General features: G+C 44.4%; 1 protein-coding gene across 1 annotated transcript; it reads left to right on the plus strand.

Moving 5' to 3' along the window:
• The first annotated feature begins 7,920 nt into the window (after positions 1 to 7,920).
• On the plus strand, positions 7,921 to 110,280 carry LOC142200943 (macrophage mannose receptor 1-like). The gene is given in 31 exon segments (XM_075271689.1): positions 7,921 to 7,978; positions 15,128 to 15,520; positions 16,352 to 16,525; positions 17,537 to 17,698; positions 21,667 to 21,780; positions 24,536 to 24,679; positions 29,509 to 29,691; positions 29,924 to 30,081; positions 48,272 to 48,385; positions 51,162 to 51,277; positions 51,484 to 51,636; positions 52,376 to 52,565; positions 52,863 to 52,990; positions 57,117 to 57,204; positions 58,334 to 58,475; positions 60,971 to 61,003; positions 62,562 to 62,728; positions 63,100 to 63,167; positions 64,534 to 64,634; positions 68,396 to 68,538; positions 70,225 to 70,339; positions 72,869 to 73,023; positions 74,777 to 74,876; positions 75,699 to 75,928; positions 81,968 to 82,133; positions 83,891 to 84,040; positions 84,356 to 84,472; positions 108,126 to 108,267; positions 108,269 to 108,303; positions 109,047 to 109,082; positions 109,959 to 110,280. Coding segments are annotated over 31 exon segments (4,305 nt in total). The 3' UTR covers positions 110,189 to 110,280.
• The last annotated feature ends 6,932 nt before the right edge of the window (positions 110,281 to 117,212 follow it).

A 117,212-nucleotide genomic window follows, 5' to 3' on the forward strand; every position in this document is an offset into this window, starting at 1 on the left:
GCCGCACCTCTAATGAGACGAGGTGAGGCGCTAGCCTTGAGTGGTGGACTGGAGGGGGGGCGGCAGCCCGGGCGATTTTTTTTTTTTTTTCTTTTTTTTCTCTGAACCAGCGCAGGAGAGCTGCCACTCTCCTTGCGCTGGTTCAGATGTCTACGTATCAGCATAGGCGGCGTCATCACGCCTCCTATGCTGAGACACAGTGTGCTGCTGGGAGTAGAGGATACGGCGGCAATATTATACTCACACCCCCGGAGCTCCAGGGGAGGTGAGGGAACATAATAAATAATGTTACTTACCTCTGCGGGATCCGATGTTACTCCTAGTAGGCTTCGGGCCTATATGGTAATGTCCCAGACGTCACGTGGTCTGGGATATTACCATATAGGCCCGAAGCCTGCGCTAGTAGTAATAGCCTGTTACTGCTAGCACAGGCTTTGGGCCTGTATGGCAACAGGCTGCTACTGCTAGCAAAGGCTTTGGGCCTATATGGTAATATCCTATACCACTTGACATCTGGGCATTACCATATAGGCCTGAAGCCTGCTAGGATTAACATCGGATCCCGGAGAGGTGAGTAACATTGTTTATTACGTTCCCTCATCTCCTCTGGGGCTCCGATTATTATACTCAAGGGTCTGAAGTCCCCCCTTCCCCTCCCCCTTTCTAAGTCAGACGATCAAAAGATAAACACCCCCCCCCCCGGGGGGGGGGGGCGTCTTTTGATCGTCCGCCTCAGGCAGCAGAGAGGCTAGGTTCACCACTGTATGGCCTTCCATACCAGATGTCTCGTGTTGGTTAGGAGTCATCCAGAACACTCCACAAATCGTCACTGGGGCCAGGGGGAGAGCCCCAGGGAGTTCTGGTCTCAAAAATAAGCTAGTATGCCGGTAAGAAAAGTGTAAAGTTATGCAAGTGATGCAGGATCTCTTCAACTCCACATCAGTTCCACTTGCAGCTAGTCATGTTCCTTCTTATTTTTGCATTTTCTTCTTTTTTTTTTTTATATACATCTGATTTTAAAATTAAAATAGGAGGAAAACATGTTTTTCAAAATCTTCTACTTCATGTGAAACCCTTATCAGACAGAGACATTTTTCATTTTTGTTTTTTACTCCCTGCATTCCAAAAGCCATAACTTTCTAATTTTTACCTAGTCATGTGAGGGCTTGATTTTTTACAGCTTCCACTTTGCAGTGAAAATGCTGAATTAGCTTTATTCTCTGGATCGGTATCATTACGGAAATTCCAGAGTTACATATTTAGTAACTACAAAAATGCAACATTTGGAAGAAATTTTTTTTTTTTTTTTTTTTTAATCACCATATTGTGACGCTTATAACTTTTTTTTAGATTTCAGTGAATGGATATCCGTACGATGTCTTTTTTTGTAGGACAATATGTATTTTTTTTATTAATACCATAAATATATGATGTTTTGATCAGTTTTTGTTCCATTTTTTTTTGGGGGGAGGCAAAATAGAGAAAAAAACCCAAACAATTCAGCTATTTAAATTTTTTCGTTTGCTACGGCGTTTACTGTATGGGACAAATGTTTCTATATTTTAATAATTTGGGAATTTTCAGACTAAGGGTTTCCTTACATGTTTATTTTACTTTTATCTATGATTTTATATGATCTGAGTTAAGGGGGGTGATTTAAGCTTTTTTTATTTTATTTTTTATTTTCTGCCTATGGGGTTTGAGCATGTGATCTTCAGATGGTTTGTGCCATAGACTGCAATACTACAGATAATACTCTATACAGTGTATTATCCTAGAGTGGCCCCTCTACACAGTATAATGTCCCAAAGTGGTCTCCATACAGTATAATGCCCCTTAATGGCTCCTACAGTGTTCTTTGCAACTATTGTACCTGAAATTTTTGTAATATTGGCTCCTATGCCATGTCACTGATGCACAGGGCCACCTATTAGCAGGAAAAGGGATCAGTAACTAAATAGGGCCCGTTAACTGCTCGGTTTACTTAAGCAGACAACAGCCTAATGAAAAAAAACCCCCCCAAAAAACCAAAGGGGCTCAGTGGTTAGCACTGCACCCTTGCAGCGCTGGAGTCCTGGGTTTGTATCCCACCAGGAACAACATCTGCACGGAGTTTGTATGTTCTCCCAGTTTTTGTGTGGATTTCCTCCTATTCTATAAAGACATACTGATAGGAAAAAAAAAAGTACATTGTGATCCCTAAATGGGGCTCACAATCTACATTTAAAATGTATATAGGGCTACAGATACTCGCTGTGCTGTTTGGTGGCCTGTATATAGGGTACAGATATATAGGGTACAGATACTCACCGTGCTGTTTGGTGACCTGTATATAGGGCTACATATATTCACTGTGCTGTTTGGTGACATGGTGTGGACCATACTTAACATGGACCAGAGGAAGTGAAGGAAAGAGTTGTCTCAGGAACTTAGAAAGAAAATAGTAGACAAGAATGTTAAAGGTAAAGGTTATAAGACCATCTCCAAACAGCTGTGACTACAGTTGCACATATTATTCAGAAATTTAAGATCCATAGAACTGTAACCAACCTCTCTGGACGTGGCCGTAGGAGGAAAATTGATGACAAATCAAAGAGACGGGTAATACGAATGGTAACAAAAGAGCCCAGAAAAACTTCTAAAGAGATTGAAGGTGAACTTCAAGCTCAAGGAGTATCATTGTCAGATCGCACCATCCATCGTTGTTTGAGCCAAAGTGGACTTCACGGGAGGCGACCAAGGAGGACACTATTGTTGAAAACAAATCATAAAAAGTACAGACTGGAATATGCCAAACTACATGTTGACAAGCCACAAAGCTTCTGGGAGAATGTCCTATGGACAGATGAAACAAAAATCGAACTTTTTGGCAAGGCACAGATGGAAAAATGAAGCTTAGCTTGAAAAGAACACTGTCCCTACTGTGACACATGGAGGAGGCTTTGTTATGTTCTGGGGCTGCTTTGCTGCATCTGGCACATGGTGTCTTGAATCTGTGCAGGGTACAATGAAATCTCAAGTCTATCAAGGGATTCTAGAGAGAAATGTGCTGCCCAGTGTCAGAAAGCTTGGTCTCAGTCACAGGTCATGGGTCTTGCAACAGGATAATGTAAAAGATGCTGCGGCACACACTGAATTTGCTAAGGGTGTGATAAGTTTATTTACATATATTAAATAATCGTTGTGCTATGGACATGTAGCAATAAGCAAAAAAGAAACAATAGATCAAATTAACGTTTCGGTTGTTGGACCTTCATCAGATATGATCTGAAATGAAAAATACAACACATTGTATCATAGTGACAACAACTGCCAATGGGACATGACAAAAGTTATGCGTTTTACCTTTTAAATTTTTCACCATGCAGTGTACAGTATAAGTAACATGTGACCTTAATTCTGCGGGTCGGTACGGTTACGGCGATACCTCATTTATATTATTTTTTTTATGCGATATTAATTCTACAGAGGAAAAACACATTTGGGGGCATAAATCAATGTTTTTTGCATCGCCATCTTCTGAGAGGCGTAAAAATTTTATTTTTCGGTTGACAGTGTTGGTTGGGGGCTTATATTTTGCGGGACAACTTGTGCTTTTTATTGGTACTGTTGTGGGGTGTATATGACGTTTTGATCACTTTTTATAGCATATTTTGTAAGGTGAGATGGCGAAAAATCACTACTTCTGCCGGTTTTTTAGTTTTTTTTTTCCGTCATTCACTGTGTACATTAAATATTATTTCAGTTTTATTGTACAGATTGTTATGGACTCGACAATACCAAAAATGCATTGTTTTTATTAATTTTTAGTTTTTTTTTTAATATAATTCGTTTTCTATAGAAAGAAGGGAATTTGTGGGGCTTTTTAAATTTATTAATTGTTTTAAAACACTTTATTTTTTTGTTCCACTTATTTTTTTTTACTTTTTCACATGTCCCTATGGGACACTTGGATCAGTGATGATTTTATCACTAATCCTGTATTATGCTCTGTGACACAAAGCATGCACGTGTCTCCCAGTGCATAACAGGAAGTCAGGCTGTGCAGACGGCACAGATTCACTTCCAGAAGACCAGGATCAACCAGGTAATGGGGACTCAGGGCAGCCTGAGGTCACTGGCCAGACCCCAGGCTGCATAACAGAGATACCGGCACCCCCCGATCTTGCCACAGGGGGTGCCAGGGGGGGGGGGAGAAAATAATGCGAAACCCTTTGTTTGCAGTAGTCATGTTTGACCATTGCAAGCAAAGGGTTAAAACCTCCGATCGGTAAAAGCACCGACCGGAGTTTATGGAAAAGAGTAATAGCTGTCGGTAACAGCTATCACCCGCTTCCGATTCCGCCTTCAGCTAGTGAGCGGGCGGAATAGCTATGACATAATATTACCTCATGGTGCGCTAAGCACCTAGCACCCATGAGGTAACAGTATGTCAAAGGTCATTAAGGGGTTAAATAGTGGTTTGTTTCAGCTTTGGGCATTGAGCTTTTGCCACTTGACACTCTGTCTGTTACGGGAGCGGATTTTGCCCCATTGGCCAGGGGTAAGGTCCAACACAAGACCCCCTTAATCACCTTGCAAGTGGGTTCGACACATTCGGAGGTCATAAGCCTTTTTGTTATGAAGCATCTGTCTTCTGATGTTATTTTGGGCTCCCCTGGTTGAACCTCTATAACCTTATTTTTGATTGGGGTAAAAAGGAGTTGGTAAAGAGGGGAGATCAGTGCTCATCCCATGGTATTGCTTTGCACTCCTTAGATTGTGTCAGTGAGGAGAAAGTCTCAGCTACTAAAAGTTGGGAATGCCCCTCCAGTCTTAAAACCCGGCGTTTTCAGAAACGCCAGGTGAATAAACAATATTTGCCCGGCCCTCAAGCGTCTGTGGTTCAGGCAGATCTAAAATACAAGGCAGGGGAAATTGAGAATTCCTCTAGAACTGGTTTATCTGGTGAGGGGCTGGTGGCCTCATAAAAGGGGGATACTTTAACGTCTCTGCCTGTTCGGGTCACTGCGCCACCCTCTGCTTGCATGCTGCGGTGCAGGAGCCGTGTGCAGTTTCATTCCTTGCTTAGAGTTTTTGGTTGCACTGTGTGAACATGGCTCTATTTCTGTAATTGATTTTCCACCATACCCATCTGCCTTCACCTTCATTTCTCTGTTCCTCTATAGTTACAGTCCTATGAAAAAGTTTGGGCACCCCTATTAATCTTAATCATTTTTAGTTCTAAATATTTTGGTGTTTGCAGCAGCCATTTCAGTTTGATATATCTAATAACTGATGGACACAGTAATATTTCAGGATTGAAATGAGGTTTATTGTACTAACAGAAAATGCGCAATATGCATTAAACCAAAATTTGACCGGTGCAAAAATATGGGCACCTCAACAGAAAAGTGACATTAATATTTAGTACATCCTCCTTTTGCAAAGATAACAGCCTCTAGTTGCTTCCTGTAGCTTTTAATCAGTTCCTGGATCCTGGATGAAGGTATTTTGCACCATTTCTTTCTACAAAACAATTCAAGTTCAGTTAAGTTTGATGGTCGCCGAACATGGACAGCCCGCTCTCAAATGATCTGAAAACAAAGATTGTTCAACATAGTTGTTCAGGGGAAGGATACAAAACGTTGTCTCAGAGATTTAACCTGTCAGTTTCCACTGTGAGGAACATAGTAAGGAAATGGAAGACCACAGGGACAGTTCTTGTTAAGCCCAAAAGTGGCAGGCCAAGAAAGATCAGAAAGGCAGAGAAGAAGAATGGAGAGAACAGTCAAGGACAATCCACAGACCACCTCCAAAGAGCTGCAGCATCATCTTGCTGCAGATGGTGTCACTGTGCATCAGTCAGCAATACAGCGCACTTTGCACAAATAGAAGCTGTATGGGAGAGTGATGAGAAAGAAGCCGTTTCTGTACGTACGCCACAAATAGAGTTGCCTGAGGTATGAAAAAGCACATTTGGAGAAGCCAACTTCATTTTGGAAACAAAGATTGAGTTGTTTGGTTATAAAAAAAGGCGTTATGCATGGCGTCCAAAAAGAAACAGCATTCCAAGAAAAACACTTGCTACCCACTGTAAAATTTGGTGGAAGTTCCATCATGCTTTGGGGCTGTGTGGCCAATGCCGGCACCGGGAATCTTGTTAAAGTTGAGAGTCGCATGGATTCCACTCAGTATCAGCAGATTCTTGAGAATAATGTTCAAGAATCAGTGACGAAGTTGAAGTTACGCCGGGGATGGATATTTCAGCAAGACAATGATCCAAAACACTGCTCCAAATCAACTCAGGCATTCATGCAGAGGAACAATTACAATGTTCTGGAATGGCCATCCCAGTCCCCAGACCTGAATATCATTGAACATCTGTGGGATGATTTGAAGCGGGCTGTCCATGCTCGGCGACCATCTAACTTAACTGAACTTGAATTGTTTGTCCAAAATACCTTTATCCAGGATCCAGGAACTGATTAAAAGCTACAGGAAGCGACTAGAGGCTGTTATCTTTGCAAAAGGAGGATCTACTAAATATTAATGTCACTTTTCTGTTGAGGTGCCCATACTTTTGCACCGGTCAAATTTTGGTTTAATGCATATTGCACATTTTCTGTTAGTACAATAAACCTCATTTCAATCCTGAAATATTACTGTGTCCATCAGTTATTAGATATATCAAACTGAAATGGCTGCTGCAAACACCAAAATATTTAGAACTAAAAATGATTAAGATTAATAGGGGTGCCCAAACTTTTTCATAGGACTGTAAGTTTAGCCTTGCCTTGTGATTGACAGCCTGTCCACCTATCAACTCCAGGGCAGGTTCTTCCTCCCTATTTATTCTTGACTCACATTCACACTGGTGCTTGCTATTGCCTTGTGCGTGCTGGCTTTTCTCTTATTGTTTATTCTTGTATTCTGACTCTTGACCTCTGGCTTTCCCTATTGACTATTTTTTTGGATATCGATTTTGACACTGCATCGCTCGACTGTTACTGACCCCTGGCTAGCTGACCTCCCTTGTTGTTGTTTGTCTTGTCCGTGTTTTGTGTGTCACGTATTTAGGAAGGGTTTTGTCGTCCAGTTGTCGCCTATTACCTATAATAGGATCGGCAAGCAGGAGGGGACAGTGGGGGGGTTTCAGACCAGGGCTCGCTGTCTCTTGTGTCTCTTTCCCAGGGTTTCCAGGAGCTACTGGGAAAGTCTGACTTTCATTCGTTGAATTTCATAGACTTTTTAATTATTATTACTTTTGTCAGATTCAAGTTATTTCTGTGACCATTGTGGGGTTTCTCTTTCATTAAATGAGGGGGACCAACAATTTTTTCCATGTGTGTATAGTTTTCTTTGCTGACAGCCGGCTCCCCGCTCCTGCAGCTGCTAAGTCTGCAAGAAGATACTATTACATCCTTACAAAGATATATCCTGAGCGCCCAGACATTAATAGTTAATGGGTGGGTGTAAAAGGGACTAAATATCCTAAACATCTGATCAGTGGAGACCACCTCATGTAGGCCCATATGAAATGTCTAGATTGATTTGAAGTCAGGGATATCTGCAGCCCTTTGATTCTGCTGATCGTAGCTTCATAAATAACACTGTAGGTACAAATATGTAAAGTCAGAGAATTGTGACGATTTTGTTGCCATGAATTTAGTTTTAAAATTGACCCCATCATCAAATTATGAAATAATTCCTAAAAAATCAAGTGGTGAGTAATAGGTGTATCCTATACTGGCAGGATTGTGGCTTTCTCATGATATCATGCAATAATAGTGAAGGGAAGTTACTGTAGATTATCTGTGCTCATGTGACCATATAGTCCTTTATTATATACAGATCACATTTCTGGATGTCACAATCTTCCTACTGGGAACTGTAACAGGACTTGCTTGGGGACTTGGACAGAACAATGCGATATATACAATGACTGCCTCCATATTACTCACACTTCTATACCTTATGTGGCCGCCTGGTCTGCTGGGTAAGTTACACTGTACTTACATGTCCTAGGGTGCGGGTTATAGCTATGTCTGGACATATAGGCAGCCTATATATATGATGCATATGATCATTATGGGGTTGATTGGGGGTGTAGGTCACTAGCGTTTCCCACCACCTGATAGGTAGGTGACCGACTGCTGTTTGGTGGATTCCCCCCCCACCCCCTTGCAGAGCTACTTCGCTCTAGTATTCGGAGTAGTTCACAGCAGTAAGACCCCATTATTGGGACATTGGTGACATACAGTATCTCTAGGAAATGTCCAATGTCTATCCTGAGACAATCTAATGAAGTAAACAGGTTTTTATCAAACACTACACATTACCTTTCCCACCTGGTGCAGGACACAACTAGAGGAAGAGACTTTCATACCTAATATTACCCAATAGACCTGACACAATGCAGTGTTAAGGTCGGGCACATAGGAAGTGGTGACCACTATGTAATAGGTTTTTCTGCGTTTTTTAATAGGATGTTTTTAGAAGCCATAAAAAAAAGTAACTTCTTCAAGGCATTAACTGACCAGTTTAGACACTTCCTTAAAGGGATATTTTCGTTTTAGCAAATAAAAGTTACTCTTTGCATAAAGATAGTCCCCCACATAGCTAACCCGAAGGGGTAGTGGAGTAAGGGCTCATGACTTAAAATGGAGAAGGAGCAGTTAGGTCATAGAAAGTGCAGAGGGGGTTCAACTAGGGGCCAGTGGGTGGGGACACACAGCATATTTGGTAAACATCTGGCTAGTGAGTCTAGACATTAGGCTACAGGAGATTGAAGAGTAAAGTTGTGCTCTCACCATGTCAGCTGAAATTGAGGCCTTTCTGGACCATATTCGCCAGGCCGCTCTGCAGGAGTGGCTGCAGGAGTGCCTGGGGTCCCTTTCTCAAGATGTGGCTCCTGTGTTCGAAAGGGTGTCCGGTTGCGCAGGAGACAAGCGCAGCCACCTGAGAGGCTCAGCCCGGAGCTCTCCCCGCCGTCCAGGCACTGCAGACAGAGCCCCACAATCGACCCTCTTGAGGTGGTCCCTGGTCGGCACGCCTCGTCGGCTAGGGGTGCCTCTGGGAGGAATCCAGTCCCGCATCCTGGACGGGCAGTTCCGGGGGTATCCCGTCACGTGTCCCCCTCCCACCGGCATCGGCCTGCTGGTTCCTGTGCTGTGGCCACTTCCCCCGCTGATGCTCCAAGTGGGGGGTGGGCCAGTCGAGAGCGGTGGTCCGGCAGTCGGCTGGAGCCGCTTTTGTCTTGTCCCCTGGTGTCTGCCGCTGGGCACCGGGCCAGGCGTGAGCACTGCAGCGCTGGAGTTCTGGTGTTCAAATCCCGCCAATGGCAAAAAAACATCTGCAAGGAGTTTGTATGTTCTCCCCATGGATTGCCATCCCATATTCCAAAAAAAGACATACTGATAGGGAAAAATGTACATTGTGAGCTCTATGTGGGGCTCACAATCTACATTAAAAAAATTAAAAAAAAGAGGTGGGACTGGGTCACATGGCGGGGCCTTTTGCTCGCCCCCTGCCCCCCCCCCCTTGGAAGGTCTGCGGGTATCTCCTTTGGGGGTTGTGCCCAAGCGAGGGGCCTAACAAGTTCCGCCTCATTCACCACCTGTCGCATCCGCATGGGGATTAGGTCAATGACGGTATTGATCCAGCTTTGTGTGCGGTTTCTTATGCTTCGTTCAATGCGGCGTTGGGTTGGGTGTGGAGATATGGTTCTGGGGCGTTGCTGGCTAAGACGACATAGAGGCAGCCTTCCGGCTTCTACTGGTGCATCCAGAGAACTTTCACTTACTGGGGTGCAAATGGCAGGAAAATTATTATGTGGACTTGTGTCTTCCAATGGGGTGCTCGATCTCCTGTGCCTATTTTGAGGAGTTCAGCACCTTTTTGGAGAGGGTAGTGCGGCAGCACGCGCAGGTGGACTCTGTTCTGCACTACCTGGATGACTTCCTGTTGATTGGCCCCCCAGGCACGTGGGTGTGCTCCTTGTTGCTGCGGAGCATGAAACGGATGTGCCATTGGCTTGGCATCCCCTTGGCTCTGGAGAAGACGGAGGGCTCTGCTACTGAGGTCAAATTCTTGGGCATAGTTATTGATACTGTCAGGATGGAGTGCCGTCTACCGGAGGATAAGTTGGAGGAGCTGCGGGTTATGGAGGACACGGCGTCGCGCCAGCGGAAGTTGCGCTTGCGTGAATTGCAATCCTTGCTGGGGCGTCTTAACTTTGCTTGTAGAATGCCCATGGGGTGTGTTTTTTTCCAGCACCTGGCTGCGGCCACGGCGGGTGTGCAGCAGCCTTTTCATTTTGTGCGTTTGCGGGCTGAGGATTTGGTTGTTTGGGGGGAGTTTTTGGCTCGTTACAATTGGCGTTCTGTGTTGTTGGTGGCGCCGGTGTCTAATGCTGATTTGGAGTTATTTAAGGATGCAGCGGGCGCATTTGGTTTTGGGGCGTTTTTTTCAGGGTCAGTGGTGTTTTGGGGAGTGGCCAGATGCCTGGTGCCGGGAAGGTCTTGTGAGGAATCTGGCACTCCTGGAGCTGTTCCCTATCGTAGTGGCCGCGGTGGTCTGGGGGGATCGGCTTCGGGACCGCCGAGTTCATTTTCAATGTGATAACTTGGGGGTAGTACAGGCCATTAACTCACAGTCTGCTAACTCTCTGCCGGTAGTGCGGTCGTTGCGTGAGCTGGTGTTGCGGGGTTTGGAGCTTAATGCTCATTTTGTGGGGTTCGGGTGCCCGGGACTCTCGTAGGCCATTGTTTTTTACTATTCTGGTGGATCTTCTGGGGGTTCTGGGTGGTGTGTGTTCTTCTACATATGAGGTGGGGTTGTTTAGTTTGGCTTTTTCTTTAGCATTTTTTTGGGCTTTTAGGGTGTATGAGCTCGTGTCCCCTAGCAGGGTCTGCCTGGGCAGTTTGTTGCTCTGTGATTGTGGTGTATCTGAGGGGGAGTTGGTGTGTCAGGTGCGCCAGTCGAAAACTGATCAGGAGGGCAGGGGTGTGGTGGTGCGGTTGTGCCCCTTCCCGGGGTCCTCCACGTGTCTGGTGGCTTGTTTTGAATTTTTTTTGGAGCGGCGTCCGCAGATAGGCGCTGTGTTGTTGGTGCACGAGGATTCTTCGTGCCTGTCGTGTTTCCAATTCATTCAGGTGCTGCGCCACGGCTTGCAGGGGTTGGGCCTCTTTCCTGGTAAATACAGCTCACATTCTTTCCGCATTGGCGCTGCTACAGAGGCGGATAGGTGGGGCATGCCGCCCGAGGTCATTAAACAGATTGGCAGGTGGGAGTCCGACCGTTTTCGATTGTATGTGAGGCCCACTTGGTATGATGGGTTGTGAACAGGGTGGGGCGGGGGCCTGTGTTTTGTCTTTTCAGAGCTTGATTTCTGGTGTTATGGTGTGTTTTTTCTTGTTTGTCTCTTTTTGCAGTTGCGGCTCCGTGTTTGGTGTGGGTCGTCGGCCACTCTTATGTCCACTGGGGTGGTGTTCGTGCGCATGTCCGACCATCTGGATGCCAGTTGGGGTACGACCATTCCTTGGTGCAGGTTAAGTGGTTGGGAGTGAGAGGCATGCTGTGGTCCAGGTTATTGTCCGAGGTGCAATATTACGTGGATATGGATAGGCCCCCTGACGTTTTGGTGATCCATGCGGGGGAAATGATTTGGGTTTGCGGGTGTCCAGGGAAGTGTTGCGGGATTTTAATTTGGACTTGCTGTGACTATGGTCATCCTTCCCTGGGCTGCTCATAGTGTGGTCGGACATTGTGGCCCGTATGTGTTGGAGACATGCTCGTTCAGTGTCTGGCATCGACCAGGCGAGGATTAAGATTAACAGGGTGGTCAGCCGTTTTGTGGCGTGGCATGGTGGCTTGGTTGTGTGGCATAGCAAACTGCAGAAAGTGTTGGCTGACTTGTTCCGGCGTAATGGTGTTCACCTCAATGCCATCGGGATGGATATCTGGTTGCTGGGGATTTGAGAGGGCATCAACTGTGCGGGTTTGGGGAGATGAGCGCAAGTAAGGTGGTCACTCGCGCTCACCGTGGTGGGCACAGGAGGGGTCTTTGGAGGCACAACGGGGGTGGAGGACTAAGGGGTCATCTCCACCCTCTTGGTAGTATGCATGATGGTGGAAAACCATGAAGGATAACAATTCCTGTGGTCAGGGGGATCCAGGACGCAATTTCCTCCGATGTTGGTACACCTGGGCTAGGTGAATCACGGCTGGGGGTAAGATTCGGAGGTGGTGGTGGTGTCTTGGGGGTTGGTGCCTTCAGAGGCCCCTCCTTCTTGGAGGGGATACAATTCCTGGATTTATATTGCTGGGATTGGATGGTTAGGTAAATGGGGAGTTATAATTGATATGTAAATTTATGCATTTGATGGTAAGTGGGTTTAATGTCATTTATGCTATGTTTATGAATATGGTAATTTAAAGGTTCATTTATGGTGTTATGTTAATAAAATGCCACTGTGGCCTATTCTTCCAACCTCTGGTGTCAGTGTCCTTATTTGGGATCTATGGGAAGGTAGGTTGGGGTATGGGTACACGGCTCAACTAGGCCATTTTTATAGCCATGTGATATTACACATTTTTCTATCATCCTTTCTGTATAAGTTCTTTTGTATAAGTTCCTCAGGGTTTAGAAATCTCTGCTTGCTTCCATTTAGTAGGGACCTTAATAGTTTACTGGTCATGTGATGGACATACAGGTGCAGGACTCGTCACAGGAAAGAGCTCTAATAAGTGTAACAAGCCGAGCGCCTGTGTGTCCATCACATAATAGGATTGATTTGTATCCACTAGAAGGAAACAGTGAATAATAAAACATCATAGGTACTAGTGATGGGTACAGTTGTGAGGTATGGATACACGTGCTAGACATGAGTGACAAAAACAGCAATAGTATATTATGTATCTATTTTTATGGCTTAAACAATGCCAGAGTATGACTGTAATATCCTCTTATTTATAGGACTACAGAATGTAAGTAGAGATATCATCACTTCATATGTTCTTGACCTCCCATATCTTACAGACTGGTGGTGATATAATAGGTTATGGAGTTTATGTAACAGTAAATAATAATCTATCACTCCTTACAGTAATGCCGGACACCTACATACACCTATAGATATGTCCAGTGCACATACCTCCCAACTTTTGAAAGTGCGCCGTGGCAAATTTGGCCCCTCCCACTTTTATGTTGACTCCGCCCATTCTCATTAATTTTTCACGTGCTCCCACACAGTATAATCATCCTACAGTCACCAAGTAAATTATATGCCCCCCTCTATCTCTCCCCCAGTTTCTTATACACCCTTCATCTGCCCCCAGTTTCATGTCCCCCCTCCATCTCTGCCCCCAGTTTCATGTCCCTCCATCTCTGTCCCCAGATTCATGTCCCCCCATCTCTGCCCCCAGATTCATGTCCCCCCATCTCTGCCCCCAGAATCATGTCCCCCCCATCTTTGCCCCCAGAATCATGCCCCCATCTCTGCCCCCAGATTCATGTCCCCACATCTCTGCCCCAGTTTCATGTCCCCTCATCTCTGCCCCCAGATTCATGTCCCCCATCTCTGCCCCCAGATTCATGTCCCCCCATTTCTGCCCCCAGAATAATGTCCCCCCATCTCTGCCCCCAGAATCATGCCCCCCCATCTCTGCCCCAGATTCATGTCCCCACATCTCTGCCCCAGTTTCATGTCCCCTCATCTCTGCCCCCAGATTCATGTCCCCTCATCTCTGCTCCCAGATTCATGTCCCCTCATATCTGCCCCCAGAATCATGTCCCCTCCATCTCTTCCCTCAGATTCATGTCCCTCCATCTCTGCCCCCAGATTCATGTCCCCATCTCTGCCCCAGAATCATGTCCCCTCCATCTCTGCCCCAGATTCATGTCCCCCATCTCTTCCCCCAGATTCATGTCCTCCGCCTCTGCCCCCAGATTCATGTCCTCCATCTCTGCCCCCAGATTCATGTCCCCTCCATGTCTGCCCCCAGATTCATGTCCTCTCCATCTCTGCCCCCAGATTCATGTCACTCCATCTCTTCCCCCAGAATCATGTCCCCTCCATCTCTGCCCCAGATTCATGTTCCCCATCTCTGCCCCCAGATTCATGTCCCCCATCTCTGCCCCCAGATTCATGTCCCCCATCTCTGCCCCAGATTCATGTCCCCTCATCTCTGCCCCCAGATTCATGTCCCCTCATCTCTGCCCCCAGATTCATGTCCCCTCCAACTCTGCCCCAGAATCATGTCCCCTCCATCTCTGCCCCCAAATTCATGTCCCTCCATCTCTGCCCCCAGATTCATGTCCCCTCATCTCTGCCCCCAGATTCATGTCTCCCATCTCTGCCCCCAGAATCATGTCCCCTCCATCTCTGCCACAGATTCATGTCCCCCATCTCTGCCCCAAATTCATGTCCCCCATCTCTGCCCCCAGATTGATGTCCTCCATCTCTGCCCCCAGATTCATGTCCCCTCCATCTCTGCCCAGATTCATGTCCCCCATCTCTTCCCCAGATTCATGTCCTCTCCATCTCTGCCCCCAGATTCATGTCCCTCCATCTCTGCCCCCAGTGTCATGCCGTCCCCTCCTTCATCTGCCCCCTTTCATGTTCCAGCTCAGTGTACACACATTACACTTACCTCCTCCTCGCTCCCCCGACGCTCTCTCTGTGCCTCTCTCTCTTTCCGTAGTCTCGCACACAGTTGTAGACGCGATGTGACGTCATCACATTGCGTCTATACTGTCTCTAGCTGGAGTGCAGCGGCCAAGCAAGGAGCCGAGCTGTGACAGCTCCTTGCTTTAGCCGCGTCTGTATACAACTCAGATCGGCGTCTGGAGGACGCCGATCTGAGTTGAAATCGGGACATACCTCCTCCAACCGGAACCGCAGGACACATCACCGAAATCATGAGTGTCCCACGGAAATCGGGATTGGTTGGGAGGTATGAGTGCACTGAGAGCAGTAGGAGATGTAATAGTCACTGGAACTTCTGGAGGGTGTTACAATACTTTATACTGGTTTATATGGATTACAGACATGTAATAACTAACACCACCTGCAATGTACCTCCTGTTGTGCCTACAGCTGTCAGATGTGCAAAAAAAATAAAATAAATTCATCTCTCTTTTCAGGCACCAAAACATTATTAATCTACAATGACCCTGACAAGCGATGTCTACAAGCAGAGGATTCTTCCCTCGTCATGGCTGAATGTAATGAGAATTCTATTATGCAGAAATTTCAATGGATTTCTGAGGAGCAGCTTATAAATGTAGGGACATCACACTGCCTGTCTGTAGCGTCTATAACAGAAGGGTCAGCAGTGGGGCTGCATACATGTGACGCCAACAGTGACATCCAGAAATGGCAATGTAAAAATGAGACTTTGTTTGGAGTCACCAATGGTGATCTATACATGACCCGCAGAGATAGAAAGAAAATCATCATCTCCAATAGCACAGGAGACGGGAGCCAATGGAGAATCTATTCTACAAAGGAGGATTTATGTAGTAATTCTTATGAAGGTAAGAAGAAGATGGACAAAGACCATGTGACCAATCTAGTCTGTCCTTGTATTAGTTCCCTTATATTGTATAACTCTATATATACAAAGCTCAGCTCCTCTGCCTTAATAATACTGTATAAACCCTATATATCGCAGAGCTCAGCTTCTCTCCTCTATCATATAACCCTATATATCACAGAGCTCAGCTTCTCTCCTCCATCATATCACCCTATATATCACAGAGCTCGGCTTCTCTCCTCCATCATATCACCCTATATATCACAGAGCTCAGCTTCTCTCCTCTATCATATAACCTATATATCGCAGAGCTCAGCTTCTCTCCTCTATCATATAACCCTATATATCACAGAGCTCAGCTTCTCTCCTCTATCATATAACCCTATATATCACACAGCTCAGCTTCTCTCCCTCTATCATATAACCCTATATATATCACAGAGCTCAGCTTCTCTCCTCTATCATATAACCCTATATATCAAAGAGCTCAGCTTCTCTCCCTCTATCATATAACCCTATATATCACAGAGCTCAGCTTCTCTCCTCTATCATATAACCCTATATATCACAGAGCTCAGCTTCTCTCCTCTATCATATAACCCTATATATCACAGAGCTCAGCTTCTCTCCCTTATTTTAACCCCACATACTGCAGCCAAATTTAAACCTTTTCATTTTAGTTTTTCACCCTTTTTTTTTTACTAGTAGCTCCATCTCCATCAAATATCTAGCTGAGATAAATCTGTAATACCTTCTATATATCACAATTAATGATAATTCATTACTTGTTAATTCTACCATGAGGACAATGATGTAATTTGTTTTTCCACAGAAATATACACTCTGAGGGGGAATAGTAATGGTCGGCCCTGCAAGTTCCCTTTCAAGTACAACAACAAGGTTTATGTAGACTGTACAAGTTATGCACGATCTGATGGATTCCTCTGGTGCTCTACAACCTCAGATCATGACACCGACGAGCTGTTTGGATTTTGTCCATGTACATGTAAGTGTAATAGTCATTTACATTGACACCGTTGTCTATTACAGATGTCTCCTTCCTTACCTTTCCTCTAGGCTGGATGTGTTCAAATATTTTTTCACAAGATGATAAACTTTTCAGCCTGATTTTCTGATACTCTGTCACAACAAGATGTCTATGCGATAAGTGGCTATTTACGGCCTCCCAGTGGTTGTAAAGTGAGTTGAAGTAAATCTAGGACAAAAGTGAATATTATGAGGAATTGACCAGATGCCACCCATTAAACTAGTGCTGGGACCAGTCTGTGAGAGGTCTCACCTGTCCATTATGGTTCCTCAGATCTGCTAGTACACAGCACTGTTCACACATTGTAACCACTCACATTAGTTCCTGACATAGATGGACTGACAATATAATGTACACATTTTAGACATAAGGGACAGAAACTCATATGGAGTAGAAAACATTACTTGTCTCATGCTACATTTACTAATAATAACCAGCAATATAAGGGTAAGTTCACACAGATGAATTAGAGGAAGTCTTCTGCCACAAATTCCAAATACCAGCAATATGGATGCCACAGCAAAGCAGAGCTCACAGGTTATACTCAGACACAATGGGACTAATCCATGTTCCTCTGCTGTAGTCCGATGGTTTGATAGAAATCTATTGTTAATAAAGTACAGAACCCTGCCCCACAGAAAAAGGAGTGGTATGGACGGCACAGAAGACACTTATCTGTGTATAGTTTAGCTATCCTATGTTATCTAAGTCTCAAGCTGTTCAATAGCACTGTCATTAAATCTCCCGCCCTTGCTCATTCTGTCCTAGTCTGCACAGTAAAGCAAACAGGTGAGCTGCAGATCTCAGGAAGTGTCAACCTATGGTGAATCCTCTAACAGGCATTGTGGAAACTGAAATATTACTGGAAGATTGTAATTGTATGATCACCAATAGTAAAGAAATAACCTGATTTATATAATTCACCATTTTCGGTTTATCATCTCTTATATAAGACATTTTTCTTCTCAGCTACATCTAAGGACTTGTGGACAGCAGATCCTGTTACTGGCGACAACTATCAGATTAACTCTGATTCAGCCCTCACTTGGTACCAAGCCAGAAGAAGCTGCCAGCAACAAGACGCAGAACTGCTGAGTATAACCGAACTACACGAACAATCATTCATTGCAGGTAAGAACCGAGGTAGAGAAGAATCAGAAGGGACACGTCAGATCTACAGGAATTAGGACAATAGTATGATATGTATGATGAATGTGGAGTCACAGATTATCTAAACCTATTCTTTACACGAGATCAGATTATCTTCATACACTGAAGCCCCCATTTCTCTGCTATTATCTCAAAAATTATTCAATTCTCCATTGATTAAAGTGTCCCATGGTCTTACTACAGTCTGTATGATCACAAACATGGACTCCTTCCTTGTTGACCAAAATGTGAATACAGTAACAAGGCCCCAATCCACAATGTGCCATGTATAATCCTGCTGAATTTTGGTGTAACATAAATTGCACAGTAGTCTGACTTTTTGGGATTATTTGCGAAAAATAACTGCTGCTTCCATATGTGGCAGACTGCCCTTAGGCCCATTCACTATTACTCACTTGTGGCTAATGTTGCACCCCTATAGTTATACCCATAGACTGAACCAACATTATCATGTCCAGCATATCCAGATATGGTAACGGTATAGCTAGAAATAAATGGTTTTATCATAGGTAACACCGAGGGTTGTAATGTAAGATACACATTTTGGCTAAAGAGTTTCCCAAACTTTGTTATGACATCTGGTGGAATTGTGAATTTTTTGGTGATTTAAGATATAATTCTCTGATTAAATTTTTTTTTTACTGGGATCAGAAAAATCTAACAGAAGATGGAAGACTTATTCATTTAAAGGCCAGTTCCACGAACAATATGACAAGGTCCTTGCACTTTGTTTACGTGAGCCATGAGGTATCAGCGCTTCTGATCTGTGCAACTCGGCCAATAGATTACTGGTGTTCACCTGCCGTTGTCTTAATATGCCCTCTCCTCTGATTGGTCTCTAAATTTTTAGTGGGAGGAGTTTGGGTGTGTTAAATAGGTGCCTGACCTCATTACACTCACGGCCATAGATCAGTGCTGCGGGTGGTAGTGGGAGATACTATACATCAGTGCTGCGGGTGGAAGTGGGAGATACTATACATCAGTGCTGCGGGTGGGAGCTGGAGATACTATACATCAGTGCTGCGGGTGTGAGCGGGAGATACTATACATCAGTGCTGCGGGTGGGAGCTGGAGATACTATACATCAGTGCTGCGGGTGGGAGCGGGAGATACTATACATCACTGCTGCGGTTGGGAGCGGGGGATACCAGCGCCGCGCCTTCCATGTGGCGACGTGAAGTGACCGCTTCAGGCGGCGCTATGCCAGGGCCTCGGGAGGGCGGCATTTTTGCTGACCTAAGCCAGTCCAGGACAAGTTGTCCTGGACTGGCTTAGCGTCACCGTGTCTGCAGCCCAACACGGGAAGCGAGCGGTGTATTGGGGCGGCCCTGCTGGACGCAGTGCTGCTCCAGCGGCCGCCCCTCACACTCAGGCAGAGAGCAGGTTCTCTCCCTGCCTGCTCTCTGCCTGCGAACACCGTTCGCTCCGCCCCGCCCCCTTTCTGATCGACCCAGCCCCCTTCCGCTCGGCCCCGCCCCTTTCTTGCGAATATCACCCCCCCCCCCCAGCTCCGCCCCTCCTCCGGGGGGGGGGGGGCGGCTTTCTGACGCCGCTTCAGGCGGCAGAAAGCCCAGGTTCACCCCTGGGGGATACTATACATCAGTGCTGCGGGTGGGAGCAGGGGATACTATACATCAGTGCTGTGGGTGGGAGCAGGGGATACTATACATCAGTGCTGCGGGTGGGAGCAGGGGATACTATACATCAGTGCTGCGGGTGGGAGCGGGGGATACTATACATCAGTGCTGCGGTTGGGAGCCGGGGATACTATGCATCAGTGCTGCGGGTGGAAGCGGGGGATACTATACATCAGTGCTGCGGGTGGGAGCGGGGGATACTATACATCAGTGCTGCGAGTGGGAGCGGGGGATACTATACATCAGTGCTGCGGGTGGGAGTGGGGAATACTATACATCAGTGCTGCGGGTGGGAGCAGGGGATACTATACATCAGTGCTGTGGGTGGGAGCGGGGGATACTATACATCAGTGCTGCAGATTGGAGTGGGGGATACTATACATCAGTGCTGCGGGTGGGAGCAGGGGATACTATACATCAGTGCTGCGGGTGGGAGCGGGGGATACTATACATCAGTGCCACGAGTGGGAGCGGGGGATACTATACATCAGTGCTGCAGATTGGAGCGGGGGATACTATACATCAGTGCTGCGGGTGGGAGTGGGGAATACTATACATCAGTGCTGCGGGTGGGAGCGGGGGGATACTATACATCAGTGCCATGGGTGGGAGCGGGGGGATACTATACATCAGTGCTGCAGATTGGAGCGGGGGATACTATACATCAGTGCTGCGGGTGGGAGCGGGGGGATACTATACATCAGTGCTGCGGGTGGGAGTGGGGAATACTATACATCAGTGCCACGGGTGGGAGCGGGGGGATACTATACATCAGTGCTGCAGATTGGAGCGGGGGATACTATACATCAGTACTGCGGGTGGGAGCGGGGGATACTATACATCAGTGCTGCGGGTGGGAGCGGGGGATACTATACATCAGTGCCACGGGTGGGAGTGGAGGATACTATACATCAGTGCTGCGGGTGGGAGCGGGGGATACTATACATCAGTGCCACGGGTGGGAGCAGGGGATACTATGCATCAGTGCCACGGGTGGAAGTGGGGGATACTATACATCAGTGCTGCAGATTGGAGTGGGAGATACTATGCTGCTCTAGTAAAAACTCTTTTCCTGTACTTAGAGATTCACCTCTGATAATTTAGTCAGACCTATTATGGTTCTGACTTTTGATACACGTTAGTTGGTTAGGTTGAGAGTTTGTTCATTTTTTCAGTGCTTTTATTGGCACATTAGTTAAGGAGAAGTATTTTTACAGATTAGGCTCCTGCATCACAATTGAGCTACGTAGGAGCATTGAGCTTTTTTGTATATCTCAGCTCCTGTTCCTTCAACTTTGGTGCCATGTTTTGCACATCAGTCTATGGGAGTTCAGACTATGGAGTAGTTTATTTATCTTTCTAAACTACAGAAGAGCATTGAGCCTTCCAAATTCAGCTCATGTCCTTTCTCCCGAGTGTTTGAACACTACAATTGGTGCAAACAGCTATACTCTATAATAGGGCTATTCAGCTACAGATATTGTTATCCCTATTAGAGGCCAAGTTTGAGTTTAGGATTATCAGTGTAGTATTTTAATGGTTCCACTAAAATCTAGTTGTAGATATCCTCATTAGTGAGTGACAGTTTCACTACATTTTTTTTATTACTCTTAGGGAGCCTTCACACGGCGTAAGCGTGCCGCTCATTCTGAGCCGTACACGTGAACGCTGCGGAACACTTCCCATTCACTTCAATGGGAGCACTCGTAAAGCTGGTGTTACGTGCACTCCCATTGAAGTGAATGGGAAGTGTTCCGCAGCGCTCGCGTGTACGGCTCAGAATGAGCGGCACGCTTACGCCGCGTGAAGGCTCCCTTATAATTGGGTATTTGGCATAAATTACGCCAATGCAAAAGCCAGCAAACCTGAATATAAATATTCCTCTTATGATAAATTACACTGCAATCTGTATAAATGAATACATTAAACCTTTGTTATGCTATGCCATGCATGTAGAGCATGGTGATTGTGAGGACAACTCCATGTATCGTGTATCCTCAGTGCCCCATAAATTATACTGTTATCCATGCAACTTGGCACATCACTTTGCACCCCTGCCAAATAAGCAGTCAGCTTCCTCCTCTCTACCCCCTACTCTGGTGTATAGTCAGTGGTTTACAGCATATGTTCAGATGATCCTGCCGCATATATTAGCTAGAAAGGCGCGTTCAGCTTCACTTACTTTGTATTCACCAAATCACATATAATAGATTAAGATTTGTGTCTGACAGTTGATCTTTTCTATGGCTGGACTGTATGTAATCCATCATGTTATTTGTTTATATGTCATAGGGTTAACAAACACCCTCACCACACCCTTATGGATCGGGCTGAATAGTCTGGACTTCAATGGTGGCTGGAGATGGGACGGTGGAGACCCTTATAGATATCTCCACTGGCTTCCAGGTAAGAACTGAGGTGGATCTTGGGATGCCACTTCACTGAACTGCTCAAAAAAATAAAGAGAACACTCAAATAACAAATTCTAGATTTGAATGAATGAAATTTTACTCATTGAATACTTTGTTCTGTACAAAGTTGAATGTGATGACAACAAAAATCATCAATGAAAATCAAATTTATTAACCAATGGAGGCCTGGATTTGAAGTCATCCCCAAAATTAAAGTGGAAAAGCACACTACAGACTGATCCAACTTTAATGCAATGTCCTTAAAACATGTCAAAATGAGGCTCAGTAGTGTGTGTGGCCTCCACGTGCCTGTATGACCTCCCTACAACTCCTGGGCATGCTCCTAATGAGGTTGCGGATGGTCTCCTGAGGGATCTCCTCCCAGACCTGGATTAAAGTCTGTGGTGCAACGTGACGTTGGTGGATGGAGTGAGACATGATGTCCCAGATGTGCTCATTCGGATTCAGGTCTGGGGAACATGCGGGCCAGTCCATAGCTTCAATACCTTCATCTTGCAGGAACTTCTGACACACTCCAGCCACATGAGGTCTGGTATTGTCCTGCATTAGGAGGAAGCCAGGGCTAACTGCACCCGCATATGGTCTCAATAGGGGTCTAAGGGTCTCATCTCGGTACCTAATGGCAGTCAGGCTACCTCTGGCGAGCACATGGAGGGCTGTGCATCCCTCCAAAGAAATGCCACCCCACACCATAACTGACCACTGCCAAACCGGTCATGCTGTAGGATGTTGCAGGCAGCAGATCACTCTCCGCAGTGTCTCCAGACTCTGTCATGTCTGTCACATGTGCTCAATGTGAAACTGCTTTCATCTGTGAAGAGCACAGGGCACCAGTGGCGAAGTTGCCAATCCTGATGTTTGGCAAATGCCAAGTGTCCTGCACAGTGTTGGGCTGTGAGCACAACCACCATCTGTGGACATCGGGGCCTCATACCATCCTCATGGAGTCGGTGTCTAACCGTTCGTACAGACACAAGCACATTTGTGGCCTGCTGTCGGTCATTTTGCAGGGCTCTGGCAGTGCTCCTCCTGTGCCTCCTTGCACCACCAGCCTCTGGACACTATGCTGACAGACACAGCAAACCTTCTTGCCACAGCTGGCACTGATGTGCCATCCTGGATGAGCTGCACTACCTGAGCCACTTGTGTAGGTTGTACAGTCTATCACATGCTACCACAAGTGTGAAAACACAACCAACATTCAAAAGTGACCAAACTTCAGCCAGAAAGCACTGGTACTGAGATGTGGTCTGTGGTCCTCACCTGCAGACCCCTCCTCTATTAAGTGTGTCTCCATAATTTCCATCGGTTGTCTATTCCATTTGCACAACAGCAGGTGAAATTGATTGTCAATCAGTGTTGCTTGGAGTTACATTGTGTTGCTTAAGGGTAAGGTCACATGTAGTTTTTTGGATCGGAACCTGAGGTGGCCACCGCCTCAGGTTCCGATCCAAAAGCCGGATCGCCGTGACTGAAAGCTGGTGCACTGCACCAGCATCCAGCCGCGCGCTCCAATCCAGATTAGGCCCAATGAATGGGCCTAGTCCGGAGGAGGGAGTTTCTTCATGCCGAATTGCGAGGCGACTCGGCCCGAAGAATGAACATCTTGCTTGTTTTTTCTGGGAGCCGAAAGAAATGGCTCCCGAAAAAAGCTCCTGAGCGGCTCCCATAGAATTCAATGGGAGTTGTCTTTTTGGTCAGGGTTTTGAGGCAATTACGGCCTCAAAACCCTGACCAAAAAAGCTACGTGTGAACTTACCCACAGTGTTCCCTTTATTTTTTTGAGCAGTGTGTGTGTTTGATATATATATATATATATATATATATATATATTTATTTATTTTTATTATTGTTATTATTATTATTATTATTATTATTATTATTTTTGGTCTGCTCTTAAAAGGACTATCTGGGTTAAAAATATTGATAACCTACACATTTTTACCTAACCTTGTAAAATTGGGGAGGGGGGGGGAATCCTTCACAAGCCTCTGGCGTAAGCTGTATTACAGTAAATCCTGGGAAGACAAAAGTCATTAATACCAGATCAGTGAGGTCTGACACCCGGGACCCCCATTGATCGGCTGTTCTCAGCAGCTGACACAAAGAAAACAGAGCAGGAAACTGCCCAAACTTCTCTCTGTTCAGTGGCCAGACCAGGTACTGCAGATCAGCTTCCATTCACTAAGCTGCAGTGACACAGTTCAGCCACTGCACAGAGAACAGCGCTCTCTGCTTCCTGCTCTATTCTCTGTGTATCAGCAGCTGAGAACAGCTGATCAGTGGGGTGCTGGGTTTCGGATTTCTACTCATTTTGATAATGATGACCTTTCCTTAGGATATTTTGTCATTATCTTTAGCTGAGAGACCCAATTAATAAATAGGGAAAATCTATTGAGTCTGTAGTTACAGTACAATTTTAAAAATTATATAAAAATTATAAATTTATACAAATTAAAAAAAATTAAGTAAAGCTAAAAATATGTGATATAAAAACAGAGATTACCAGGTACATGGACATGTCAATGAGGTGTGGCCATTCTTGAACACTGGAGTAGTCACCTGACTGTATAATAAAACAAAAAAATCACATACACAATATATAATGTATCTTAAAAGTGCTGGACTGGTCCTCTCCTCTTATAACATGGTGGGTATGAGGAAAATAACCACAATAACTGCACAATGACAGCTTAGATATTTTTACCTAACTTTGTCGCTTTCTTTAGGAAATCCATCAGATGCCCCCGGTGTAAACTGTGTAGCGGTAAATCCTGGAAGAAACACAAAGTGGGAAAGCAAAGAGTGCGAGCAAAAACTGGGCTATATCTGTGAGAAAGGCGACAAGAAGTCCCGAGATGTCCCCTCTCCAGGTAGGAAACAGAGATATGTGTGATAAAGAAGCAAATAATGGACGTCATGGGGGAGATAGAAAGTGGTGATAAAGGGACAGAAGATCTCGGGGATTTCTGGCAGTGGAACCACCGAGAACCAGTGAACTCTTTACAGTCTCAAATGACAATTTACAGACAACAGCAGACAGGTTTTGGAAGAACTCGGCAGGGAGGTTGTTCCCGCCGCCATCTTGGAGAACTAAGCCCAGATCTTCTATAGATGTAGGCTTGCTCCAATCCGTCTCTCTCTTCATGTCATCCCAGACCAGTTTTATGAAGGTGCTGGAATCAGTGGAGCGGAGAATATTATATGTACTCAAAGGTTGTGCCAGATCTGATGAAGGGGTGAAGCCACATGAGTTACTTCAATACCCCGAAACTCGTAATCTTATTGCAAATAAAGTACATATTGTTATTCAATTCATCCTACCAGTTTGTCCTGAGTGAGCGCGGAACCTACCATTTGTTTGGATACAATCCACAACCTACCTGTGAAATAGTTAGCTGACCCTGTGTTGCATATTGGTTTACGCTGCCATCCATACTCGGTGGTCCAGAGGTACAATTGTGCGTATGTGTCGATCACCCGTTGTTTACCCATAATCATATCCAAGTCCTGAAGAAGCGCGGTGACCCTTGAACTAGTTCTATTTATTCATGTCATCCCAGACAGACTGGATGATGATGAGATCAGGGCTATATCTGTGGGGGTCATACCATCACTTCCAGGACTCCTCCTCCAAAGGGCAAAGGTCATGCCAAATATTGATGGGATTTCCATTTGTCTTTTCTTCATTCACTTCATTTTGATAATTGACAAAAAAAAATTATTAACCCTTCTATTTCTGAAAATTCTTATATTGCAGCATTTTTCACATATGCTTAAAGGGGTATTCCCATCTACATAATTATTTTTTAATTTGTAGATGATGAAAAGTTAAACATTTTTGCAAATATAAGTAATTAAAAATTCTGCAGAGTTTTAAAGATTTTCTCTAACTTTCTTAGTGGTGACAGTCTGTTGTCTTAATCGGTTGCCATGGATACGACCACCAATGCAGAAATTTTCTAAGGTCATAAAATCAGCCATGATGTCTTTATTGCTGCCGGGATACCTTCTGATACATGCATACCTCCCAACTTTTGAAGAACTGAAAGAGGGACAAAATGTTAGCCCCGCCCACTTGTTAATTTTTCATGTGCCCGTAGACAACAGTATAATCCTCCTACAGTCACCCGTAAATTATTATATGTCCCCCCTCTATCTCTCCCCCAGTTTCATATACACCCTTCATCTGCCACCAGTTTCATGTCCCCCCATCTCTGCCCTCAGATTCATGTCCCCTCCATCTCTGCCCCCAGATTCATGTCCCCTCCATCTCTGCCCTCAGATTCATGTCCCTCCATCTCTGCCCCCAGATTCATGTCCCCTCCATCTCTGCCCTCAGATTCATGTCCCCTCCATCTCTGCCCCCAGATTCGTGTCCTCCCATCTCTGCCCTCAGATTCATGTCCCCTCCATCTCTGCCCCCAGATTCATGTCCCCCCATCTCTGCCCTCAGATTCATGTCCCCTCCATCTCTGCCCCCAGATTCATGTCCCCATCTCTGCCCTCAGATTCATGTCCCCCCATCTCTGCCCCCAGATTCATGTCCCCTCCATCTCTGCCCTCAGATTCATGTCCCCTCCATCTCTTCCCCCAGATTCATGTCCCCCCATCTCTGCCCCCAGATTCGTGTCCCCCCATCTCTGCCCTCAGATTCATGTCCCCTCCATCTCTGCCCCCAGATTCATGTCCCCCCATCTCTGCCCTCAGATTCATGTCCCCCCATCTCTGCCCCCAGATTCATGTCCCCCCATCTCTGCCCTCAGATTCATGTCCCCTCCATCTCTGCCCCCAGATTCATGTCCCCCCATCTCTGCCCTCAGATTCATGTCCCCCCATCTCTGCCCCCAGATTCATGTCCCCACATCTCTGCCCCCAGTGTCATGCCGTCCTCTCCATCTCTGCCCCCAGTGTCATGCCATCCTCTCCCCCAGATTCACGTTCCACCTCCACATTAAACTTACCTTCTCCTCCGCTCCCTCGCCGCTCTCTGCGCGCCTCTCTCGCTGACACATATGCGGCTGAAGCAAGGAGCTGACACAGGTCAGCTCCTCGCTTCGCCGCTGCGCGCCTCTCTCGCTGACACATATGCGGCTGAAGCGAAGAGCTGACCTGTGTCAGCACCTCGCTTCACTGCTGCCGCCGGCTCCTGGCTTGTAGACGCGATGTGGCTGCCCGCCTCTCTCGCTGACACATATGCGGCTGAAGCGAGGAGCTGACCTGTGTCAGCACCTCGCTTCACTGCTGCCGCCGGCTCCTGGCTTGTAGACGCGATGTATCACATGACACATCACATGTGTCACATTGCGTCTACAAGCCAGGAGCCGGCGGCAGCGGTGAAACGAGGAGCTGACACAGGTCAGCTCCTCGCTTCAGCCGCATATATGTCAGCGAGAGAGGCGGGCAGCCACATCGCGTCTACAAGCCAGGAGCCGGCAGCAGCGGCGAAGTGAGGTGCTGACACAGGTCAGCTCCTCGCTTCAGCTGCATATGTGTCAGCGAGAGAGGCGCGCAGCGGCGAAGCGAGGAGCTGACCTGTGTCAGCTCCTTGCTTCAGCCGCATATGTGTTCAACTCAGATCTGCGTCCTCACAGATGTGAGTTGAAATCGGGACATACCTCCCTCCAACCGGGACCGCGGGACATGTCACCCAAATCGTGCGGTTGGGAGGTATGTAGAGATGAGCGAACAGTGTTCTATCGAACACATGTTCGATTGGATATCAGGGTGTTCGCCATGTTCGAATCGAATCGAACACCGCGTGGTAAAGTGCGCCAAAATTCGATTCCCCTCCCACCTTCCCTGGCGCCTTTTTTGCACCAATAACAGCGCAGGGGAGGTGGGACAGGAACTACGACACCGGGGGCATTGAAAAAAATTGGAAAAAGTCATTGGCTGCCGAAATCAGGTGACCTCCAATTTAGACGAATCGTGGATTTCAAATCCGGGTCATATGAGAATGTGAACTTTGTGACTATGAGACAGGGATAGCTGTACAGGCAGGGATAGCTAGGGATAACCTTTATTTAGGGGGGAATGTTATTAAAAATAACTTTTTGGGGCTCTATCGGGTGTGTAATTGTGATTTTTGTGAGATAAACTTTTTCCCATAGGGATGCATTGGCCAGCGCTGATTGGCCGAATTCCGTACTCTGGCCAATCAGTGCTGGCCAATGCATTCTATTAGCTTGATGAAGCAGAGTGTGCACAAGGGTTCAAGCGCACCCTCGGCTCTGATGTAGCAGAGCCGAGGCTGCACAAGGGTTCAAGCGCACCCTCGGCTCTGATGTAGGAGAGCCGAGGGTGCACTTGAACCCTTGTGCACCCTCGGCTCTGCTACATCAGAGCCGAGGGTGCGCTTGAACCCTTGTGCACACTCTGCTTCATCAAGCTAATAGAATGCATTGGCAGCGCTGATTGGCCAGAGTACGGAATTCGGCCAATCAGCGCTGGCTCTGCTGGAGGAGGCGGAGTCTAAGGTCGGACCTGAATGGAGACTGGTGTGGAGCGATCTTAGACTCCGCCTCCTCCAGCAGAGCCAGCGCTGATTGGTCGAGTTCCGTACTCTGGCCAATCAGCACTGGCCAATGCATTTCTATGGGGAAAAGTTAGCTAGCGAAAATCGCAAACTGACAGGGATTTCCATGAAATAAAGTGACTTTTATGCCCCCAGACATGCTTCCCCTGCTGTCCCAGTGTCATTCCAGGGTGTTGGTATCATTTCCTGGGGTGTCATAGTGGACTTGGTGACCCTCCAGACACGAATTTGGGTTTCCCCCTTAACGAGTTTATGTTCCCCATAGACTATAATGGGGTTCGAAACCCATTCGAACACTCGAACAGTGAGCGGCTGTTCGAATCGAATTTCGAACCTCGAACATTTTAGTGTTCGCTCATCTCTAGAGGTATGTACATGTAGTGTCCCTGCCTGATATCCCAGCTACAATAAGAAAATCCTGGCTGGGTTCCTCACAAGTCCCAGACCATAGAAAGTTCCTGCATTAGTGGTCGTATCCATTTTCAACCGATCAAGCTAACAGACTGTCACCACGAAGATAGTTAGAGAAAATCTTTAAAACTCTCCAGAATTTTTAATTACTTTTCATTTTTATTTTTAATTATTTTTAAATGTTTAACTTTTAATTATCTACAAATATAGATATGATTATGTACATGGGAATATCCCTTTAAACCTTTGCACCTTACCGTACAATACAGTTATAGTCAGGATTTGTCTCTTAGTCTTATTTAATGGGGTAAATCTTGGATAAATATAAAGGTCTTGTTTACATCTGTAGGTCAGCTCAGATTTTCCTCTATGAGCTAGAAAGGGAAATCACTGTAAGATCTTCTGTCCTGGTGGACTCGACCAATTGGTGGGTGTTTGACGCCCCAACCTATCATGAGAATGAGGATCCCGTGTAGCTGGTAACAATGGGGCCCATACACACTGCTGCTTCACTTATCTCTATGGGACTGCTGAAGAGAAGCCAAGTGTTATCTTCAGGAATCCTATAGAATTAAATGGAACCTCAACCGCCATGTACAACCTGCTGCTTTATTTATATGGGGGCACCAGGGAAGGACAATCCCACGATCGGTGCAGGTAGGTGATTAATTGTAATGGTCAGAATAACCCTAGAAATCCAATAAACATGTCACTTATATATGATGGTCAGGAAGTTCTTCTGTCCTGTTACAGGCACCAGTGACCCCATCTTTTGTCCTTCATCATGGATTCCTTATAATGGACACTGCTATTACTTGGATAGGGACGCTAGGACTTGGGAGGAGGCCATGTTATCTTGTAGAAGTGAGGAGGGAGATCTTGCAAGTTTGCATAATATTGAAGAAGCGAGTGCTGTTACCTCACAGCTTACATTTGGTGAGTATCTAAAGGTGGCAATGTTTGGCCGACAGCTATTCCTCCTGACCCTCCATACATATACAACATGGCTGAGTGTGCATGTGTTCTCTAAAGGGAGGGGGGAATAAGCTGTTTTCTAATCCCAGACAACTTTTTTCAGTACGGCCGGCCCCACAGTACTAGTCCAGCCATCTGGTGGAGGTCACATGACCACATGTAAATATTACACATACATGATATTTTCTTCTAGGAGATGCAGAGTATGTTTGGCTTGGGTTGAATGACTTGAAGACACAGCTATATTTTGAGTGGAGTGATGGATCCCCGGTGACATATACAACATGGCAGAGAGGAGAACCATCTCACCTCAATAATAGACAAGAGGATTGTGTGGCCTTATCCACTAAGGTAGGACATTGTGCACCTGGAAGTAATACTAGGAAACAGAAAACAACACAACATCACATAGCGTAATATTACACCAACAAATGGTGCTCTGGAAATGCTGGTAAGAAAGGAGAGTACGCATCTATAGCGACATATAGAAAAACTGGACTCTCGCCTTCTTAAGTTCTCTGTACTCACAATAATATTCTGGTTTTAAAAGCATCAAAACTGAAATATTACAGTATAGAAATGACTATGATAGTCTCACAATAATGTTTTAATATAATATCGAATAAAACCTAAGATTACTAATAGAATATTACAGTGAATAGAATAAGATCAGAGTTAATTGGTATAAATTACTATGAATGTATAATGTATGGGTGGGATCGGTTTTTATGGCATCTGCAATATTTTCCAATGCCTCATTGAATCCTCCAGATGGAGTGTACTGAGTTTATAGATCCAGTATCTCACGCCTGCAGAGTGCCTCCAATCTATGTGATATCTTGTCAGAGATCTGGTCAGTAAATGGCAACTTAAAACCATCAAAACTCAGCATATGTCTCTCATGAGTGCCGGACGATACTGTGTTTAATGTATCCGTTCTGTACATGAGACTGTCGTATATTGACATGGTCTCTAAAGTCTTGTGTTGACCTACCTGCATACTGGAGACCGCCTATAACACGGCTCACTATAACTTTAGTTCCTTGTAAAATGGAGAAACAACATTTCCATTTTTTTGTGCTTACAATGAAACGTTCCTACTAGAGATGAGCGAACAGTGTTCTATCGAACTCATGTTCGATCGGATATTAGGCTGTTCGGCATGTTCGAATCGAATCGAACACCGCGTGGTAAAGTGCGCCATTACTCGATTCCCCTCCCACCTTCCCTGGCGCCTTTTTTGCTCCAATAACAGCGCAGGGTAGGTGGGACAGGAACTACGACACCGGTGACGTTGAGAAAAGTAGGCAAAACCCATTGGCTGCCGAAAACATGTGACCTCTAATTTAAAAGAACAGCGCCGCCCAGCTTCGCGTCATTCTGAGCTTGCAATTCACCGGGGACGGAGGTTTCCGTCCAGCTAGCTAGGGCTTAGATTCTGGGTAGGCAGGGACAGGCTAGGATAGGAAGGAGAAGACAACCACAACAGCTCTTGTAAGAGCTAAATTCCAGGGAGAAGCTTGTCAGTGTAACGTGGCACTGACGGGCTCAATCGCCGCAACCCAGCTTTCCCAGGATCCTGAATGGACTACACTGTCAGTGTATTCCCGTATACCCGATATATACCCCCGATACCCATTCCAACGGTGTGCCCCCCCACCTTCACCCCAGAAATACCCTGCAAGTCCCCTAGCAATAGAATTGGGGCTATATACACCCACTATTTTTGCTACTGGTATATAGTGCCATTGTCTGACTGGGAATTCAAAGAATATATTGGGGTTACGTGCACCCACAATTTTTGCTACTGGTATACAGTGCCATTGTCTCACTGGGAAATCAAAGAATATATTGGGGTTACGTGCACCCACAATTTTTGCAACTGCTATATAGTGCCATTGTCTCACTGGGAATTCAAAGAATATATGGGGGTTACGTGCACCCACAATTTTTGCTACTGGCATATAGTGCCATTGTCTCACTGGGAATTCAAAGAATATATGGGGGTTACGTGCACCCACAATTTTTGCTACTGGTATACAGTGCCATTGTCTCACTGGGAATTCAAAGAATATATTGGGGTTACGTGCACCCACAATTTTTGCTACTGGTATATAGTGCCATTGTCTCACTGGGAATTCAAAGAATATATGGGGGTTACGTGCACCCACAATTTTTGCTACTGCTATATAGTGCCATTGTCTCACTGGGAATTCAAAGAATATATGGGGGTTACGTGCACCCACAATTTTTACTACTGGTAGAAAGTGCCATTGTCTCACTGGGAATTCAAAGAATATATTGGGCTTACATATAACTTCAATTCCAGGGAGAAGCTTGTCAGTGTAACGTGGCACTGACGGGCTCAATCGCCGCAACCCAGCTTTCCCAGGATCCTGAATGGAACACACTGACAGTGTATTCCCGTATACCCCATATATACACCCCAAATCCCCGTTCCAACGGTGTGCCCCCCCACCTTCACCTCAGAAATACCCTGCAAGTCCCCTAGCAATAGAATTGGGGCTATATACACCCACTATTTTTGCTACTGGTATATAGCGCCATTGTCTGACTGGGAATTCAAAGAATATATTGGGGTTACGTGCACCCACAATTTTTGCTACTGGTACAGTCCTATGAAAAAGTTTGGGCACCCCTATTAATCTTAATCATTTTTAGTTCTAAATATTTTGGTGTTTGCAGCAGCCATTTCAGTTTGATATATCTAATAACTGATGGACACAGTAATATTTCAGGATTGAAATGAGGTTTATTGTACTAACAGAAAATGCGCAATATGCATTAAACCAAAATTTGACCGGTGCAAAAATATGGGCACCTCAACAGAAAAGTGACATTAATATTTAGTACATCCTCCTTTTGCAAAGATAACAGCCTCTAGTCGCTTCCTGTAGCTTTTAATCAGTTCCTGGATCCTGGATGAAGGTATTTTGGACCATTTCTTTCTACAAAACAATTCAAGTTCAGTTAAGTTTGATGGTCGCCGAACATGGACAGCCCGCTCTCAAATGATCTGAAAACAAAGATTGTTCAACATAGTTGTTCAGGGGAAGGATACAAAACGTTGTCTCAGAGATTTAACCTGTCAGTTTCCACTGTGAGGAACATAGTAAGGAAATGGAAGACCACAGGGACAGTTCTTGTTAAGCCCAGAAGTGGCAGGCCAAGAAAAATATCAGAAAGGCAGAGAAGAAGAATGGTGAGAACAGTCAAGGACAATCCACAGACCACCTCCAAAGAGCTGCAGCATCATCTTGCTGCAGATGGTGTCACTGTGCATCGGTCAACTATACAGCGCACTTTGCACAAATAGAAGCTGTATGGGAGAGTGATGAGAAAGAAGCCGTTTCTGCACGTACGCCACAAATAGAGTTGCCTGAGGTATGAAAAAGCACATTTGGACAAGGCAGCTTCATTTTGGAAACAAAAATTGAGCTGTTTGGTTATAAGAAAAGGCGTTATGCATGGCGTCCAAAAAGAAACAGCATTCCAAGAAAAACACATGCTACCCACTGTAAAATTTGGTGGAGGTTCCATCATGCTTTGGGGCTGTGTGGCCAATGCCGGCATCGGGAATCTTGTTAAAGTTGAGAGTCGCATGGATTCCACTCAGTATCAGCAGATTCTTGAGAATAATGTTCAAGAATCAGTGACGAAGTTGAAGTTACGCCGGGGATGGATATTTCAGCAAGACAATGATCCAAAACACCGCTCCAAATCCTCAGGCATTCATGCAGGGGAACAATTACAATGTTCTGGAATGGCCATCCCAGTCCCCAGACCTGAATATCATTGAACATCTGTGGGATGATTTGAAGCGGGCTGTCCATGCTCGGCGACCATCTAACTTAACTGAACTTGAATTGTTTGTCCAAAATACCTTTATCCAGGATCCAGGAACTGATTAAAAGCTACAGGAAGCGACTAGAGGCTGTTATCTTTGCAAAAGGAGGATGTACTAATTATTAATGTCACTTTTCTGTTGAGGTGCCCATACTTTTGCACCGGTCAAATTTTGGTTTAATGCATATTGTGCATTTTCTGTTAGTACAATAAACCTAATTTCAATCCTGAAATATTACTGTGTCCATCAGTTATTAGATATATCAAACTGAAATGGCTGTTGCAAACACCAAAATATTTAGAACTAAAAATGATTAAGATTAATAGGGGTGCCCAAACTTTTTCATAGGACTGTATATAGTGCCATTGTCTCACTGGGAATTCAAAGAATATATTGGGGTTACGTGCACCCACAATTTTTGCTACTTGTATATAGTGCCATTGTCTCACTGGGAATTCAAAGAATATATTGGGCTTACATATAACTTCAATTCCAGGGAGAAGCTTGTCAGTGTAACATGGCACTGACGGGCTCAATCGCCGCAACCCAGCTTTCCCAGGATCCTGAATGGAACACACTGACAGTGTATTCCCGTATACCCCATATATACACCCCAAATCCCCGTTCCAACGGTGTGCCCCCCCACCTTCACCCCAGAAATACCCTGCAAGTCCCCTAGCAATAGAATAGGGGCTATATACACCCACTATTTTTGCTACTGGTATATAGTGCCATTGTCTGACTGGGAATTCAAAGAATATATTGGGGTTATGTGCACCCACAATTTTTGCTACTGGTATATAGTGCCATTGTCTGACTGGGAATTCAAAGAATATATGGGGGTTACGTGCACCCACAATTTTTGCTACTGCTATACAGTGTCATTGTCTCACTGGGAATTCAAAGAATATATTGGGGTTATGTGCACCCACAATTTTTGCTACTGGTATGTAGTGCCATTGTCTGACTGGGAATTCAAAGAATATATTGGGGTTACAAATACCCTCATTTCTTGCTACTGCCATATAGTGCCAGTTTCTGACTGGTAATTCAAAGAATATATTGGGGTTACGTGCACCCACAATTTTTGCTACTGGTATATAGTGCCATTGTCTCACTGGGAATTCAAAGAATATATTGGGGTTATGTGCACCCACAATTTTTGTTACTGCTATATAGTGCCAGTTTCTGACTGGTAATTCAAAGAATATATTGGGGTTACGTGCACCCACAATTTTTGCTACTGGTATATAGTGCCATTGTCTGACTGGGAATTCAAAGAATATATGGGGGTTACGTGCACCCACAATTTTTGCTACTGCTATACAGTGCCATTGTCTCACTGGGAATTCAAAAAATATATTGGGGTTACGTGCACCCACAATTTTTGCTACTGGTATATAGTGCCATTGTCTGACTGGGAATTCAAAGAATATATGGGGGTTACGTGCACCCACAATTTTTGCTACTGCTATACAGTGCCATTGTCTCACTGGGAATTCAAAGAATATATTGGGGTTACGTGCACCCACAATTTTTGCTACTGCTATACAGTGCCATTGTCTCACTGGGAATTCAAAGAATATATTGGGGTTACGTGCACCCACAATTTTTGCTACTGGTATATAGTGCCATTGTCTCACTGGGAATTCAAAGAATATATTGGGGTTACGTGCACCCACAATTTTTGCTACTGGTATATAGTGCCATTGTCTCACTGGGAATTCAAAGAATATATTGGGGTTACGTGCACCCACAATTTTTGCTACTGGTATATAGTGCCATTGTCTCACTGGGAATTCAAAGAATATATTGGGGTTACGTGCACCCACAATTTTTGCTACTGGTATATAGTGCCATTGTCTCACTGGGAATTTAAAGAATATATTGGGGTTATGTGCACCCATAATTTGTGCTACTGCTATATAGTGCCAGTTTCTGACTGGTAATTCAAAGAATATATTGGGGTTACGTGCACCCACAATTTTTGCTACTGGTATATAGTGCCATTGTCTGTCTGGGAAATCAAAGAATATATGGGGGTTATGTGCACCCACAATTTTTGCTACTGCTATACAGTGCCATTGTCTCACTGGGAATTCAAAGAATATATTGGGGTTACGTGCACCCACAATTTTTGCTACTGGTATATAGTGCCATTGTCTGACTGGGAATTCAAAGAATATATGGGGGTTACGTGCACCCACAATTTTTGCTACTGCTATACAGTGCCATTGTCTCACTGGGAATTCAAAGAATATATTGGGGTTACGTGCACCCACAATTTTTGCTACTGGTATATAGTGCCATTGTCTGACTGGGAATTCAAAGAATATATGGGGGTTACGTGCACCCACAATTTTTGCTACTGCTATACAGTGTCATTGTCTCACTGGGAATTCAAAGAATATATTGGGGTTATGTGCACCCACAATTTTTGCTACTGGTATGTAGTGCCATTGTCTGACTGGGAATTCAAAGAATATATTGGGGTTACGTGCACCCACAATTTTTGCTACTGGTATATAGTGCCATTGTCTGACTGGGAATTCAAAGAATATATTGGGGTTACGTGCACCCACAATTTTTGCTACTGGTATATAGTGCCATTGTCTCAATGGGAATTCAAAGAATATATGGGGGTTACGTGCACCCACAATTTTTGCTACTGCTATACAGTGCCATTGTCTCACTGGGAAATCAAAGAATATATTGGGGTTACGTGCACCCACAATTTTTGCTACTGGTATATAGTGCCAGTTTCTGACTGGGAATTCAAAGAATATATGGGGGTTACGTGCACCCACAATTTTTGCTACTGCTATATAGTGCCATTGTCTGACTGGGAATTCAAAGAATATATTGGGGTTATGTGCACCCACAATTTTTGCTACTGGTATATAGTGCCATTGTCTCACTGGGAATTCAAAGAATATATTGGGCTTACATATAACTTCAATTCCAGGGAGAAGCTTGTCAGTGTAACGTGGCACTGACGGGCTCAATCGCCGCAACCCAGCTTTCCCAGGATCCTGAATGGAACACACTGACAGTGTATTCCCGTATACCCCATATATACACCCCAAATCCCCGTTCCAACGGTGTGCCCCCCCACCTTCACCCCAGAAATACCCTGCAAGTCCCCTAGCAATAGAATAGGGGCTATATACACCCACTATTTTTGCTACTGGTATATAGTGCCATTGTCTGACTGGGAATTCAAAGAATATATTGGGGTTATGTGCACCCACAATTTTTGCTACTGGTATATAGTGCCATTGTCTGACTGGGAATTCAAAGAATATATGGGGGTTACGTGCACCCACAATTTTTGCTACTGCTATACAGTGTCATTGTCTCACTGGGAATTCAAAGAATATATTGGGGTTATGTGCACCCACAATTTTTGCTACTGGTATGTAGTGCCATTGTCTGACTGGGAATTCAAAGAATATATTGGGGTTATAAATACCCTCATTTCTTGCTACTGGTATATAGTGCCATTGTCTGACTGGGAATTCAAAGAATATATTGGGGTTACATGCACCCACAATTTTTACTACTGGTATACAGTGCCATTGTCTGACTGGGAATTCAAAGAATATATTGGGGTTATAAATACCCTCATTTCTTGCTACTGGTATATAGTGCCATTGTCTGACTGGGAATTCAAAGAATATATTGGGGTTACATGCACCCACAATTTTTACTACTGGTATACAGTGCCAGTTTCTGACTGGGAATTCAAAGAATATATTGGGGTTACAAATACCCTCATTTCTTGCTACTGCCATATAGTGCCAGTTTCTGACTGGTAATTCAAAGAATATATTGGGGTTACATGCACCCACAATTTTTGCTACTGGTATATAGTGCCATTGTCTCACTGGGAATTCAAAGAATATATTGGGGTTATGTGCACCCACAATTTTTGTTACTGCTATATAGTGCCAGTTTCTGACTGGTAATTCAAAGAATATATTGGGGTTACGTGCACCCACAATTTTTGCTACTGGTATATAGTGCCATTGTCTGACTGGGAATTCAAAGAATATATGGGGGTTACGTGCACCCACAATTTTTGCTACTGCTATACAGTGCCATTGTCTCACTGGGAATTCAAAAAATATATTGGGGTTACGTGCACCCACAATTTTTGCTACTGGTATATAGTGCCATTGTCTGACTGGGAATTCAAAGAATATATGGGGGATACGTGCACCCACAATTTTTGCTACTGCTATACAGTGCCATTGTCTCACTGGGAATTCAAAGAATATATTGGGGTTACGTGCACCCACAATTTTTGCTACTGCTATACAGTGCCATTGTCTCACTGGGAATTCAAAGAATATATTGGGGTTACGTGCACCCACAATTTTTGCTACTGGTATATAGTGCCATTGTCTCACTGGGAATTCAAAGAATATATTGGGGTTACGTGCACCCACAATTTTTGCTACTGGTATATAGTGCCATTGTCTCACTGGGAATTCAAAGAATATATTGGGGTTACGTGCACCCACAATTTTTGCTACTGGTATATAGTGCCATTGTCTCACTGGGAATTCAAAGAATATATTGGGGTTACGTGCACCCACAATTTTTGCTACTGGTATATAGTGCCATTGTCTCACTGGGAATTTAAAGAATATATTGGGGTTATGTGCACCCATAATTTTTGCTACTGCTATATAGTGCCAGTTTCTGACTGGTAATTCAAAGAATATATTGGGGTTACGTGCACCCACAATTTTTGCTACTGGTATATAGTGCCATTGTCTGTCTGGGAAATCAAAGAATATATGGGGGTTATGTGCACCCACAATTTTTGCTACTGCTATACAGTGCCATTGTCTCACTGGGAATTCAAAGAATATATTGGGGTTACGTGCACCCACAATTTTTGCTACTGGTATATAGTGCCATTGTCTGACTGGGAATTCAAAGAATATATGGGGGTTACGTGCACCCACAATTTTTGCTACTGCTATACAGTGCCATTGTCTCACTGGGAATTCAAAGAATATATTGGGGTTACGTGCACCCACAATTTTTGCTACTGGTATATAGTGCCATTGTCTGACTGGGAATTCAAAGAATATATGGGGGTTACGTGCACCCACAATTTTTGCTACTGCTATACAGTGTCATTGTCTCACTGGGAATTCAAAGAATATATTGGGGTTATGTGCACCCACAATTTTTGCTACTGGTATGTAGTGCCATTGTCTGACTGGGAATTCAAAGAATATATTGGGGTTACAAATACCCTCATTTCTTGCTACTGCCATATAGTGCCAGTTTCTGACTGGTAATTCAAAGAATATATTGGGGTTACGTGCACCCACAATTTTTGCTACTGGTATATAGTGCCATTGTCTGACTGGGAATTCAAAGAATATATTGGGGTTACAAATACCCTCATTTCTTGCTACTGGTATATAGTGCCATTGTCTGACTGGGAATTCAAAGAATATATTGGGGTTATGTGCACCCACAATTTTTGCTACTGCTATATAGTGCCAGTTTCTGACTCTTAATTCAAAGAATATATTGGGGTTACGTGCACCCACAATTTTTGCTACTGGTATATAGTGCCATTGTCTGACTGGGAATTCAAAGAATATATGGGGGTTACGTGCACCCACAATTTTTGCTACTGCTATACAGTGCCATTGTCTCACTGGGAATTCAAAAAATATATTGGGGTTACGTGCACCCACAATTTTTGCTACTGGTATATAGTGCCATTGTCTGACTTGGAATTCAAAGAATATATGGGGGTTACGTGCACCCACAATTTTTGCTACTGCTATACAGTGCCATTGTCTCACTGGGAATTCAAAGAATATATTGGGGTTACGTGCACCCACAATTTTTGCTACTGCTATACAGTGCCATTGTCTCACTGGGAATTCAAAGAATATATTGGGGTTACGTGCACCCACAATTTTTGCTACTGGTATATAGTGCCATTGTCTCACTGGGAATTCAAAGAATATATTGGGGTTACGTGCACCCACAATTTTTGCTACTGGTAGATAGTGCCATTGTCTCACTGGGAATTCCACAAATAATTTGGGGATTCATTCACCCTACATCTCAGGCTCTTGCCATATTCACCCAGGTTGTCAGTGCTGCACCAGCTCGTTCCCAGACAGCTCGGCCCGAAAAACACGTTACCTATATAGAGGATTTGGACAATGAAGACAACATGTTCTAAATCTAATGTCTGCACCTTCTCCAGAATTAAAATAAAGGCAGCGTTTAACTTTCAAATAGCACTGCACAAAGGAAGAGCTTATCAGCTTGTCTCATGACATGCTACTGAAAAGTGTCATTTGTGTATCTTAATGTAAATATAGTTGTATAAGCTTTTTGGGTTTTAGGCACTGCCAAGTTATTTATTACCACCCGCTCCCTTATAATGATGATGACGCCAAAGTCACTGTGGGTGTTCAGAGCTCACAGCTTTGGTTGACATTTGTCTTGCTCTCTGTCGGTACCAGCTGTCTTTTTGGATACCGTAAAGTTATGTTGACTTTATTAACAGCTATAGAAGCTTTAGCCAGGTTGTGACGGTGTGTAACCCTAACAACACTAAGTGGGATGCACATTAATAGTCAGTCTATGTACGCTAAACGTATCACTGAAGTAATTTTTTTTCCCTCTCCCCTAATATAAGAAAGGAACAGACATTAGACCTAGACCGGGGTTCGAGGCTTGTAAAAATCCAGTATTATTTGTTCTTCATGATGTGAAATATGTGTTGAAAAGCAACCCAAGATTAAGTCAGCCATGTGTGCCAGTGTGTTACTTGGCATGCCTTTGCTGGCCCCAACTGTAAGGGTCACTCTCCATTTCCTCCATTTTCCACTCCCCTTCACACCATTTGTGGTGAAGCAATGGGATGCACTGAAGTGCACCCTCTAGCCTCGTGTGGGACAGGGACATCAGATGCCACTCCAACCCCCTCGTCTTCCTCCGTCAGCCAACGGTGCGAAGATGAGAGGAGTGTGCTCTGAATGTTTTCTGCCTAGCAGAGGCTAGTTCTCACGAAAATGGCCCCACTTTGACCTGTATATCAGGCACAATGGTGTAGGTTTCAAAGAAACATGGCACCAACAAGTTGAAAAACGTGGGCCATGCGTGGACCGTGTTTGAGTCTGGCAAGCTCCAGATCTGCTACCAGGTTCCAGCCATTATCACAGGCGCAAAAATGCCAGGCCCCAGGTGTAGCAGGGAAAAAAAAATGCCATCTCAGCCAGGATGGCATCCCTGACCTCGGAGGCACTGTGCTGTCTGTCCCCCAAGCTCATCAGTTTCAGCACGGCCTGCTGACATCTCCCCATGCCAGTGTTACAGTGTTTTCCGCTAGTAGCTGGGGTGGAGGTTGCAGCATCGTAGGGTTTCAGTCTACTCCTGCCATGAATTTTGGCCTGGGAGAGGAGATAGGCCACCCCAGTTTGCACCCGGGGAACAGACTCCACCACATTCACCCTGCCTGTCATTAAAGATAAGCACTGCAGCATCCCTGACCACAGGCGCTTGTCCATGTGTCGGTGGTCAAGTGGACCTTGCAGCAAAGCGCAGAGCTCTGGGCCCGACTGATGTTATGGGACACATGCAGGCGCAAGGCAGGGACAGCACACCAAGAGAAGTAGTAACGGCTAGGCCCAGCATAGGGAGGTGCCCCAGCTGCCATCTGCTGACGGAAGGCCTGGGTCTCCAGAAGCATAAACAAACACCAACATCTCCAGGGCCAGCAGTTTATCGATGAGGCTGTTAAAGGCTTGGGCATGGGGGTGGTTTGTGTTGTACTTCTGCCTGCAATGAAAAGCTTGGGAAATGTGGAGTGGCTGGGAAGAGGCGCATGATGGTGCAGGCCAAAAGGGCGCATGAGGGTGAACTCCCCAATGTGTCAGAGATAGGTGTGTAGGTGTCCTTGCATCATATACTTGCACCATATTTGGCTTTGGAAGTTAATTTTGTGCCAAAAAGTGGTTAAGACAGCGATCCCTCAGCTACTCCCGTTACACTGTCTAGTGAAATTACCATCTTTGGAAGTGGACCACCACTTGTAAGATCCCAAAGGAAGCAGGCAAGAGATGTGCAGTGCAGAAAAAAAGATGAGAAAATAAGTGTAGGCTGTAGAGCACAGAGGGATCGGAGAGGACAGAGCTGGTGTCGGCCAGGTATTCCCACAACATGCGCCTATACTTGTCCCTCCTGGTGACACTAGGCCCCTGAGTGGCAGTAATTTGTCCAGGGGGACCATTAACGTGTTCCAGACCTAGGAATAAGTCTTCCAACAGGGTAGAGTTTTGCATGCCTTTGCTTCTACCCACTGTTTTTGCTGCTTAGCTTCCCTCCACATCTACACTGCTTTCACCCCTAAACATCACCCCAGTTTATGCCTTTGTTTCTACCCTGTTTTTTTTGTTGAATTAGCTTCCCTCCACATCTACACTGCTTTAGCCCCTAAACATCACCCCAGTTTATGCCTTTGCTTCTACCCTGTTTTTTTTTGTTGAATTAGCTTCCCTCCACATCTACACTGCTTTAGCCCCTAAACATCACCCCAGTTTATGCCTTTGCTTCTACCCAGGTTTTTTGTTGATTTAGCTTCCCTCTACATCTACACTGCTTTAGCCCCTAGACATCACCCCTGTCCATGTGGGGTCGGTGGCCTCGTCATCCACCAACTCCTCTTCCAATTGCGCACTGGCCCCTTACTGCAAACCGCACATGACCACAGCTTGCCCTGATGGCAACTGTGTCTCATGATCCCCACTGAGGTCCAGACAAGTCGGTGGCGGGTCCAAAACCCCAAAATTGGAAGGAAATGGCGGATGCTGCAGTATTTCTAAAACCTGTTCCTGGTGCTCGGCCTGGTCTGTGTTGTACCCTGCACCCTGCTTAACGCAGCTGCCATATCCGAAGTTGTGCTGAGCGCATGCTAATGTTTCGTGTCCAGTGCAATGGATGGGATGGGATTTCACATAAGTCTGCCACCCATGGCCACTCATGGTTGAGCAACTGAGGGAGTTGACTTTGACGAACCCGAGGGTTTTGGAGTTGGAACTACATCAAAGGTCTGTGCTGCTCACACACTCTGCTCAACACATGATATGTTTAGTGCCAGCAGTGTGGAGACGTCGCACAACAGCCGTTGTTCCAGCAGGTACAGGCGTTGTAGGAGTGCATAGAGGCTAGCAGCGGCAACTATAGACTTTAAAAACTATCTGCACAAGCGCCACACTTTCACCAGTAGCTCAGGAACATTGGGGTACCTTTTTAAAATGATTAGCAGCAATGAGTTAAAAACGTGGCCCAGGCATGGAATATGTTGCAGGCTGCCAAGCTACAGAGCCAATCCCAGGTTACGGCCATTATCACACATGACAACATGCCTGGGCCCAGGTGCAGTGGCAAAAACCACATTGCCGTCTCATCGAGGATGGCATGACTCACTTTGTAGGCAGTGTGCTGTCTGGCCCCCAAGCTGATGAGCTTCAGCACGGCCCGCTGACGTCTCCCCACACCAGTGTTGCAGCGTTTCCAGCTCGTAGCTGGGGTCAATTTAACAGCGGAGGAGGGTGGTGTTTCAGCCCTCCTCCCAGGAATGTTGTGTGGGGAGACAAGTCAGGCCACCACATTTTGCGACCCGGTCCACGCCTCAACTACATTCAACCACTGTGCCCAAATTGAAAGGTAGCGTCCCTGTCCGCATGCACTTGTCCATTCGTAACTGGTCACATGGAACTTTAGGGCTAAGCGCTGAATTTAGGGACTGCCTCATGTTTGGGGGAAAGTGCTGGTGTGGACGGCACAGTGCGGTGGCGCAGTAGACACTCTGCCCAAAAAGGGCAGAGTGTCCCCCAGCCGGGATTCCAACATCTCCTGGGCCAGATTTCTTGAGATGAGGCCGTTGAAGCCTTGGGCATGTGGGTGGGTTGCGCTGTACTTTAGCATGAAATGAAAGGCTTGGGAGATGGGGAGTTGCTGGGAAGAGGCGCATGATGGCGCGGGCAAAAGGAGAAATGGCAGGAAAAGGTGAGGATAAGGGTGAACTCCCCAAAGTGTCAGAGGCAGATGTGGAGGTGTCCTGGCTGCTGGTCTGGACTGCAGCGCCAGCCCTGTCAACAGTGGGAGAGGCAGTGGCCGCCAGGCCAAACGACGATTATCCTGCGCTTGCTCTCACCCACTGAGCCCAGGGCTTGCCTTCCAAATGATGGCACCCGCAAGAGGTGGTGAGATTCCTCTCCGCAGATCTCCAACCCATCTTGGACTTGCAAATTGCACTAAATTTGTCATGTAACTGACATGTATATGATGAGTCTATCCATTGTCTGTTCATTTTGGTGAAAGTCAGCCTGTCAGCTGACAGACAGCTGTGCTTGTCAGTGATGATGTCACCGGCTGCTTGTACCCCCAGTTTTTGCTGCTTAGCTTGCCTCCACATCCACACTGCTTTTGCCCCTACACATCACCCCTATCCATGCCTGTGCCTCTAGCCATAAGTCTGCCACCCATGGAAACTCATGGTGCAGAAAGTGAGGGAGCTGACTCCCTTGGGTTTTGTAGCTGGTACTCCATCAAAGGTCTCTGCTGCTCACACACCCTGCTGAACATACGGTATCTAGGGTTAGAGCGTGTGGTGACCTCGCACAACAGTAGGTGCTTCAGGCAGATGTAGGCCTTGCTGGAGTGTATTGCGGCTAGCTCCAGGTACTGTAGACTTGGGAAAGTGGGTGTCCAAGTGCCGCACTTTCACCCTTAGCTCAGCTAATTTGGGGTATGTTTTTAAAAATCATTGCACCACTACATTGAACACGTGGGCCAGGCATGGAACGTGTTGGAGGCTGGCAAGCTCCAGAGCCCTCCAACAAGACAAAAAAGCCTGGCCCCAGGGGCAGCGGGGATAAACAAATTGCCATCTCATCCAGGATGGCATCCCTGACCTCAGAGGCAGTGTGCTGTCCGTCTCCCAAGCTGATGAGCTTCAGCCCAGCCTGCTGACGTCTCCCCACACCAGTGTTGCAGCGTTTTCAGCTCGTAGCTGGGGTCAATCTAACAGCGGAGGAGGAGGAGGGTGGTGTTTCAGCCCTCCTCCCAGGAATGTTTTGTGGGGAGACAAGTCAGGAAAATTCTTGAAACAGGGGAGAGTTTTGCATCTTTGCCCTTGCTGCCTATGGACATCCCTTTGCCTCTAGCCACCATTTTCCCTGCTTTGCTTGCCTCCACATCCACACTGCTTTTGCCCCTAGACATCACCCCAGTCCATGCCTTAGCTTGTACCCCCAGTTTTTCCTGCTTAGCTTGCCTCCACATCCACACTGCTTTTGCCCCTAGACATCACCCCAGTCCATGCCTTAGCTTGTACCCCCAGTTTTTCCTGCTTAGCTTGCCTCCACATCCACACTGCTTTTGCCCCTAGACATCACCCCAGTCCATGCCTTAGCTTGTACCCCCAGTTTTTCCTGCTTAGCTTGCCTCCACATCCACACTGCTTTTGCCCCTAGACATCATCCCTATCCATGCCTCTGCCCCTAGCCATAACTCTGCCACCCCTGGAAACTCATGGTGCAGAAACTTTGGGAGCTGACTTTGAGGAACCCTTGGGTTTTGTAGATGGAACTCCATCAAAGGTCTGTGCAGCTCACACACCCTGCTCAAGATATGGTATTGTAGGGTTTCAGCGTGTGTGAATGACGGACAACAGCCTGTGTTTGGACAGATGTAGGCCTTGCTAGAGTGTTTTTAGGCTAGCAGCGACTCCTGTGCACTTGCAAAAGTGGGCGCACAAGCGCCGCATTTTCAACAGTAGCTTCGGTACATTTGGGTATGTTTTCAAAAAACTTTGCACCACTAGGTTAGACGTGGGCCAAACATGGAACGTGTTGGAGGCTGGCAAGCTCCAGAGCCGCTACCAGGTTCCAGCCATTATCACAGGCGTAAAAATGCCAGGCCCCAGCTGTAGCAGGGAAAAAAAAATGCCATCTCAGCCAGGATGGCATCCCTGACCTCAGAGGCACTGTGCTGTCTGTCCCCCAAGCTGATGAGCTTCAGCACCGCCTGCTGACGTCTCCCCACACCATTGTTTTAGCGTTTGCCGCTAGTAGCTGTGGTGGAGGTTGCAGCGTCGTAGGGTTTCAGTCTACTCCTGCCATGAATTTTGGCCTGGGAGAGGAGATAGGGTACCTCAGTTTGCACCCCGGGACCAGACTCCACCACATTCACCCTGCCTGTCCTTAAAGATAAGCAGCATCCCTGACCACAGGCGCTTGTCCAAGTGTCGGTGGTCAAGTGGACCTTGCAGCAAAGCGCGGAACTAAGGGCCCACCTGATGTTGAGTGACACGTACTGGTGCAAGGCGGGGACGCCACACCGGGAGAAGTTGAGACGGCTAGGGACGGCATAGTGAGGTGCCACAGTTGCCATCAGGTCCGGGAAGGCGGGAGTTTCAACAAGCCGGAACGCCAACCTCTCCTGGGCCAGCAGTTTAGCGATGTTGGCGTTCTAGGCTTGCGTGGGTGGGTGGTTAGCGGTGTATTTCTGCCGGCGCTCCAATGTCTGAGAGATGGTGGGTTGTTGTAAAGAAGCACCTGATGGTGCCTTTGATGGTGCAGGAGAAGGAGATAAGACAGAAACAGGGGAGGATGAGGGAGAAGTCAACAAAGTGGCGGAGGCAGATGAAGTGATGTCCTGGCTCGTCCTCTGGAGTGCATCGCCAGCACTGTGAGCAGAGGCAGTGGCATGAACGGCGGGCGACGTTTGTCCTGCCGTTGCTGCCTGCCACTGATTCCATTGCTTGGATTCCAAATGACGGTGCATTGAAGTGGTGGACAGGTTGCTCTTCTCAGGGCCCCTACTCGATTTCGAGAGGCAAATTGTGTAGACAACACTATATCTGTCCTCGGCGCATTCCTTGAAAAAACTCTACACCTTCAAGAAACGTGCCCTCGATGGGGGAGTTTTTCTGGGCTGGGTACAAAAGGGAACATCTTCGGACATTCCGGGTCTGGCCTGGCTTCGGCAAAGCAGCTGACCTCTGCCTCTGGACATGTCTCTGCCTCTAGCTACCCTTTTTGGTGCTGCACCTGCCTCAACATCCACACTACTTTCCCAGCTTGACATCCGCCTTGTCCAGGTGGGGTCGGTGTCCTCGTCGTCCACCACCTCCTCTTCCAACTCCTGTCTCGCCTCCTCCTCCTGCACAATGTGCATGTCAACTGTCTTCCCTGACAGCAACTGCGTCTCATCGTCGTCGATGAGGGTGGGTTGCTGTTCATCCGCCACCAAATCGACCGGAGATGGTATGGAGGAGACTCTAGTGTTTGAGCATCTGGACACAGATACTCGTCTGTTAGGTCCGTGGAATCGCGAAATGGAGGGGCAGGTTGCGGTACAGTCAAAGGAAGGGAGAACAGCTCTGGGGAGCAGGGACAGTTGGGGTTATTGTTCTGGGAAGATTGGGAATTTTGGGTGGAAGGAGGACAAGACTGTTGGGTAAGAGGAGGTAGAGGCTGACTGGCTGGTGGACAATGTGCTTTAAGCGTTATCCGACAGCCATTGCAAGACCTGTTCCTGGTTCTCGGGCCTACTAATCTTTGTACCATTCAGCCTAGTTAATGTGGAACTTTTGTGCAAAGCGCAGAACTTAGGGCCCGCCTGATGTTAAGGGACACACGCTGGTACAAGGCTCAACTCACCCTAAGTGCCAAAAACACTGCTGGTGCAAGGCTCTACTCATGCCAAGGGCCTCAATCTCTGCTGGTAGCTCAGCTTAAGGTCCTGTAACTTTGTTTGGAAGGGCTCATGTTAAGTGCTAGAAAAGTGAATTTTGGAAGGTCTTACCACATCACACACACACACACACACACACACACACACACACACACACACACACACACACACACTCAAAATGACAGTTAAGGGTGAGGGCTTTTGGAATTCCCATTGCCTATTCCATTTGTGGTTGTCATGGGGAACGTGATTTAAAGGGGTGGTTGTTACTGTTTGTTGAGCTTAAATTGGGGTTTGTGTCCATCCATTTGGGGAGTAAAGAAGGTTTCCAGGTATTTTCCCACTTTGATAGAGGTTTTTTTGAATGTGGAAAGTGTGTAGTTGTTAGGCAGTGATGTTGGGGTAATAGAGGGTCTTTGGTGTGTTAGATGCCCCCAGACATGCTTCCCCTGCTGTCCCAGTGTCATTCCAGAGGTGTTGGCATAATTTCCTGGAGTGTCATAGTGGACTTGGTGACCCTCCAGACACGGATTTGGGTTTCCCCCTTAACGAGTATCTGTTCCCCATAGACTATAATGGGGTTTGAAACCCGTTCGAACACACGAACATTGAGCGGCTGTTCGAATCGAATTTCGAACCTCGAACATTTTAGTGTTCGCTCATCTCTAGTTCCTACATTATCGTTACAATGGAGGACGTTTGTCAAATTCATTTCTGGGGGGATATCATGTAATTTACTTAGCACAAAATCATTTTTAAAGGTCTCTCCTAAAGTGTACCCCAGCTTGTCTATGGAGGGATTTTACTAGTAGGGGGTAAATCAACAGCAATGGTCAAGATTTATTTAACGTATACTGGATAGCGAACCTGGAAACCATGAAGATGAAGATGATGGTAACCTTGTAATACATTCTTACACAGGACGGACAATGGTCAGACCAGATATGTGAGAAAAAGTTTCCATATATTTGCAAAAGAAACTCATTGCCAGATGGTCCAGAGCAAGATATCAATGTAAACCCTGGATGTGATAAGGTAAAGAACATTATATGTGGGGTTATAATATCAGGATTGCCCCATCCATATGGCCTATTAGAGTATAGGGGGATCATAAGAGATCATACCTGTCATTGGTAGACTTGGCCCAGTCATCTATTACATGAACACAACAACCATCCATTGAAATGTACGACAGGATGAAACTTCCTCCGGCAATAACATTACACAGGATTACTAATCACTAGTACTGGGTTTCACCAATGCCAGAGGAGTTAAATAAAATGACATATGTAGCTCTATATATATATATATATATATATATATATATATATATATATAGTACATATGTACAGTACAGACTAAAAGTTTGGACACACCTTCTCATTCAAATAGTTTTGTGTATTTTCATGACTATCAAAAGTGTAGATTCACACTGAAGGCATCAAAACTATGAATTATCACATGTGGAATTATATACTTAACAAAAAAGTGTGAAACAACTGAAAATCTGTCTTATATTCTCAGTTCTTCACAGTAGCCACCTTTTGCTTTGATTCCTGCTTTGCACACTCTTGGCATTCTCTTGATGAACTTCATGAGGTAGTCACCGGAAATGGTTTTCACTTCACAGGTGTGTCCTGTCAGGTTTAATAAGTGGGATTTCTTGCCTTATAATTGGGGTTGGGACCATCAGTTGTGTTGTGCAGAAGTCAGATGGATACACAGCTGATAGTCCTACTGAATAGACTGTTAGAATTTGTATTATGGCAAGAAAAAAGCAGCTAAGTCAAGAAAAACGTGTGGCCATCATTACTTTAAGAAATGAAGGTCAGTCAGTCCGAAAAATTGGAAAAACTTTGAAAGTGTCCTCAAGTGCAGTTGCAAAAACCATCAAGTGCTACAAAGAAACTGGCTCACATGAGGACTGCCCCAGGAAAGGAAGACCAAGAGTCACCTCTGCTGCGGAGGATAAGTTTATCCGAGTCACCAGCCTCAGAAATCGCAGGTTAAGGGTCCTTTCACACGGAGTAACGCGAGGCGTTTTTTGTGCTTATTTTGTGCTTATTTTTACAGCCATAAAAAGATGTTTCCATTGAGTTCTATAGTAAAATACGTCCGCAATTTTACGTCCGTAATTTTACATCCGTAAAATAACAAACGTAAAATTACGGACGTAAAATTATGTACGTATTTTACTATAGAACTCAATGGAAACGTCTTTTTACGGCCGTAAAAATAAGCACAAAATAAGCACAAAAAACGCCTCGCGTTACACCGTGTGAAAGGACTCTTACAGCAGCTCAGATTAGAGACCAGGTCAATGCCACACAGAGTTCTAGCAGCAGACACATCTCTACAACAACTGGTAAGAGGAGACTTTGTGCAGCCGCCGGCCTTCATGGTAAAATAGCTGCTAGAAAACCAATGCTAAGGACAGGCCACAAGCAGAAGAGACTTGTTTGGGCTAAAGAACAGGAATGGACATTAGACCAGTGGAAATCTGTGCTTTGGTCTGATGAGTCCAAATTTGAGATCTTTGGTTCCAACCACCGTGTCTTTGTGCGACGCAGAAAATGTGAACGGATGGACTCTATATGCCTGGTTCCCACCGCATAGCATGGAAGAGGAGGTGTGATGGTGTGGGGGTGCTTTTCTGGTGACACTGTTGGGGATTTATTCAAAATTGAAGGCATACTGAACCAGCATGGCTACCTCAGCATCTTGCAGTGGCATGCTATTCCATTCAATTTGCGTTTAGTTGGACCATCATTTATTTTTCAACAGTACAATGACCCTGCACACACCTCCAGGCTGTGTAAGGGCTATTTGACCAAGAAGGAGAGAGATGGGGGGTTACTACAGATGACCTGGCCTCCACAATCACCAGACTTGAACCCAATCGAGATGGTTTGGGGTGAGCTGGACCGCAGAGTGAAGGCAAAAGGGCCAACAAGTGCTAAGCATCTCTGGGAACTCCTTCAAGACTGTAGGAAGACCATTTCCGGTGACTACCTCTTGAAGCTCATCAAGAGAATGTCAAGAGTGTGCAAAGCAGTAATCAAAGCAAAAGGTGGCTACTTTGAAGAACCAAGAATATAAGACAGATTTTCAGTTGTTTCACACTTTTTTCTTAAGTATATAATTCCACGTGTTAATTCATAGTTTTGATGCCTTCAGTGTGATGTATAATATATATATATATATATATATATATATATATACTGTATATATATACATATTATATTGCAAAAATGATAAAATATAACATATTGTATTCTATAAAATAGTCCAAAATAATATATATATATATATATATATATATATATATATATATATACACACGCACAATGACATATGTATATTATATTTCATATTATTTTATATAATATTATCTCTCTATATTATAAAAATGAATTCTTGTATTATATAAGAGTTTGGAAAATTCTCTTTAACCTCTTCCCGTCTTCTGCTGGGTGTTTAAAGATGGTGGCCACTTGGTGGATGGTGGTGGGAAGGGATTAAGTATTTGAGGTGTCCAGGCAACATGGTGGCTCAGTGGTTAGCGCTGTAGCCTTGCAGTGCTGTAGTTCTGAGTTCGAATCCCTCCAGGAACAACATCTGCAAGGATTTTGTATGTTCTCCCTGTGTTTGCATGGATTTCCTCCCATTTTACAAAGACATACTGATAGGTAACAAAAAAAATAAAAATACATTGTGATCCCTATATGGGGAGCACAATCTACATAAAAAAAAGTATTTGGGGAGTCAGTAGAAGTAAATAATGATTTATTATTGATCTCTCTGTCACCAGGGCTAGAAGAGACACGGCTACTACTGCTATGTAATAGGGGAATCTCCTGGTACATTTACAGAAGCGAGCAGCACATGTAATAATAATGGAGCCTTCCTGCTGACTGTAGAAGACAGGTGATTATTACTTATACATAGTACAGGCGAGTTATGGTCATGTGGTTAGTAGGGGCTTGTTATCGGCACCTTTGTGTCCACCACATGTCCATACTGGAGTAAAAAATGAAACCTCCTATGGAATGACAGCAAGCAGAAATCCTGAATATCCTGATCTCTGCTCCACAAACTACAAGGCTTCTACTACTAATATTGGCTTCTTGCAGGGTTGAACAGGCCTATATAACAAGTCTGATCGGGTTTAGACCAGAGAAATATTTCTGGACAGGGCTCTCAGATACCAAGGATAAGAACACTTTCACATGGGCCAATGGGCAAGACGTTTTATACACGCACTGGAACGCAGACATGCCAGGTAAGTCCATTGTCCATTCTTATCATGGTCAATGCTCATGGAGATATAACATATGTCACCTCCATCTGCTGTTCTGCAAACCAAAATGGTGTTAACCAAATTGTACTGTCCAGGTCTCCTACTTCCCATCTTGTAGTAGATATTATCTGTATGTCCCAGGAAATACAGTCTAGAGGGGGCCCAGGCATCACTAGAATGGGGTCAGGAGGGGATTGTTGAAGTGAACATTATTTTTTTTTTTTAGCCCACTGTGACCATGTTATTCCTTCTGGAAAACCCCTTTAGGCTGAAGCCCCATGTTGCGGAAACACATCTTTTTTTGTTGCAGATTTTACTGTGTTTTTTTTCAGCCAAAGCCAATAATGGCTACAAATGGAATGGGAAACACTTAGGAAGCTCTTATACTTCTACCTTCTGCTCAATCCACTCCTGACTTTGGCTCAAAAAACCGTAGCAAAATCTGCAGCCAAAGAAGCTGCGTTTCCGCAATGTGGGGCCTCAGCCTTAAAGAATTTTGTTATTAGGACAACCCCTTTCCTTATACTCTTCCATTGTCATACAGTTGAGTTTCTCCAAGATTCCCCTTCTATCATGCTATGGTGCCAGTTGGCTTCAGCAGGGACCTGAGCAGCTTTGAAATGAACCCCACGGGGGATCGGCGAGATATAAATATTATTTATTTTTTATGCTGTGCTGATTATTGAAAACAAAATTATTCTTCTTTAATTACATTTCATAGACAGAAGACGGGGCTGTGTTGCTATGGCAACTGGAAACAAAGCTGGATTATGGGATGTTATAAACTGTGATGAGAAAACAAAGTATGTGTGCAAGAAGTGGGCACAAGGAGTGACACCGCCGCCCATCCCAACAACAACACCAGAACCAACATGTCCAAGTAACTGGACTTCATCAGACCACTCATGTTTCATGGTAAGTGTAAGATGGCGGCTCGTGGTCACTGGCATCCCATTCCTCCTGGCGGTCTCTGCTAACAGATAACATAATTTCACCGTGCACCTCCTCCTCCTCCATCTTATTTCTCCTCTTCTGTCGTTTCTGCTTCCACTCCTTATAGATTGTATACTCCTACCCCTGAACCGGTTTAACACTAGAAGTCCCAGACAAGGGTCATTTAACATTTCTACCATTGCTTCAAATGGGAGCTTCTAGTGTTAACTAGTCTGAAGTAGAATATTTTATATCAATACTGTTTGTTTTTTCCAACAGTTTTACTCGGCTAAAAATCATGGTAAAAGGAATTGGTTTGAAGCAAGAGAATTTTGCAGAACTATAGGAGGTGACTTACTTAGTATCACCAGCAAGAACAAGATGGAGGCAGTGGAAGGACTGATAAGGTAAGACGTGATCTTGCTACAAGTGTTATACCATAGACACAATGAGTTCTATCTGTTGCAGTGAAACTGTCACACCGACTATGGGGTCCTCTCTGTGAGCAGCAGGTTATAGAGCAGGAGGAGCAGAACAGATTGATATATAGATTTGTGTTTCGGAGTCCAGTGGGCGGGGCTATTTAATGATCAAATGTCATTAAGTAAACTCCTCTTCAGAAGCAGTGAATTAAATCTCGTAAAGGGAACCTGTTGTACATCAATACTGAATAATATAAGATGCTTTGAATATTTTGTTTTCCATTTTTTTAACATTTGCATATCATTATCATATTTATCCATCCTGTGATTCCCAAAATTCCAAGACTTTTCCTTCTTGGTGTTGAGGAGTGTATATATCTGTCCCTGATATATCCATTGCAGTCTCAGGCCTTACTATAACTCCTAGGCAGTATGCCCGCTGCCTCGGGGTCATGTTTGACGCAAACCTTTCCTTCACCCCTCATATTGAATCACTCGCACGTTCATGTCACGTCCACCTCAAAAACATCTCCAGAATATGCCCTTTCCTTACCAGAGATACATTAAAGACACTTATTGTCTCTCTGATTCATTCTCGCCTTGACTACTGTAACTCCTTACTAATCGGTCTTCCCCTCACTAAACTCTCTCCTCTACAATCTATTCTGAATGCAGCAGCCAGGCTCATCTATCAGGCTAGACGCTACAGCGATGCCTCCGGTCTGTGCCAGTCACTACATTGGCTGCCTATTCATTATAGAATAAAATATAAAGTTATCCCTCTCCTCCACAAGGCTCTCCATAATGCCGCACCTCCATACATTTCCTCCCTCATCTCTGTCTACCGCCCAACCCGTGTTCTCCGCTCACTCAATGACCTAACACTTACATCCTCTATTATCAGAACCTCCCCCGCTCGTATACAAGACTTCTCCCTAGCTGCACCACTTCTCTGGAATGCTCTACCCCGGACAATCAGATTAACTCCCAATTTCTACAGCTTTAAGCGCAAACTAAAGACACATCTCTTCAGACAGGCCTATCACAATTCCTAATGTCAACCCTTCCGTACTACAATTAGAATCCCTAAATTTTAACCCTCCTCTGTCCCCGCTCCCACACTACCCCACTTGATATGGTGCCTTTTCAGCCTAACTTATCTGTTCAAGCTCCATCCACATGTTACAGGACACGACTAGTGACGGCTCATACAGTATTATTTGTGTAATGACAGTCACCTCTATTACAGAAGTGTCTGACCTCTGTATAAGCAATGCCGCCCCTGCTACCTCTTGTGTCACCCCCTCTACCTCATAGATTGTAAGCTCTTGTGAGCAGGGCCCTCAGTCCCATTGTGTGAAATGAAGTTCTTTGTAATGTATCTTTCTGTCTGTATCTGAACCCTACAAATTGTACAGCGCTGCGGAATACAGTATGTTGGCGCTATAGAATTAAAATGTATTATTATTATTATATATTGCATATGCTATGTTATAAACAGCTACATACTTACTGTATGTTGCTGTAATATCAGTTGAAGAAATGTGTTTACTGACACAATACTGCCTTCCATATTCTGGAATAATTTGCTCCAAAACACTGCCTAGCGCCATATTTATCAATCGTTTTAGACACTTTCTATGCAATATATAGAAAAGGTGTGGCTTATCAGAAGGTGGGTGTGGCCTAAGGTGCAACACCGCAAATAAAAAAAATAAAAAAATAAATAAACAGTTAAGGTGGGCTCACACCTGCACCCGAACTCCGTTTTTCAGGTTTCTGTCTTCTGTCGGACAGCGTCTGGCGTAAGCGCCGGTGAGCGTTTTGTGCTCTCCATGGTGAAACCTTTTTTTTTTTTTTTAACCAGACACAAAGTCCTGCATGTCCAACTTTGTGTCCCATTAAAAAAAGAAAAAAAAAAAGGTTTAATCACAGAGAGCACAAAATACTCACCGGCGCTCACGGCCGGACACTTTTCAAACCCATTCAAATGAAAATTCATTGAAGAATGCCTACATGCTTCCTTCTCCTGTCCAGTTTCGGACAGGAAACGAAGACCTGCAAAACGGAGACTGGGCGCAAATGTGAACCCGCCCTTAGGCTAAAGCCCCAGGTAGCGAGCCGCAGCACTGCGGGGAAATCTGGCGTGGAAACACATTGTTATTTTTCCTGCAGTGCCTTTCACAGAAAGTCCGCAGAGTTTGCTTCCGTTATACCTATTGCTGCGATTAGCAAAAATGCAAGAGATTCTGAAATTGCAGCATTTCCGCTGCAGATTATATTCTGCAATGCGTGGATGGGATTAGCTAGAATCCCATCTACTTTGCTGTAAATGTAAAAAGCTGTGGTTTTTGCCGTGGCGTTTCCGCTGTGGCCAATTTGGGGCAATTACACTACGTGGGGCTCCAGCCTCAAGAAGGTTTATAGAAAGGTTTTCTTTATTTCAAATTTGAAGGTAGATTGTTGCAAAACTTAAGTTACCAAAGAAATGATGCAGGAATATGTGACACTTTATTCCGAATGGCCTTAGATGCATCAGAAATGCACCAAAATCAATAAAAATTAAAAAATGCCCATCTTTATATCAGAGACCACCTTTTAAACAGCATGTGCCTTGGAAGTAAATTGGCCCATTTAACACATTGGTGAGCCCAGTGCAAAGGTTTCATAAGTGGGCTCGCCCCCATCACCACCATTTAGAAATATCAGACCCATTCAAATTATAATACCTTCTCAGTAGCCTTCACATAATATAATGTCACTTAGTGGCCCTCACACAGTATAATGCCTCCTTAGTGGCCCCATACAATATGAGGCTCCTCAGTGGCCCATCACATAGTCATACGAGTCATATGCCCCTGCATACATGATACTTTAACCTGCCTCCGTGTGACCCCTCAGACATTAACCTGTCCCACCTCCATTTGGCTCCTCAGACATTATACTATAATGCCCCCCTCCAAGTTGCCCCCATAGTTTCATGTAGCCCTCCAGGTTGCCCTCTACAGCATCATGTCTCCCCCGCCAAGATGCCCCTAGTTTCATGTCCCCAACCTTCAGGTTGCCTTCATAGTTTCAAGTAGCACTTCAGGTTTCTTCCACAGTGCCATGTCCTCCCCAGGTTGCTGCAAAGTTTCATGTAGCTGTCCAGGTTGCCCCCACAGTTACAAGTCCTCTTTCAGTTGCCCCCATTGTGAATATCAAATGAAGAAAAAACAAATACAAAACCTTAATAGTTACCTTTCCCAATCCCCTGTTCTCTTCTCTCTCAGGGAGCAACAGGTACGATGTAAATGACATCACTACATCATGCCTCCTGATCCCAGGACACCGGCAGCAAAGACAGTGGCCGGAAGGTGTAGCAGAGAGTAGATGACTCCCTGCCTCACCATTGTCTTTGACTCATCGGTGTTCAAAGTCAGCTGGACAGCAATGCAGGACTGTCCCAAGGGGCCCCTGCAACAATAGGGCCCGATGCAAGTGCACTTTTGGCCCTATGGTTAAAGCTGCCCTGAGAAAATGTGAAAGTATAGACAAAAAAAACGGGTCTTCTTCGCGTCTTTTTCCAGCTGTGGCTTCAAACTTCTAGGCCTCGGGCCTAGGGCAAAGCTGACTGTGCATGCCCGCTGGCCACAAGAAAATGGCCGCCTACATAGTATTGTGTGAGCACAATCAACTGCCCGAGGCCTAGACGTTTGAGATCACTGCCAGAAGAAGACGCAAAGAAGACCCATTCCTGAAAAAGATGGAGGTGGCGCTGGAGAGTTCTCTCGCAGCATTGGGGGCGCCCCCAGTGCTGTTTGAGTGCTGGGGCCCGCCCCCAGTGCTGCAAGAGAACTCATTTGCATACCGTCGAAAACCAAATTATATACCGAACGGTGACGCGGAGAAGACATCTAAAGGTAGGAGAAGACTAGCCTTTCTTAAGGCTATTCCTACGTGGAAGGCAGAAAAAATTGAGTTTTAATGATAGGATCCCTTTAAAGTAAAACAACAATAAAATATTCTGGAATTTTTGTACAGACCATGAAATGTCTGCTGTTAGTTAGAAACACGTACAGGATATATCCTCATTGCTGTGTGTTCATCTATTCATTTATCTTTACATAAGATCCAAAGCTCCCTACCATAAATCAATCTGGATTGGTCTAGTGAAGGGGAATCCTGGTGAAGGCTTCACGTGGTCAGATGGCTCACCTGTAAGTAACGTCTTGTGTTTTATTAAAACAATATTTTTAAAACTCTGATTTTTCTAACCTTAGGAGTCCAGTGGGCGGTCCTACCTAGTGGTTGACATCTCTTATTGTATGTAGGGTCATACAAGGGCCAAGTTTTTAATTGATAAATTCTAATATTTTTCTACAACACTACTTGTCAATCTACTCAGCTGTTCCTGCTCTATAACATGCTGCCATTAAATTGGACATTTATGGATTGTCAGACCTCTGGTCACTAGGAGACATATCGATGTATGCCTGTATATGTCTGGGAATATATGTCGGGGGATAGAGCAGTCTCGGTTATCTCATCAATATCATGGAATGATAGCTTGACTGTCACAATGGAAATGAGAGACATGGGACATCTGTTCTCGTGATTGGTGGAGGGTCCAGAGGTCTCTTGCGGTCATATACTTATAATCTATGCTTTGGACAGGTCTTAAGCTGATTCTGGGACAGTCCCCTTCCCATCATCCACTGTAATACAACGGTGGATGCCAGGTTTTTAAAGTTATGACCCCCATTAGCATTGCCATTTAACGTCTTATATACTGAGGCACCTAAGTTGTTTTACGGGAAAAAAAAGTAAAAATAGACTTTTTCCACTTGATTATAAACCCCCCTATCCCAAAAAACCACACAATTGGTATCACCACATCCGTAAAAAACTAAAATAAAATTAGGGGTTTAAAGGTATTATCCGGTTTCTACAATTATACTCCCACAGATCAGCTGTCCCAGGACAGCACAGCTATTGGTAATGTCTACATTCTGGGGTCCTCGCTGCTCACTCGCCGTACAGACTGTAGCAGTTTAGTAGGGATTTGGTAGGGAAGTACTGCCCCACTGAAGTCTATGGAGGAGTGGTGCAGTACCGACACCTGCTGTTACAAATCATATAAGTGAGTAGCGCAGACCCCAGAATGTAGACATTACTTGGAGTCGCACGGTCCAGGTACAGCTGATCTGTAGGGTCCTGGGTGTTGGTCTCCTACAGATCTAATATTGATATCCTTAGTAAAATCAATAATAGAAACTGGATAACCCCTTTTATGTTATGAAATGTAATTATTAGCCCTTTAATGATATTTTTCTTTCTTTTAATTAGTTAAGTTATGAGAATTGGGGCTATTCGCAACCTGACAACTACTTGAAAGAGGAATCTTGTGGGTCGCTGCTTGAGCATACAATAAAGTGGAATGATCTGCACTGTGATAGCGCATTGGAATTTATTTGTGAGCTAAAGAAAGGTACAGACATGTTAATCGTAAAGAGAATGTCCAGCTATATCAATATGGCACTCTAACACAAAGAGTCATGATTAGGGTTGAGCGATCGGGACCGGAAAAGATCGGTGATCGAGCAAATTTCACGATCGGGATCGGCTGGAAAATGATTGGAAATCAGATTTTAAAATCGATCCTGAAATCTCAAGATCGGCTCAACCCTAGTCATGAAGGTCAGGGACACAGGGGGATTCATCACTGTGAACTTCCCAGCATCTAACCCTCCATCATCTACAGCATAATGGATGAGATTTACCAAGTCTACATACTATGGCCAAATCCTTCAGTGCTGTGTCTTTATGGTCAGGGTTAGACTACAAAAATGTTGCTGGGCTGCCCTCAGCTCCTTCTCCAATGTCAGCGAATGAAGTCACATTGCACTCTATAGGGTAGAGCGATCACGACTTCTAGTCATAAAAAGATTGAACACTGGTCCATATTTTTGCGACTAGAAATTGACACTGCCGCATCCTAGGGATCATAATGAGACTCCATTTACTAACCGACAATCTTTAGGCATGTGGTCAAAGTTGCCAGGCGGCCCTAGCCTTAGATCTGCAGCAAGTCAGTTATTGGTGCGGTTTTGACCCTTGCAATAAAAAAAAAACAAACAAACCTCAAAGTTTTATATTAACTAACGATAAAAAAAAGTCTATATTCAGATGGCCGATGGTACATAAAGCCTTGAAAAACATGCAAACATGTGACAGCCGTTAAACTGTTCGTGCTCTATTTTTGTCCCTTTTCACCGATCCCTCCATACACTCAAATGCACGAGCGTTCCGTGAAAATGGCCACCCCTAGGGTGCAAGACAACCGTGAAAATTGATGTTTTTAATGTCAGTGTGCTCCATTGGTTGACAGATTGTAGGTTTAGAATGACCCAATCTGAGGAACACTTTCATATACCTACTACTCCAGTAATTGGGCAAACCAGACCTGTCAATCAATTAACAAAAGTTGGGCCTTATTCACATATTCACCTCTCACCAAAGTGTGGCTTCTGCATTTTTCACATACGCTATACTTACCAATACATTTCCATGTGTTTATTCAAATGTCCATACAATGGAAGCACGTCCTTTTTTTTAAAATAAAAAGTTGATGTCCTTGGAAAAAAAAATGGATGACATTCGTGTGTCATTCATTTTTCACTGACTTAGGGTCATACAAAGAAAAATTAAAATAAAAAAAAGTTGGTCTGACGTGAAACACTGGAGAGCACCACCTGAATATGAGTAAAAATAAAACTAGGGCAGCACAACTAATGAAGTGAAAAAAACTAGGACTTTATTAACCCACCAGTGCACCACCAGTCTGCTAGATGGATAGATAGATAGATAGATAGATAGATAGGAGATAGATAGATATGAGATAGATGGATAGATAGATAGATAGATATGAGATAGGAGATAGATAGGAGATAGATAGATATGAGATAGATGGATAGATAGTAGATAGATATGAGATAGGAGATAGATGGATAGATAGATAGATAGATATGAGATAGGAGATAGATGGATAGATAGATAGATAGATAGATAGATAGATAGATAGATAGATATGAGATAGGAGATAGATAGATATGAGATAGATGGATAGATAGATAGATAGATAGATAGATAGATATGAGATAGATGGATAGATAGATAGATAGATAGATAGATAGATAGATAGATAGGAGATAGATAGATGGATAGATAGATAGATAGATATGAGATAGGAGATAGATAGATAGATAGATAGATAGGAGATAGATAGATATGAGAGATAGATAGATAGATAGATAGATAGATAGATATTAGATAGATAGATATTAGATAGATAGATATTAGATAGATAGATATTAGATAGATAGATAGATAGATATTAGATAGATAGATATTAGATAGATAGATAGATATTAGATAGATAGATAGATAGATAGATAGATAGATAGATAGATAGGAGATAGATAGATATGAGATAGATGGATAGATAGATAGATAGATAGATAGATAGATAGATAGATAGATAGGAGATAGATAGATGGATAGATAGATAGATAGATAGATAGATAGATAGATATGAGATAGGAGATAGATAGATAGATAGATAGATAGATAGATAGATAGGAGATAGATAGGAGATAGATAGATAGATAGATAGATAGATAGATAGATAGATATTAGATAGATAGATAGATATTAGATAGATAGATAGATATTAGATAGATAGATAGATATTAGATAGATAGATAGATATTAGATAGATAGATATTAGATAGATAGATAGATATTAGATAGATAGATATTAGATAGATAGATAGATAGATAGATAGATAGATAGATAGATAGATAGATAGATAGATAGATAGGAGATAGAGCTGTAGTACTAACTGGCAACTCACACCACATCACAGTGCGAATATTAATACAGATTCTTATACATGTGTAATTTTCTGTTGAATCTCATTCTAGGAGCAGAATTAAAGGAAGAACAAAAACTTATTGGTAAGTCTCATTCTTTAAGAGTGTAGACTAACCTGGTCAATGGATCAGTGCAGAAATATATAACACAAGAGCCCACACCTCTAAACTAATACAGATCCCAGACTAGACCTCTAAACTATTATAGAAACGAGAGTAGACCTACTAAACTCATACATACCCTAGACTATAACTCATAAACTAATACAAATCTCAGACTAGACCTTAACTAATACAGATCCCAGGCTAACCCTCCTAAACTAATACAAATCGCAGGATAGACCTTCTTAACTAATGCAAATTCCCATTTTTCAATAGAGTATGTTGTTATCATCCCTTACAATATACCTATCTGGGGTATGGTGGTATCATACTGATTCTTTGGAGACGGTTGCTCTTGGGCTTTCTTGTCCTGAAGCGATGTAGGTTGAAGCGGTATCGTGTTCTATTTTCCGGAATATGTTTTGCATGAGAACTGTGCCGTAAAATGATTGTCATTGGCTGCGGACGATCACGTGGTTTTCCTCCGGAGCTGATGAATGAATCTGGGATACTATCATTCGATTCTTCTTTGGTGTCCATTCAGGAATAAGTTTACGTTCCTTTTATTTGATTGGCCAGCAGCGTTTATTATGACAAAAGGATATGGTTATTGGTTCATCTATACCACGTGACATTCTAATGTTTCATCTGAGTGGCCAGCAGGGCTAACTCATTATAATAGGGGAATATGGTTATTGGTCTACTTGTACCTTGTGACACCCGAGCCCACATGAACCATTCTAGGTTTAGAGAATAATAACGGAGGAACTAGAAACAGTAAGTAGAGGTTTATAAACTAATGAATAAGACACATTTATTACAGTTTATCTTAATATGGCGCTAAAATCATTGTTGTTTGAAGAAACCTTTGAGTTTTATTCAATGTTGATTAATAATTAACGACACACGTGTAACCAACCCTCCTTTTTTCCTTTATAAATGTTTGTTGTCATCTGTGTGTTAGAGGAGCCATGATTAAGGAACCTTGCATTCTGAAACGCGTTGGCGTTTTTTAAACCATGTTTGTTTTCACTCTTTTGTAATTTTTCGTAATGTCTTTCATTTTTCGTATGGATTAAAAGTTAAATTTTAAATTTGGTCTACGGTGAGATGCCGATCTAATTTTCCTTTTCGCTGTAGTACTGTTAGGGTTGAGCCGATCTTAAGATTTCAGGATTGATTTTAAAATCCGATTTCCGATCATTTTCCAATTTTTGAAATTTGCTCGATCGCCGATCGGAATCCGATCTTTTCCGATCCCGATCGCTCAACCCTAGTCAATGCTTCTCTATGGGAAAAATCACTTTTAGGGTTGAGCCGATCTTGAGATTTCAAAATCCGATTTTCAATCATTTTCCAGCTGATCCCGATCGTGAAATTTGCTCAATCGCCGATCGGGATCCGATCTATTCCGATCCCGATCGCTCAACCCTAAGTACTGTAGCACAATCCATTGCTCCATGTGTCACTACGATTTCTGGTGTCAATCCTTCCCACTTGTATATTATAATAATATATTTCTATCTCCTTTATATCATAGAATCATATGAATTTACAAGTGACGGTTGGCTGATCTACAATGACAGCCAATACTATGTTAGCGAGGAAAAAATGAGGATGGGAAAAGCTCACGAATTTTGTAAGCGCAATTCTTCCCATCTTGTCACCATTAACAGTGAATCGGAGCGGAGATTCCTCTGGAGATACGTAAGTTCTGATTAAGAATATTCTTCTCATTTCAGGCTATGGGGACAGAGGGACTTTTATCACACATTTATCGAAAAATTGTGGTCAATCGAGTTACACTTGGTGGGCAAACTTTTTCCCCATGAAGGAGACTTTGAGGTCACACAATATTCACAGTATTACCACTGGTGACCACGAATATTGTGTGACCTCAGGCCTGGGGGCTATTCCCTGTAGTCTATGGGGCATTTGGCCAAGAGGACCTAAGGTTAGCCAATTTAGGTGGGGCTGGGTTCTGCTGTCAGACTCTCTTTAAGAGGTTAATAGTATATGCCATGATGCTAGTGCGAACAGAGCCTTATTCCCTTTAATCTTACTTTCTCCAATTTTAGATTTCTAACCAAAGAACAGAAAACTCTTTTTACATCAGCCTACTTTTGGGACTGGATAACGAATTTAAGTAAGTGCTTAATAGATAAAGTCTCTGATATTACTTTTGTTATTGATTGGAATGCATTATATACAGGACTATAGACAGGACTATATACAGGACTATATACAGGATATAGCAGTTGTTTGTATAGTTTGTGTACATAGAATACTGAAGACTAAAGTGACAACTAATCTAATTATGGGGCATTATATTTGTTTTGGTTTTTTTTCTTTGGTGTTGCCATACATTGCTGGGCCACATATAAGAATCAATGCATACAGAGGATTTTGACACTTAATCCGCCTCAAAATCTGCCTCCAAAAAAAAGCCTCCCAATAGAACTCTATTGGGAGACTTTTTTGGGAGGCTGATTTTGAGGCGGATTCAGCTTCAAAATCAGCGCCAAAAAACTCAAAAAAATTTGCATTGACCCTAAGGGTGCATTCACACAGAGGAAAATGGTGCTGAATTTGGTGTGGAATCTGCATCAGATTCAGAGCTGAAAAAAAAAAAGCCATCCTCGTTGCGACACTTACCCCCCGACTAGGCCGATTCATTTGGGCCTATTCAGGAGCGGAATGCACTGCACCAGCATCCAGGTGCGACTAGGCATTTTTTGGTCTGGAATCTGAGGCGGCCTTCGCATCAAATTCCGTTCCAAAAAAGTCCCATCTGAACCCGGCCTAAGGGTCCATTCACAATGGGTGCCGCTAGCGTGGAAAATTCCGCTAATGAGAAATTCCGTGAGTGGAAAAAAAAAAAGCTAGCGGAGCCCATTGAAATCAATGGGAGGCTTTTTCTTCAGCGTGGAAAATTCAGCACCAAATGAAGCACCATTTTCCTCCATTTGAATGGACCCCAACAATCACAGTTTGCACAAGTGTCTGTGTCAGAACTACAACCAAAAACACATCTGTCCAAATCACCAGTCTTATTCACTGCACTGTGTGACTGGGACACAGAAAGACACAAATTGGGCCCCTATATTTCTAAAGGTGCCATATTTGTAACACCACAACACTAGGTATTCTTACCTAAAAAAGGAAATGTCCAAAAAGACCCCAAGGAATAATGATTTACTCTAATGCATATTGTGGTGGTCAGTTTGGTTTGTCCGAAAAATTGCCAAATGGCGAGTTTTGTTAAAAAAACAGAATCATTTGAAATATTTGAACAAATCGGATCGCACATCTCTAATGAAGGATTGTTTGTGGAAAGGGGTTGTCCAGAATGAAAAAAAAATCAAAACAAAACAAAAAATGGGGCCTTCTTTTTCTATAAAAACCGCACTCCTAATGGTGGGCTGTGTCTGCTGTTGTATGTTGTCTGATCAATCTCCTTTAAGCATGTGTATTACACTTTCATCTTGACAGCGCCATTTCTTTATTATTAGATGGATGGACGGTTCTCCAATTGACTTTGTCGCTTGGGAAACATATGAACCGAACTTTGCCAATAATAATGAGTTTTGTACACAGATACTTTCACGCAGGGGTAAGGCTTAAACCTACAATGACCTCTCTATGTGAAACAATATCATGAGGACAGATTTTGCATGTTATGGGCCAACAGAGAGTTTGTTGCCTCAAATATTGCAGATTACCATAAACTGTATACTATTATACTTTTTCATAATTAGAATTCACTAAATGCTGTACATGTCTTATACCATATTTAGTGTTTCAGATACCTTTGGTTCATGGATTAACCACTTCCGGACCGCCCATAGACTATAAACGTCCGGATAGTGGTTGCCTAGTTCTGACCGGATGTACTGGTAAGTCCAGTCAGAACACAGCAGCTGCATGGAGATCGTGCAGCTACTAAAGCTGGGAGCCGGCTGTAACTTCAGCCGGAGCTCCCAGAGAGATGGCAGGGAAGGTTTATTCCTGTCCCTACCTTCTCGATCGCTGTGTATACCGCACTCAATGAGCGCTGTATACACGGCTATGGGCGCCGCCATGATGCGGCCGCCCTTTGACCCGCCAGTCACGTGATCCGCCGGGAGCCGTGACTTGCAAGAGCTGCTGGGTCCTACAGGACCCAGATCAGCTCTGTATACTATGTGAACAACGTGCAGGAGGCTGAATGTAGCAGCCTCAGTTATAGGAGAAATCAGCCTCCAGTACAAAAAAAAAGTCTCAAAGGTCTCTTATGACCTTATGGGGACACCATCTGAAAAAAATATATATTAAAAATATAATAAAAAAAAAGTAAAAAAAAAAAAAAGGAAATTAATTAATAAAAAAAATAAAATAAAATAATACGCTAATAAAACGCCATTATTAAAGGTTATAGCCCCACCCCCGACGACACCATACAAAATAAAAATTACCGTAATGGAGATGAAAAACTATTTTATAAAGTTTTTCAGTGACACTTTGTGTTATTAAATAAAAAAAAAAATAATAATAAATTGAAAACAAGACACAATTTCGCTCCTATTTTGTTTATATTTTCCCGGATATAAAAAAATTAAAACACATTCGAAAATAAAAACAACATAAAAATAAAGCCCTATGTGTCCCTGAAAAAAGATGATGAAAAATTAGATTAATGAGACATACGGGAAAAACGTTACAGCCCTCAAAGCCCCACATACAAAAAAAAACAAAAACGAAAATGTGTCTGGTCCTGGACCACAAATTGGCCCGGTACTGAAGTGATTAAAGAGAGATGTGACCCAGGGTGAGAAAGGGGTGTGGCTTAACTGGGAAAGTGACATAGCTTGAGGCTAAGGCTCGACGTTGCGGTAAATCTGCTCTTTTTGTTGCAGATTTTGCTGTGTTTTTTTTTTTTGTTTTGTTTTTTAGCCAAGTACAGGAGTGGATTGAGCAGAAGGGGGAAGAACTTCCTGTATATTTCCCATTCCTTTTCTAGCCATACCACCTCTCCTTCTCTCTTTAAGCACCTGTGCAGTCTGGAGATGAGTGCAAGACATGCACAGTAGAGATGGTCCATCTGTACTGAGCAGGCCTCATAGTTACTTCCGGTCTGTGCGCAGCGTCTCCAGGCTGCGCAAAATGAAGAGGAAAGGTGGAGCCGCCTCCGACATTGAAAGCTAGGCAAGTATGATGCTATGGGACGGGAGGGCGTGGGCTTAGTTACTTGAGAAGGGGCAGGATAGCTTAGCGTAGTTTAGCTGGGGACACGGTGTGTGTGGGGGGGCCCTAGTAGTGGGAGGGATAGCTTAGTGCAGCTTACCTAGGGAGACGGGGGGGGGGGGAGGGGGGTTAACACAATGAGAGAGGAGGGGGGAGCTTTGACAGGGAAATAGTGTGGAAGGTGCACAAGAGGTTATATAGTAGGAAGCTACACTTGTAAACAAATGCAGAATATACCATAGACACCTAGAAATCACTCAAAACACTGCTAAAAGTATATGGGTGCACTTTTAACCCACTAATAGCACTAACAGACCTTTAAAATATATATATATATATATATATATATATATATATATATATATATATAATTTTATTTTGCTCGGAAAACCCCTATAAAGGGATTCTACCATTAAAACTTTTTTTTTTTTTTTTTTTGTGGATAAGACATCGGAATAGCCTTTAGAAAGGCTATTCGTCTCTTACCTTTAGACGTGGTCTCCGCCGCACCGTTCCTCAGAAATACCGTTTTTTACTGGTATGCAAATGAGTTCTCCCGCAGCGATGGGGGCGGGCCTCAGCGCTCAAACAGCGATGAGGGCGTTCCCACCGCTGACAGAGAAGTGTCTCCAAGCGCTGCCTCCTTCTTCGTCCGCCATGTCATGTTCAAAGTCTTCTTCCGGCGCAGGCTCGTAACTTCTAGCAGAGCAGACTGCGCAGGCGCAAAGTTCACGGGAAAATGGCCACTTGCACAGTATTGTTAGCGGTCATTTTCCTGTGGCCTGTGCGCCTGCACAGTCTGCTCTGCTAGAAGTTACGGAGCCTGTGCCAGAAGACATTGAACATGACGCGGCGGACGAAGAAGCAGGCGGCGCTTGGAGACACTTCTCTGGCAGCAGTGGGGACGCCCTCATCGCTGTTTGAGCGCTGGGGCCCGCTCCCATCGCTGCGGGAGACCTCATTTGCATACCGGTAAAAACCAGTATTTCTGAGGAATGGCGCAGCAGAGACCACATCTAAAGGTAGGAGACGAAAAGTCTTTCTAAAGGCTATTCCGACGTCTTATCCACAAAAAAAAAAGTTGTAATGGTAGAATCCCTATAACCTCCGCAGAACTGTAGTGTACAACAGTTTTCAACGATATAATTTCACTGTGGATAATTTTATCCGACTATGGTGCAGTCAAGGTCATGTGAACTTTTTTTTTTTTACCACGTATACATTTACACTGAACATAAAATAACTTTTATAAGACTTCTGGGTCTGAGGAGGTTATCCAAAAGTCCAAAAGTCCCTTTACTGAAGAGATCTACCATAAAGTGCGGCCATAGCTTAAAATCATGAAAAAGAGATAGAGGCGTCACTGCGGGGGATGACAAGGCTGTGCTCAGAGAATAGGGAGCGCCCCCTGTGGTTACTGAGCATAATTTGCATAAACACAAAAACGGGCATCATTTGAAAATGGCAGCGAGGATCTGGAATGTAAAGGGATGAAATGAATAGATTTTATAAAGACTATTCCACTGTGGTATCAGTTCAAAATCGATTTATTCAATGACAGACTCCCTTTTAAGTGCCAACATGTTTCAAAATTTTGGCGCAAACTAGGACAATTGAGAAGTTAAACAAGTGTATAATAATTTATTGAATTTATTATCCAGGAGGAGCCACTGTAATAAATTTGGCACATCCTTAGACTGGCTGGACTTTAGGTTGCTGAGTTGGCAGAATTAGTAACTTTGCCTCAGTGTTCTCAGTTATTTATCAAAATCTATCAAGGGGGCAAGTCCAATAAATATAGATCATGGAGACCCTTCACCAGGTTTAAGGGATTTACCAGCAGAATAAACTCTGAAAGTAAATGGGCTGAAGGGGCTGAGAAAAAAGCATTACTCACCTCACCCTCACCCAGATCCTGTTCTGACACCGCCTCGATCTTCTGACGACTATATGGACTGAGGGAAAATACAGACAGACAGGAGGACAGTACCACCAGCCATACTCCACAGGGCGATGACGGAGCTCCCACAAAGAAAAGGGTTTAACCACCATGCTTATTACTCACTCGTCCCCATCATTCAGGGGACCCCTTTCCTTAATGTTTGGTTACCTATGACTAATTTGCTATTTCTTTCTATTATTATTTTATAGGGCTTTGGAATGACATAACTTGTGGGAATTCTCTTCCATTTATCTGTGAAAGGACAGATAGCTCCATAAATGCCACATTTGCCCCAACTCTTCCTGCCCCAGAAGGTGGATGTCCAGAAGACTGGGTGCCATTTGGAAAGAAGGTAATTTCATCAATATTAATATTACTAGAGGATACAGAATATAGAACATACAGGACTACAATAGTAACTTGTATATCCAGCCTTAAATATATAATAAATATAAATAAATATAGAAATATAAAATATTACAATGCACAGGCAAACATGAGCAAAGTCTCCCACCCCTCCTACAAGGGCCATTTATTTTTATTTGAGCCCCATTAGCGGCCAGGACACAAGTGGGCTACTTTTGCACCCCTATGGTAAAATGGCAACCTTGATGGTATTAATGAGGCTAAACTCTTGACTATTCCTATGAAACCTTTCATGTCCTATAACTTCACTTTTGTTCATTCGCCCACCAGTAGCCATGCGACCCTTCCTCCAAACCCCAGTCATGCGGGCCTATCCCTGTAGCTCTACCTGCCTGTCTATATTATGAAATTGCTATTGTCAAAGATGGGAAATGCCCCATTAAGAACATTTATGGTCTATCCACAGGATATTTAATAGATGTAACACCCACCTCTAGGAAGTCTATCACCCGGACTAGCATAGCAAACCAGCCCCACTGACAGATGTGTTGGGTTGCGGTGACCAGATGGGGGGTAGCACTGTAGTTGGGATTGCGGGGTGCAGACAGCGTAGACTTGTCATGGTCTCTGGGCATGAGGGCACGCCGCTGGTGCTGTCTCACGTTACCACCACTGGTAGTTGTGATGAGCGGGGCTCTGGTATGCCAAAAGGTCACCTAAAACAAGCAGATTCTGATGTACTGTATATCTCTGTTTGCATTACTGCTTACTAAAGATAGGAGAACCCCAGAAGGTTTATTTCGTCCCCTGTGTTCGAATGAAGAGGTCCAAATTTGTTCAAATATAACCTGAAGAAAAATTATTACAATCTGGGGTCTCTTCAGACTTAGGAGTATAATGACTGGAGACAAAAATAAAAAAAGAACATTCATGCTCCTCTGGGCCTCCACAATACGTTCTGTGTCTTCCTCCTCACGACGTCTGACACTATTCTCTGACATCATGTGCCCGAGGTTATCACTGAGGCCTGTGATTGGACATGGCCATGCCAAGTATCATGACGAGACCTCAGAGCATAATAATTTTAGGTGAATTCCAACTAGTTCGGTTTTGGTAAAAAAACAAACAATTTGGAATACTTCAGTCGAACGTGGCTCTGTACGAGCCGATTGGCCCATCTCTACTGCTTACATCTTTGGAGCAATGGCAACACCTTCATTGCTCCAATTATCTAATTTGTATATTGACAAATACAGCAATGGAGGCGCCGATTCCCAAAGGAAAAACACTGTTTGACTCCACAGGAAGTTTGATAGCTGTGACTAACCTAACCTATCTATCTGCAGGGCTGGGTTGATATACTGGGTTTTGGTGACAGACTCCCTTGGAAAACCCCATGCTATTTCATGTCTAAATTCCTATGCAGACCTATGTCTATGTGTCATCTAATCCTTCAGTTCTGTGTTGATATACTGGGTTCTTCCTTTAAAGGGAACAATTCAGAGTTTATCCACGGTACATTGATGATTTTTTCTATGTGTTACACAATGTAACCAAAGATAGACTTAGACTTATATTTGACATGACACCTCTGGGCTTTGTTGCCATGTATTTGTATTATTATTTTTATACAGTTATAGTCCTAACCATATTCTGATATTCTCTATTTAAGTGTTACGGGATATTTGGCACAGGAGAACATAAAGGGGTTCGCTGGGATAATGCCAGACGTGCCTGTCAGTCCTTGGGGGGAAATCTGGTGACTATAAATGGTGATTTGCTACAATGTAAGTAATGGACAGACTTTTATTTTACTGTATATTGTACAGATTTCCTAATGTATATATCCTTTGTTATAACCATTGTGGAGATTCTTCAGGACTATGACAATGATAGTTTAACATTAGGTTACACCATTAATGGTGTTGGGGGCACAAGACCCCCTGAGTTATGTTGTCTGTAGTTCCAAATTAAATATCAGGCCTGGATAAGTCACACCCATCCTGAGGCCTGGAGAAGTCCCAAAGACACACACAGCTGATAGTGTAGAAAGTGAGTTCTGATTTTAATAGTGCACAACGGTAGTTTAAATACAATGCAGCTTGGACTATTCTAATAACATAACATAGTTGGCATAACATGATTGGTTTGTTTTTATCTGATTATATCAGTAGCTTTCCCACAGTTGAAACCCACTACAACCGGTGTTGACTAGATTGAATCAGTAGGGTCCGTCTGTTTGATCTTCTGTATACAGTTCCAACATGTACACAGTCAGTAGTCTCTGCATAACCAGTCTAGCAGGTTCCAAACTGTCCATCTCTGAGAGAGAGATGGACAGATAGACCAATCTCGGCCCCCACCTCTGTGTAATTTGTCATATATAATTTTCAAAAGATATTTTAGCCCCTCACAATGGTCTATCAATTTCTTTCAATATGGCGACCAGCTGAATAGTTTTATGGCCATTCATATGTTTGGCTGTTTTTAGAGGCTTAAAGGCGATACATGCTTTGCTAGGAATTCTGGGGAAGGATATGCTAATAAGTTTCTCTTGAAGAAAGAAATGCATGATCTATATTGATCAGTTACGGTCATTAGTGATGGATGATAAATGTTCCATGCTTAGCGCTCTCACCATCACACACAAGTACTTCACAGCGCATGAAAGGGACCCTTACATGTAGGTAATGTGTGAAATTTTATAGAGGTTGTGCAGTGAAAAATAAAGCTTAGCGGTGCATTACATATAGTGGACAAACATGTTACTCTATACATGAGGTTTCCCTGGTGCACTGATTATTAGTATTGCGGAGAGCAGCAGTTCCTCTGCTTCCCCTGCTAAGACTCCAAGGCTCAGTCATGTGACCAATCCTGCACTACTCCATGTACAATCAGCAGGAGTAGAGTTGAGTCAGTGATGTCATTGAGAGTTTAAGAGAAGATTACAGCTTTATCTTCTCCTCCTCCCTGCACAAAGCATATCTAGAAAACTCTCCCATAGACATCAGTAGTTGGATCCAGTCTATTTTTTGCTATGGCCATGAGAGTGCTGTAAAGCATATCACTAGGGTTGAGCGATCGGGATCAGATCCTGATCGGTGATCGAGTAAATTTCACGATCGCGATCGAGTTCTGATCCCTCCTAAAAAGGATTGGGAACGGAATTCTTTAACTTACCTGCACAGAACCACTGCCACTCACCGGAGCTCCGAGCCGTTGTTCTGTCCTCTTCTCTCTCATTCAGATGCCGGCAAAGCGTGTACCCGCCCATACTCTCCTAAGCCACAACAAGCCCTGCGTTCTCCCGGCATCAGTAATACTAGCCTAGGGAGGTGGGGGCGCGCGCGGCGCTCTGCCAGTGTCTGAATAAGAGAGAAGAGGACAGAGAACGACAGCCCGGAGCTCCGGTGAGCGGTTCTGTGCGGGTAAGGGCTTGCTCACATCTGCGCCTGGGTCTCCGTTCTGAAGGTTTCCATTTCCTGCACAAAACTGGGCAGGAAACGGAAACCTGCAGGCATCTTTCAAACCTATTCATTTGAATAGGTTTGAAAAGTGTCTGGCCGTGAGCGCCAATGAGCGTTTTATGCTCTCTGCGGCGAAACCGTTTTTTTTTAACCGGACACAAAGTCGGATATGCAGGACTTTGTGTCCGGGTTTAAAAAAAAAAAAAAAAAAAAAAAGGTTTCGCTGCAGAGAGCATAAAACGCTCACCGGCGCTCACGGCCGGAACCGGTCTGACAGAACGGAGTCTGAGCGCTGGTGTGAACCCAGCATAACCGGACAGCAGTGGGGGCTAAGCAGCCAGCGGATATTTTAATCACTACACAGCGTGGAGTCCAAAAATTGAAGGCTTCCATTTTTGGACTCCACGCTGTGTAGTGAATAGTATCGTTTTAAAATCCAATTTTCGATCATTAAAAAATCCCATTGACTTGCATTAGGATCAGAATTGGCATCGGAATCAGATTCAGATGGAAAATGATTGGAAATCGGATTTTAAAAATGATTCTGAAATCTCAAGATAAGCTCAACCCTTCATATCACTAAAAGATGGCTGCCTCCATAATCATGTACAGGAAATAGAATTAAAAAAATCTACAATGTGAATATATAAACCGGTTTCTATAAAAAAAAAAAAAAAAAAGATATTGGTGATACATTTCTTTCAAGTGTGTTTTGTTTCATCCCAGTCGCTGCTGGATGGGTGGGGGCGATTGGTCATCAATCCCTACCTTTTGCCCTTCTGCATTGGATTAGATATCACTACATGGCGATACATATATAATACATACATATCATATGTTTCATTACAGCTTTTCTGATGTCTCATTTAAAAAACATTACGGTTGACGTCTGGATCGGATTACACGACAAGAATCAGATTAACACGTTTTTCTGGGAAGACAAATGTGAAGTGTATTATACAAACTGGGCCAAAGGGGAACTTAGCTTTTATGGAAGTTCATCTGTAAGTCATTTATTGTCTTTGTATATAGAACTATTATTAACAACTTTTTTTTTTTTTTTTTCAATGTAGATTGCGAGCCCCATATAAGGCTCACAATGTAAATTTCTTTCCCTATCAGTATGTCTTTGTAGAATGGGAGGAAATCCACACAAACGCCGGGAGAACATACAAACTCCTTGTAGATGTTGTTCCTGGAGGGATTCGAACTCAGGGCTCCAGCACTGCAATGCTACAGAGCTAACCACTGAGCCACTGTGTTTCCCCCAATTATTAACAATTCTTCTGTCATCATCACTGTAGGGTTGGGCGATCAGACACTTCTGGTTCATTTTGGGCCAAACCAGGAGGGATATTATTATAATCTGCAATGTTAGGCACCAAGCAAACGTCTATTATCCGCTAAGAAGGTCTTCTAGAGCCCTGGATAACATGGATAGTGATGAAATGGAGAGGCATACAGCAGCTGGAGCGCTCTACACCCATGAGGGATGATGAATAGCAGGACGACCAGAACGAAGAGGCTCCGCGCTTACTCCAATAAATTTTAGAATCACACGTAGATTTATTTCGATAAACACCAACACATGAAGCTAAGACAGCGTTTTGGGGTACTCCCCTTTCTCAAGTGGGATATAATTGCACAAAAAAGTCCTATAATAGAAACCAGTTCATATAGTCAGAAACCTCTCAGGCAGTAACAACCTCCGAGGTGGCTTTCCAGCCAAACTCTGACCTTTTTCTTTTTTGGTCAGTGCTTGGCTGGAAAGCCACCTCGGAGGTAGTTACTGGGGTTGAGCCAATCTTGAGAATTCAGGATAGATTTTAAAATCCGATTTCCAATCATTTTCCAGCCGATCCCGATCGCGTTCGTGAAATTTGCTCGATCGCCGATCGGTATCCGATCTTTCCTGATCCCGATCGCTCAACCTTCTCTATGGGAAAAGTCAATTTTAGGGTTGAGCCGATCTTGAGATTTCAAAATCCGATTTCCAATCATTTTCCAGCCGATCCCGATCCCAATCGTGAAATTTGCTCGATCGCCGATCGTGATCCGATCTTTTCCGATCCCGATCGCTCAACCCTAGTTGTTACTGCTTGACAGGTTTCTGACTATTTGAACTGGTTTCTATTATAGGACTTTTTTTTGTGCGATTGTATCCCACTTGAGAAAGGGAAGTACTCCGAAACGCTGTCTTAGCTTCATGTGTTGGTGTTTATCGAAATAAATCTACGTGTGTTTATAAAATTTATTGGAATAAGCGCGGAGCCTCTTCGTTCTGGTCGTCCGTCTGCTATTATTATAATCTGGGGTCTGAATTGATAAGGGAATATGGGGTTTGGATATGGGGTCTGTATAACACGTAGAGACCCAGAGGAGGTACAGCAACATAATAAACAGGTAAACTCACCTGCCCTCACCTCTCCTGGGCAATCTGTTCAATATCCTCTTCTGGCTTGTGGTGGACATCACATGTTCTGGGTTGATCTGCTGAGGCCTATAATGGTCCTCAGTACTCTGTATTATTGTACTCTGGGGTCTGAGGAGACCACAGAATATAATAGTGTTTTGTGGGTGACAAACCCAAAAAGTTTCTGGTGTAGCTCAGAACTTTTCAAATATATGGATTGAATCTGGTTCAGTCCAGTCAGTTCACTCATCCCTAGCTCTTACTTTGCAGCATGTTTCCACACCTGCCTAAGACCTGCTGTACATGAAAATCTGTCATTTTTCTAATTAATTCCCTTTAAACAGGCTTGTGTGGCTTTGCAACGTGGGACTATACTGAGCGCTGGTACCTGGATTGTGCAGGATTGTAGTCTGGAGAGAGGATACATCTGCCAGAGATATAAGGGTAAGATCAGTTATGGCGGAGACATTTCTTTTATCTGCTGCTCTAATCGGGGAGACTTTTCCCCATAGTCAGAGATCAGCAGTGAGGAATTCCATCAGAGAGACGTCATCTATTAGGGCAGGTCACACTGGGGATACAAGTACAATACTTGTATCAGTACAAGTACACCAGTACAAGTACACTGGTGGTTTTGTAGGTTTCTTAGCAAAATTATGTGTACACTTAACAATCAACTTAATAGCACCTACCTCAGTGCTGCCCCCTTTGGCCATACCCTCCTTCTACTAAATGTATCGATGAGGGTTCAGGACTGGCTCATAGATTCTTCCATACTAGTTGGCTTTGATAAGTCTGGAGCTGCACAAAACAGGTCACACATCTTAGATAGATTTTTTTCTGCATTTTACATTTATGTGCATAAGCCTGAGGTCACACTGAAGAAATCCAGCAGAATATATGCTGCATGTTATAGTCCCAGCAAAGACAATGACATTTTATTTAAACACAGCATATTAATTTTACATGTACAATATTGCATTTCCCCATAGGGTGTGTAGTGGTAGCCTAAGGGCAGTTTCACACATTGAATTTTTTGAGCCAATGTCAGAAGAAATTTCAAAAGAAATGGTAAATACAGAGGAAGATCTTATATTTCTCCTTCCCGTGGTCTCCATCTTTGTCTTTGGCATTGGCCTCAAAAATGGATTCAAAAACTGCAGTGACCTTTTCTAAAAACTACCATAAATTAAACTCCCCTCCAGGTAATAGTCTGTCGTCTTCCACTACATGTACAGTGACGCTTTTATTTTGTTTCTTCTTTAGATCCGAGTCTACCAGTTATCCCCACCAGTCCCTCAGAATACCATAAATATGGAGACGCCACCTACAAGTTTGTTACAACCAAAAGGACCTGGGATGAGGCCGGTCAGGAGTGTCTGAAGGATAATTCACAACTAGCCAGCATCTTGGACGGGTACACCACATCTTTCCTAAAACTCCACCTGGCTAAACATAAGGAGCCTTTTTGGATTGGCCTGTATAGTAGGAAAGAGGTGGGGATATTTTTATTACCATTTATTATTACTAATTATTTTCTAAGGGATAGAAATATGGAGATGTGTAAACAAGCAAGATGCCGCAACGTTAGTCTCCAGACCATACATAAGTACAATAATATAACAAGTGAAGGTTCTCGCTCTGGATGACTCAGGACAGCCAACCACAAGGCTCATACATACAGTTATCTCATAGTGATGAGTCCCTTGTAGTTTTATTCTAAGTTATGCTTGGTTCACACATCAGTATTGCCATTCGTTTGAATTCAGTTTGAGACTAAAAACGGACTGATGCACATACTGATTGTATACTGACACCTTTTTATGCTGATAGCAAACGCTGTCCTGCCCCTAGAGGCCAGATAAGGGGATTAAAAGTAGCAATTGTAAACAGAGTTTACAATTTTCTACTTTTAATCCCCTTATCTGGCCTCTAGGGGCAGGACAGCGTTTGCTATCAGCATAAAAAGGTGTCAGTATACAATCAGTATGTGCATCAGTCCGTTTTTAGTCTCAAACTGAATTCAAACGAACAGATGGCAAACTGATGTGTGAACCAAGCCTTAGGTCCACATTCTAACTGATGTATTTCATGGTGTAACATCCCTTAGTGGTTAACATCAAAAGTGTAAATGTCCAACAAGAAAAAAAAAAGTTCTTTCAGCTCACCGTATTGAACAAGCTGACTCTGTATCGGAATGCAAGGAAATCGCTGTATAGACTCAAGTGGACAAAGTGAACTTCCAAAACAATAAAAATATTCAGCAATCGACAAAAATCCACTTGTATATAAAAAAATATAGAAAATTTACTTTTATTATTCACTAGCAGGAGGACCCAGCGGCGTACAGGTATATTATATTTTTTGTTTGTGTAGTGGCCCCAAAAGAATTGTCCAATTTTGCACTGGTGCATTTTGTATGTTGTTTGTGTGTATGTCCATAAGCGTCATGCGATTATGTGTATCTCATTTTGGATATTGTTACGTTCGTGTCCAGACCCAGAATCCAGACTGCAGACTGCACCGCTAAGGGAACAGGGGAAGGAGACTTTCCCTGACGCTACAGCAGCTAGCTAGGCACTGCCTGCGGGTGCTGGTCGGCTGTTCCCAAGCTAGCCTTGGCCCCGACAACTCCTGACTCTCTAACAGGAATGCCTAGCCGACAGGGAGAGAGCTACAAGAGAGTTAGGGACTGGGGATACTAAGGTGATCACCCCTACAGAAACCAAGGTGCAGCTGCAGACAACAAAAACAGGATGGGATGTGCTGGACAACAGACACACAGCACAACACAATACACAACAAGAGAATGAGGAGAGGAACAGTGGAGAAGTGAGGAAAGGGTTAACACAAGGCTGGACAAAACAAACTGGAACCCAAACCTCACAAATAACCAGATAGTGCCAGGCAAACAGAGCTGAAGGACAGGGTAGAGATGAAGTGTGGAGGGACAAACCAGACTCACACAGAAGGCAACACTCACACCACTTCCTAGTCAGTTGAAATTCCACCAAACCAATACTCCTCCCTGAGCCACGAATTCAGTTGGTAATCACGAAAACCAGCAACTAGTGAAGCCAGCCCTCCTCCTAATCAAGGCCCCAGAATCGTCCGATAGGATAATGACAACGACCAACACCTGAGGTTCGCTCCAGAGAATCTCAAGTATACACTGAAGGCCAATACCAAATGCACAAACAGATGGACTAATGGCAAGGAAACCACCAGAAGACCCCAGACCACCGGATCAAATCCCCACCAGAAAAATACACAAATTTATTACAAGAATTCAGGTCGTGACAGATATCAGTGAAAAACCTGTGATCAGTTGTTATGGATACCTGGAGTAAAGCTGTGTTATTGTGACCTTGTGTAACAGTGTCATCACCAGTGCCCTGCTTCTTTAAAATCTAATCCTTCCCTGTGTGGTACTGTGTGCAGAGGCACATATCTAATCCTCCCCCGTGTGGCATTGTGTGCAGTGGCGTGTATCTAATCCTCTGGGGTGTGGTATTGTCAGAAGATGCATGTATCTAATCCTCTGGCGTGTAGTACTGTGTGCAGACGCACATATCTAATCCTCCTCCGTGTGGTACTGTTTGCTGAGATGCATATCTTATTCTTTGGCGTGTCGTACTGTGTGCAGATGCATGTATCCAATCCCCCGGCGTGTCGTACTGTGTGCAGATGTGCGTATCTAATCCTCCCTGTGTGGTACTGTGTGTAGACACGTGTATCTAATCCTCTGGCGGTGGTACTATGTGAAGACATGCGTATCTAATCCTCCGGCGTGTTGAACTGTGTGTAGACATGCGTATCTAATCCTCTCCTGTGTGGTACCATGTGCAGACACACGTATCTAATCCTTCAGCATGTGGAACTGTGTGCAGACGCGAATATATAAACCTCGGTCATGTGGTACTGTGTGCAGATGCAAGTATCTAATCCTCACCAGTATGGTATTGTGTGAAGAGGCACATATCTAATCCTACGGTGTGTGGAACTGTGTGTAGACGTGCGTATCTAATCCTATGGCATGTGGTACTGTGTACAGATGCGTGTATTTAATCCACTGGCGTGTAGAACTGTGTGCAGACGCACGTATCTAATCCTCCCCTGTGAGGTATTGTGTACTGAGACGCGTATCTAATTCTCTGGCATGTGGTACTGTGTGCAGAGGCATGTATCTAATACTCACCCATGTGGTATTGTGTGCAGTGGCATGTATCTAATCTTCCACTGTGTGGTATTGTGTGAAGATGCATGTATCCAATCCTCCAGCATGTGGTACTGTGTGCAGACATGCACATCTAATCCTCGGGTGTGTGGAACTGTGTGCAGTCGCGCATATCTAATCCTACGGCATGTGGTACTGTGTGCAGATGTGCGTATCTAATCCTCTGGCATGTGGAACTGTGTGCAGATGCGCGTATCTAATCGCCTGGCGTGTGGTGCTGTGTGCAGATGCGTGTATCCAATCCTCCCCCATGTGGAACTGTGTGTAGATGCACGTATCTCATCCTCTGGTGTGTGGTATTATGTAAAGACGTGCATATCTAATCCTCCGGTGTGTGGTACTGTGTGTAGACATGTGTATCTAATCCTCTGGTGTGTGGAACTGTGTGCAGATGCGCATATCCAATCCTCTGGCGTGTGGTACTGTCAGGATACGGAGTTGCCGCGGTCTTCTTGCTGCGCGGTGCCTCCCCGGGAGACATGTTAAGAGTTCTATTGGTTGTGCTTAGGCGATTAAGGGTTAAATCTTTTCCTTGCTCTCAGACTCCATGCCATCAGCCATCACAGGTGTTGTGGGTTGTTTTCTCTGCTGCTATTTAAACCCCACCCAGGCATGGATCCTTGCCAGCCATTCACTTAGTGTTTCCTGGTCTCCTGCTCTGTCAGTTATCCTGTAAGTGTGTTTCTCTGTCTGTGTTTTGGTTATTGTTTACCCGGCTTGTATTTGACTATTCCTTGTCTTCTGATTCGGTACTTTATTCTCATCTCCTGGCTCGACCTCTTGCTCGTCTGACCTCGCCTTCTCTACTGTGTTTTTGCTGGGACTTGTTGTCCTCCCTTGTTCCATGCTATTTGGTCCTTGGTTTTGCATTGCATTTACACTGTGCTTTCTGCTTAGGTGTGACCCTCGTTACTCCAGCCCCTAGCACTTTCAGGGCCTCCTTACCCTTACCCTAGCCGCCTGGACAGCAGGCAAGGGAGTCGTGGCAGGTGCACTTCAATAGGAGGTGCATTGGTCTGCCTCATCTTAGATCTAAAAGCACAGTTCTAGCCTCAGGGCCTACAACCCCTTTTGTCATTAGTTGCACAGTGTTGCTTTCCCAGCTGTGTCACTTTGCACTGCCTGACCCTGACTCCAATCCTTACAGGTACTGTGTGCAGATGTGCGTATATAATCCTCCCCCGTGTGGTACTGTGCGTAGACGTACATATCTAATCCTCTGGTGGTGGTACTATGTGAAAATGTGTGTATCTAATCCTCCGGCGTCTTGAACTGTGTGCAGACATGCGTATCTAATCCTTCAGCATGTGGAACTGTGTGCTGATGCGCAAATCTAATCCTCCCCTGTGTGGTACTGTGTGCAGAGGCACATATCTAATCCTCTCCGTGTGGTATTTTGTGCAGTGGCGTGTATCTAATCCTCTGGTGTGTGGTATTGTGTGCAGACGCATGTATCTAATCCTTCAGTGTGTGGAACTGTGTGCAGAAGCACGTATTTAATCCTCTGGTCTGTGGGAATGTGTGCAGACGTTTGTATCTAATCCTCTGGCGTGTGATACTGTGTGCTGATCTGTGTATCTAATCCTCTGATGCGTGTATCTCAGTTTGGATATCAGTGTTGTATTGTGTATGTGGAGTGACCGTGTGTATTGCAGTTGGAATATGAGTGAAAGACTTGCAGGTTTGTATTGGCTAAGGGGGGGTCATTGTTTTGGGAATGCTGTATCTCAGCAATGGTACGTCCGAGCGAGTTGGAGTCTCATCTTAAACCTTCCCAGATACCTGAAGTATCTCTGTACCAAATTTGGTGAAGCTCGGTCTAGTCGTTTGGTCGTGCATAAAGAACAGACAGACAGAAAGATAGAAACTCATTTTTATAATATAGAGAGATGAATAGAGATGAGCGAGTAGTATTCGATTGAGTAGATATTTGATTGAATACTATGGTATTTGAAACACTTGTACTCAGTCGAATACCACGTGGTAAACACTTTTTACATTTACCGCGTGGTATTCGACCGAGAACGAGTATTTTGAATACCGTAGTATTCGATTGAATGCCTACTCGATCGAATACTACTCGCTCCTCTCTATTCATGAATAAAAAGGTAACCAACTGTTACAGAAGGAAAAATTGTAATCCATAAAAAGCCCATGTGTTTCAGGGTGTACAGCCCCTTACTCATGGCTTCAATGCCAAAAATCAGAATAACACAGCATTGCCGCAAGAAAAAAAAAACCTAACCAAAAAAAAAAAAGTGAAAGAAAAGTGACAAAAATACATATATAAATCATCATACTCACATTCATGTGGCACTAAACCAGAGATGTTGGTGTAATCCAGGATGTCATGTAATGCCAAAAACATGGACGATAAACACCTACAGACTAACTCAGAAGTAAGTACAAATCAAGCGATAGACTCAAAAAGTAGAGCGGGAAAGGAGTACCACATAGAAAAACGCCAGTATTTGTGAAACAGTACAAAAGTCTGCATACACTATCCCAACATACGAAGGTCATAGTCAGCTCAGTAGTCCAGTATAGCGGCACATACTTAAGAAATAATAACACATATATCATGAAAAAAAATAAGAAAAAGCATGCGGACTCCCCCGAATGGATTACTGACGCAGATGTAAACGAGGCTTTAGTCTGTCCATAGTAAGTTTACTCTGGACATTGTAATCTACATTTTGTGAACAAGCCCACTTTGTTCTTATTAATTCCCGACGTGGATGGACTTGAGTGTATGTTTTGGATGATGGCTGCTCGCCAGTAGTATGGTATTGCATATGGTATGGTATCCACAAGAGGCAACATATTATCACTTTTTAACATAATATCCAAAAAACCTATGGTAGTAGGATGGATAGAAAAAGTAAATTTTAAATTAATATAATTACAATTAATATAATCAATAAACTTTGCGGCAGGTGTTACATCTCCGGTCCAAACAATTAGGATATCATCGATGTAACATCCATACCAATGTAAAAAATTAGAAAAAAGGGTTGTGTGAACAAAAAAATAAAACTCCTCCCACCAAGCCATGAAGAGGTTGGCCAGAGAAGGAGAAAAAGGGGCCACAAGGCACCATAGATCCCATAGAAAACCAAAGGGTCTGTTCTGGTGTCAGTTTCCTTCTCACTTGTGTGCACTACACTGGCAGGAACTGATATTGGTGCTGAATATATGCGATCAGACTCTACAGTGATTTGTATTTTAGGATATTTTTACACATTTGCACCCATTTGTAATGCTTATGAAAGGATGTTTACAATTATAATTCTTTCAGACTGCAAATACATACAAGTGGATTGATAACTGGAGAGTTCGATACACTAAATGGGCCGCTGAGGAGCCAAGGATGGACAAGTCCTGTGTATATGTGGATACGGATGGAAAATGGAAGACGTCGTCTTGTAATGAGCGTTATTCTTCTATCTGTAAACATACAAATGGTAAGATGATCACTGTCAGGAATAATTGAAGTGTGTTGTATTATTTCATTGTTTGATATGCCATCCTCCAAAAATTCTGATCTGCTCATTTTCTTAACACATAGGCATAGAGATTGGAGCTATATTTTTAAAGCTCACTGTGGCCATTACTAGCATAAATATTACTAGCCACGACCCGTTTTTAATGTCCTGTGGAGGAAAGGAGGTTGTCACTCAGGATTTTACTATACATGGTTCCATCCATTCTCCCATTGATGCAGTGAAGTAGTCCTGTACCCTTAGCATAGAAACACCCCCAAAACATAATGTTTCCACCTCCATGTTTGGCAATGGGGACGGTGTTCTTTGGGTCATAGGCAGCATTTCTCTTCCACCAAACATGGCAAGTTGAGTTAATGCCAAAGAGTGTAATTTTTATCTCATCTGACCACATTACCTTCTCCCAATCACTCTCAGAATCATCTAGGTGTTCACTGGCAAACTTCAAGTCTAGTTTGCTTGGTTAGAGGATTCTTGAAGATACAGACAAAAACAGTGAAAAGGAAAGATAAAGGTTGCTCTCAGCTTGGAGCTCTGTATCGAGGCAGCCACTCAAGGCGGCGCCATCATTACATCATTATACAAAATAATGCACATTGTGAAAATTACTACTCCTCAAGTAATGTATTTTCAGTTCTATGCTAAACAAAACTTCAGAAGAAAAGGATTTAGGGGTCCTGATATAAGACAGCTTCACAATGAGTCAATAGTGCAGACAAACAGCAGAGGGAGCAAGTAGGATACTCAGTTGTCTAGCTAGAGGTATAACCAGTTAGATGCTCATCTGTATAATTAGAGCTATAACTAGTAGAACATTCGGCTGCATAGCTAGAGGTATACCTAGTAGGACATTTGGCTATATAACTAGAGGTATAACCAGTAAGATGCTCATTTGTATAGTTAGAGCTATAACTAGTAGAACATTCGGCTGTATAGCTAGAGGTATAACTAGTAGGACATTTGGCTATATAGCTAGAGGTATAACCAGTAAGAAATTTATCTATATATTTAGAGCTATAACTAGTAGAACATTCGGCTATATAACTAGAGGTATAACTAGTAGGATGTTTGGTTATATAGCTAGAGGTATAACTAGTAGGATGTTCGGCTATATAGCTAGAGGTATAACTAGTAGGACATTCAGCTATATAGCTAGAGGTATAACTAGTAGAACATTCGGCTATATAGCTAGAGGTATAACTAGTAGGATGTTCGGCTATATAACTAGAGGTATAACTAGTTGGATATTTGGCTGTATAGATAGAGGTATAACCAGGAGGAAGACGGAGATGATTGAAGGACCATGCGGTATTTTTCTGTGATTAGTTTTTAGGTTTCTTGGTTCCCTAGAAATGTATTAAATTGATTCACATCAGACGTACATCACTCAGTACTATCCCTCTCCCCCACTAACAGTCTAGTGCAGGCCAGAAGAAGATCGCCATTCAATAGATTAGCAAAAGAGATGGGAGCAGAAGAAAAAGTATAACTGTAATATTAGATTATACACGGCTACTTGTAGTCTGTTACCATGAAGACACATAGGATTACACAGGAGCTGTATGGAATGATAAAGAAAGCTATAGAAAAACTATTGTCAGAGTTGATTATTTTTCATTTTAAATGCATTAGGATGATCAAGAATAAAAAATCTAATATATGTAACAAACTGTATACTCTATATTATAGTTGAAGTTGTTTTATAATTTTTATCTTAGTCATCCCTCCCACTGACCCACCTGAAACACCGGGAACCTGCCCAAATGTAACTTCAAAGTCCTGGATTTCCTTCCGTAACCATTGTTATATTTTTGAATCATCGTCTACCAGGTCATGGTACGAGGCATCCCTAAAATGTCTTCAGTATGGTAAGTTTCACAAATACTTATTAGAAAAAGTAGAATTTTTCTAGACTTGTAACAAGCTCTAATGTATCTAAATATGGACATTTTGATTGATACATTGTAGCTGCATTAACTGATAATTTGGCCACAAAAAAACCAACCATACAATGAGGCATTCCGAAAGGCAAATTTTTGCAGTGGATATTCTGAAGGTATTGGTCCTGAAAGGGTTAGCTGTGAATTATATTTGAAAAAGCATCAGATCATTGACTATGTTGTGTAATACCATGTACCTAGAGGAATGGATTCCTAAAATTATTCACTATGACAATTTTCTAGGTGCCAGTTTAACTTCAATTGAAGATTCCACTGAATTGAATTTCCTCCTCCGACATACTGAGTTACTCAGCAGCCAGGAAAAAAACTTTTGGATTGGACTTTACCATAATGTGGAAGGTAAAGTATCTTATAGTATCAGAACATAAGGTCATCTTCACATGACAGTGAGAAACGGCTGTTGCAAAAAAGAAAAACAAAAAAAAAACTTGCTTTACTTGATAGAAATTAATTGATAGATTTTTTTTTTTTAATAGATGTAAAAACTTATTAACATTTCAGTTACATCCACTGAAAATGCATCAATGAAATTCAACTGGTTTTATATCAGTCCATTAAAAAAGGGGAGGGGCCTAATAATGACCCCTATAATATGACCCCATATAATTTGTTGTGTCCATAAAACCCTAAACTATTACATTATCATTAACCTTTTCCTGCTGAAGCCATTTTTTGATTTTCATTTTCAGTTTACTCCCCGCCTTCCAAAAACCAGAACTTTTTTTTTTTCCATTCACAGATCTATAGGAGGGCTTTGTTTTTGCTGTAGGATTAAAAAAAAATCAGAATGGAGTAGAATTAGAGAAAAATTGCAATATTGTGACTTTCTTGGCTTCATTTTTACAGCCAAAATGATGATAATATAAAATGAATAGAGTTTTTGTTACATTTTAATATCTTAAATTCTAAAACTTAAAAAAAAAAATCACTATAGTCAGACACATGTAACTCTTTTTATATTCCTATATATATAGGGCTGCTTTTATGCCGCCCTATATATGGAAATATAAAAACAGTTATATGTGTCTGACTATAGTGACTTTTTATAGGGTCTTTTTTGTAGGGTCAGATATAATTTCGGGGAATGTCTGATGATGTTTTGATCACTTTTTATTAAAATTTTTATGGCCTGCAAAATAGCAAAAAACAACTCATAGTTTGTCCCTTTTGATTTTTTTTTCCCCCTGTTATGACGTTCAACACATGGGAAAAATATACTTATAAGTTTGTAGATCGGTCATTTGAGGATAAAGTGATACCTAATCAGTGTCGGACTGGGGTGTCTAGGGCCCACCAGTGGAATTGCTTCTAGGGGCCCACTGCCGGGACCATGCAGATCAGCGGTACCGAGACACGACGGCTAAAGGTAATAACATGTCGGGAGCCATGCTGCTCACCCACTATACCATGTGAACTTCTTAAACCTACTTCTACACCTTGAATGGCAAGTGAACAGCGCAGCTCCTAGAAATGTTACCATTACCTGTAGCTGTACACTGTCCTGGAAGAGCTGATCTGCAGAGGTCCTGGCTGTTGTATCATTACAGATGTAATATTGATGGCCTATCCTAAGGACAGGCCATCAATATTAGAAACATGGATAAATCCTTTAAAGTGGTTGTCCAGGAATAGGAGCAACTCACTTGGCGGGCGGGAGGTATAAAATAAAAAACAAATAAATAAAAAAGCATACTCATCTGTCCCCGGCGCTCTGTTGTCCATCATCAGTGTCCATTCGGTCTCATGCCGCCGCCTCTTTGCTGGGAGTCCTGCACCTCATGTGATTGCTGAGACCTATTAGGTACAGGATTTCCAGAAATGAGCGCATGAGACCGAACAGACACAGGCGGGGACAACGGGGTGCGGGGGACAGGTGAGTAGGCTTTTTTTTATGTATTTTTTATTTTATTTTTACACTTCCCTGGAGGCCACTCCAGTTTATAGACAACCTCTTTAAGGCCGGGGCCCCACGTGCCAGAAACGCCGCGATTTGCCCACAGCGGAGACGCTGCGGGTAAAATTGCGGTGTTATACAGTCTCTGCAAAGTGGATGGGATTCATGCGACTCCCATCCTCACTTTGCGGAGAAGACCGCAGCGCAGACAAGCTGCGATTTGCAAAGCCGTTGCGGCTTTGCAAATCGCAGAATGTCAATTATATCTACAGAAACGCCGGCGGCTTTCCCGTAGATATAATGTTAAGAGAAAGTCCGCGGGGGAAAACTCTGTGAACTTTCTCTTGAAAGCGCTGCGGAAAGAACCGCAATGCGAACACGCAGCGTTTTTTCCCGCAGCTCTTTAGAGCTGCGGATCCGGGCCGTAGCCTTAAGGGGTTTTTGGGCCAAATATTTTATGGCCACTTCACTGGTCCCCCATAATGTATGGGGAATATTGATGGAGCCATTATATTGTGTGGGAGCCATGATGGGGCTGACAACCTGTGGGGAAGGGGGACGTTAAAATGTGTGTCAAAAACAGAAAATGTCCACAGCTCAAAAGTATCAAGAACCAGCTTAACCTGAAGTGAACGAAAAAAACACCCCCCCCCCCCGGTAGGGGCCGAAATAATCCAAAATCCAAATGCACAAAGAGGTCTTCAGCACAAAAGGTTTGCTTACGATAAAACTTAGCTTTTAATGATGAGAAAGCATTAAAAATGAACACCAGATACAGGAATAAAAAGGGAGGTAAGAAGAAAAAAAACTTACAGCATTAATCCTTCAAACGCATGTACGTGCAGCAAAAAACAAGCCTACGCGTTCGGGACATCTGTCCCATACTCATGTCAGTATATATAATTTTTTTTCTTCTTACATGCCTTTTTATTGCTGTATCTGGTGGTCATTTTTAATGCTTTCTAATCATTAAAAGCTAAGTTTTATCGTAAGCTGAAGAGCTCTTTGTGCATTTGGATTTTGGGTTAAAATGTGTGGGACATATTAAAGGGGTTGTCCAGGGCTTTTTTATGGCCTATACTCAGGATAGGCCATAAATACCTGAAACCCCACATTGCAGAAACACAACGTCTTTGGCTACTACAGAAAAAAAATTGTGTTTTACAGAACCAGCAAAATGAATGAAATTTAGTCACATTTACCTTATCCACACATTGCAGGAAAAAGATGTGGAACAGCCACAACTCTAAAATGCGTGCGCTTCTAAAAACATGGCCGGTTACTTTCAGCTGAGAAAGTACAGGGAAAATGCATCAAAAGTTCAATGAAAAACACTGTGGAAAAAATATATTGAGATTCACTGCAATTTTTTCCCACAGTGTTTTTTAGCTGCATCTCACTGTTGGGCCTCATCCTTTTCATCTCAATATACTGTATACTACACTGTAAGGATAAGGCCCCATGTAGCAAGCCGCAGCAAAAAGCGCTGCAGGAAAAACCCCGGCGGCAACACATCAGTTTTTCGCACAGCGCTTATTGCAGAAACGCCACAGAAGTTTCCTCTGAGGACTTGACCGGGATATTCCCATGTCATTAAGTCACTGAAATTGAATTGACATGTAACAAAACATCCCACCCAACGGAAAAACAAACTGGACGCACACACCAAAGTACGATGGGATAAAGCGGCCACAACAGCCAATTTATTGATTAATTACACATATCATGAACAACAACACTTTATTAGAGGAAGGTCGAGCAGGGTCAGCATAGTAAAACGGGCAGTCCGTCCGCAATCTCCCAGCCGCAACGCGCCGACACGGGATAGGGCAAAACCTGGTACTGCCTTGTACTCCATCTTAAACATTAATAACTTTATTATCGTGATAAACAAAGACATGGCAGAGGTACCCTTCACCATGGGTCCCCCATATTTTACACCGGAACTCGGAATTACAGCATGCCCTGCCTGACCTTCCCACCGCCGGCTGTCGTGACAGAAATGACGGTTGACCTGAAAAAGAAAGAAAAAACAACAAGACACCAAACCAAGACACCAGGGTACAAGAAAGAAAAAACGCCAAGGAGGGAGGGAGGGAAAGTTCCAGGTGAGGATTGAACAAGGGGCTGGGAAGGGACAAACACTAAATAGCCCCCCTTATAGTAAACAAACCCACCCCCTGACCGGCCACTAACCCCAAACAAACCCACTCCCGCCAAAATATTAACCCCTGTTGTAAAACCTCTACCTGCATGACTTGAAAAATCCCTGTCATGCGGGCCTTTGCTGAATTCTCCAGCTCCGGCCCTTCCTTGACCGGGATATTCCCATGTCATTAAGTCACTGAAATTGAATTAACATGTAACAAAACATCCCACCCAACGGAAAAACAAACTGGACGCACACACCAAAGTACGATGGGATAAAGCGGCCCCAACAGCCAATTTATTGATTAATTACACATATCATGAATAGAGATGAGCGAACAGTGTTCTATCGAACTCATGTTCGATCGGATATTAGGCTGTTCGGCATGTTCGAATCGAATCGAACACCGCGTGGTAAAGTGCGCCATTACTCGATTCCCCTCCCACCTTCCCTGGCGCCTTTTTTGCTCCAATAACAGCGCAGGGTAGGTGGGACAGGAACTACGACACCGGTGACGTTGAGAAAAGTAGGCAAAACCCATTGGCTGCCGAAAACATGTGACCTCTAATTTAAAAGAACAGCGCCGCCCAGGTTCGCGTCATTCTGAGCTTGCAATTCACCGGGGACGGAGGTTTCCGACCAGTTAGCTAGGGGTTAGATTCTGGGTAGGCAGGGACAGGCTAGGATAGGAAGGAGAAGACAACCAACAGCTCTTATAAGAGCTAAATTCCAGGGAGAAGCTTGTCAGTGTAACGTGGCACTGACGGGCTCAATCGCCGCAACCCAGCTTTCCCAGGATCCTGAATGGAATACACTGTCAGTGTATTCCCGTATACCCGATATATACCCCCGATACCCGTTCCAACGGTGTGCCCCCCCACCTTCACCTCAGAAATACCCTGCAAGTCCCCTAGCAATAGGATTGGGGCTATATACACCCACTATTTTTACTACTGGTATACAGTGCCATTGTCTGACTGGGAATTCAAAGAATATATTGGGCTTACATATAACTTCAATTCCAGGGAGAAGCTTGTCAGTGTAACGTGGCACTGACGGGCTCAATCGCCGCAACCCAGCTTTCCCAGGATCCTGAATGGAACACACTGACAGTGTATTCCCGTATACCCCATATATACACCCCAAATCACCGTTCCAATGGTGTGCCCCCCCACCTTCACCTCAGAAATACCCTGCAAGTCCCCTAGCAATAGAATTGGGGCTATATACACCCACAATTTTTGCTACTGGTATATAGTGCCATTGTCTGACTGGGAATTCAAAGAATATATGGGGGTTATGTGCACCCACAATTTTTAATACTGGTATACAGTGCCATTGTCTGACTGGGAATTCAAAGAATATATTGGGGCTATGTGCACCCACAATTTTTAATACTGGTATACAGTGCCATTGTCTGACTGGGAATTCAAAGAATATATGGGGGTTATGTGCACCCACAATTTTTACTACTGGTATACAGTGCCATTGTCTGACTGTGAATTCAAAGAATATATGGGGGTTATGTGCACCCACAATTTTTACTACTGGTATACAGTGCCATTGTCTGACTGTGAATTCAAAGAATATATGGGGGTTACGTGCACCCACAATTTTTAATACTGGTATACAGTGCCATTGTCTGACTGGGAATTCAAAGAATATATGGGGGTTACGTGCACCCACAATTTTTGCTACTGCTATACAGTTCCATTGTCTGACTGGGAATTCAAAGAATATATGGGGGTTATGTGCACCCACAATTTTTAATACTGGTATACAGTGCCATTGTCTGACTGGGAATTCAAAGAATATATGGGGGTTATGTGCACCCACAATTTTAACTACTGGTATATAGTGCCATTGTCTGACTGGGAATTCAAAGAATATATGGGGGTTATGTGCACCCACAATTTTTGCTACTGCTATACAGTTCCATTGTCTGACTGGGAATTCAAAGAATATATGGGGGTTATGTGCACCCACAATTTTTACTACTGGTATATAGTGCCATTGTCTGACTGGGAATTCAAAGAATATATGGGGGTTATGTGCACCCACAATTTTTACTACTGGTATATAGTGCCATTGTCTGACTGGGAATTCAAAGAATATATGGGGGTTATGTGCACCCACAATTTTTACTACTGGTATATAGTGCCATTGTCTGACTGGGAATTCAAAGAATATATGGGGGTTATGTGCACCCACAATTTTTACTACTGGTATATAGTGCCATTGTCTGACTGGGAATTCAAAGAATATATGGGGGTTATGTGCACCCACAATTTTTACTACTGGTATATAGTGCCATTGTCTGACTGGGAATTCAAAGAATATATGGGGGTTATGTGCACCCACAATTTTTAATACTGGTATACAGTGCCATTGTCTGACTGGGAATTCAAAGAATATATGGGGGTTATGTGCACCCACAATTTTTAATACTGGTATACAGTGCCATTGTCTGACTGGGAATTCAAAGAATATATGGGGGTTATGTGCACCCACAATTTTTACTACTGGTATATAGTGCCATTGTCTGACTGGGAATTCAAAGAATATATGGGGGTTATGTGCACCCACAATTTTTACTACTGGTATACAGTGCCATTGTCTGACTGGGAATTCAAAGAATATATGGGGGTTATGTGCACCCACAATTTTTAATACTGGTATATAGTGCCATTGTCTGACTGGGAATTCAAAGAATATATGGGGGTTATGTGCACCCACAATTTTTAATACTGGTATACAGTGCCATTGTCTGACTGGGAATTCAAAGAATATATTGGGGTTATGTGCACCCACAATTTTTACTACTGGTATACAGTGCCATTGTCTGACTGGGAATTCAAAGAATATATGGGGGTTACGTGCACCCACAATTTTTGCTACTGCTATACAGTTCCATTGTCTGACTGGGAATTCAAAGAATATATGGGGGTTACGTGCACCCACAATTTTTGCTACTGCTATACAGTTCCATTGTCTGACTGGGAATTCAAAGAATATATGGGGGTTATGTGCACCCACAATTTTTAATACTGGTATACAGTGCCATTGTCTGACTGGGAATTCAAAGAATATATGGGGGTTATGTGCACCCACAATTTTTACTACTGGTATATAGTGCCATTGTCTGACTGGGAATTCAAAGAATATATGGGGGTTATGTGCACCCACAATTTTTAATACTGGTATACAGTGCCATTGTCTGACTGGGAATTCAAAGAATATATGGGGGTTACGTGCACTCACAATTTTTGCTACTGGTATACAGTGCCATTGTCTCACTGGGAATTCCACAAATAATTTGGGGATTCATTCACCCTACATCTCAGGCTCTTGCCATATTCACCCAGGTTGTCAGTGCTGCACCAGCTCGTTCCCAGACAGCTCGGCCCGAAAAACACGTTACCTATATAGAGGATTTGGACAATGAAGACAACATGTTCTAAATCTAATGTCTGCACCTTCTCCAGAATTAAAATAAAGGCAGCGTTTAACTTTCAAATAGCACTGCACAAAGGAAGAGCTTATCAGCTTGTCTCATGACATGCTACTGAAAAGTGTCATTTGTGTATCTTAATGTAAATATAGTTGTATAAGCTTTTTGGGTTTTAGGCACTGCCAAGTTATTTATTACCACCCGCTCCCTTATAATGATGATGACGCCAAAGTCACTGTGGGTGTTCAGAGCTCACAGCTTTGGGTGACATTTGTCTTGCTCTCTGTCGGTACCAGCTGTCTTTTTGGATACCGTAAAGTTATGTTGACTTTATTAACAGCTATAGAAGCTTTAGCCAGGTTGTGACGGTGTGTAACCCTAACAACACTAAGTGGGATACACATTAATAGTCAGTCTATGTACGCTAAACGTATCACTGAAGTAATTTTTTTTCCCTCTCCCCTAATATAAGAAAGGAACAGACATTAGACCTAGACCGGGGTTCGAGGCTTGAAAAAATCCAGTATTATTTGTTCTTCATGATGTGAAATATGTGTTGAAAAGCAACCCAAGATGAAGTCAGCCATGTGTGCCAGTGTGTTACTTGGCATGCCTTTGCTGGCCCCAACTGTAAGGGTCACTCTCCATTTCCTCCATTTTCCACTCCCCTTCACACCATTTGTGGTGAAGCAATGGGATGCACTGAAGTGCACCCTCTAGCCTCGTGTGGGATAGGGACATCAGATGCCACTCCAACCCCCTCGTCTTCCTCCGCCAGCCAACGGTGCGAAGATGAGAGGAGTGTGCTCTGAATGTTTTCTGCCTAGCAGAGGCTAGTTCTTACTTACGAAAATGGCCCCACTTTGACCTGTATATCAGGCACAATGGTGTAGGTTTCAAAGAAACATGGCACCAACAAGTTGGAAAACGTGGGCCATGCGTGGACCGTGTTTGAGTCTGGCAAGCTCCAGATCTGCTACCAGGTTCCAGCCATTATCACAGGCGCAAAAATGCCAGGCCCCAGGTGTAGCAGGAAAAAAAAAATGCCATCTCAGCCAGGATGGCATCCCTGACCTCGGAGGCACTGTGCTGTCTGTCCCCCAAGCTGATCAGTTTCAGCACGGCCTGCTGACATCTCCCCATGCCAGTGTTACAGTGTTTTCCGCTAGTAGCTGGGGTGGAGGTTGCAGCTTCGTAGGGTTTCAGTCTACTCCTGCCATGAATTTTGGCCTGGGAGAGGAGATAGGCCACCCCAGTTTGCACCCGGGGAACAGACTCCACCACATTCACCCTGCCTGTCATTAAAGATAAGCACTGCAGCATCCCTGACCACAGGCGCTTGTCCATGTGTCGGTGGTCAAGTGGACCTTGCAGCAAAGCGCAGAGCTCTGGGCCCGACTGATGTTATGGGACACATGCAGGCGCAAGGCAGAGACAGCACACCAAGAGAAGTAGTAACGGCTAGGCCCAGCATAGGGAGGTGCCCCAGCTGCCATCTGCTGACGGAAGGCCTGGGTCTCCAGAAGCATAAACAAACACCAACATCTCCAGGGCCAGCAGTTTATCGATGAGGCTGTTACAGGCTTGGGCATGGGGGTGGGTTGTATTGTACTTCTGCCTGCAATGAAAAGCTTGGGAAATGTGGAGTGGCTGGGAAGAGGCGCATGATGGTGCAGGCCAAAAGGGCGCATGAGGGTGAACTCCCCAATGTGTCAGAGATAGGTGTGTAAGTGTCCTTGCATCATATACTTGCACCATATTTGGCTTTGGAAGTTAATTTTGTGCCAAAAAGTGGTTAAGACAGCGATCCCTCAGCTACTCCCGTTACACTGTCTATTGAAGTTACCATCTGTGGAAGTGGACCACCATTTCTAAGATCCCAAAGGAAGCAGGCAAGAGATGTGCAGTTCAGAAAAAAAGATGAGAAAATAAGTTTAGGCTGTAGAGCACAGAGGGATCGGAGAGGACAGAGCTGGTGTCGGCCAGGTATTCCCACAACATGCGCCTATACTTGTCCCTCCTGGTGACACTAGGCCCCTGAGTGGCAGTAATTTGTCCAGGGGGGCCATTAACGTGTTCCAGACCTAGGAATAAGTCTTCCAACAGGGTAGAGTTTTGCATGCCTTTGCTTCTACCCACTGTTTTTGCTGCTTAGCTTCCCTCCACATCTACTCTGCTTTCACCCCTAAACATCACCCCAGTTTATGCCTTTGCTTCTACCCAGGTTTTTTGTTGATTTAGCTTCCCTCTACATCTACACTGCTTTAGCCCCTAGACATCACCCCTGTCCATGTGGGGTCGGTGGCCTCGTCATCCACCAACTCCTCTTCCAATTGCGCACTGCCCCCTTACTGCAAACCGCACATGACCACAGCTTGCCTTGATGGCAACTGTGTCTCATGATCCCCACTTAGGTCCAGACAAGTCGGTGGCGGGTCCAAAACCCCAAAATTGGAAGGAAATGGCAGATGCTGCAGTATTTCTAACACCTGTTCCTGGTGCTCGGGCCTGGTCTGTGTTGTACCCTGCACCCTGCTTAACGCATCTGCCATATCCGAAGTTGTGCTGAGCGCATGCTAATGTTTCGTGTCCAGTGCAATGGATGGGATGGGATTTCACATAAGTCTGCCACCCATGGCCACTCATGGTTGAGCAACTGAGGGAGTTGACTTTGACGAACCCGAGGGTTTTGGAGTTGGAACTACATCAAAGGTCTGTGCTGCTCACACACTCTGCTCAACACATGATATGTTTAGTGCCAGCAGTGTGGAGACGTCGCACAACAGCCGTTGTTCCAGCAGGTACAGGCGTTGTAGGAGTGCATAGAGGCTAGCAGCGGCAACTATACACTTTAAAAACTATCCGCACAAGCACCACACTTTCACCAGTAGCTCAGGAACATGGGGGTACCTTTTTCAAAAGATTATCAGCAATGAGTTAAAAACGTGGCCCAGGCATGGAATATGTTGCAGGCTGCCAAGCTACAGAGCCAATCCCAGGTTACGGCCATTATCACACATGACAACATGCCTGGGCCCAGGTGCAGTGGCAAAAACCACATTGCCGTCTCATCGAGGATGGCATGACTCACTTTGTAGGCAGTGTGCTGTCTGGCCCCCAAGCTGATGAGCTTCAGCACGGCCCGCTGACGTCTCCCCACACCAGTGTTGCAGCGTTTCCAGCTCGTAGCTGGGGTCAATTTAACAGCGGAGGAGGGTGGTGTTTCAGCCCTCCTCCCAGGAATGTTGTGTGGGGAGACAAGTCAGGCCACCACATTTTGCGACCCGGTCCACGCCTCAACTACATTCAACCACTGTGCCCAAATTGAAAGTTAGCGTCCCTGTCCGCATGCACTTGTCCATTCGTAACTGGTCACATGGAACTTTAGGGCTAAGCGCTGAATTTAGGGACCGCCTCATGTTTGGGGGAAAGTGCTGGTGTGGACGGCACAGTGCGGTGGCGCAGTAGACACTCTGCCCAAAAAGGGCAGAGTGTCCCCCAGCCGGGATTCCAACATCTCCTGGGCCAGATTTCTTGAGATGAGGCCGTTGAAGCCTTGGGCATGTGGGTGGGTTGCGCTGTACTTTAGCATGAAATGAAAGGCTTGGGAGATGGGGAGTTTCTGGGAAGAGGCGCATGATGGCGCGGGCAAAAGGAGAAATGGCAGGAAAAGGTGAGGATAAGGGTGAACTCCCCAAAGTGTCAGAGGCAGATGTGGAGGTGTCCTGGCTCCTGGTCTGGACTGCAGCGCCAGCCCTGTCAACAGTGGAAGAGGCAGTGGCCGCCAGGCCAAACGACGATTATCCTGCGCTTGCTCTCACCCACTGAGCCCAGGGCTTGCCTTCCAAATGATGGCACCCGCAAGAGGTGGTGAGATTCCTCTCCGCAGATCTCCAAACCATCTTGGACTTGCAAATTGCACTAAATTTGTCATGTAACTGACATGTATATGATGAGTCTATCCATTGTCTGTTCATTTTGGTGAAAGTCAGCCTGTCAGCTGACAGACAGCTGTGCTTGTCAGTGATGATGTCACCGGCTGCTTGTACCCCCAGTTTTTGCTGCTTAGCTTGCCTCCACATCCACACTGCTTTTGCCCCTACACATCACCCCTATCCATGCCTGTGCCTCTAGCCATAAGTCTGCCACCCATGGAAACTCATGGTGCAGAAAGTGAGGGAGCTGACTCTGAGGAACCCTTGGGTTTTGTAGCTGGTACTCCATCAAAGGTCTCTGCTGCTCACACACCCTGCAGAACATACGGTATCTAGGGTTAGAGCGTGTGGTGACCTCGCACAACAGTAGGTGCTTCAGGCAGATGTAGGCCTTGCTGGAGTGTATTGCGGCTAGCTCCAGGTACTGTAGACTTGGGAAAGTGGGTGTCCAAGTGCCGCACTTTCACCCTTAGCTCAGCTAATTTGGGGTATGTTTTTAAAAATCATTGCACCACTACATTGAACATGTGGGCCAGGCATGGAACGTGTTGGAGGCTGGCAAGCTCCAGAGCCCTCCAACAAGCTAAAAAACCTGGCCCCAGGGGCAGCGGGGATAAACAAATTGCCATCTCATCCAGGATGGCATCCCTGACCTCAGAGGCAATGTGCTGTCCGTCTCCCAAGCTGATGAGCTTCAGCCCAGCCTGCTGACGTCTCCCCACACCAGTGTTGCAGCGTTTTCAGCTCGTAGCTGGGGTCAATCTAACAGCGGAGGAGGAGGAGGGTGGTGTTTCAGCCCTCCTCCCAGGAATGTTTTGTGGGGAAACAAGTCAGGAAAATTCTTGAAACGGGAGAGTTTTGCATCTTTGCCCTTGCTGCCTATGGACATCCCTTTGCCTCTAGCCACCATTTTCCCTGCTTTGCTTGCCTCCACATCCACACTGCTTTTGCCCCTAGACATCACCCCAGTCCATGCCTTAGCTTGTACCCCCAGTTTTTCCTGCTTAGCTTGCCTCCACATCCACACTGCTTTTGCCCCTAGACATCACCCCAGTCCATGCCTTAGCTTGTACCCCCAGTTTTTCCTGCTTAGCTTGCCTCCACATCCACACTGCTTTTGCCCCTAGACATCACCCCAGTCCATGCCTTAGCTTGTACCCCCAGTTTTTCCTGCTTAGCTTGCCTCCACATCCACACTGCTTTTGCCCCTAGACATCACCCCAGTCCATGCCTTAGCTTGTACCCCCAGTTTTTCCTGCTTAGCTTGCCTCCACATCCACACTGCTTTTGCCCCTAGACATCACCCCAGTCCATGCCTTAGCTTGTACCCCCAGTTTTTCCTGCTTAGCTTGCCTCCACATCCACACTGCTTTTGCCCCTAGACATCACCCCAGTCCATGCCTTAGCTTGTACCCCCAGTTTTTCCTGCTTAGCTTGCCTCCACATCCACACTGCTTTTGCCCCTAGACATCACCCCAGTCCATGCCTTAGCTTGTACCCCCAGTTTTTCCTGCTTAGCTTGCCTCCACATCCACACTGCTTTTGCCCCTAGACATCACCCCAGTCCATGCCTTAGCTTGTACCCCCAGTTTTTCCTGCTTAGCTTGCCTCCACATCCACACTGCTTTTGCCCCTAGACATCATCCCTATCCATGCCTCTTCCCCTAGCCATAACTCTGCCACCCCTGGAAACTCATGGTGCAGAAACTTTGGTTGCTGACTTTGAGGAACCCTTGGGTTTTGTAGATGGAACTCCATCAAAGGTCTGTGCATCTCACACACCCTGCTCAAGATATGGTATTGTAGGGTTTCAGCGTGTGTGAATGACGGACAACAGCCTGTGTTTGGACAGATGTAGGCCTTGCTAGAGTGTTTTTAGGCTAGCAGCGACTCCTGTGCACTTGCAAAAGTGGGCGCACAAGCGCCGCATTTTCAACAGTAGCTTCGGTACATTTGGGTATGTTTTTAAAAAACTTTGCACCACTAGGTTAGACGTGGGCCAAACATGGAACGTGTTGGAGGCTGGCAAGCTCCAGAGCCGCTACCAGGTTCCAGCCATTATCACAGGCGTAAAAATGCCAGGCCCCAGGTGTAGCAGGGAAAAAAAAATGCCATCTCAGCCAGGATGGCATCCCTGACCTCGGAGGCACTGTGCTGTCTGTCCCCCAAGCTGATGAGCTTCAGCACCGCCTGCTGACGTCTCCCCACACCAGTGTTTTAGCGTTTGCCGCTAGTAGCTGTGGTGGAGGTTGCAGCGTCGTAGGGTTTCAGTCTACTCCTGCCATGAATTTTGGCCTGGGAGAGGAGATAGGCCACCCCAGTTTGCACCCGGGGAACAGACTCCACCACATTCACCCTGCCTGTCATTAAAGATAAGCACTGCAGCATCCCTGACCACAGGCGCTTGTCCAAGTGTCGGTGGTCAAGTGGACCTTGCAGCAAAGCGCAGAACTAAGGGCCCACCTGATGTTGAGTGACACGTGCTGGTGCAAGGCGTGGACGCCACACCGGGAGAAGTTGAGACGGCTAGGGACGGCATAGTGAGGTGCCACAGTTGCCATCAGGTCCGGGAAGGCGGGAGTTTCAACAAGCCGGAACGCCAACCTCTCCTGGGCCAGCAGTTTAGCGATGTTGGCGTTCTAGGCTTGCGTGGGTGGGTGGTTAGCGGTGTATTTCTGCCGGCGCTCCAATGTCTGAGAGATGGTGGGTTGTTGTAAAGAAGCGCCTGATGGTGCCTTTGATGGTGCAGGAGAAGGAGATAAGACAGAAACAGGGGAGGATGAGGGAGAAGTCAACAAAGTGGCGGAGGCAGATGAAGTGATGTCCTGGCTCGTCCTCTGGAGTGCATCGCCAGCACTGTGAGCAGAGGCAGTGGCATGAACGGCGGGCGACGTTTGTCCTGCCGTTGCTGCCTGCCACTGATTCCATTGCTTGGATTCCAAATGACGGTGCATTGAAGTGGTGGACAGGTTGCCCCTACTGCTTCTTCTCAGGGCCCCTACTCGATTTCGAGAGGCAAATTGTGTAGACGACACTATATCTGTCCTCGGCGCATTCCTTGAAAAAACTCTACACCTTCAAGAAACGTGCCCTCGATGGGGGAGTTTTTCTGGGCTGGGTACAAAAGGGAACATCTTCGGACATTCCGGGTCTGGCCTGGCTTCGGCAAAGCAGCTGACCTCTGCCTCTGGACATGTCTCTGCCTCTAGCTACCCTTTTTGGTGCTGCACCTGCCTCAACATCCACACTACTTTCCCAGCTTGACATCTGCCTTGTCCAGGTGGGGTCGGTGTCCTCGTCGTCCACCACCTCCTCTTCCAACTCCTGTCTCGCCTCCTCCTCCTGCACAATGCGCATGTCAACTGGCTGCCCTGACAGCAACTGCGTCTCATCGTCGTCGATGAGGGTGGGTTGCTGGTCATCCGCCACCAAATCGACCGGAGATGGAATGGAGGAGACTCTAGTGTTTGAGCATCTGGACACAGATACTCGTCTGTTAGGTCCGTGGAATCGCGAAATGGAGGGGCAGGTTGCGGTACAGTCAAAGGAAGGGAGAACAGCTCTGGGGAGCAGGGACAGTTGGGGTTATTGTTCTGGGAAGATTGGGAATTTTGGGTGGAAGGAGGACAAGACTGTTGGGTAAGAGGAGGTAGAGGCTGACTGGCTGGTGGACAATGTGCTTTAAGCGTTATCCGACAGCCATTGCAAGACCTGTTCCTGGTTCTCGGGCCTACTAATCTTTGTACCATTCAGCCTAGTTAATGTGGAACTTTTGTGCAAAGCGCAGAACTTAGGGCCCGCCTGATGTTAAGGGACACACGCTGGTACAAGGCTCAACTCACCCTAAGTGCCAAAAACACTGCTGGTGCAAGGCTCTACTCATGCCAAGGGCCTCAATCTCTGCTGGTAGCTCAGCTTAAGGTCATGTAACTTTGTTTGGAAGGGCTCATGTTAAGGGCTAGAAAAGTGAATTTTGGAAGGTCTTACCACATCACACACACACACACACACACACACACTCAAAATGACAGTTAAGGGTGAGGGCTTTTGGAATTCCCATTGCCTATTCCATTTGTGGTTGTCATGGGGAACGTGATTTAAAGGGGTGGTTGTTACTGTTTGTTGAGCTTAAATTGGGGTTTGTGTCCATCCATTTGGGGAGTAAAGAAGGTTTCCAGGTATTTTCCCACTTTGATAGAGGTTTTTTTGAATGTGGAAAGTGTGTAGTTGTTAGGCAGTGATGTTGGGGTAATAGAGGGTCTTTGGTGTGTTAGATGCCCCCAGACATGCTTCCCCTGCTGTCCCAGTGTCATTCCAGAGGTGTTGGCATCATTTCCTGGGGTGTCATAGTGGACTTGGTGACCCTCCAGACACGGATTTGGGTTTCCCCCTTAACGAGTATCTGTTCCCCATAGACTATAATGGGGTTCGAAACCCGTTCGAACACACGAACATTGAGCGGCTGTTCGAATCGAATTTCGAACCTCGAACATTTTAGTGTTCGCTCATCTCTAATCATGAACAACAACACTTTATTAGAGGAAGGTCGAGCAGGGTCAGCATAGTAAAACGGGCAGTCCGTCCGCAATCTCCCAGCCGCAACGCGCCGACACGGGATAGGACAAAACCTGGTACTGCCTTGTACTCCATCTTAAACATTAATAACTTTATTATCGTGATAAACAAAGACATGGCAGAGGTACCCTTCACCATGGGTCCCCCATATTTTACACCGGAACTCGGAATTACAGCATGCCCTGCCTGACCTTCCCACCGCCAACACTATCATGTGTGATCCCTTACACATGATAGTCCGCCCAAACGCGCAGAGCTTTTTCGACACCCTCCTGCAAGGCTAAGATCCAAATGTCATACCCCACATCATTGAGGTGAACCCCATCTCGACTCAAGTGGCCGCTGTGTGGAACCTCTAAATCCTTATGGCGAACAACTATACCCCCATTGCGAGCCACAAAGGCCGAAACAGAGGTGTTAACTTTCCGCCTGGCCTTATTCAATTTAGCAACAGATCGCGCATTGCGCCAAGACAATCTTGCGACTATTTCGGACCACACTATCATGATACCGGGTACATGGACCATATGCGAAGCAGATCATATTTAATATCTCTGATGAGCTCATGGGAGGAACGAACGCCAAGATCATTACCACCCGTATGAATCACCAGGACGTTTGGGGGTCGATCCATCAGGGAATGAAAATGCAAAATAGGTAACAATGCTTGCCACAACATGCCCCTCCTACCTATCCATCTCACTACAGCTTGCGTACGGGGAAAACCCAGTTGCCTACCATTAGGCCTAACTGCGGCTCTGAGGGCTCCCCAATGCACTTAAGAGTGCCCCACTATCCAGACCAGGCACGGGGCAGCATCTGAAAGAAAATGCAGTAAAAAGGAACAAGAGTAATACAACAGAAATAATAGGCAACCGAAATACTAAAAAACAAGCAAATCAATCTGCAGAAGCAGACGGGGGGCAGGTCTGCAGCAAATGAGGACGAATGTACAGGCGATAGCGTGTAGAAGCCCAACGGCCAATGCGCATGACCGCAGCTTCCGGCAATCCGCATCTGGCGGCCTCGGTGGCTGCCCCAATGCGAAAAGAATGAGTATTATATTGATCGGGCGACATGCCTAAACTGCTCAAGACTTTACGAAAAAGTGCAACAAATTGAAAGCGAGAAAGGGCTTTACCCGACTCGTGAATCAAAAAGGCCCCGCCGAGGGCGGTCCGCATGGACAAAAACCTCTTAACCGAAGCAACTGGACAAGAAGAGGCACAAGGGACAGGGAACAAACGGACGACGACACCTCTACCCTCCTGATCCGTTTTGCTACGCGAGATCTGACAAGAGACGGCATCCCCGTCCACCGAAACGTGAGACCACAACAAACCATCATGAGCTAGGGTAGAAGAACTGACCAATTCACTAATACGAAATGCCCCAAAAAATGCTAAAGAAAACGCGACCCCAAACAACTGAGCTTCGTAAACATCCCTACATACAACCAACAGTTTGGAAAAAATGGCTTCCAGCAAATCAAAGGACACCGGGCGCCTCGCGTCCGGCGGGTGCGAGGAACGTCTGAAACCCACAAGAGCCCGTCGGACCAAGAAATGCTTGGTGGTATCGGGCAAGCCAAAAAATTTTAGCCAAAAAGAGAGTGCCGACAGGCTCCTGCAAGCGACAGACTTCGACCTACCCTGAGAAAAATAAGAACCCAGCCATGAAAGTACTAATGAAACCGGGGCACCCGAGTAACAGTCATGCCCTACCGTACTGCAAACACACGACCACTCTTGCCAGATCCGGGAATAGGCATTCCACGTGGACGGACAAAGGGAGCGACCCACCAAGGTCAGGGCTGTCCGAACGCCAGATCCCAGAGGTGACCCGGGCAAGGGATTCCATGAAGTTCTGTCTCCGGTGCCAAGGCCCGAAAACGATCCCACTGAAAGCGAGAAAGAGCGTCAGCGATAGAATTAGTCACCCCTGGGACATGACGAGCGGACAGCCAAACATTAAAAGATAAACAAGTAAGGACCAAGCGACGAACAAGACGAATGACAGGAGGAGAAGAAGCAGTTAAATGGTTCAACACATTCACCATGGAGAGATTGTCGCACCAAAAACGAACACGCTTATTGCAAAACAATGGACCCCAAACTTCTACTGCAGCGACAATAGGAAAGAGTTCGAGTAATGTGAGGTTACGGGTCAAACCGGCCTGTTTCCAAGAAATGGGCCACTCGCCATCAAACCATTGACCCTGAAAATAAGCTCCAAAGCCAAGACTGCCAGAGGCGTCGGTATGTAAAGAAAGGTCAACATTGTCACACCAGTCTTCTTGCCACACCGACTTGCCATTGAACTGAGCGAGAAAGGAAGACCAAACCCGCAAATCAGACCGGTGTTCGGCCGTAATCCTCACGAAATGGGCAGGGCTAGAAATTCCCGCCGTCGCTTGCGCCAAGCGCCGACAAAATATTCTCCCCATAGGGATGATGCGACATGCGAAATTAAGCTTACCGAGGACAGACTGCAATTGGCGCAACCGAACTTTCCTGTAAGCTACCAACTGATCCACCTCCTTGCGTAACACCTCAACCTTATCCATAGGCAATCTGCATTCCATAGCAATGGAATCGATCTCTATGCCCAGGAATTTAAGGTTGGTGGTCGGTCCCTCCGTCTTTTCAGGAGACAGAGGTATGCCAAAACGGCGGGCTACGTGCTGTAATGTAGAAAGAAGGACCGAGCACACCTGAGAACCTGCCGGACCAATACACAAAAAATCGTCTAGGTAATGTAAAATAGAGTGTAACTTGGACTCCTCCCTGACGACCCACTCAACAAATGTGGCAAAACACTCAAAATAAGAACACGATATTGCGCAACCCATCGGGAGGCACCTATCTACATAGTAAGAGCCCTCCCAATGGAAACCCAGTAAAAATAAACTGTCAGGGTGAATAGGAAGGAGGCGAAATGCAGATTCCACGTCCGCTTTGGCCATAAGGGCCCCAGGACCGCAGCGTCTCACCCAATCCACCGCCCTGTCAAATGACACATATGACACAGAGCACAACTCCTCGTCAATACCGTCATTAACGGACAATCCCTTAGGGAACGACAGGTGGTGGATCAGGCGAAATTTATTCGCCTCCTTCTTGGGAACGACACCTAAAGGTGAAATATGAAGATTACGTAAAGGAGGAACAGCAAAAGGCCCTGCAATCCGACCAAGTGACAGCTCTTTATCTAGCTTATCAGACACCACTTCAGGACGCATGCGAGCCGACTTCAGATTACGATAACATGGTACAGAAAACGGAACCTCAGAGGGGATGACAAAACCGTCCCTAAACCCGTCCAACAAAAACTGAGCCGTGCATCGATCAGGATAACTATTTAGATAGGGAAGCATCGGGTCTAGCTGAACCGGTGTCATCCCTTTTTGTAGCGGCATCAGACTGCTTTGCTCTAAGTTTTTTAAAACAGTGTGACCCTGCATGCGATCCCCCGCAATGAGAGCATTCGTGTTTGAAGTGGCAGGTGCTGCCGAACCTGCACTGACCTTCATTGAATTGCCAACAATAACCGGGACGTTGCACCGTGGAGGACGCCTGTCCCGAAGAAGGCACCCCTGCACCGGATCGAAATGGCTGAGGCGGTAACCTGGCAGCCACCATGAGACTCATCCACAAATTAATGTCTTTGTGATCCCACCGAATTGATGGCCGGACCGCCTTCCTCTGACGAAACTGCTCGTCATATCGAATCCATGCGGTCCCGCCATAAACCCGGTAGGCCTCACCTATAGATTCCTCATAGCAGAATAAAGCCGAACAGTGCTGGGGGGCCTTCTCACCTATGATACTAGCCAATATGTGAAATGCCTGTAACCAATTTGCGAAAGTACGCGGTATCAAGCGATACCGGCGTCTTTCTTCCTCTTCTTTCTTGGACTCAGTGAGTTTGACTCTGTCTAAATTGAACTTCTCAAGAGGCAAAAGAGAAAATATCTCCACATATTCGTCCTTCCATATCTTCTCTCTAACCTCCAGCTTAACATGCGCCCCCAAGGGGCCACTGAAACAAAGGTAGATCTCGCCCTTCGATGCATCATCTAATCTGACCGGATCAACCGCCACCTCACCCTGCGACGTCCCCGCCGTCTCAGCGCCAGCAACAATCGGCACAAGAGGCGAAGGTGCAGGAACAGCCGCAGGAGGAGGGGCCGAGGCCGGAGTAACCCAAGCAGCAGCAGGAGATGGAGAACTAACTGTTGGTACATAACTATCAATAAACTGCCTCACACTAGCAAATAGGGTAGACAAAGGGTCTGGGGAGGGGGAATAATTAGCTGAAGGGCAAGAAGGGTTCAGGGAGGGGAGAAGCCCAGACCGCAAAGAAGGAAGGGGGTGTTGTGACTCACCAGGCTGGCTCCGGTGGAGCGCCGAGGCAGCCGCAGCTCCGGATTCGTCTGGAACGTGGTCCAAATCCCGGTAGTCGACCTCATCATCAGAGGAGGAAGGAGGAGACCTGGTGTGATGATGGTGGGAGGCACGGCGGCCGCCGCGGACAGGTCTGCGAAGATCTAGCTCCTGGAGCGTGGCCGTAGTGGACCGCTGTGGGTGACGATGCTGAAGCTCAGACGCCGGATCCTGATGGGCAGCAGGCAGTGTAGAGGAGCGCTGGTCAGCTGGCACTGGGGACAATGCAGGACGAGACTCCGCCCCTCGTGGGCGAGCCGCTGCACGAGACTTCTTTGCAGCCCTTCTTTTAATCCTGTGGCTTGGGCCTGCAGAGGGTCGGGATGTGGAGGGAGAGCGCTCTGGAAGGCGGAGCTCGCGATCCTGAGGCTCCGCCTCCGTAGCCATGGCGTCAGATTGGCGTCTTCCGGTGGGCGGGGCTATAATTGCAGAGGGCCCGGCTGCATCGCGAGATCCCGACGCAGCCGCTGACGTCACCGCGCCGGGAGTAGGAGGGGCTGGAGCAGCTAGGCCGGAGACAACCGTGGAGGTAGGGGAGCCATGGCGCCGTGCGGATGGTCCCTTGGGGGGCTCCGGGCACGGCGCCGACGCTTCGGAGAGGCTGATGGGCTGAGGCGCTGCGGCGGTCGTGACGGCCTGGCGGGTCTGGATGAAGCAGCCGGAGGGGGCACCGCTGGAGGGGACGAGTCATCTGGAGGTGAATCAGGCAAGGCCGCTAACAAAGTGCTGCGCAGCCAAGCCGCTCCATGAATGGCAGAGAGACGCCGGATGGAGTCCTGCAGGATTTGTTCCTCCGACATGACAGCGCTGGGAAAAGTTCCAGGTGAGGAGTGAACAAGGGGCTGGGAAGGGACAAACACTAAATAGCCCCCCTTATAGTAAACAAACCCACCCCCTGACCGGCCACTAACCCCAAACAAACCCACTCCCGCCAAAATATTAACCCCTGTTGTGAAACCTCTACCTGCATGACTTGAAAAATCCCTGTCATGCGGGCCTATGCTGAATTCTCCAGCTCCGGCCCTTCCTTTCTGCTTCGTTTATACCTATAGGGAAACGGCCGATGTGTCTGTAGGTATAAGTGACATGCTGCGATTTCCAAAACCACAACAGTTTTGGAAATTGCAGTGTGTCTGCAGCGTGTATTTTTCTGCAATGTGTGGATGGGATTGTACACACTATGTACCTACACACTCAGGCCTGGTTCACATCTGCGATCAGTAATCCGAACTACTGAACACATTAGCAAGTGGTGTGCAGTAAAAGCTATAGACTATAATGGGGTCCGTGTGCTTTCCGTGCGGTGTCTGCACAGAACATGTGGACAGAAAAGTACTTCATGATCTACTTTCCTGTCCGCACGACTCATGTGGAAACCGCATGGAAAGCACACGGACCCCATTGTAGTCTATGAGGAGTGTGCTTTCACTGCACAGCGCTTGCCAATGCGTTCGGTAGTTTGGATTACAGATGTGAACCAGGCCTTATACATATGCCATATATACTAAGGGCCCATTCACATCTTCACCCGGGCCTCCGTACTGTAGGTTTCCGTTTCCTGCCTGAAACAGGGCAGGAGACGGAAACCTGCCGGCATCTTTTCAAACCCATTCATTTGAATGGGCTTGAAAAGTGTCCGGCTGTACTCTGTGTCCGGTTTAAAAAAGCCGGTTTCGCGGCGGAGAGCATAAATCACCCACCGGCGCTCACGGCCGGGCTCAGCATGACAGGTTTCCGTCTTCTACCGGCAGAAGACCAAAACCTGAGTACGGAGACCCGAATGCTGGTGTGAACCCAGCGTCACACATGTAGATTATTACAGCATATATACTCACACATATACATTAATATACATTCATATACCATATATGTCATATATATACTTATATGAATGTATTAATACTATATATACACTCACATATATACATACACATCATTATAGTATACTGTATATACATACCTATATACAAACATACAGTACTCACACAGTATACAACACACATACTTTACACAAATATACACATATATACATTAAACATATAGATTTTACCAAAAGAGTATACTCACATTTCCCAGCAGTCACCATCACAGCAGACGTCTTCCTGGCTTCCCCACACGCTACGAGAGACGACTCACTGTGAGGGGGAGGGGGAGGGGGAGGGAGGAAGGAAGTCGGGCAGCAGGGACAAGACGTCATAGGAAAACAGCCAGTGCTGCTGCAGGTCAGTGAGAAGATTGCAAGCGGCCGTTAGCTGAAGCTGCACACAGTGTCCTCCTGTATGTACTTTCCCTATATATCAGGAGGACAACGTGTACAGCTTCAGCTAATGGGGGCCCATGTGTGTGGAGGCAGATGCATTGGCCAGGTGCCCGGTTGGGGACCATCCCACGACCAATGCATTTGCATTGGTAAAAATCAAAACTTTCAGTCAGGGGGCGGGGCCCACCGGGGGATTCACCAGTACACCGGTGGGCCAGTCAGACCCTGTACCTAATGTGTATGGGCTTTATTTTCAACATATATATTTATACATATATATATAATTATTATTTTTTTTTTTACACCGACAGCAAAATGGTATCTTGGTTACATTTTACCGAGGCATCAGGAGAATTAATGCCCTGTATAACACAGCAGAGATCTCATTTCTATGGCAGCCGCTTAGCTCCTACATGTTTAAACACTCAACATCTGCTGTAAGGGTGCATTCACACGGAGGAAACTGACACTGAATTTGGTGTGAAATCTGTGTGCGATTCAGTGCTTAAAAAAAGCCTCCCATTAACTTCAATGGGTTCCTTTTTCTGATAGCACTAACCACTATGTATTATAGATAGGTACCTAGGAGCCCTGACAGTGTTATACACTATGTTTTATAGATAGGTTCCTAGGAGTCCTGACAGTGTTATACACTATGTTTTATAGATAGGTTCCTAGGAGCCCTGACAGTGTTATACACTATGTTTTATAGATAGGTTCCTAGGAGTCCTGACAGTGTTCTACACTATGTTTTATAGATAGGTTCCTAGGAGTCCTGACAGTGTTATACACTATGTTTTATAGATGGTTCCTAGGAGTCCTGACAGTGTTATACACTATGTTTTATAGATAGGTTCCTAGGAGCCCTGACAGTGTTATACACTATGTTTTATAGAAAGGTTCCTAGGAGCCCTGACAGTATTTTACACTATGTTTTATAGATAGGTTCCTAGGAGCCCTGACAGTGTTCTACACTATGTTTTATAGATAGGTTCCTAGGAGCCCTGACAGTGTTATACAATATGTTTTATAGATAGGTTCCTAGGAGTCCTGACAATGTTCTACACTATCTTTTATAGATAAGTTCTTACCTAAAAGTGTTTTACACCATATTTTAACACAATTTAAAGTGTCATTTGAACTGAAACTAACCAGGAACCCGAGCTACTGAATACTAAACAAATCTTGAAAAGTTTGCCCGAATTACATTTTATAACATAGAATATAAAATAATTTCTGAAAATGTCCAGTTTTCTGAAATAAAAAAATCTTTGTGTTTGCAGGTAATGTACTTTGGTTAGACAACACACCCGTGGACTTTGTAAACTGGAACAATAATGTACCTAATAAAGGTGGTGGATCCTATATAGATAGATCTTCAATGTGTGTGATGATGGATGCGATAAAAGGAATATGGAGCACCGGAATGTGGCAAAGGATACATATGTAAGACCTTAAAAAGTAAGTCATCATAAAACTGCAACTTTTTTATATTTTTAAATTATTATTATTAATGAAACATAGACTGCCGGGAATATTTGGGATGAGATGGATAATAAGATGGATGATGTTGAGATCAAGACTTTATATCTTTGTGAAATTCAAAAATGTATCTGATTTACATAGAAAATACACACAAATCTGATTTCTAACCTGTTGTTGGATGAAATGTGGCTGCTTTTTCACATTATTACAAACCTTTTTTTTTTTTTTAAAGCATAAATTCTGCTGAAATACTTTTTAACATACTTTTCCGTGACACATAGTTTTGTGTTGCTGGGGGAGGGGCTGGAACCCATGATGTGAACTTGATAGTGATATTTAATTTGTATATTTTTGTCTCTTATATATACACTTTGAGCCCCCATAAGATCTGTTACATCATAGACCATTGGATGGAACTTTTTTCATGGCTGATTTTCCCTGTAACTGAGTCTGATACTTTAGCCTCAGTTACAGGAGGAATACAACCTCCTCATATACAAGGCAGAGCTGATCTGGATCCTCTAAGACCCAGCAGCTCCTACAGTTCTCAGCACCCGGTGAAACATAGACTGCCGGGAATATTTGGGATGAGATGGATAATAAGATGGATGATGTTGAGATCAAGATTTTGTATCTTTGTGAAATTCAAAAATGTATCTGATTTACATAGAAAATACACAAAAATCTGATTTCTAACCTGTTGTTGGATATGTTTACAGCTCCGCTCCCCACGGTGAAGATGATAGAGACACCAGGTACAGTATCACTTATTCACCCTGATATTATAAACAGAAATTATAAGGCTTCTTTTTTTTTCATTGATATTTGAGATCAAACAAGAGCAATGTATAGGTGGAGGTTCTAGATTTTGGACCCAAAACTGATCCGATGCTGTCTGAGGCTGAATCCCTATCCTAAGAACACAACAAGTTACAACAGCCCTCTGCTGCATGACTGCAAATACCTACTGCATAAAAGTACATGAAAATGGGGTTCTTGGTTTTTACACTTTGTTCAAACGGCATTTAAGCCCATCTGTGAACAACAAGATGACTTATTTCAGATGAGTCCCTCCACTAAAAGCACTCACTTCTTATGGCCCAAGATTAAAGGGCAAGTGTATTTCAGATATATTATGCCTAGCATACACCACAAGCAGCCTGCTCTCTCTGGACCTGTGGCCTCTGTATGAATAGGGGAGTGTAGTTCACCCAACCTTGGACAGATAAGTAGTGTGCACAATCCAAAATGGAGGTCAGCCACACAGACCCAAAAGTACAAGTCCAACAAACAGACAAAAAATGGTCAGCCCTGTCCAACAACATGAACAAGAAATGCAGGAGCACGTCTTCTATGTGTGACATGGATTTATATTACAAATTGTATCGTTTTGGGTTTGGGGTTTTTTTTTCCGAATTTTTGGATTTAATAAAGATGTTTATTAGATGTTAATATTTTTCTCCTGTGTATTGTTTGTTGGAGCGTATAACAGTATTTTAGTACAGTAGTAGGCTATACATTGGATATATACAAAGTGATGTATTATTAACAATCTGTAGAACATTTAGTGGGACCTTTGTCTGTAGGATTTGTGACTGTAATAACTGTCTAATCCATATTTGCCTTTACAGAAGAAGGGTCCTCACCTGGCCTGACCACTGGCATAGTTCTACTTGTCATTCTTGGCATTGCTGGAGTCGCCGCTGTGGTCGTCTTTATATATAAGAGAAAAGGGAACAAACCACAACCAGAAAATGGTTTATCCAATAGAATATACATGGACAGCAGCCGTGCAGATACCGCACATGACAAAAGCGTTTTGGTAAATGACATTGAGAGAAATGAAGATGCAGATTCTTAATAAAAACCCAACCATGACTGTACAATAATATCCGGCCTGTAACAAGCTCATGGACCCTCCCCATCTACAAGGGTTACATAAGACTGAATGATCTGAACTAATACAAATGAATGTACAATGTTATAGTTGGAATGAACTCGACTGTTCTCCTCTCCATTTATAGATGACACTTGTAATACAAAATACATTAAATATTACATAGATATTATTGTGTAAATTTATTGGATAAATCCCTCTGATGGTTTTTGTGTGATATTACCCTGTATACACAATGAATGTTCTAGACCCTACAATATTGTTTTCATCTAGTACTAAATAATCCAAGAAAAGGTTATAATTGACTTGTATTTTCAGGTGACATTTCAGGAAAGTCAATTTAGGAGAAGAGGAAGAAACAGCCGAATAAGAGGAGAAAGAAGTATTTTTCATTGATAAGATATTTTACAAAGTTATGATAAAGACAGTGACAGATCAGTTTTATTAAACCCTATGTAAATGGATGACTGTCACGGGCAGTGGATGGTGGATCGGCTGTGCTGCCAAACCGGATTAGCTTTTGGCCATCTCTAAGGGTGTTATCCCATCAGACTCCCTGGTATGGGGATCTGGACTTTGGTTTGGGGAGTCTGTCAGGCTTCTACCTCCTGAGGTGGCCCCATTTGGAAGAAGCTAGCGAGGCCGAATTGGATAAAAAAAATGTATGATGTGTACATGGACTAAAACCAAGACTGAGAAGTAAAACATACAAAACAACTGACAATGAACAGGACAAGACAAACAGGTATAGCAGGAGGCACATGGACATAGGGGAAGCAGGAGGCACATGGCCACAGGGGTAACAGGTAGGGTTGAGCAATCAGTATCTGAAAACATCGGATCCCGATCAATGATCGAGCAAATTTCACGATCGGGATTGGTATCAGCTGGAAAATCATCAGAAATCGGATTTTGAAATCTCAAGATCGGCTCAACCTTAAAAGTGATTTTTCCCATAGAGAAGCATTGCCTAGGGTTGAGCAATCGGGATCGGATTCCGATTGGCGATCGAACAAATTTCACGATTGGGATCGGCTGGAAAATGATCGGAAAACGGATTTTAAAATCGATCCTGAAATCTCAAGATCGGCTCTCCCCCAGTAACAGGAGGCACATGGCCACTGGGGTCGCAGGAGTCACATGGCCACGGGGGTCGCAGGAGGCACATGGCCACAAGTAAAACAGACAGTCACTAGGATAATTAGAACATGGAACTGAGCAATACACAGACACAAACATTCCTTAGACATACATATATAACTGAGCTAATGGCAGAGCTGGTATAAATAGGCAGGGGCAGCCAGGGATAGGCTCACAGATGATCTTATTAGGGTCTCAAGTTACTGACAGGGAAGGAGCTTCTGCCGTACGGGCTGAACCAGAAGCAACAGGAATCACACAGCAGTGTCAAAAACTTCACAGTGTGAACTAGGGACAAGATGACGGCTGCATGTGCTAGAAAAACTCAATGGGCGCAGATTGTTACAATGATCTTCTGTTTTAAGTGTGTTGCTTGGCCAACATATGGTGTAACTGTACCCTTATTTATATGGGGCCAACACATCAGGAATGTAGCAAACTATGAGTCAAAAGGATAGAGCTCCCTGCCCATAGGTGCTTATATTATAAATGAAATGGCGTTAGGTGCACCCTGCTAATTTTGTTCAGGGAACCAACCACATACTGTGTATTAACAAGGAGGATATAGATAAAACATAAGCCATAAGCCAGCCAGTATCTGAGCCAACACTGATATGACATGGAAAGTGATGTATTGTGGGTAGCTAGAGATGAGCAAACCAGTATAACACATTTTCCCAAAAAAATTGGGGTTTTTCAGAACCTAAGATTTTTTGGATTCAACACCCAAAAACCATTGTCAGACTTGAGAGTAATATAATGCTTAAAAACAAAAGAAAAATCGCTGTAATGTTCTCTGTAATGCCGTGGTGGCAGCTGAATATTGTAGGGGGACGTAGTAGACCTACTCAAAGCACTAAACTCTACCCCTTTTATCATGCGAATCTATAATAATAACTTCCACTAAATTGTCCTAGGACTGTTTCAATTACATTCAATACAAAATCTGACATACTGGGTTTGCATTAAAGGGGTTGTCCAGATTTAGAAAACATGACTTTCTTGTTCTTAGAAAGTGAATGGTATGAGCTTCGGACGCCTAGACTCAGATCAGCTCTGCAGCAGTGGTATAACTACTAAGGCTGCTATGGGGCCTGTGACCTCAGGGGTCCGTGGGCCCCTGCTCTTTTTTTTTCATTAAGTCATTGTCTGATGGAGAAGGCCAGCAGGTAACAGACCCTATTTACTTAATAATCCCTGTTCCTGCTCATGGCCACCTCCACTTCATCTTCTACCCTCCCGGGGGCCCCGACATAACATAGGACTCAGGAAGCCATTATATGGGAATGAATACTTCTGAATTGAAACTACTATTATTATACTCTTGGATCTCTTCAGAGGCCCAGGGGAGGTGAGAATACCAGTGTTATTTACATCCTTCCGGGAGAAGAGGAGTCCACTGTGGGGATTGCTGCCCTATACGTGTCCAGCTGCCACGAAATGAGGGTAATATGAGACCCCAAGGACTATTATATCCCATTATCACCCCATCTAATCACCCACCCGATGTCCACCCATAACCCCATGTCCATCGTCCACCTGCCACCAAACGAGGAGAACAATAAGACCCCAAGGACTATTGTACCCCCAAACCACCCACCCTCCCACCCATCCACCCACTCCACGCCCCCCTTCCTCACCCCCAACCACTCTCTTTGCTTTGGCAATGCTAAATGTATGTTCGGACATGCCAATAAAGCTTATTTGATTTGATTTACCACTCCTGAGTTCTGACACCATTCCCTACTATCTTCAGGCATTTTTAGTGATGTCACAGCAGTCACATGGGTCAGGACGGCTCACAAACCATAATGATGCTGGCATAACCCATGTCTGTGATGTCATTGAAGAGGATTGAAGACAGCATGGAATTGTGTCAGAGCCCAGGAGAGGTGACTAACAGTTTTTTATGTTTGTCACCTCCCTGAGTACAGACCTCAGAGGATAATAATGGTTCATAGGTGGTGACCTGCCTTTAAATTAATGGAGTAAATGGCTTATCTGTAGTGCAGAAACTGAGTGCAATGTATGCTAGAAAAAAATAAAAAAAAAATTACTTTTCACTTTAGTCATTTAATATTTTCTATATAACAGATTTAGTCAAAATGCTCACTGTACCTCACAATGCACTCTTTTTGAAATTTAGTTTCCAAATAGTATTCACCTGTAGCTTGCATCTATCTATAAACATAGTTTAGAACTGATAGGGAATTGCTGCTGGTGAAACCTGGGAAGAAGGGAACGACAAGACAGTGAGCCCTAAGACTGAACCCCGTCCCCAGTTCTTGCCTATTTGTCTCATCTACCCTTCCCTAAGATAAAGTGATAACACAGAACACAGACTTGACAAGCAACAAGAAAAGGAAAGTCAGCTAGCCAAAGGGTTGGTACCAGTCGAGCAGCGCAGTACAAAATCAAAATCTGAGAGAATAGTCTCTAGAGAGATAACCTTGGAGATAAGTTATGTTTTTTTATGTGTACTTCATCTCCAAATGGTGGTGGTTTGACTGTTCTTATCAGTAAGCAAGTAATTATCTAGTCTGTTTGTGAGAGAGGAGACTGGTTGTCTATCATTCAAAGGGTAAAAGTTTGTGGAATTGCGAAACCGGTCGCCACATGTGTCTTGAGAGGTTTCATGACATTTCGAGAGTACTGCGGTTTGATTCTAAAACAGATAGAATGGAAAGAAGAGCTAAAGATAAACTAGCCCCTATTAGAAATGTTTGGAATCAATGGGTAGAGATTCTACCAAAATTGTATAACAGTGGTGAAAATGTAACTGTTGATGAGCAACTGGTGGCATTCCGAGGTAGGTGCCCATTCAGACAATATATACCAAGTAAGCCAGCAAAATATGGCATCAAGATCTGGACACTTTGCGACAGCAAAAGTTCATATGCTCTAAATGTTCAAGTGTATACAGGAAAAGCCCCTGATGAAAGACCTGAAAAAAATCAGGGTATGCGTGTTGTTCTAGATTTGACTCATGGACTAAAAGGACAAAATGTCACATGTGACAACTTTTTTGAATCCTATCAACTAGGCCAGATGTTGAAGAAAAAACAACTTACCATGCTGGGTACTATGACAAACCTGAACTACCGCAAGGTATCTTTAGCAAGAGAGAGGTGTACAGTTCTGCTTTTTATTTTTCTGGAAATACAACTGTTGTTTCTTATGTTCCAAAAAAAACCCAAACAGGTAATTCTCATGAGCACAATGCACCATGACAATGCCGTAAGTGATAGAGAAGACAGAAAGCCTGACATTATTTTGGATTATAATGCCACAAAGGGAACAGTTGATACTTTAGACCAAGTAATATCAACATATACATGCAAACGCAAAACCAATCGGTGGCCAATGATTATATTTTATAACATACCGGACGTTTCTGCATACAATGCATTTGTCTTATGGGGAGAAATCGTCCCTGATTGGAACCGGAATGAGCTGCATAAAAGAAGATTATTTCTTGAGGAATTGGGAAAATCCCTGGTGAGGCCATATATAGAGAGCAGAAAAGTGACCCCCAGAAGTGAGGGAGCAGCAGCCATTGTAAAAAGTGTCCAGCATGAACAAGAAAGAGACTCCACATCCACGGCCTCCACCAGCACAGCGACCAGCAAAAAAAGGAAGAGATGGAGCTTCTGTCCATCTTCCTGTGACAATAAGACTAATCTGACATGTGCTGGATGTTCAAAATATCTGTGTAAAGGACATGTCTTATTATTGTGCTCAGTGTAAAAACGCATGAACATGTTCAGTTTTTTCTTTTTTCTTTCTAAAATGGTTGAAGTTTTTATGATTTTTCATTTGTTGATTTAGAAAATTTGTTTTCAAAAAGTTAAATTTCATGTTTTAGTAATAGTAATGTAAAGCTTCTTTATTATTTGTGTGCAGAATGTCAACAATTGAAGATAATTGCAAAAAGCCTGTGTAACCTTTTTATGAAAAAAAAAATAATAATAATTAAGTTTGAATTTAAATTTTTCTTTTGTTTATGATCAAACATGTTCACATACAGTATTTCAATGAAAAAAGTATTCAAATAAAACAGTTAGAGTAGCTAAAAATCAAGAATTAATAGGTCGGGTCATATTGACCCGGGAACAGTACAAGTGTATAGCAAATACGAACAGAACAGCAGGGTTAAGAAAATAGGATTTAACAGTAAAAGAATTGACTTTGTCAGTAAAATCAATGTAAGACACAGACAGATCACAGGGCAAGCTACACTAATAGTAATGGCAAATCTGACCTTGTATTACAACAAAATTGCTCTATTGCAAAAAGACTTTAAAAAGACCTTTTATGTCCTTGACAATGTGCAGTATTATATATCACTAAAAAGCCAACATTGCAAAATGAACAGTGTTATCTCCAGCACTGGGGTGCATATCAGGAAATTTGACACTGCGCTGAATTCAGTGCACTGTCGGCTTTCTAGTGGTATATAATCCCGAACATCAATGAGAATGTCAAACGTCTTCTTTAACAAAATGAGATTATTGGCAATGAAAGAGTGATGTGGTCAATGTATGTGTACACTGCGAACACTGCAGTCACACAGAACAAGGCAGAGCTTCTCCCCTACTCCACTTCTGTGATTATTCTGCCTGTCCAAAGCTGATTAAATCTAAACTGTGCTCCACTAGTCCTATAATTATGTAGTCTTATTGCAATGTTGATGTTGTTTTTCCACTTTGCAATGTATTAGCAGTAGGGTTGAGCCGATCTTGAGATTTCAGGATCGTTTTTAAAATCCGATTTCCAATCATTTTCCCTCTGAACTTGATCCCAATCCCAATCCTAATACAAGTCAATGGGATTTTTTTAAATGATCGAAGATTGGATTTTAAAAAACATACTATTCACTACACAGCATGGAGTCCAAAAATTGAAGGCTCACAATCTACATAAAAAAAAAAAAAAAAAAAAAAAAAAAAAATAGGGAGAGACGCCAAGCGCCAATCTAGTGTAGTAAGCTCGATGTAGGTAATGGCAAATTAGACCTATAAATGGCCTCTTACCTTGGTACGTTGTGATATGTCACAACAACAACAAATGAAATTGTGGCGGCAGTAGCTAATCCCCTGGTGTCAACCAAGGTTGGGCACTTATACAGGATTCCCTCTGGTTGGACCAAACAGGGTGTGCAGAGGAGTGGGGTACGGCGCGCACAAACCAATGAGTGGATCAATCTCCTTCAAGAATTTATTTATAAACAGGCACAACGCGTTTTGGGCAGGGGGCCGTTTTTCAAGTGCATATAACTGGTTGGAAGCTTATTCCACTGAGCATCTGACATGTACTCTGTTTTTGCCCGTGAAAGTACCAGACCTCATTTATAGCACTCTAGGACGTGCTTATTTTAAGATACATCTCGGATGCACACTGGAATAAGCTGCAAACCAGTTATATGCACTTGAAAAAGGGCCCCATACCTAAAATGTGCCGTGACTGTTTACCAATAAATTCTTGAAGGATATTGATCCACTCGTTGGTTTGTGCGTGCCATACCCCGCTCCTCCGCACCCCCTGTTTGGTCCAACCAGAAGGAATCCTGTATAAGGAACATTTGTGTCTGTGTATTGCTCAGTTCAATGTTCTGATTCTCCTAGTGTCTGTCTGTTTTACTTGTGGGCATGTGCCTCCTGCGACCCCTGTGGCCAAGTAGCTCCTGCTACCCTAGTAGCCATGTTCGTCCTGCTACCCCTATGGCCATGTGACTCCTACTACCCCAGTGGCCATGTGCCTCCTGCTACCCCCCTGGCCATGTGCCTCCTGCTACGCCCATGGCCATGTGCCTCTTGCTACCCCTATGGCCATGTGCCTCCTGCTATTT

The sequence above is a fragment of the Leptodactylus fuscus genome, chromosome 4, assembly GCF_031893055.1.
Source record: "Leptodactylus fuscus isolate aLepFus1 chromosome 4, aLepFus1.hap2, whole genome shotgun sequence".
NCBI lineage: Eukaryota > Metazoa > Chordata > Amphibia > Anura > Leptodactylidae > Leptodactylus > Leptodactylus fuscus.